The following is a 111,327-nucleotide window of genomic DNA, read 5'->3' as shown; positions in this document are numbered from 1 at the left end:
TGCTGGGAAACAAAGAAAGTAAAAAACAAAAAAAAAAAAAAAAAAAAAAAAACAAACAAACAAACAAAAAAAAAACCCTCCTGTGATGGGCCACTTAGAAGTGCTTGGAATTGCTTTTCAAGTCTTCCTCTGTCTGTGATGTTGGGACCAGAAGCCAGCATGAATAGGAATCCTTGATTTTTCTGCAGCCTTTGACACTGAGTCACTCTCTCCTCCTTGATACCCTCTTCTTCCTTGATCCTCTGAATCCTCCTTCTGCTGGTACTCCTGGAACATTTCTGGACTGTCCTCTGTCTCCTTTGTTTCATCCTCTTCCAGATTATGCCCTCTAACCATGGAGGCCCCTGAGAATTCTGTCCTCAGCTTCCTTTCACTCAATGGCCAGTTTAAACTGGCCTCATTAAACTGAATCTTATCTTTCCCCCTAAACTGTATCCTATTTCTTAATCTTCCTATTATTTTGTCAAGATTCATCACCTAGAAGCCATCATGGATTCCACACTATCTTCCATCCTCTACATCCAATATGGTGTCAAACTCTGTGAGTTGGAGCTGCCTCATTGAGAACTAGATAACTAACCTACGTATCTACCTTCCTTCCTTCCTTCCTTCCTTCCTTCCTTCCTTCCTTCCTTCTTTCCTTCCTTCCATCCATCCATCCATCTATTATGGGATTCATAGGCTAGATTTCTTTGTTAAAGATCATGCCTCTTTTACCTGATTTCCTTCTTACCTAGCTCAGGCAAATTGAGACCTGTTGAGACCCAAAAAGCACACAATCAGTCTCACTGGGAACTTCTGTTTGCCCCATCTTAATTCCCTGTCTTCTCCATATATCCAAATCAAAGTTCACTCAGGATAAACTAGCCAATCCCTCAGGGTTCAAGATCCAGAGTGTTCCCTCCCTTCCCCCAGGCAGAAAATAGCCTCAGTAATAGATGCATCCAAGTCCAGGGAATGTCCTGATTTCTTCTTAATGAATTTGGGTATGGGATGGGGTATATAAAATCAACAGCTGCATTTCTAAACATAAGGCCCTTACAGAGCCTGTCACTTGGTTGTACATTTTTTCTTGGGGGGGGGGATGGGTCTAGATCTGTGATTTCATTGTTATATGAAACTTTCTGTATGTAAAACCAGATTTGATCTTATCTGCAGATTATAACTATAGCAAGCAAACAAATATTGAATCTTTAGTGACTTGCCCAAAGACAGGCAGCCATTTCTGTTCTGAGTCCTCTTCTTTTCTCTCCCTATGTATTTCACTTGTTGATTTTCTCAACTCTGATGGATTCAATGATCAACCCTAAATTGATGGGTCTCAAATCTATTTATCCAGCCCTAATCTCTCTTTTGATTGCTAGTCATATATCTCCAAACCCTAATGGAGATCTCAATCAAAATTACTCCTAGATAGCTGAGATTAAACCTATCCAAAATGGCACCCATTATCTTTTCTCCCAAAATGTTCTCTTCTTTCTTTCTTTTTTTTTTTTTTAAAGCGAAATGAGAAGGAAATCATTGCATCTGAATACAGGATTGAAGCATACTCTTTTTACTTTTTTTTTTTCTTCAGGATTTTTTTTGGGGGGGGAGTTCTGTTTTCTTTCACAACATGACTTTTATAGAAATGTTTTGTATAATTTCACATGTGTCTTCTTAAAGGGGGGTGGGGTGAGGAGGAAGGGAGAGGATCCAGAACTCAAAGTTTTAAAAACAAATGTAAAAATTGTTTTACGTGTAGCTAGGGAGAAAAAAATTTTAATTAAAAAGTTAATTTGAACAAAATTTTAAATTTACTGTGCCAATAACCTGGTCAAATAGTGAAAATTAGCTCAAAGCCAATGTCTTTCCTAATGAGAAAATCATACAGAGGAATCTTTCAGACCAGAGAATTTACATTCATAAATTAGCCAGTTTTCATGTTGATATATCTAAGAAATTCAAAAACAACTGAAATAAGAAAAAAATTCTGAGCCAATTTTTATATTTGGCATTATTTATTCAACCATTTGAAGAAAGATTCTGCTAAGGAATTCTATAGATGACCTTTAATAAAAAAAATCAATTATCTTAACAGTTGACATAATAATTGCAATAATAACAAAAGTATACAAAAGAATGTATAAATCATAGAGAAATCAATTTCAACACAATGCTTTTTAAATAAGTTATTTATAATAAAATATTTTCAATTTCTAACTATGTTCAAATTCAAAACCCCTACTAAAATGGTATATCTCTTTTTGAAATTTTAAATATATATATATTATTTTCTTAATTACATGTTACAATTTTTAACATTATTTTAAATGTTGAGTTCTAAATGCTATCTCTTCCTACCCTTTACCCCTCCCTGAAATTGTAAGCTATCAGATAAGATGTAATGGGCTGAGGCTTGAGTTGATGCACTGAGGTCCCAAGCACATGAGGCTAAATAGTAATTGGACCATACTCTATTAATAGATAAGCTTGGAGAAAGAATGGCCCCCACCCACTCTTTGTGCAAGTCCTGATGTGTTGTATAGGAAATGACGATTTTGGTGGGTGGAGGCAGGGGAGTGGAAAAGGAAGGGGGGGGGAGGAGAGACTTTTGGGATTGCCATTGCCACGGTTGGCTCAGCTCACTTTTTCTGTTTGTTAAGTGTCTGAGGCTGGATTTGAACTCAGGTCCTCTTGACTTCAAGGCTAGTGCTCTATCCACTGAGCCATTTGTTAAAGGCCATTAAGCGAGTAGTACAATTATCTGGGGCAAGACCTGATAAGATATACACCTTTTACACCAATACACAAATTAATGTGTGTTGTGAGACCATCCCAGAGTGGCAAATTTTATTAGCCATGGCTCCTAATTTTATACATGGGTCTCCATTAAAGATAACCAGACTTTTACATAATTGGCGATGGATTCTTGAAGAAAAAGTTTCTAAAGTTCCTCTTAAAGGACCAACTATCTTTACAGATGCATCCAAACACAATATTTGTGCTGTATACTCTCATGATTTAACCATAAAGAGAGTAGTCAGAACTCCTTTTCAGTCCACTCAGCAGAACGAATTGTATGCAATCATGTTAGCTCTCACTTATTACCCAGGAGACATAAATATACTATCTGATTCAGCCTATTCAGTAGGTATGGTACAAAGAATTGCCACAGCCCAAATAAAATTTGCAGCTTCTAATATATATCAGCTCTTTAAGGAACTTCAGGAGCAAGTGAGAAAACATCCAGGTAAGATTTATATCTTGCATGTCCACTCACATAGTGGACTCCCAGGCCCTATTTTTGATGGGAATTCAAAGGCAGATAGCCTTTTAACTATGTTAGCCAGTACACCTTTATTTCAGGAGGCCCAGGAATCCCATTCTAAGTACCATCAGGCTGCTCGAGCTTTGCGTTTACAATTTGGGATTACAAAAGAGGAAGCTAGGAGCATAGTAAAAAGCTGTACAGCTTGCCTTCCTTTCCATGCTCCTACACTGCCTCCAGGGAAGAACCCTCGTGGTTTGAGACCCAATGAAATCTGGCAAATGGATGTGACCCATTATAAATCTTTCGGTCGTCTGTCTTTTATCCACGTTGTGGTAGACACCTTTTCAGGATTCACTTTTGCCATACCAGCAGCAAAAGAGACAGCCCGAGTGGTCACTGAATTCCTCATGCAAACATTTGCCATTATGGGTGTGCCACAAGCAATAAAAACAGACAATGGTCCTGCATACACCTCCAAACATTTTGCACACTTTTGTGCACAGTATAAGATTTTACACACCACTGGCATACCCTTTAATCCTCAAGGACAGGCAATGGTAGAGAGGAGAAACAGAGATATTAAGACGCTGCTCCAAAAACAAAAGAAAGGGGGAGCCACAGGTAACCCTAGAGAGCTTCTAAATCTAGCACTTTATACTATTAACTTCTTGATTTTTGACAAAGATGCACTGGCTCCGGCAGACAGGTTTTATAACCCACCGGAAGGGCAATGTCCAGTGCGAGCAGCTCCACTATCTTTAGATAATCGCCAGGTGATGTGGAGAGACCCAGAAAGTGGTGAATGGAAGGGACCAGATAGGCTAACTGCTTGGGGGAGAGGGTTTGCTTGTATCTCTACAGGTGGAGAAGGAATCAGATGGGTGCCAACGAGCCGTATTCACCTTGTCCATCGCAGAGAGACGGAGCAGACCCTTGAAACGAAGGAGAAGACCCAAGAAACATCGGGTGGTTCTGTTGCTGATTGTGCTCACCATTGAAAGAGTGTGGCAGTTATGGCGTTTGACTCATAGACATAGAAAATCATTGGACTTCAAAACCCTCAGAAATCATTGGATTCTCTGAGACATAAGATTGTTGTAGGACTTTAAAGCCCTCAGGAATCATTGGATTTTCTGAGAAATGATAAGACTGTTACAGGACTTCAAAATCTGCTGGAATCATTGGAATCCCTAAGACATAAAAAGACTTTTGCTGGACTTCAAAAACTTGGGGGGATCATTGGATTCCCTGATATGTGAAGCAATGGACAATAGACTGGTTTTGGACTATCTCTTGGCTGCTGAAGAGGTGTATGTGTGACTGCTGTTTACATATTCTCCTTCTAGGACTTCTGGCAATCTTTTACATCATACTGTTGATTTATATTGTTTGTTATACCGTTACTTGGGTGCATAATTCATGTTTGTTATAACACATCAAGCCTGCACTGACTGTGGGGAGAGTCATCACTAATAGTCTCTGTGTTGTTGCTATGTGCTATGTGTTCCCATGCTGATGGGTTTGTGCATAATAAGACCCTTGAGCCCAGAAACCTGCTAGCAACCCCCACTTCCTTTGGTGCTTTTCATCTCCCTTCCTGAGATGTCAGGGAGGGCGTGATTATCTCCTTTTTAGTGCTTTCACCTCCCTTCCTGAGAAGTCAGGGGGGTTGTGATCACTTCCTTTTTGGTGCTTTCACCTCCTTTCCTGAGAAATCAGGGAGGGTGTGATCACCTCCCCTTGGGGGCTCTGACCTCCCTGAGGAGTCAGGGATGGCATGATCACGTGTGTTCTAAAACAAAAGAAAGCAGGAGATGTAATGGGCTGAGGCTTGAGTTGATGCACTGAGGTCCCAAGCACACGAGGCTAAATAGTAATTGGACCATACTCTATTAATAGATAAGCTTGGAGAAAGAATGGCCCCCACCCACTCTTTGTGCAAGTCCTGATGTGTTGTATAGGAAATGACGATTTTGGTGGGTGGAGGCAGGGGAGTGGAAAATAAAACATTTCCAAATTTATCATTTTGCACAAGAAAGCTCAAAAAAAAATGAAAAGTGACAAAGTGAAAAATACTTTGCTTCAGTCGATATTTAGGCAGTATTTGTTCTTTCTCTGAAGAAAATATGCTTTCATCATTATTCTGGGATTATCTTGGATCATTGTTTTGCTTCAAATAGCTACATTATTCACAGTTCTTCATTGTATAATATTGCTGTCACTATACACAACGTTCTCCTGATTGTGTTCACTTTATTTTGCTTCAATTCACAAGGTTTTTTTTTTCCAGTTTCTATGAAATCATTCTGCTATAAAATCATTTCTATAACTCAATATTCAAACACAAGCAAATTTCAGAGCTAGTTTGTCACATGACATGCATCACTTCCATTTCCAATTCTTAAACACCACAAAAGGAACTTTTGTAAATATTTTTTACCAATAATTCCTCATTCTCCTGCTCATTTTTATGTGAGATATAGACCTAGAAGTAGTATTTTCCAATCAAAGGGGAAGAACAGTTTGATAGCCCTTTGGGAATAGTTTCAAATTGCTCTCCAGAATGGTTGGATCATTACATATTTCCACCAACAATGCATTAGGGGCCCAGTTTTCCCACATCTCCAATGTTTATCACTTTCCTTTTTTGTCATCTTAAATAATGTTAGATATGATGGGGTACCTTGGAGATGTTTTAATTTGCATGTCTCTAATTGAGATTTAGACCATTTTAATTTTATGTGAATATAGATAGTTTTGACTTATGTGTCTAAAAACTGCCTGTTAATATCCTTTGACAGTTTATCACTTAAGAAATGAGTTATTTTCACAAATTTGACCAAATTTTTTATATATTTGAAAAATGGAAATTTTATTAAAGAAACTTCTTGGTAATTTTCAACATAGTTTTCTGCTTTCTGTTTTCTGTTTTTAACTTAGGTTGCATTAGTTTTGTTTGTATAAAATTTTTTAAATTTTACATTAACATAATTATTGTTTTACATTTTGCAGTGCTCATGTATCTTATTTGACCCAAATTCTTCCCTTATTCATAGATCTAATAGATAAACCATTCTGTGATCCCCTAATTTGGTTGTGGTATCATCTTTTATATCTAAATTATGTATCAATTTTGACCTTATCTTGCTATATTGCATCAGATGTTGATCTGCACTTAATTTGTGCCATATTATTTTCTAGCTTTTCCAGAAGATTTTTTAATTTTTTTTTGTCCAGTAATGAGTTTTTGTTCCAAAAGCTTGAATCTCTGGGCTTATCATATTATAGATTTCTATAGGCCTTCCATCTTCTATTTCACTTGGGTTTTATAAGGGTTTCCATAATTAGCATGGAAATATAACTTGTGTAAGCACTTTTGATAGAAACAGGGAAACTTTAACAAGAATGGAAAATTTTAATAGGTGATCAAACCAAAGGTCGGGGCATCCCCAACCTATGTGAGTATAATTAATAGTGGAATAGTTATGATTTATCATGTATAACAATTCTTTTCATAGGGATGAGGAACTTAGCTCATCAACTTACAAATTAATATTTCACACATTGAAAGTCAAAGGAAATAAAGAACATAAAAGTCAATAGTTAGAGATGGAAACAATCAGGAATATTTATTGGGCTAATTCTCTAGACTGGGCACTGGGCTGGATGCTATAAATCCAAAGAGAGAAAAACTGCCCACAGGGAGTTCACAATCTATAAGGATTTTTTTGGACCATTATCATCAACCTAGGGAAGTATCTAGGGATACTTCCTCTACCTCATTTAAACTCTCTGAAAGCTTCCCTAAAATTACATCCATCGTATGAGTTATAATGAGAGAAAGGAATCATTGCAAACAAAAACCTTATCTCACTCCACTGTTGAGTCAGGGGAAGAAAAAAAAAAAAGCAATGGTTCTCTTTTCAGAGAATTGGGTGTGTGTGTGTGTGTGTGTGTGTGTGTTGATTTAGAACTAGAGGGGACTTTAGAGATATTTCTCCTCCTCATTTTAGATTTGAAAACAGAGGCCAAGGTTCAAGGGACTTGCCCCCAAATCAACCAATTGGTAGGTGATAGGACTGGGATTTGAACTCAGCCTTCTAATCTCCATATCCAGTAAGGACTCTGTGCTTTCCTTTTGCTGATGTTCACACCTTTCCTTTTTATGAATGGGAGTCTTCACACTGGGCCACAGATACCCTCCTTTGGTCTCCAAAGGAGACCAAACTCCAAAGGCAGGGAAAATGAGGATGGTTCTATATTTTTCCCTGTGCCCGTTTGAAGATCACCCCTTCCCTCCAGGCCTGGCTTGATCTACATCTCTCGAGGAATGGCACAGATTTTGTAGGGGGCAGGAGAGATGGTTAAGCCAGATCGGGAGTCCAGACTCAGCTGGGTGTTTGGAGGAGCCTGGAATGTGAATTTCTGGAGCAGGCTGGTGAAGAAAAGGAAGAGCTCAGCCCGAGCCAGCTGTTCTCCCAGGCACACTCTCTTTCCTGAAAGGCAAGGAGATCAGAGTAAATCCACTAATGCTTGGCACAAGCTGGGGGTTGGGGTTGGGGATCTTAAGGGCCTGGAAGTGAATCCTGGCATTGGGACTGGACTTAGGGCTATTATTTAGTAACTGGTCCACAGCCACAGTGCTAATAAATGTCAGAGGTGGAATCAGAATCCAAGCCTTCTTTCCTGCATTTCAGACACCATATCAACTTTGCTATGCTGCTGCTCACCTCAGAGACTTAGTATAGTTTTTTTGTAGCCAGAAGAACTGAGTTCAAATTTGTATCTTCTCACTCAGATGGCACTGGATACATCACTGAATGGGCCAAAATTTGCTCATCTGTGAAATGAGGTAGTTGGATGATGTGACCCCCAAGAGCTCTTCTGGCTCTGAATCTGAAAACTGACTTGTGTGCAGTCTTAGGAAAGAATGGTTCCTGCTCTAAATTTAAGCCACTCGAGTTCAATGGAGAGTGTTGGACCTGGAATCAGGAAGTCCTCAGTTCAAATCCTACTCCTGATACTAAGAAGCTGTGTGAGTCTGGGCAAGTGATCCAGGTACTCTCATTCTCAATTTCCTCATGTGTAAAATGGGATTAATAATAGCACCTACTATGATGTAAAGATAAAGATGTAAAGGATCTTGCCAACCTTAAAGGATTGTCTAGTATTACTAGTACTAACATTTCTACTCCTGCTGCTATTACTAGTTACCTACTACTATTCCTACCACCACTGCTACTACTATTAACCATCCAATCTCAAGAAACTCAAATTATTTCTGGTGGGAGAAAGTGTTGGTCTGGCCACAAGGAGACTAAGGTACCTTCAGTTCCATAAGAGCTGGCCAAACTAGCTGTTTCATAGTATGGAATAAAGTCATTGAATGATTCTGTGGTTTTTCAATACCCCAGAGTATTGAACAACTCTTAATCTGTTATTGTTCCTTCAGAAATGTCTGGAAAGCAGCTCCCCTTTCAGCCTTTCTTCTGGCATCTTGAAGAAAAGTGATGATGAAGATTTATACCCAAATTTGACAGAGGGCAGGCTTGAGAGCCAGCAGGATCATTCAATCAGAGATGGAGCTCAGAGAGACCTCAGAAAGCAATCCAGTCAGGTTCTTTCATTTTATAGATTTGGCAACTGAGTTTCAGGGAAATTAAGTGATATGATCACGTCCTTTCCTGCCTCATATGTAATAGATAAAAGATCTTCTCCAGTAACAAAAGGTGACTTATTTTTAGTGATTTCCAGTTTACAAAGGACTCTGGAACAAGATTTATCACCATCAAGTGAAGTGTTAATGAATTCACTGAATAAACTCAAGAATAATAATATGAGCTGACACTTATGAAATGCTTTAATGTTGGCAAATCCTCTATAAAAATCAGATTTCATTCTCAAAACAACACTGGGAGGTTGATACTATCATTCTCCCCATTTTACAGATGAGGAAATTGAAACAAATCTTACCTAATAAGTGACTGGAACCAAATTTGAACTCGTTTCCCTAAGTTCAAGCCCAGCACTCTCTTTACTATATCACCTAGCTTCCTGGATATCTATTAAGCACTTGCAAAATATTAGGCAATGAAATAAATGTTAAAAACAAAAGGAAGAAGCAAAAAATGAGTCTGGCCTTCAAGGAGCTTATATTCTAGTGAGAAAGAGAATACCAAGTTCATATACACAGAGTAGGGGGACCAGGAAGGTAGGGCCAATGCGTGGCGTCAGAAAATATGACTGGTGTGGACAGCTCCCAGGACAGGAAAAATAGATGATGGGGGGGAAAGGCAAGATAAGGCCAAATTACAAGAACAAACAATTGATCAACATTGATTTTTATAAACAATAGGGTGCCTTCATAGCTCACTGAGCAATAGTGAGGGCAGGGGATAATAGGATTAGATGTACACTTAGGGACAACCATTGTAGCATCTGGGTGGAAGATGGATGATTTAGCAAAATGACTGGATGCAGGGAAATCACTTAGGAGTTTATTGCAATAGTTCTGGTGAGAGATAATAAGTAGGTCCTGTAGGGATGATAACACTTTGGAAATGTAAAGTGCCATATAAATTACATATATGTTAATTTTAAATATTTAAAAACATAATTATTAAATTCCAAATTCTTATCAATAGATTAAATTTAAGAAATCTATTTTGAACTAGTTTTAATATTTTTATAATTTTTAAAATACATATTTATAAATGTAAATTTGGAAGTGAAGAAAATAAATAGAATTTGGTGCCTCAGGTGTCATTCAGTATGACCCATGAAGGAAGGACTCCCCCAAATCCCATACTTAACAAGTGACCATGCCTTCTCCAAGAAGGATGACTGAGGCAGCTCTGATGGTGAGGATACTATTCTTTCCATCTCCGTTCCTTTACCCAGGCTGCTTCCCCACATTAGTCGGTGCCTTCTGATCTAATGATCCCTCAACTTCCTTCAAGGCTCAGCTCAGAGGCTGCCTTCAATTGTAAGAGCATTTTCCTTGTTGAAATGCCTTTGTATTTGCTTAGGACTGGAATATCATGGATTTGAGGGATCCAGGCCACCTACTCCAACCCTGTCACTTATAGATTAAAAAAAAGAGGTTCTCAGAGTGTCTGAATCACTCCAAGTCACATAAGTAAGAAGAGACACCATTAAAACTCAGATCCTCTAGTTTTAATTCTTGGGATTCTTGAGTCTTGGCTCAGAACCGAAAAGAACCTTATTGACCATCTAGTTTGATGCCCTTACTTAACACATGGGGAAACTGAGGCAAGGCATTTCAGTTAGATTGCCCTGGGACATCCAGAGTTAAGTACCTGAACTTGTGGGTGTCATTGGGCCTGATAGAACTCTGGGGTTCTTGCAAAGAGTCTGTAAATCCATCCAACAGAACTCAACCTGAAGATGGAACTTTGTTCCCCCACTGTCATTTGTTCAAGAATGCAGAACAGCCTCCACTGTCTCCTCAAACAAATGACTGCCATGTTCCTTCCAGACTCACTTAGAAGCTTTTCTTCAAAAGGTTGCAGGTGCTCTGTTGTGAATGAACTACAAATCCATGTTAGAGATTTGCTGTGACCATTGTTTGGTATCTAGGAGGCACAGTGGATGGAGTTCAGAGACCTGGGGGCGATTTCATTTTGAACACCCTAATATTGTGTGGCTATGGGCTCATCACTTACTCTTCCTGACATATAATTTCTTGATCTGCAAAATGGGTGCTGTAAAGTCTCTTACCTCTTGGGATGGCTGTGAAGCTCCAAAGGGATGTCATCTCTTATAGACCTTAAATAGCTATCTAAAAGTCTGCTATTTTAAATTTAGTTGAAATATATTTTCCCAATCATTGACTTTTACTAGTATTTGCACTCTCACATTTTTGTGGGTGTCAGGAAGTAGAGTCTTCAAAGTTTCTTCATATTAAAAAGGTAGTTGCCCCCAGCCTAGGGTCCCTTCCCTACTAAGTGTGGCTCACCCATTGAGAAAGGCAGAAAGGACTCTCTTTTCTTAAATTGACCATTCTCCAGAAAATGTTCCGGGTTGAAGATTTCTGGGGTAGCCCACTCTTTGGGATCCCTGTGCAAGGCAGTCAAGTTGGTTGACAATACAGTCCCCTGGAAACAAGAGAAGAAAAGTGACTCCAATTTTGAGGAAGAGGTAACCTGACCCACCCTCTCATTTTACAGAAGAGGGAATTGAGACCCAGAGGAAGCATAGAACAATAGGGCTTTTTAGCAGTCAAGCCTATTGTGGAACTCCAGAGCTCTTAAGGCAGGGGATCCCACTAGCAAGACTTGGGACCCCTTCTCAGAATCGTGTTTTAGAATGAATGAAATGAAACACATAGTATCACAAAGTAAACTGATTATGTTGAAATATCGCAATCCAATCTAAACAAAATAAAACAAAAAATGATCTCATGGATCCTAAGTTAAGAACCCTGGTCTTAGAGAGTTGTAACTTTAGAACTGGAAGGGATTATAGAGGTCATTGGCTTTATCCCTCTCATTTTACAAATGAGTAAATTGAGACATTGAAAGGTAGACTCCATCCAGGTCACAAGATAGTGGTATCAGGAGGAATGAACCCCAAAGGCCTTAATCCATGTGGGACAAGTTTGATGCCATCAGCTCACTTATGCTTAGTTATGAATCAAATTGAAAATCAGTAAGTTTCCCAGAAAGCAATGTGCTTTAAATTAGTAAATTCCTTGAGAAGTCCTATAAGAAATTATGGTGATACATATCAGATAGTATGAAAGACCTATGGGATTGCAGATAAAGAAGCCCATCCAAAAGCTTTGATACAGATTGGTTAAATACAAGATTATATCACTATTAATTAGAGAAGTATAACTTAAAAAACTCTGAGGTACCACCTTACACCTCTCAGACTGACTAAGGTGACAGGAGAAGATGATGATAAATGTTAGAGGGAATGTGGGAAAACTGGAATACTAATGCATTATTGATATTATTGTGAACTGATTCAACCAATCTGGAGAGCAATTTGGAACTATGCCCAAAGGGCTATCAAACTGCATACCCTTTGATCCAGCAGTGTCTCTACCAGGTCTGTATCCCAAAGAGATCATAAAAGAAGGGAAAAGATCCACACGCAAAAGACCAAATTCACATATCCTAGACCAAGACTTGTTCTATAGTCTGTATTTTTTTGTTTTGTCTTCTTCAACTCCAGTCCCCAGGGTATATGGAAGCCATAGAGTCCCTTCAGGTTCATGGGAGAAAAAATCATTTACCTTTGGCACATAATATCCTCCCACTGTGGTATCAACTGAGGCCACTTTGGGCCCATTGAAAGGAAGAATATCTCCCATTCTTTGAACTTCATGAACAGCTGCATTAGTGTAGGGCATATTCTCCTTATCAGCCATGGTGGGCTGCCGAGATTGGCCAATCACCCTATCTATCTCTTCTTGTATTTTGCCTAGAAAGAAGAGGGAGAATTTTTTGAGACAAATTATAGCTCATATTTAAAGAACATTTAAAATTTTGCAAAATATTTTACAAGGTTTTATCTCATATAAGTCGCATAACAATGCTATGAGGACAGTGCTATTGGTATTCCCATTTTGTAGAGGAAAGAATAGTAGATAAAAGTTAAGTGACTTGCTCAATCACCAGTGTAGATAGAATTGAACTCAAGGGTTTCTTTCCCTCCTATTCAGTTTTCTTTGATCCTGTGGAAGAACTGCATTCATATACATGGTTGGATAAATGTTTGATTTGATACTTAACCAAGGGTGCCAAAACCTATAACTTGGAAAAGCAGAGACTTGACTGATTAATGACAAATAAGGATGTTATATTTGAGAAGGAATTTAGGAATGTGATACTATGGAAAAAACTTACTATTTTAGTGTCCCTAAGCAAGTCATTAAAGCTGGCCCTGTTTTCTCTAGCTCTATAATGATCAGAGTAGACTAACCTGTCTCTAAGGTTTTTAAATTTACTTCTGTATACTATACTATTTATTTAGCTTTGCATTTAATGGCCATTGATAACCTGATTTATAAGTCAACCATATGTAGGTGACAGTTCTGAAATACAATTGGTAATTTAGAACTAAGATAACTTGACTCCCTATGTGAACTTATCCTTGAGAAAGGACTTCTGAAGCCTATAGCCAGAAACAAAGTTTATTTCAAGTTAAGTCAGCATTAAGTGTCTACTCTGTCCAGAACTCTACTGAAATAACACTTAAAAGAAAAAGAAAGGCAAAAGACAACCATGTCCTCAAAAGAGTTTAATATCTAATAATAGAGACACAATGCAAACAAGAGACAAGCAGGATAAATTGGAGGTATCATGGAGGGAAAATACAAAAATTGAGGTGTATTGGGAAAGACTTTTCACTGAAGGTAGGCTTCCATCTGGGATTTGAAAGATGCAAGAAGCCAAAAACCAAGGATAAGGTTTCCTTATTATTATTTCCAGAAATAAGGGAACCGCTAGAGAAAAGGTCCAGAACCATGAGATGGGAGGTCTCCTTGGTGGAACAACCAAAACGCCAGTGGTACTAAATCAAAGAGTAGGTTTCAGGGAGTAAGGTATAAGGAAACTAGAAATATAGAATAGTGAGCTTAAAAAGGACTATGAATGTCAAATAGGGTATTTTGGATTTTATCTTAGAGGCAATAGTGTGACATTGGAGTTTACTAAATGGGGGGAAATCACTCAATGGTGATTGAATGGAGGAAGGATGAGAGTGGGGAGAGACATGAGGCAGGCAGACCCACCACAGACTATTACAGTTGTTCAGGTGTGAGAAGACTGGACTTGGACCAAAGTGAGGATAGTGTTGGATGAGAGAGAATATTCAAGGGATTTTGCAGGCCTTGACAACAGATTAAATGAGTAGGTGAGATAATGAGGAATTGAGGAATGGAATATTTAATCATCCTTTTACACAAGAATCTTTCAAATACTCAAAGACTGCCTTTATGTTTCCCTTAAGTCTTTGACATATATATACATCAGAGAAATATTTTACTTCTGTTGATTTTCTCTTATTTATTCTGTCTATATCTTGCTTGCCCATAACTTTTTGCTCTTTCTCATTATACTGCAAACTCCTTGAGAACAGGGCCTTGCTGCATTGTTTGTTGGTTGATTTGTTGGTTGTTTTTTTGTTTGTTTGTTTGTTTTTCTTTGTATTCCTTAATATTTCTCTCTGTGTGTCACAAAGTAATTACTTAATAACTCAAATATCTTGTCCAAAGTCTCATGGCCACCTACATGGGAAGCTTGCATTAGAAAACAATCTTCTGACTCTTTATTCAGTTTCTGTTATTTCTGTTACTTTGCAAGGAAGGAGGGATTGCTGTCATTTTTTGTATTTATGTCCCAAGTGTTTGGCACATAGTAAGCATATAATAAGTACTTATTTGATTTCTGTGATGCTAAATGGCTACTTAGAAGCCTACTTGGAATTTTGTCTAAGAAAGGTAGCCAAAATGGTCCATTCTGGATGTTACCTTAAAGGAAACGGAAATGTATATAGTCCAGGGGTTTCCAACTTGAAACTGTGGATTTCTCTAAATAATTATTGCTAGAGATCTGAAAAATCCATAATCAGTCTATTGATCCTTATTCTGATCTTTATCTTAAGGAAGACATAATACTAGGCAATGGAACAGAACATTTGATCAAGTCTTGACTTTCAGAATGTGGAGCTCTTAAGGGAGAGGCAGCTAGGTGTCCTGGAGATGAAGCCATGGGCTCTCTCAGCATTAGTTTCCACATCCTTAAAATGAGGGGTTGGGATTTTACAGGCCTCTAAGATAACTTCTAAAGACCTTATGACTCTCTATATATTGAATTACTGTACTCTTTACTTAAGTATTTCTTTTTTTAAATCTATGGAGACTTTTAAAAATATTTTTAAAAGCACACAAATACATTTTTAAATATTACTTTGTTATCACAGACAATTTCAATAAAAATATAGTACACTAAAATGTTAATAATAATAATACAGTAATTTGTATTTATATAACACTTTAAGGATCACAAAATATTTGGTATTTTTCAATTTGTTTGATTCTCAGAACAACATATGAAGTAACGGCTATTATTATCCCCATTTTACACTTGAGGACACAGAACCTTAGAGAATTTATATGATTTACTCAGCATAACATGGTTAGCAAATACCTGCATCAGGCACATCTTTCTGATTCCAATCCCATCCTCTCTTTATTGCCCTGGTCAGCAACTACTATCATATGGGGAGTTGTAAGAAATTTTGATGTTAAAAGGGGGTCTGTATGATTGTGAAAAACAGTGATCAATGCTCTATTGCAATAAGAATTAAAAGAAGATAATGTGTGTAAAGTACTTGGAAAATTCACAAACTCCCTATAAATTATTTAGGGCAGAATTCTACAGAAGTGCATAACCTCATGTCATCACTGTACCTTGGATCTCCGGATAAAGGGCCATATACAGAAGTGCCCATCTCAGAGTGGTTGAGGTTGTCTCTGTTCCAGCAAAGAAGAGGTCCAGGGTACAGAAGACTAAATTTTTTTCATTAAAACTAGAATGGATGTTATCCTTAAATAAAAAAAAAAAAGACAAAGATCAATAGGTTAACACAAAAACAAATTATAACTCTCTCCAAGCATGAGAAATTTGCATCCTCAATGGAACCTGGGGAAGATCAAGGTGGCCAATCTTAGACTTTTGTTAAGCCTCAAAATATAGTAACTGTTGCTAAGACTGAGAGCTCCTATTTCTTTTTTTTTAACCTTGAAGTATTCTTTTTTCCAATTTTTATATAAAATTTTGAGTTTCAAATGTTTTTCTCTTCCTCCCACCTCTCCACTCTTCCTAAGATTGTAAACAATTTGATATTGGCTTTATATGGGCATTTGTGTAAAACATTTTCCCTTTTAGTCATGTTATGAAACAAGAAATAGAACAAGAGGAAGAAAATTATGAAGTATGAAATAAAAAAATAAATAAAATAGTATTCTTTGGTCTACCTTCAGATTTCATCAATTCTTTCTCTGATTGTGAATAGCATTTTACACCATGAATAAGTCTTTTGCATTTGTCTTAGATCATTATAGTTCTTAGAAGAGCTAGGTCAATCATACTTGAGCATCTGACATTTCTGATACTTTTTTCTGCTAGTTTTTCTAGTTCTGCTCACTTCACTTTGCATCAGGCTATGTAAGCTTTTTCAGGATTTTCTGAAATTCACCTGCTTATCATTTCTAGTAGAATAATGGTATTCTTTTATATTTATACATCACAATTTGTTTAACCCTTTCCCAGCTGAGGGGAATCCTTTCAATTTCCAGTTCTTTCAATTTTCAATTCTTAGACCATGGAAAGAGTTACTATAAATATTATTGTACATGTCCATTCTTCCCCCTTTTTGTGATCTCATCAGAATACAAATATACTAGTGATGTTGGGTTAGAGAGGATGGATATATCTATTGCCTTTAGGGATAGTTCCAAAATCCTCTCTAACTGATGGCTTGATCAGTTTACAACTTCACCAACAGAGCATTAGCATCTCAGTAGAACCCATTTTCTACAGTATTCATCATCTGCCTCTTCTTTCATATTTTCCAATCTGACAAATATGATGCAGAATCTCAAAACTTTTAATTTTTATTTACCTAATTATTTGTGATTTAGAGAATATTTTCATAAACTATAGATGATATAGATGCCTTTGATTTCTTCATCTGAAAACTATTTGAATTCTTTGATCAATCACACAATAGAAAAGAACTTATATTCTTTTTATAATAGTAGCTTTTTATTTTTTAAAATACACATAAAAGTATTTTTCAACATTCACCCTTGCAAAACCTTGTGTCCCTAATTTTCCTTCCTTCCTCTTCTCCTTTCCCCTCTGTTAAGGACCTTGCATAAGTAAATGGGCAGGCCAATTCTCCAAGAGTCTCCACAGCTGTGGATTATAACATCTGAAGGAGATGCAAAGTAGCCTTTACTGACACAGGTGTTGCTTGTGGACTGGGAATGAAATAAATTGGAGGCAGAGGGAAGAGGAGAGAGGTTAGACAACACAACTGCCTCTCAGTGGAGAGGGTCAGAAAACAGCAATTGCCTCTCAGTCTCCTTGTATCATCATTATCCTCTTGCAGGAAGAGATCCATTCTACAGGTCTGAGTTAGACCTCCAACAGCCACTGGCAGGTGGCTCCTGTAGCACAACACCCCTCCCCTAACCAGTAAGTAATTTGATATGTTAAACATATACAATTCAAGAACTTGTATTCTTATAAATTTTTCTTAATTCTCTACATATTTGAAAGATAAGGCTTTTATCAGAGACACTTGCTGTAAAATTTTTTCCCATCTTTTTGCTTTTCTTCTCTCTTGGTTACATTGGTTTTATTTGTACAAAAACCCTTTTAATTTAATATAATCAATATTATCCAATTTGCATCTTGTAAATACTCTCTGTCTCTTGTTTAAGTATAGATTATTCCCTTTACTATAGATCTGACAGGTAAACTATTCCTTGCTCTTCTAATTTGCTTATGGTACCATACTTTCTTGTCCAAATCATGCATCCATTTTCATCATATCTTGTTATATTGTGTAAGATGTTGGCATATACCTGGTTTTTGTCACATTGTTTTCCAGTTTTCCCTGTTTTTGTCAAATAGTGGTTTCCGATCCTAGAGCCTAGGTTACTATGGTCATTTATTACTATGTTTTGTGTATCTAATCAATTCACTGATCTACCACTCTACTTCTTAACCAGTACTAGATAATTCTGATGATTGATGTTTCTAAAATATTTTGAGATCTATTATAGCTAGGTTCTCTTTCTTTGAATTTTTTTCAATAAGTCCCTTAATATTCTAGACCTATTGATTTCCCATATGATTTTAGCTGTTATTTTTTCTAGCTCTATAGCTTTTGATAGTTTGTACTGTATGACACTGATAAGTCAATTTAGGCAGAATTGTTATTTTTATTATATTGATTTGGCTTACACACAAGCAATTGATATTTCCCCAAATGTTTATATTTGATTTTATGTGTGTGAAATATATTCTGTGAAGTTCCTGGGTTTGTCTCGGCAAATAAACTCCCAGGGAGTTTTTTTTTTTTTTTTAATTATCTACAGTTATTTTTAATGGGTTTTATTTCTTTCTCCTGGGTTTTACTGGTATTACATCGAAATGCTGATTCCTATGTTTTGTTGTGTATCCTACAGCATTGCTAAAGTTAATTATTTTGATTAGAGTTTTAGTTGATTTTCAAGGGTATCATTATGTCATTTGCAAAGAATGAAACTTTTGTTTCTCATCATTTATTTAAATTCCTTCAATTTCTTTTTTGTTCTTTTATTGCTAAAACTATCAGTTCTAGTACAATACTGAATAAAAGTGGTGATAATGAGCATCTTTGTTTTATCCATGATCATATGGGCAAGGCTTCTAGCTTATTCCCATTTTAGATAATGATTATTGATTGTTTTGGATAAATATTACTTATCATTTTAAGGAAGGTTCCATTATTCCATATAATTTATTTTAGTTGTTTTTAAGGGGAATGAGTGTTGGGTTTTGTCCAAAGCTTTTTCTGCATCTGATCATATAATTATATGATTTTGTTAGTTTTGTTATTAATATGGTTAGTTATGCTGACAGATTTTCTAATACTAATCAGACCTACGTTTATGGTATAAATCCCACCCAGTCATAGCATACGAATTTTGTGATATAATGCTGTAATCTCTTTAACAGTAATTTTTTGTTTAAAATTTTTTTATTAATATTCATCAGGAAAATTGATCTATACTTTTTCCCTCCCTCCCTCCCTCCCTCCCTCCCTCCCTCCCTCCCTCCCTCCCTCCCTCCCTCCCTCCCTCCCTCCCTCCCTTCCTCCTTCCTCCTTCCTCCTTCCTCCTTCCTCCTTCCTCCTTCCTCCTTCCTCCTTCCTCCTTCCTCCTTCCTTCCTTCCTCCTTCCTCCTTCCTCCTTCCTCCTTCCTCCTTCCTCCTTCCTCCTTCCTCCTTCCTCCTTCCTCCTTCCTCCTTCCTCCTTCCTCCTTCCTCCTTCCTCCTTCCTCCTTCCTCCCTTCCTCCCTTCCTCCCTTCCTCCCTTCCTCCCTTCCTCCCTTCCCAGCACTATTTTGTGTCATAAAAGGAATTTGGTAGGACTCCTTTGCTCTATCCACGTACAACATAGTTGCCTAGATGACCTTCCTTTAGTTCTAGGTTCATGTCTCCCCTATTTCATGCTTTTGAAATAGAGCACAAAGTAAAAAGAACTTTGAAAAAAAATTGTGGTCTGTGTTTCACAATTGTTGGACAAATCCTTTATTCTATTCTCCATCTGTGAAATGGAGATAATACCTCCATTTTTTTGGTGGGGGAGGTATGAGGGTGGATGGGAACACAAACTGTTTTGCAGATCTTGATGTATCATATGCACCTTAGTGCAGTTTTGTTATTTTTTTTTAGTATTTTATTTTTATTTTGTTTCTTTATATTTTATTTTAGCATATTTATTTTATTAGCATAGATATTTTATCTCATTGATTCATTCTTTTAATAAAAAGAAGAATAATTGTATCACAATGCTTTAATTTACCAGCTACTTATTCCATAATCCTATGAGATAGGTGGTGCCAATAATATTGTACTCATTTTTCAAATGAAGATACTGAGACTCAGAGAAATGGTTTGGTAAACTTGGTTTATGAATTCAGGATCTGGAATGTAAATAGAAGTCCACCATTCTGAACTTTCATTATATAGGAAGTAATCACAAGATCTTGAAGTTGGAAAGGAGACCCAATAAGCTTAAACTCAAATAGAAATGGGTCATTAACCTATATGTAAGGATCCCTGAAGACTACATATGATTTGCACTATCTATATTCTCATGTATTTATATTTATTTTGTTAAATATTTAAATTATATTTTAAACTGACTTGAGGGTATTTCAGAGTGACATAGGCTAAAATGCTGCTTTCATTGCACAAATTCCCATAGATGGTTATATTTTGATTGAGTTTATAAAATTGATAATTTAACTTCTTTCTATAGTGTTGTAAGGTTTGCTAAGGTTATATTTTGATTGAGTATATAAAATTGATAATTTAACTTCTTTCTATAGTGTTGTGAGGTTTGCAAAGAATATACATGCAATAATTCTCATTAGGTTAGGAGGTACATATGAACTTAATATTATAAATGAGAAAAGCTTGGAGCTGAGAGATGAATTCATAGGGATGAAATATTAGAGCCAGCACAATCACAATCAGTAAGTTTTAATTTAAAAAAAAAAAGGATACTTGACTTGGAAACAAAGAGCTGGTTCAAATCCAGCCTCATATACTTAGTAACTGTGTGACTACAACAAATCAATTAACCTCTCTGTCTCAGTTTTCCCCCTTATAAAAGCAGGGGATTGAACTCAATGTACCCTATGATATTTGCTGGTTCTAAATAAAAAATTGTGAGCTCTGCATTATACCCAAAATAGCAATCTCTATTACCTGTGCTCTTTACCTCCCAGAATTGTCATTGAGGAATATCTATATAATGAGGGAAATGTTAAAAAAAAAATTAATAGATTACCCTTCCCAATTTTTCATGTTTTCTGGTTTTAAACACACAGTGCCCACATTCCACGTTGTCTCCATTACCTTGGACAGCTCCTTTAGGTAAGCATCAATGAAGTCTTGGGGCTCCTCTGTGTTCAGGTTTTCCTTGTGTTGTTTGATCACCTGTTCTACAAAAGATTCTAGCTTCTTCCATTCTCCAAAGAATTTCTGATGACCTCCTGGCAAGAATTTCATTATCCAAGGAAATATATTGAAGAGCTAAATAATATAAAAAGAGAAAGAGTATCAGTTCCTGTTTAACTGCCCTATCTTTTCATCTTCTTCAACCTAAATCCTCCCTCCCCCTCGATTTTTAGCTCTATGTGTATGTCTCCCTCTTCCTTCCTTTTTCCTTGTCCTTCTTTTCTTCCCTCTGGAGAAGATAAAATTCCTACTTTCCCTCAAATTGTGCTCAAGAGACAATTTCTCCATGAAATCTTTCCTTATCCTACTGGCTTCTAACAGCACTCCTAAAAAAACTTTTTTCCCATTGGATTTATTTATTTACACTCACTTGAAAGCATGTTGTTTCTATCAGCAGAATATAAACAGCTAGAGGTCAGAGGCTGCTTCAATTTTGTCATTGTATCCCCTTCTCCTGACACAGTACTTGACACACAATGAATACTTAATGAGTATTTGTAAAATGGTAATCTGGGACAAGATTTTAGATAAATTTAAAACTGTATAGAATTTTTTTTTCTTATTATTTGGAGATCACAGTGTTCTGAAACAGCATGGATCCCCTAAGCATGTTCTTTCGTGTCACTGTTTATAAAAATCTTGTTTCTTTCCTATCCCCTACTGTTTCTTTTTACTTCTTATAAATGCATGCCTCAAAACACTCAGCTCCTACCAATTCTCACACCCATTCTTGCTTTTCTCCAATTGAGGGAGTCCATGAACTTGTTGAGGTTAAGCCAACCCTGCTCAGGAAGGGATGGTCTGTTACCTGACACTCCCACCTGCCTTCAAGCACTGTGACATCATCCAAACTCTTCAGCAGCTCCCGAAACTGAGAATCATGGTACTCAAAGCGATGCCCAAAAGTTATGGAGCAAATGATATTAGAAACAGCATTGTTGAGCTGAAAGTGGGGATCAAAGGGCTGTCCTGATAGATAAAGGGGACAGGCAATTCTTCATGTTACTCATGTTCTTTAAAGGAATCCAACAGAATCTTCTCCTGTTTTCTCCTAAACAAGGTTTTTTTCTCCTCATCCTCCCTCATCCCACCCTCACACTTTTTAACATTTCAGTAAAGACTTGGGATTTGATGGACATAGTTTTTTTTTGTTTGTTTGTTTGTTTGTTTGTTTTTCCCAATATGGGTTATCAATTTGGCTTTGAATAAGTTATTTTATCTGTCTTTATTTCCATTTATTCATCAGTAAAATGAGGGTGTTGGACTAGGTAACTTCTAAGGAACCTTTTACCTTTTATCTATGTTCTATAATTGATATATCATTTTCATAAATTCACAAAGGTGTGCCCATCTGTCTAATGGGCATGGATACAAACATGCATGCATGCCTATAGATATGTGTTTTTGTTGTTGCTCTTCCTTTTTTTCCTGAAGAGGACCTTGTCATCATGGAGGTCATGTCATGATATGCAAGTAAATTGTGTTTAAGTGGGGAAGGTCTGTGCAAGGTCACCTGACTCATTTTTTCTTCTTCCAGAGTTATCTGGGTCCAGTGGCCAGATAAAGATCAGTATTATCAGAGATGGCCCTGGAGGTAAGGGAGACTTTGATCTTTAAGTTAACATTTTCAACAGATCTCATTTTGACTGAGGCCACGCCCATTCAGTGATTAAGATTAGGCAGCAATTGAGGAAAAGAATCTATGGGCTACTTGCATGCATGTAAATGGTAGAGCTGGAAATAAAACTGGAGATACTGGCATGAAGCGAAAATAAATGAGGTGAATAAGGAAGGGAGGCAGTATAAAGTAATGAATGAGGCACTAGACTTGGAGCCAGGAAGAACTGGCCTCCCTCAGACATTTACTCAAATCTTACTTCAGACCTTTACTAGCTGGGTAACCTTAATTCTAATTCCTTCTCACTGTTGGTTATTTCCAGTTTCTCCTGTCTATAATGTGTTGAACATATTTGTTTAGATGTTATACACTCCCACCTTGCCCTTAGACTAGGAGCTCCTTCAGGACAATTATTCTCTTTTTACTTTCTTTATATCCCCAGGATTTAGCCCAATATTTGGAATATTATATTCATTGACTGACTGTGGACAAGTCATTTAACTATTTCACTCCCTAAGTCACCTATTTGCAGAATGGGAGGAGATTTTGATCAATGGGTTCCAAGTACATTCTTATCTAAATCTGTGATAAGAATATAAGTCACAGAAGATGAGAAAAGAGGGGTGGTCTGTAATGGGACAGAACTCTGGAGAAATATACTTGAGGCAAGGATTCTTACAGCAAGGTGTTAACTCAGTGAAATTAATAACACAATGGTTATCTAGTTTAGCATGGTGATTAATAGTTCTCTAGTTTAGTATGATTCATTTAATCTTACAAAAAATAATAGTTCCCTAGTGATATGATTGGTTATACTCAGTATGATGAATCGATTTAATTGTAATAGAGTATTTAAGAGGTCAGAGCCACACCTACAGGAAGACTCAAAGAGACTTGAATACAGAGACCCTCATGATGATTGGCTTGCCTCTTTCTCTTCTCTACTGAGACCAAGGCCCTTCTGAAGGTCTCCCAGAAAGCTAGCCCAGCCCCAGGAGAAGGAGACAGATTGTGAAGGAGATAATAAAGACTTTGGACTTTATTCCTAACTATTCTAGTGGTTATTATTCTGCTGAAACCAAGGCTGGTCCGGGGACTTCCAGAAAGCTAACAGTGGCCAATGAGGATAAGAAGAAGAATAAAAGAAAAAAGAAGTTTAAAAGAAGAGGAAGTATAAAATAATTAATATCTAAAAAAGCAACATTGTAAAAAGAAAGATAACTTGAATAAACTTTGGAACTTGGATCAATCCAATAACAATTACAATTTCAGAGGACTAAAAATGATACTTACTACCTATCTTCTAATAGATAGATATGTTGCACAATGATATGTGTTTCTGGGCATAGCCAATGTAAGAATTTAACTTGACTATGGATAGAATGGGTTCCTAAGTTTTTTTTTTGTTTTTTTTTTTTTTTTTTTTTTTTTTTCCCCCAATGGGAGTTAGAACAAGAAGGAAAGAAAATAAATGACTAATTGAAAACAACCAAAATCTTAAGATATACAAACATTGCTGTTTTCATTTATGAGTATACATCCTAATATACATATTATTAAAAATAATCTAAGGAGTAGGAAGAGAAAAGCAAGGTAGAAGAAAAAAATGAGAGGAAAGATGCCAAGAAAAGGAAATAAATGATTTAGTAAGTGAAAAAGAAAAAGACTGGGTAGGAAAAAAAATTCAATAAGGGCAGTGACAGAAAATAAAGGAAAGGTTGTGGGTTTTTTTTTTTTGTGTGTGTGTGTGTGTGTGTGTGCGCGCGCGCGCACGCGTGTAGTGACCAGACAAGGCAGGATGCCATGAATAATATTTGAAGGCATGTGTACTCTGTTCATGACAGAAAATGATTATATTTGCATTCAAGAGAATTTACTATCAAGGGCTTTTTTCTTTGTTCTCTTGGAAGAAATAAGATAAAAAAGCAATCTTGGATCTTTGAAAACATTCTGCTGGGGACTTGGGGAATGTGAGAGTACATTTTTCTTGTCTACTTGAGGCATGATCTGTCTTTCCCTGTTTCTCTTGCCCAAAATTACAAGTTCTCTTAATGATCATTTGGCCAAAAAGACAATCGCAAGAAATTGAATGTATCTCTGCCTAACCAGTACTTACCTTTTTCTTCCCTGATAGCCTCAGTGAGATACATGGCCTCCTCCCGGATTCGATCCTCCAAAGTCTTCTTTCCCAAACCAAAATTCCTAAGAGTCATTAAGGCAAATCTTCTTTGGTATTTCCATGCTGGGCCATTAGACATGAACAAGCCTAAATAATAATAATTTATATCAATATTTCAAAAGTTCTGTATTTTTATCAGTGTAGTTATTTTCTCTATTAGTAATGGAATTCAATTGAATAAGCTTTTAAAAGTAAAAACCCTATTATGTAGCAAATACACTATTGGGTATGCAAAATGAGTTCCTGCTACCAAGGAACTTACACATTAATTGTAGAAATAACTATTAAAGTTCAACTGGAGGGAACATAGAAAGTTTAAAGACTAAAGAAATATAGATGTCAAGACTCAAAGATGCTAAGGGTCTGTAAGTGGATTCTGCATCTTGGGGTACATATATAGGAGCTTCTGATTTCCCCAGTAAAAGATGACAGGCTATTGGACAAGTTTCTTTTGAGAAGAGAGCTATGGATCGGGAAGGAGCACAAATCCTAATCTGGATGGCCAAATCCATTATTGAGTAGCCTAATAAATCTCATGTGGTTCTTGTTGATGTCATTAGCATCAATGGCCAGGAAGGGCAGCAGCATCTTGGTGTATAGATGATGGAGATGATACAAATAGTCTTGTCTTCTTTTTGTTTGATGTCATTGGGAACTGAGAAGCCCCCCTCCACCACACACACACCTTGCTGACAGTATAGTATAAAACAAATTTTCCCATATTTCTCTATTCAAGAATACTCCTTTCTTTGGCAGTATCTTTGCTATGGAGAACTTGGGCACCAAAGCATAGAAGCTTTGTAAGGTGCCAAAGAATGGAATTGTTTAAAGATATGGTGCTTTTTCTTAATGACTTGAGAGAAGTTACTGTTTCCATAAAACTACTTATTCCCCAAAGGAGGAAAAAAAAATAGGATGGTCATTCCACAGACATCTCTAAAAGAAAAGCAGAGGGAAGGGAATAATCATTTAAGTATCAACCATGTGCTAGGCATTATGCTAACTGCCAGAGTCCTATTATACCAGTGTATTACAAAAGATCAAAACACAGAAGCAGTTTAAAAAAAATGAAAAGATGCTAAAAAGATGGTGGTACCCTTGACAGAAAAAAAAGGAAGGATAAAAAAAAATGTTTCTGACCAAAAAAAAAAAAAAAAAAATCATGGGAACTCACAGTATTTAGAGATTTTTATATTATACAATCCGATAGGTTCATTCTAATAATCTGCAGTATGACACAAATTATCAAGATTAAAAGACAGAAGAGAACCTATAAAAAGAAATCAAAGACAATAATGAAAAGAAAGCTAAATAATTGGGGGGATGTGATACATAATCTTCAGGAAGAAAATAATTCTTTGCAAACTAGAAGTGGAAGTGAATGGAATTATAAGACACTAAGAAATTATAAAAACTAGAAAAATGAATCAAATTTAAAATCTCATTAGAAAAACTGATCTGGAAAAAATAAAAATAGAGAATATAAGAATTGCTTTTCTACCCAAAAGTTATGATAAAAAAAAATCTGTATCCAATATCATAAGAAATTAAGAAATATCACTTTTAAGTTTTAGAATAAAAAAATAAGGAGGAAAAAATCCACTGATCACCACTTAATATTCAAATAAACTTGACATTACTATAATTTTTTTAAGTTTTAAAATGCCTAGATTAAAGAAAAACTGTTAGGATGGAGCCAAGATGGTGGAGAGTAGACAGGTCTTTGCTTGAGCTCTTCCTGACTTCCCTCAGAATCAACACAAGTTTAAGCTTCTGAACAAATTTTGGAGTGACAGAACCTACAAATATTTGGAGTGTAAGAAATCTGTTTCAGAAGATATTTTGGAAGAAGTTCAGGAAAAAAATGTTTTCAGGGAGGAGGGAACATGACCTAGTGCAGGTGAAGTGCAGGGAGGCCTCCAAGTGCAAGGGAATCTAGCAGGAGGCTTTTAACCAAAATACAGTAGCATTGGCTACTTTGTCCTGGTTCACAAGCCATTGGATCAGTAGTCTAGCCATGAGAGTTCCAATGCAACTACAGAAGGAAAAGAATGAGCATCTGATCCCCAGCATAACAAGTGGGACTTGGTCACACTCATCTAGCATTAGAAGGAAGCCAGAAACATCAGCTTAGGATAGCATAAAATCTCTGCCTATGATCCTATAGAGAAAATGTTGGATAATCTCCCCTATTCCCAAATACTAGACATCAACCTTTAAAAATGAACAAAAAAGCAAAAAAGACTTCTGACCATAGATAGCTATTATTGAGACAGGGGAGAACAGACCTCTAACTCTGAAGACACAAAGGCCAAAACAACTCCAGATGAAGCCTTAAAGGGTGATGTGAGTTGGTTTCTAACTCAAAACACTCTTTGGAAGAATTCAAAATGTATCTTAAGAGAGTCAGAAGAAAAATAGGGTAAAGAAATAAGAACTTTGAAAAAGGAAACCCAGAACTTGATGAAAACTACTCCTTTAAAAATTTGACAAAATGGAAAAAGAAAACAATTCCTTGAAAAAAGAATTGGTGAAATGGAAAAAGAGAATAATTAACTAAAAATAGAAGTGGTGAAATGAAAAATAAACAGAATGCTTCATTGAACAAAATAACCCATTTAAAATTGGCTAAATGAAAAAGGTAATAAAAAAAGATAACTGAAAAAATATTTTATTAAAAATTAAAAGTGAACAAATGAAAATGAATGTATCAATGAGAAATCAAGATTCAGTCAAACAAAACATCCCCAAAAATGAAAAAAGAAGAAAATGTAAAATATATCATTGGAAAAAGCAATTGATTTAGAAAATATATCCAGGAAAGACAATTTTAAGAATTATTGGACTACCTGAAAACCATGATGAAAAAGAGAATCTAGAAACATCTTTTAAGAAATCATCAATGAAACTTACCCGGATGTCCTAAAACCAGATGGTAAAATAGACATTGAAAGAATTAATTGATTACTTCCTAAAAGAAATTCCAAAATGAAAACTCCAACGAATAGTATAGCTAAATTCAAGAATTATCAGATAAAGGAGAAAATACTGCAAGAAGTCAGAAGTATACAATTTAAATATTGAGGAGCCACAATCAGGATTATTCAGGACTAAGTAGCTCTAACTTTAAAGGATCGAAGGTTTTGATTATAATATTCTGGAAAGCAAAGGAACTTGAACTCTAGTCAAGCATCGATTATCCTGCCAAACTAAACAATATCTTTGAGGGAAAAAGTTGTACTTTCAATGAAATAGAGGATTTTCCATGTCTTTATGAAAAGACCAGAATTGAATAGAAAATTAAATATTCAAATGCAGAACTCAAGAGAAGTATAAAAAGGTTGAACTTAGGAAGATGATATATTTAACTCTTCAGAACTATATCTTTACTATAGGTATTATTAGAGAATATAGTCATATTGTGATGATATAAAAATATGATTTGAAGACAAAAAACTATTATTCAAAAAGAGAAACCATCACAAGAAACAAGGGCAAAAACCATTTAAATCCTGTGGGAAAATAGCGTTTCACAAGACACAATATCTTCTACACTAAAATATATAGGTCTTGGGACATTATAATTCTAAGAGCATAGGATCTGTGATTACCTCCATCCAGAAATGTGGTATATAATTATAAATTGGGGGAAAGGATATTTGATAAACTGAAAGTTTTTCAGATTCTTATAGCAAAATGACTAGAACTCAATGGAAAGTTAGATGTAAAAAATATAAAAGACAAAAGGAAAACATTAAAGACTAATAGTAAGGTTCTGATTAGTCGAACCATTTACTTATGATGAATAGAAATACTATTAATATTAGTAATTATTTGTTTGAATTACTAGTAATAGTATTCTTAAAACTATTAATACTGCAATAGTTTGAAAAAAGAGGGGCTGAATTATATGTGAAAAAGTGATTCTAAAAAAACAAAATTGGGTATGAAAAGGGTGATTTGGTTATAAATTGGGTAAAAAAATTGGGTTTAAAATGTCTCATAAAAACAGGAGGTGAAAGGAAGAACTAAATCAGTGGAAAAGGTGAAGGTGCAGGGCTGGAGACATTGAAAATTTACTCTCATATGAGTTAAAATGGAAATAAAATATACCTGAAAAGTTTTAAAAGTCTTATGAGGTGAAAAAACTGAGGAATAAGGTGTGGGAGAGACTTTTAGAAGGATGTAGAGAATAAGATTAGCAAGGTTGGGTAAATGGATAAAAAGGGACTTTTAGAGGATGGCTAAAATATGGAATAAGAAGGAAGCGGAGAAGATAACAGTGATAGGGTAAAAAGGAAGACTAAGAAGGAAAATAGTGAAAATAAGATGGAGGGAAATTCACAAATAGTGATTATAACTTTGAATGTGAATGAGATGAAATCATCCATTAAATAGAAATGGATAGCAGAATGGATTAAAAGTAGAATCCTAAAATTTATTGTTTATAAGAAATGTTTTAAAATGCAAGATACAGAGTTAAAAATGGAGAACTGAGGTAGAATATAGTATGTGTTCTCCAAGTGATACAAAAAAAAATGCAGGGGTAGTAATTATGATGTCAGATAAAGTTACAGTTAAAATAGCTTTAATTAAAAGAGATAAATAGGGTAACTACATTTTGACAAATGATATCCTAGACAATGAAGTGATAAAAATTCTAAACCTATATGTACCAAATATCATAATGGCTAAAATTTTGAAAAAAAAGCTAAATAAATGGCAAGTCATTTGATAGTATATGTGATCATATTTATTTGATAGTATATATTATAGTATAGTATTTAGGGTCATTAATCTTCCCCTCTCCTATCTAGATAAATCTAAGAAAAAGAAAGAAATTAAGGAAGTAAACAGAATTTCATATAAACTAAATATGATTAGATATTTGGGTATAATAAAGGAACATTTTTTTCACATTCTACTTTTATAAAATTATCTTATAATTTATCATATAAATAAATCATCAGAAACAGAAAAGCAGAAATATTAAAAATATCCTTTTCAGATCATAATGAACCAAAGACTTGAGTAAAAAGTTAGTGAAATAGTAATTTTATCAAAGTAGCAAGATATAAAGTAAATCATCAATATTTTTACATATTACAAACAAAGTTTTGCAAGGAGAGATATTAAAAAAAAAACATTTAAAATCACTCTCAAGAATATAGAATATATGGGAGTCCATTTACAGAAAACACAAACAAACAAAAAAAAAGAAAAACAGAATAGAAAAAAAACCCAGGAGGTATATAAACAAAATTACATTTTTTTTCTATACAAATAAAATGATATTTAATAATTGTAGAGATAATAATTATTCATAAGTACTCTGGACCAATACAACAATTTATAGATCATTTATTACATAAGAGTTTTATATCTAAAATATAGATTTTTTTTCAAATTTAAAAGAATACAAGTTATTCCATTACTGATAAATGGTCAAAGAAAGTAAATAAGATATTTTCCAATGAAGAAATTGAAATAATTTATATTCATATTAAAAAAAGTTCTAAATCATTATTGATGATTAGAGAAATGAATCTATCAGATTAACTAAAATGATTAAGGAGGAAGGCAGTAGGGGATGGAGGGAATTTGGAAAAATTAAGACATTATTTCATTGTTGTTGAAATTGTGAACTGATCCAACTGATCTAAGAGAGCAGTCTGGAATTATATCCAAAGAGTTACTAAACTACCTATATTCTTTGCCCCAGGAGTACTACATTAGCTCTATTTGAAAAGACAATTAAAGAAAAGAACCTGTATTGTAGAGGGTCACAGACAATGGGGGAAACTCTGGGTGAGGTATAAGACCCTTCAGCCCAGAGGAAACCTGCTAACAATATCTGCTTCAGCTCCCCATCTCCCCTAAAGTCTCTCAGCCTTCCTGAGAAGTCAGGGGGTGGTGACAACCTGTGTTATGATTGAAGCAGAGTGATACTAGATGGAAGAATGATACCAGGTGTCAAACTACATACAATAGCAAGTTGTTCATGTGATCCCATATGCACAGTATATAGTTAGTGCATGCCCAGTGTTGTTTTGGTTACATAAGAGTATGAGAGTATATAAAAGTAAAAGAACTGGGAATAAATTGACTCCATATTTCCATTTTCCTCAGAAAGTCCTGCCTCTTTACTTCTTCACTAAGATTATATATTTTAATGACCTCCTCATGGGGGCTCTAAACAGCAAGACACAAAAACCTAATCACCCCAGTGTGGGGTATCTAGAAAGCATGGTACGTTTTGTCACCCCAACTTGGAGGCTCTAGAAAGCAGGACACAACACTGAATGTTCTAAGGTTTTATAGCAGCTCTTTTTGTGGTGGCAAAAGGTTGGAGATTGCAGGAATGTCCATCAATTGGCTGAACAAGTTCTCATATGATTATGTTGGAATAGTACTGAGTTATAAGAAATCAGTTCACTGAACTGAAAAAAAATGTAAAGACTTGCAGAAAATAATGAATATAGAAATGAACTGAACCAAGAAAACAATGTATGTAGTAATTACAATGATTTAGAGTGAATAAGTTATTTTTGTCTATTAAAAATAATCAAATTAATTATAAAAGACATATGAAGAAGGATGGTATCTGCATCCAAAAAAAAAAAAAGAAAAGAAATGAAAGCAGTATGATATAGTATAATTTTACATGCATATGTATGTGTCTGTATATGTATATGTAAATATGTATATAATTAGGGTCTAATGTTATCCTTCTCTAGGAAAGGAAAAATGGAGGGGAAAAAATTTACAAAATAATTTTGCTGTATGTTTGAAAGGAACATTAAGTTGTGCATAGTAGATTTGTCATTTCATGTACAATCATTTCTTATTGAAATGTATTATAGAACTGCTTGTTTTGATCCATAAATTAAAATTTTAATTAAATTTAAAAATTGAATTTAAAAAAAGACTTTGACTTGAGATTTAGATTTTATTGATCTTCCAAGTAGCTCTTCTGGCACCTGCATCATCATGTGTAAAAAGGTCTAAATCATAAACCCATAAAGTTTCAAAGTACGAAGAGATCTTAAAGGTCGTCCAGTCTAATTGTACCTAACAAATAATACCAATAAAATATAACAAGGAGCTTTTACTGGAAGACCTCAAATGAGGGAAAAATCTATCCCTTATAACGAAACCATTTCATTTTTGGACAACTTATTGGTAAGAAACTAATATATAGGCAAACTGTACCATACTGCAACTCTCTAACTTTGCTGTTACTTCTAGGGCCATGCCTGCAAACACCTCCAGATCAATTAAGTTTTCTTGTGCTCAAGTTAAAAACTCCAAGCCTCTTCAACTTATCTTCCTATGGGATGAATTTGAATCCCTACTGTGTTGATGAATGATGAATCCCTCATCACCTTCTTCCCTCAATTCTATTCCTTTCCCCCAACAGTCTCAAACATGAAAGTAGATAACTTCAAAGGCTTTTTCTTATTTCTTCTTGCCACAAGAGATCTATAGTGGATAGAAATGCTTCAGAAATGATGAAAGACAGGAGTCAAATATATCTTTCAGAGAATCCTGGATATGAAAAAAATATATATTTATCATAATTCAAAGAACTCACCAAATGTTTTAAAGACATGGGAGTGGACAGGGATTTGAGGACGATCAATGAACACCTGGTCTTGATTGAGCAGAACCTCCTTGATCAGTGGCAATCCAGTTACCACCATTAAATTAAGATTGCCCAAGTACAAGCAGAAAACATTTCCATATTTCCTGGCTAGCTGAAAAAGAATCGATTTGAGTTGAAAACTCCCATTTTTCTTCAGGCTAATTTTTTTTGTCTATACTGTTATTGGATGATATTTTAGACATGTAAAACAATTCCAGTGGAGTTCACTCAGGTCAGTCTGATCTAATTCCACTGAATTCATCTTGACTCACTCCAAAAAAAGTGAATCATTCAACTATATCCCAAATTCTATGGCAGGACCTAAGCTAACAAAGATACCAAACAGTCCTGTTGAGGAATTGACATTGGAAAGAAATGATCTGTGCATATATAATTAAATGCAGAATACATACAAAGAAAATTAGAAGTGATTCCAGGGGAAACTAGTAACTGGTACGAATCAGGAAGACTTCTTGCAAGAGATGGCCCCCTGAAACTGAGCTTTTTCTTTTCTTTTTTTTTTTTTAAAGGAACTGTGAATTCCAGTTGGGGGAAGAGGAAGTGTATTTCAGGTTATGAAATCACTGTTACCATCAAGGCAGTATGAAATATATGACAAAGAACAACTGACCTGAGAAAGACTTAGAAGTCAACACTTGATTCATTGGAGTGACTTGAATGTATACTCCCACAGGGTAGGGGATACTCCAATGTTTGTTAATTGATTGATGGTTGATTAGGTCTTTCTTCCACTGCCAGCAATCAAAGCCCTTTCAAAATTTAGATGATGGCTTTGAGAGAAATTTGAGGAAAAATCAATACTGATCATGGTCAAAAAGTTTCTCTGAACTTAGGAAGAATTGTTCTCAGTTAACAGATATCCCATAAATGTCACTACACATTTATCTGAAGCTTGGTAGGTAGAGCCCAAGCCCTGAGTAGTGAAAGACTCAAGTTGATAGCAGGTGATGACTCTTTTCAGATTTCAAAAAAAAAAATGAGATAAGGAGTGACATGGGGTGAGGGCTTAAATCATACTTTTGAACCCTACTCAGTACTAGTCACTGGCTCTTTCCCAAGATTTGGTTTTTGTATATGTAGTAACTATCTCAAAGGGATATGTTAAAGATCAAATGGGATCATGAATTCAAAGTTCTCTACAAACATACAGGGACTATATCAAACTCATTATAAGGCAGCATGGACTACTGCATAGTGACCCAGCAGCCTAAAGGCCTAAGGCTAGCTGCATGAGTCTTATGAAGGAACTTAACCTTTGAATGTCCCAGGTAAAAGTTCCCCCATGGGTTACTCCTGGATTTGTGTTTAACCCTGGGCTGTCTAACATTTTATCAGTTACTCAAATAAAGGCACAGATGGGATGCTCATCTGATTTGCAGTCAACACTAAGTTGTGAAGAACAGCTGGTGATGGTATCAACAACAACAACAAAAAATGATGGACTATGGGTAGGCTGAACTCAATACAAAGAATTCAAAAGGGATAAATGTAGTTTCATGTTAAAGTAAAAAAGCCACTTTCACAGAAACACTTCTTCTGAAAAGATCTGGGTCTTTGTGACTTGATTTTCTTTTCATCAAATTTTGATAATTGCATTTCATTTTCATTAGTTTCCTGTATAGTCACATATAAATGCATATAAAACCATAATTTTGAGGGATGGTCCATTGATTTTATCAGATTGTTTGCCAGAGGGGTCCAGGATGAAAACAAAAATCATGAAACAGTCCTTATAGAGAAATTGAGGAGACTGACCCTAATATGAGTAAGTAGTCTGATATGTCAGGTTAAAAAAACACAATTATTGCCAGTACTTGATGACTTTAGTTGAAAAGAACACTACTGGGATGTTGGCAGCATAATATTAATACGCAGAATTGCCCAATAAGGCAAGTAATTGTCAGAGACCTAATGTGGCTTGTCCAAAGTCCAGAGATCAGTCATGGACTATAGGTTCTTAACTTTTCAGAAATGTGTCTGTATGTTGTTGTTGTTGTAGTAATTGTTGTCATTTTTGTTGTCCCTTTTTTAGGCTAGTAAATCCTATGGGTCCTTTCTCAGAAAAACAAAAGGTTCTTAAATGAATGAAATAAAATAAATAGGATTATAAAGGAAACCAAGTATATTAACAAGCAGTGATCAAAATATCTTAATTATAATTTAATGGCCCCAGATTAAGTACCTCTGATTCTAGAATTTGAAGAGACTTCAGAGGCTGCCTATGCAGTTTCTGCCAATCAGTCTAATAATGAACATTTATTAAGTGCTTACTATATGTTGGATACTGTGCTTAACCCCAGGGTACAGAAAAAAGCAAATGACAGTCTCTCAAGAAGTTCATCTATTCTTTTAAACATAATAGTAAAATTAGCTGATGTTTATCTAATGCTTAATAGGTGCTATCACTGGGCAAAGTATTTTGCAATTATTATCTCATTGGACCAGATTCATAGAAATTGAGTCAGAGGGCTCTTGGCAAGCATCTAATCCTGACTATGTAACAAAGGAAACTCCAAAAGGACACATCCCATATGTGAGGAGTTTTTCCAGGTCCCACAAGGCATAAGGAGGCTGTGAACCTGGCCTTCTAAGCCCCAAATCAGACATTCTTTCCATAGCAAGAGACTGTTTCCTAGGAAGTCCAGAACAGAGCTGGACACCCAGGCTTGAGGCTGCCACTCCAACACATCAGTTCCCATGCCCCGTCATAGCTACTGGATTCTCCCCTCCCATCTCACTTTTTACCTTTTGGATGTTGGCTTGGGGATTTTTGAGGTCCATCTGGAAGAAGTTGCCCAATATGGGCAGCCGGGGAGGGTTAGGGGGGTAGTTTGGACGCTGTCTCCTGCTCTGCAGATAATGTGCCAGGATCAGGACTATGGCAGAGATCAGAAGAAGGTTCTGTAGAGGGACTCCTTCCCAAAGAGAAGAGAGCATATTTCCCAGAGAGAGCTGCATCTTTCTCAGCTTGGGCAGAAAGGCCGGAGAAGCCCAATTCCTCCTCCCTTTACCTCTTCCTGATATGAGACTATTGAAGTAGTGTTCAAAGCTCAGGCTGTGTTTGTCTTCTTGAAGCTGCTGCTTCAGCTGGCTTTATGAATCAGCCAGTGAGAACTCCAGGAAGACCCAGCCTCTCTGTGCTTCCGCTCTCCTCCCTCTACTAGTTTCTGCCTCCTAAGAGCAAACACCACTCCCTCCACACAGGAAGAGAAGACTGGGCTTGTCAGCTGGGAATCAGAAAGACAACTTGGCAGGGAGATTGGGGAAGTTCCATATACAGACAGATTCACCCAGTAAACCCTAACTTACAGGTCTAGAGCTTTGGGGCAAGAAGGGACCCAATACTGCAGCCCTTGTTTAGGAGAGCAGCAAGCTAAGACCCAGGGAGGACAGGAAACTGAGAAGGTCCCACTGCTTCTTGTAAGTTTCAGAACCTTCACCAGAATCTTGCTCAGCTGGTCCAGTCTGCACTCTACTCTCTATTGCGAATTGCTTTGGGAACTAGCTTAGAGGGGTTCTAAACTTAGGATTCACGGACTCTGAGGGGCATGTGGTTTGATTTCAATAATTCTGTGAACTTGATTGGGAGAAAATAATTTCAACTTTATTGGAATGATTAAAATAAAATTTCAATAGATTTGTAATAAACTATAATGAAATTCTAATAAAATTGGAATAAATGGAAAACATGCCAATATAATTGGAATAAAATTCAAACATAAAGGGAATAAGTCGGAATAATTTGAATAAAATCCCAATGCAATTGGAACAATCAAAATAAATGTCGAATATTTTCTTCTTCTTCCTCATCCTCATCATCCCCCTCCTTCTTTCTTGTTCTTTGTTCTCCATGGATACAATGAAATCAGAGAGGTGATACCATAATATGAAAATGAATTGGATTTAAGTGAGGGAGGTCTGTGCAAATCACCTGCCTCACTTTCCCCTCCCAAACCATCTGGATCTACTAGTAAGATGTAGATCAGGAGGACTGAGACATTGCTGTGGATACTGTGGCTGGTCTTGACCTTTTTAAGCTAAGGGCTTTCTCAGGCAACTCCCAATTAGTGATAAAGACTAGATAAAAAAAAATTGAGGCAGAGAATGGTCTCTTTTGGCTAGTCAAAAAATGAATCTGGGAAGGGAAAACCTTTAGGATTTCTGACTAAAACAATTTTTATTTCCATTTGCTCTGAGACAATCTTGGGCCTTAATGACCCAACCAATGACCAAATCCAGCTAGTCCTGGAACCTACTATTGCTCAATCTATCTATGACAGAGTGATTTGGGTTTAAGTCATGTCCCTAGTCTATAAACCCAAGTCATCCTTCTAGGTTTCAGCAATCAAAATTTACATCAGAGAGAAATATATACATGTTCATATATATGTTGGTTGGTTCTTGTCCTTTCTTCTCAAAGAGAACCAAAATAATATCACTAAGTTAAAGTCAAGTTACAGTATGATCCATTGTGACTAATTGGACCAATTCAATCTTGGGATGTTCTTCCACTGTTCAGACACAGATTGTCCCCATGAATATTTGGAGTGGCTTCTCTAATTTTATCTCATGTTTCTTTTGAGCTAATTCAGTTCTGCTTTGCTCACAGAGCACAGTTCCTTCTCTGATAAGGGCATGACTTGGCTAAATGGATGTTGACAAGAGATCTTGAATCAGGTAGACATATTGAAAGTCTAGCTACTTCCTGGGGCAACCTGGAAGGAACACTGATAGGGTCATTTCTGAAATAAGTAGACTTTTTGTTCAAATAGACTTTTGATTACAGCTCTATCTCCTGTGCTCTCCAGTAACCCCAGCTTTATTGTACCCAATCAGAAAACAAGTTAGGATATTAAATCCCCAGGTTATATTTCCTCTATAAATTCTAATTCCTTTTAGGGTTAGCCCACCATAATCCTGGCATCTTTTTGTTTGAACTAATTTTGGGGGGAGGTTCACAAAAGTTAATGCTTATTAATAATCTAATTTCTTTTTTTTAGGGTTATCCCTGCAATTTCCAACTAGCCACACTTCAATGGCAACTTCCTTTTATTTAATTGTGAATTCCATCAGGGAACTTGTCTTTTCCCTTAAGTGCTATAACCCCTTTCCTTGCTTACTTTTCTATAAATTTATCCTACTCTTAGCAGCACAATCAAAACATTACCCCTAAATTTGGAAAATCTCTACTCCTACAAATCATTTTGAGACAACTCAAGCCACTGGCATGTAACATCAACATACTCTGGGATATCATCCCAAACCCCCTCATTTATTGGCCTGCTACGGAGAGATCTGATTGTACTGTCAGAAATGGATTGGCTTTTGATTTCCACAGATATGAAAAACAAATTGGAGAAATGAAACTTAAATTAAAAAACTGAAACCCACAAGGACATCAAGAAATAATCAAGGGTGGGAGTTAGTTATCTTCCCCCCAAAAGAATGTAATCTCCTTGGGGCCAGGGACTAACTTTTGTAATTGGGGTGATGGCCTGGGATTTGAAAAGGATCTTTTGTTTTTTTTTGTCCTTAGCCTTCCTCTGTTTTCTTCCCCCTTCTAGAATGGACACTCCTTTAGGGCAGGAACTGGCTTTGTAATAAGGGGTGCAGATTCGTGTTGAATAACTTCTATAACATAAAATTAATGGAGAATCATAGGAGGGACTTGTGTTTCAGGATAGGACATAAAATGCTATCTTTGGAGTTTCAAAAGTGGATATATTCATCTAGGCATCCATTCTTGCAAGAATGTAAAATAAATCTTTCTTGCATCCATCAGTGGGTCTAGAGTTTAGAATAAGATATTTTGTTTCTTACAATATCCCATTACCTCTACAGTCTTACCTATCTTATATTAAGAGATTCACAGGGTCCAGGGCCAGGGAAGTAAGTGATTGTTGTGCTGTCCTGAATCCTATTCACACCTTCCTTTGTACATAATTCTATGCAAAAGTTTTAGAGATGATCCTGGTGATCTATAGAGGAGGGAAGATTCGTTTAACTTTACAATTTTAGCAAAGGTATTAATGGTTATCCAGGCCAAATTCCACATTTTACAGATGAAGCCCTGAGGTCCAAAGAAGGAAATGATTTGTTTAGGTCATATAGATAGTATTAGAGCAGATTTGAATCCAGAAACGTGTCCTAGGAGACCACTCTCCTTCTGACTGGAGAAGGTGAGGATGGACATCAAGGAACTCTTCCTAGAGTTTCCATATCAGGAGGAACCCAGGGCAGCTACCATATCACTTACTACCTGACTGTAGGACTTCATTTTTGACCCTCCATCCCCACCCTTTGCAGCTTATTTCTCCTTTTAGTTCTTTTGAACCAGCTTTCTTCCAGTAAATTGTGAGTCTACCTTTACATCTGTATTTGTGATATCTGCCAAATAATAGGAACTTACTAAGTATTTAGGAGTGTATACTACTAAGAATGATTCATTCCTTATCATTTGAGTTCAAGAAGAGACTGAATCGCCATTCCACAGTTGTGCTCTAGTGGGGATTCTCCAATTAATAAATATTTATCAGGTACTTAACTATGTGCCAGGTATAATACTAAGTGTTGGAGAAGCAAAAATAGGCAAAGGACCATTCCATCCCTCAAGTTATCTTCCAGCTCAATGACTGATGATTCTATAAATAAATCATTTTTAAAATCTAGTATTTGTGATCACCAGAGGAAGAAAATTAACATGCAAAATACATAATGCAAAATATAATGTACATCAAAAGCTTGGCGACATACCATGTAGCTTTTCAGAACTCTGTTTTCCAGAACCTGAAAATAATTCCCCAAAAGTCTAGTAGCGAAGTTGGCCAAGAACTTAGGAATTATGAACCTAGTTAAGAACTTACCAATCAAAGATTATACCCAGCAAGCTGCAACTGGGACCTTGATTCAGTAGGAGACCTTGGCCTTTATAAACTTCCTTCCTTCCTTTCTTCTTTTCTTCCTTCCCTCCTTCCTTTCTTCCTTCCTTCTTGCCCTTCATCCTTCCTTTCTTCTTTTCTTCCTCCCATCCTTCTTTCTTTCCTTCCTTCCTTCTTTTCTCCCTCCCTCCCTTTCTTGCCTTCCTGTCTTCCTTCCTGCCCTCCTTCCTTTCTTTTTTCAGTACCTTGAAATTTGAAGGCTAAATTCTTTTCTTAAGGATAATGCCTCATTATTTTTGCCTCATTTCATTCTTACTCAGCCTCAGTCAAACTATGACCTTTTAAGATCTAGCAAACACGGTGATGGAGACAACACGGTGGAATAAAGACAGGGACTTGCCTAAGCCCCCTCCCCCCCAAAAAAAAAAAAAACCTCTCAAATGCCTTTAAATAATGACTCTAAACAAATTCTATAGTATCAAAACACATATAAAATATTGTGAATCAAAATTCCAGCCTAAGACGACTTAGAACTTTATCAAGAAAGGTCTTTTGCACTAGAATGAGATTGGAAATTGTACCAGATATCAGCACAAACGTGGTCCCAGCAGAAAAGGTCCTAGCAGACTAGGAGAAGTCCTTGAGATCTCTCAACAAGTGACAGCAGTAGTGAGTTCTAGATATCTCAGCCCACAGACACCAAAGAAAACTTGCAAATTCAGTAGGAAAAGTTTATCACACTAGGCTGTGCTAGCACAACCCTGATCTCAGCAAAGCAGGAGCAGGCATTAGGAACTAACTAAAAACTCTTGTCTTGTCCATTCTCAGATCCAGATTACAATTGTGTGTCTTAATCTTAAAGTGAGAAAGACTACTAACACAATAGCATTTATGATCAGACTGAAGTAGGAACTTTCCTCACAGTTCTAGGACAAAAAAAAGTACTTGTCACCAGTCACAGACCAGAGTCAGGGCAGGAGAGGAGTAAACACACCTCTCCTTAATTCATAAAACCTTGGAAGAACTAAAAATTGAAATTCCTAGAAGTATCTCTGAAAGCAGCTGCACAAAACCCATGAAACTTAGGACAGTGACTCACTCTGTGAATGACTTCACTGTGGAAACGGATCCCTTCTTAACAAAGAATTAAAAATCAAGTAACAGACTGGGAAAATGAGCAAACAACAGATATTGACCACACAAAGTTACTATAGGGACAAGGAAATCAAAACACACAGGAGATGATCACAAAGTCAAAGCTCCTACATCAAAAGGTATTTTGAAAAATAAGTAAGAAAGATATAGGAAAAGCCAGCAAAAGAAATGAGAATGTTGCAAAAGGTATAAAATGCAAATTAGAGTAGAACCTTAAGAAACAAAATTGGCCAAATTGGAAAGGCCAAATTGAAAAACTCACTTTAAAAAATCCTTAAAAATTAGAATTGAACAATGGAAACTAATGACGTTATGAGTAATCAAAATAATAAAAACAATACCAAACGAATGAAAAAAAAAAAAAAAGAAGAAGACAATCACCTGGAACATAGATCCAGAAGAGATCATTTAAAAATTATATGTCTACCTGAAAGTCATGATCAAAAAAAAAAAAGACCCTAGACATCATCCTTCAAGAAATTGTCAAAGAATATTGTCCTGATATTCTAAAACCAGAGGGTAAAATGGAAATTGAAATAATCCATTGATCACGTCCTAAAAAGAGATTCCAAGATGAAAATTTCCAGGAATATTATAGGAAATTCTAAGACTTCTAGGTCAAGGAGAAAATATTGAAACTACCCAGAAAGAAATGATTTAAGTATAGTGGAGCCACAGTCAGGATAGCACAAGATTTAGGAGCATCTACAATAAAGACTTGGGAAACTTGGAATGTGATATTCTGGAGAGCACAGAAGCTAGGATTACAACATCCAAGAATCACCTATCCCACAAAACTGAGTATAATCCTTCAGGGTAAAAAAAAAAATGAAAATTTAATGAAATAGAGGACTTTCAAGCACTCTTGATGAAAAGACTAAAGCTGAATAGAATCTGACTTTTAAATATAAGACTTAAGAGAAGCATAAAAAGTTAACCAGGAAGGGAAAATCATAAGGCAGTTGATAAGGTTAAACTTTTTATATTCCTACATGGGAAGATAATACTTGTAATTCATAAGAATTTTCTTATTATGAAGTCAATTAGAAGGAGAATATATAGATAGCATAAGTGTGAATTGAATATGATGGGATAATATCTAAAATAAAAACATAAAATTAAGAGGTGACAGAAGATTCATTTGGGAGAAAGGAAAAGGAGAGGTAGAATGGCATAGACTATCTCCTTGTGGAAATACTTTCATATCTCAGGTAGAAATTGATGAGCAATAATTCTTAAGCTGACCTAGCAACAATAAATCCCTAATTCAATTTTTAACTTTGAAATGACCATAAAATCCATTGGAAAGTAGCTTTAAATGGCTACTTAATGAATCTCATATTGAGATGCTGCTCTGCTTCCTGAGAATGAAAAATGGAATTTTACTCATCAACTCTTGCAGGTTATGAATGCACACAGTCACACAGTTTATGCACCACTTGGTCTGAAATTTTAACAGCTCAGAGCTAAAAGAGGAACAGTTGCTATACACCCAAGGGAAAAAAAAATAGCACTGTTTTTCTTTCAAGCAAAGTACTCAGAAAAAAAAAATCCCTTCTTTAATTCCTCTTTCAAATCTTCAAACTCTTATAAAGTGGGGGGACATTTCTCCTTCCCTTTCTGTTTCTTAATTTTGGCTATAATCCTTAAGAACAGATCACATAGAAGAACATATTGAATTTGAGTGACCAGAAATCAAAGTTGAGATGTAAATGTAACTTTCTTTGCTTATTTAGCATTTACCCTCTTTATCTCACTTAATTTATTTTGACCCAATCTTCCTAGAAAAATCACATTTCTTTGCTTATTTACCTAGTTTTCTCCTTTGCTCCCACTTTTCCCCCCACTCTGAATAAAAATATTTACTTGCTGTCTTAAGGAGTTTTCTTAAATTACTGTCTGCTAACTCTACCTGGAAAAGTGGAAAAAAAAAAGAAAAGAAAGAAAGAACTGATAATTAGATCTTTTTTCAAATAGTGATCTCTCAGCTATTGAGAGTAAAAATTCAGAGAGCTACAGCATAAAGAAAATACATGGTAACAGATATATAAACTAACTCAGAGAATATCTAACTGATGCTAACAGGGAGAACATCAAATCATGGCCAGAGTATTAGAAGAAAGCTCCCCCTTGTGGAAAAATTCTCTACTTGGGTCCAAAAAAAAAAATAAAATAAAATAAAATAAATAAAGGGGAGTTTTTTATAAGAATCTGGGATGCAGATCTTTGATTCCTTCTGTGGTACCAACACTATGACAAATTAAAAGCTCAAGAAACATAATTCCTGGGTAATTAATAACTAATTCATTAATTATGGATAATTTTAATATATTGAGATCACTGATTTTCTCTTATAAACCAAAGATCTTCGTTTATAATCTTGAAGGTCCACTGGAAATTAAAATACTTTTGTCCCAACAAATATAAATCAACTCTAATTAACAATTAATGAGAGAAAATGTTATAAGGAATGGTGGGATTATGCTAATAAGGGGTCAGATTACTTGACTTTGATTTTGCCACTCTTGGACAAAGGGACCCATCTCTTTCTAGAGAACTTTCACTTCAGATATTCTAGACAAAAGAATCAGTCTCATCTGAATAAAACAATGTCAGAGTTACAGTAAAAATTTTACCTAAACATTTATTTCACCTGTATATCCTTTGAAATTTAAAATCCTGTAATTCAGTAGTCTTCAAACAGTTTTTTTTTTAAATTAAGTGCACTTTATCAATCAAGAGCAGCTAGATGTAATCATAGTACATAGATTGCCAGCCTAAAGTGAGAAATACTCTTTATGAGATCCAATATGGCCTCAGAAACTAGCTGAGCAAGTCAGTAAATCTTTACCTCAGTTTCCTCATCTGTAAAATGAACTGGAGAAGGAAATGGGAAACCACTCATATCTTTCCCAAGTAAACCGCAAATGGGGTCACAAAGACTCAGACACAATTGGAACAAATAAACAATAGTTAGTCAAAATATTTTGAGCACATTTCCAATATTTATAAATTATCTGCAGGTCCTTCTGTCCTAGTAGATGCAAAACATCATAAATATATACAAAATAGTCATTTCAAAAGGTTGAGATAAAATGGTAAATATTTTCAAAATAAGTATTTTAGCAAAAATAACATAGCTGAATTGTGCTTTACTGGTTTAAAAACTTTGTGGTCATTCTATTTTTGTGTTTGGTTTTCCTGACTGTCATAAGTGAAAGAAAAACTCCATGACAATTCAAGCAGAAATAACAAAAACAAAAATCCTCTCTTTTTATTAACCCATATTTCTCATTTTTGCTGCCACCCTTCAGCTATGAGATTTGTTCATATTTCTGCCTTCCTTTATGCCAACCCATTCTTCCTATAAACTAATTGTAAGATGCTGTGAAACCCATTGAAACTCTTTACTTGGAAGATCATTAAACATGTTAAAAAATCTGTTTCTAATGGTATTTTTAACTTGCAAATGTCAAAAGGATTTTTTTTCATATGTGTATGTTCCCAACTTTATTTTAAGAACAGAAGCTTTGTTTTCAAATGACCCATTAATCATGATGGCTTCATACTGTCTAGCTAATATCTTACCGCATAACATAAATGTAGGGTTTTTGGCTGTTGTGCAGTAATTTTAGTCATATCGAACACTTTGTAACCCCCCACTTGAACTTTTCTGGGCAGAGATACTATGGTGGTTTGTTATTTCATTCTGCAGTTCATTTTGTAGGCAAGGAAACTGAGAGAAATAGGTTTAAATTACTTGCTCAAGGCCACATAACTAGTATTTATCTAAGGTCAAAATGGAACTTGGCTCTTTTTGATTTCAGGCCCTGAACTCTCCACTATGCTGCCTATCTACCCAAAATGTAGCCTGAAGTTTCTCATTAGCAATGGCGGCTGAAGATGGGTATTTCTGATGATCTTAATATGTTTGAATATTTTGAAGTTTCTTTGAATTAGATGAGCTGCTGAAAAGCTTCTACTACTAATTAATTTGGCTGTTTTCAGGTGGTTAAATGGTGAAGCAGTATTAGTGTGATCTTTAATCTGTGGTTTCCTAGCAGGAAAGTAGTTGAATGGGGGTCAATTAAGTGAAAACTAGATAAACTCATCCATAAATTCACTTAATCAGGTACACCATACATAAGCTTCCAACTCCATACCATGGCTACTTTTCATTTTAGAAATGCATTTTCTCCATGTCTCAGTTTATTGAGTTCCTTCAAATGTCAGTGCAAATCATATCCTTAGTATGGGGACCCTTTCTTGCATTAACATTGCCTATTCATAGTTTGTAGTATCTTTCTCTCTGAGGTTACCTTTCATTTACATTTTATATTATATATAATGTGTGTGTGTGTGTGTGTGTGTGTGTGTGTGTGTAGTTATTACCATGCTGTTTCCCCTTCTAGAAATTGAGTTCCTTGATTTCATGAACATATTCACCATAGTTGGAGCTGAATAAATGTTTGTTGACATGACTTTATATAATTCCAATTTTTTTCCTAAACATGACTTGTGTACCAAGAAAGGAGGTTACCACTCAATATCAATTAATATATTAAATATAAGTAAAACTTAATTATTTTCTTAAATTTGGGTAAAAATACAGATAGTTTGACATTTTAATACCTTCTTTCCATGTCCCACATGATCATCTAGAAAAAAAAATTTAGGAGGCCTAGACCTCACTTTGTAGACTGAATTGAATTGAAAAGGTATTCAGAGAAATATGAAGTCACTTTGGACTGAGATTGTTGGTTCTACATCTAAAGACAAGCAGAGATTGTTCTCACCATCCCTTTTCCCAAGAATTGTTTAATTTAATTTTCTTTTTATTTCTTTTTGGTTTTTATTTTCATTATAATAACTTTTCATTGACAGAACCCATGCCAGGGTAATTTTAAATTTTATTTTCATCCTTTGATTTGGTAAACTCCTTTTCCTCTTCTGTAAACTGGGCCTAACACTACTCACCATACAGACTTGCTGTGGTCATGACAAAAATCTGCAAATAAGAGAAACTGACACAAAGGAATTGCAAGTACATTTAGTTTATTGGCAGTGGCTAGTAAATTGCCAATAAGATAGATCCATAATGATTTCATTTATGAACTCACAGAGCATTTTTACAGGTATAATTGAGGAATGTTAGAAAGGAGAACATAAAAAATAAATGAGGAGGATTAATAACATTTACATTTTGTGTTTAACTGGAGTATTACCGAGGGTTTTATTATCAGCATGGGAATCTCCCTTGTGCATGCATCTCTGACACAAGCAGGGAAACTTTTCAGGAAACTTTTTAACAGATGACCAGAGCAAACATGGGAGCATTCTAAGCCTCATGTGAATAATAATAGTGAAGTAATTGTGATTTAACATGTATAACAAGGCTTTTCATAGGAATGAACAACTTAGCTCATCAGCTGATTTCACATTAAAGTCAAAGAAATAATGAACATGAAAGGCAGTTCTTTAGAAATGAAACAATTAGCAATATTTATTGGGCTCTTTCTCTAAGCTGAGCACTAGATTGGATGCTGTAAATCCAAATATAGAAGGAAAAATCTGTCTACATGGAGTTCACAATTTATAAGGATCTCTTAGGACCATCCTCATCAACCTGGGGACAGCTCCCCTAACCCATTTAAACTCTCTGAAATCTTGTGTAAATCATATCCATTGTATGAATTATAAACACAGGAGAGAGAGGAATAATTGCAAACAAAAACCCCATCTGGCCCCATTGTTGAGGTAGGGGAAGAAAAACATTGGTTCTCTGTTCAGAGAATCAAAGGGTTGTCGATTTAGAACTGGGGGAGATTTTAGAGATCTTCCTCCTCCTCATTTTAGATTTGCAAACAGAGGCAGAAGTTCAAGGAACTTGCCCCAAATCATCCAGTTAGTAGGTGACAGGGCTAGGATTTGAACCCAAGTCCTTAAACTTCAAAGCCAGTAAGTATTCTGTGCTTTCCTTTTGCTGGTGTTCATGCCTCTCCTTTTTTCTGAGTGGGAATGATCAAACAAGGCCACAGATACCCTCCCTTTGTCTCTACCCTCTTTTCCCTTCCTTGACTTGTCTTCCTGTCCCCAGTCAAACTCCAAAGGCAGGGAGGATGAGGATGTCTCCAGATTTTTCCATGTATTCCTTGGAAGATCACCCCCCAGACCTGGCTTGGTCTATATCTCTCGAGGAATGGCACAGATTTTGTAGGGAACAGGAGAGATGGTTAAGCCAAATCGGAAGTCCAGGCTCAGCTGGGTGTTTGGAGGAGGCTGGAACGTGAACTTCTGGAGCAGGCTGGTGAAGAAAATGAAGAGCTCAGCCCGAGCCAGCTGTTCTCCCAGGCACACCCTCTTTCCTGAAAGGAAAGGAGATCAGAAAAGAGTAAATCTATTAATTCTGGGCATAGACTGGGGGTTGGGAATCTCAAGGGCCTGGGAGTGAATCCTAGCATTGGGATTGGCTAGTAACTAGCTCACAATCACAAAGCTAATAATGGTCAGAGATGGAATCTGAATACAATTCTTCTTTGCTGCATTTTTAATGAGAAAGAATACAGTATTCATAAATAAGTACATATGAGATATCCTCCCTTGGTCTCTCCCCTCTTTTTCCTTCCTTCCTAGTCTCCTTACTCTGTGGGTAGCTGTGGCCACCTACTCCAACCTCCTCATTTCTTATAGGTAAAAACAAAACAAAACAAAACAAAACAAAAAACAAACAAACAAAACATAGGCACAAAGAGGGTCTGAGTCACTCCAAGTCACACAACTAAAAAAGACACAATTAAAACTCAGATCCTCTGTTTTTCAATCTCTGTGTTTCTTAGATCTTGCCTCAGAACTGGAAGGAACCTTATTGGCCATCTAGTCCAATGCTTTCATGTGATATATGGAGAACTTGAAACCCAGTTATTTTAATTAGGTTGCCCCAGGATACCCAGAGCTTGTGGGTAGTGTTTGGGCCTGAGGGAATTCTGGGGTCCTTACAAAGGGTCTGTAAATCTATCAGACAAAACTGTTCTTTAAAGAGTGCAGAACAACCCTCACTGTCTCCTCAAAGGCTCAAATGTCTGCCATGCCCCTTGCAGACTCACTTATAGATTTATTTTTAAATGGTGAAGGTGCTTTGGAGATGAATGAAATAAATATGGACTTTGGAGTTTTGCTGAGTCCATTGGACCTTGGCATCTAGAAGGCCATTGGAAAGAGTACAAGGACCTGGAGGCAATTTCATTCTGAACTTTCCAATATTGTGTGGCTGTGAGCTGATCACTTAATTCCCCAACATAAAATTCCTTCATCTGTAGGCCTTCCCTCATGGGCTGCCTGTGAAGTGTCAAAGAGATGTGATTGTCTTATAGACTTTAAACAGGTATCTAATGGTCTGCTCTTTTATCCTTGGCTGTGGTGTATTTTCCCAATTAGTGACTATTCCTAGTACATGCACCGTCACATGGATATGAGTTTCAGAAAGTAGAGACTGCAAAGTTCTTCATGTTAACAAGGTTGCTGCCCCCAAGCCTAAGGTTCCTTTCTTGCTAAGTGTGGCTCACCCATTGAGAAAGGCAGAAAAGACTCTCTTTTCTTAAATTGACCGTTCTCCAGAAAATGTTCCGGATTGAAGGTTTCTGGGGTAGCCCATTCCTTGGGGTCCCTGTGCAAGGCAGTCAAGTTGATCAACACTATGGTTCCCTAGAAACAAGAGAAAATAACTCAGTCTAAGGAACTTTGAGGAGCTAGAGACCTAGCCCACACTTTCATTTTACAGAAAAGGGAATTGAGAACCAGAGGTAACATAGAACCGTCCAGTGCCATACAGATGTTTAGTGGCCAAGCTTGTTGTAGAACTATAGACTTTTTAGAGCAGGGCCTTCTAACCTCTTTGGAGTTACAGATCATTTGGAAGGCTGGAAAGTCTTGGGACCCTTTTTAGAATCAAGCTGTATTAATTTTTTTTAAATTTCTGCAATAGTATTTTATTTTTCAAAATACATGTACAAAGAGTTTTCAACTTTTTTTGTGAAACTTTATGTTCCAAATCTTTCTGCTTTACTCTCTTACGTCTTCTCTCCCCAAGATGGCAATCTGATATGGATTAAATATGTGCTATCCTTTTATTTTTATAATAGCTTTTTATTTTTCAAAATACATGCAAACATAATTTTTAACATCCACCCTTGAAAAACTTTGTGTTCCACAGTTTTCTCCCTCCCTCCATCCTCCCCCTTCCCTGAACAGTGAGTAATCCAATATAGGTAAACATGTGCAATTCTTCCAAACATATTTCTGCATTTATCATGCTGCATTAGAACAATCAGAACAAAAGGGAAAAATGAGAAAGGAAAAAAAAAAGGAAGCAAATAAACAACAACAGCAATAACCAAAAAAGTAAAAATACTGTGTTCTGATCCATATTCAGTCTCCATAGTTCTCTCTCTCTGGTTGTGGATGGCTCTTTCCATCCCAAGTCTATTGGAATTTCCTTGAATCACCTCATTGTTGAAAAGAGCCATCAAGTCCATCATAACTGGTCATCACATAATCTTGTTGTTGCTCTACAATACCTGGTTCTACTCATTTCACTTAGTTTCCACTTTTTCATCTTGTATAAGAAAAATCAGACCAAAAGGAAAAAAAAATCATAAGAAAACTTTTTTTTTAAAGGGTGAAAATACTCTACTTAGATCCACATTGAATCTTCATAATTCTCTCTCGATATACTAGCTTTTCTATCTCAAATCTATTGGAATTGCCTTGCATCACCACATTGCTAAGAAGAGTTAAGTCCATCATAGTTGATTATTACACAATGTGGCTGTTATGATGTACAGTGTTCTTCTGGTTCTGCTCACCTCATTCAGCATCAGTTCATATAAGTCTTGCTAGAATTTTCTGAAATCTGCCTGCTCATCACAGAACCACATTTTAATATAAAATGAAAATGTAGGATCACAAATGAAACTCATTATCTTGAAATATAACAATCTAAATAAAATAAAACAAATTGAGCAGTATTGTTAGTGTTGCAATTTTTAAGAATGACAAGTATCAGATATCTTCCATGTAGGGATGTAAACAGTTTGGTTCTATTGAATACCTTATGTTTTCTTTTACCTTTTTACCTGTTTTTACTTCTGCTGTGTCTTGATATTAGAGATAGCATTTTTTAATTTATGATTTTTCTATGAAAGCTTGAAATCCTTCTATTTCATTGAATGTCAATTTCCTCTTGATTTATTATTCTTAAATTTTGATTGTAGTCCTAGCTCTTTTGCCTTCTGAAATATCATGTTGCATGCTCTCTGATCTTTTAATGTTGTAGTTGCTAAGTCCTTAGCAATCCGGATTGTGACTCCCTGAAACTTAAGTTGTTTCTTTTAGGCTATTAATAGTATTTTTTCTTGATCTAGTAATTCTGAAATTTATCTATAATTTTCCTTGAAATTTTTATTTTGGGATCTTTTACCTGAGGTGATCAATGGATTATTTCAATTCTTATTTTGCCCTCTGATTCCAGGATACCAGGGCAGTTTTCCTTGATGATTCTTGAAAGATGATGTCCATGTCCTCTTTTTCATTGTGGAATTTATTTTCCAGATCAATTATTTTGCTCCCTGAGTTAGTTTGTATTTTTTTTCTTTTAATTTGATTGATTCTTGATATCTCAAAGAGTTGTTAGCTTCTTATTGCCCAATTCTAACTTTTAAGGAGTTGTTTTTCTCAATTGTCTTTTGTGCTTTCTTTTCCATTTGGTCAATTTTGCTTCAATTCTTTCCTTTTTCTAAGTTGTTGATTCTATTTTTCATGATTCTTTTGTATCACTCTTATTTTTTTCTTTAATTTTTCTTCTACTTCTCTTTTATGATTTTAAACCTTCTTGTTTAGTTCTTCCATGAGTTCTTTTTGGATCTGAGGCCATTTCCCATTTTTCTTTGAAGTTTTGCCCACAGATGTTTTGTCATTGTTGTCCTTTTTTGAATTCCTGCTTTATCTTCTTTCTCTATCATCATAATAACTTTCCATGGGTAGATTCTTTTGTTTTTGTTGTTGTTTGATCATCATTCATGGCCTTTTGTTTTTATTTTAAATTTGATCTCTGTTTCTCCAATGGTAGGCTTGTTATCCTAGACTTCTTGTTCAGGAGTTGCAGGTATTGGTTATTTATTTGATACTGCACTTTTGTTGCCCTGAGACCTACTTGAGATCATTGTATATGGTGCTGTGTTAAGCAGGTGATGAAGTGGTTGGCCAGAGCTAGTGTGGGAGTTTGGGGATGTAGCAGCTTACCTGTTGTTGAGCTGAGGTCCTAATGATGGCATCTCTCATGTGTTGAAGCCATTGGAGTATTTTTGCATTTCCTTAGGGCTACATTGAAGTACATTACAATCTGGTCATTAGAGGTTATCTGTGCTGAAACATGGCATTGTGTCTACTGCCCACAGATATGCTGAAACACGTGGCAGGGGCCAGCATTGTCAGCAGTCTATTTGCTTAACTAGAATAGAGTATTGGCACTGAAACCCATGGGAGTCTGACCACTGGAAATTGTTTGCCCAAGGCTATGTTAAAGCACGTAGTGTTTTCAGAGCTGGAGTATGTCTGTTTTTCTAGTTATGCTGAAACACATGTAGGGGGTCCTGGGGTTTGCCTTCTCCACTGCACTGGGACTCAGAATTAACCACTGATTTGCTAAGGTGAAACTTGCTGAAAGCTTGCTGGGATGCATTATTTCATGATCTGTTCTTCCTCTTTACCCAACTGAGACAGATCTTTTCTGCTGATATTTCTAGTTCTTGTGCTTGAAGATTGTTGGGGATGCCATTTTATGGTCATTTGGAGGTGGATATGGGAAACATGTTCCAGACCAAGAAATTTTTTTAAATAATCTTTGGTTTTTGTTTCATCTTCTTCTATTTTAACTCCTAGGATATATGGAAGTCATAGAGCCCATTCAAGTTCATGACAAAAAAAAGTAATTTACCTTTGGCACATGGTATCCTGCCAATGTGGTATCAAATGCAGCCATCCTGGGCACATTAAAAGGAAGAATATCACCCATTCTCTGAACTTCATGAACAGCTGCATTAGTGTAGGGCATATTCTCCTTATCAGCCATGGTGGGCTGCCGAGATTGGCCAATCACCCTGTCTATCTCTTCTTGTATTTTACCTGAAAGAAGAGGGAGAGTTTTTTTGAGACCCAAATAATAGCTCTCATTTATAGAGTGCTTTAAATTTTGCAAAAAAAAATTATAAATATTATTTAATTTGATTCTCACAACCGTACCAGAAAGACAGTACTACTATTACTCTTATTTTACAGATGAAACTGAGGCAAACAAGTTAAATGACTCGTTCAGAGTCACACATCTAGTTAAATTTGAGTTCAGTCTTTTTTTTCTCCTTCCATACAGTAGTTTTCTAATCATGTAGGAGTAACATCTGGGATTGGATGAAAGTTTGACTAGATGCTTCAGCAAAGATGGCAATCTGTATAGTCTGGAAAAGTAGAGACTTGATTAATTACAAATAAGAATGTTTGCATTGTTGAGAAAGTATTTAGGAATGTGGTACCATGAAAAGTTTATTACAGTTGGAGATGAAGATGTGGATTCAGATTTCAGCTTCACTACTTCACTATCTGAATGTCCATGGGCTGGTCACTGGGTCCTTTTTTCTCTATCTCTAAAATGATCAAATCAGAACAGATCATTTTTAAGGTTTTAAATTTTATTTATATATTTATTTGTATAGCTTGTATTTAGTGCCAATGATCCCTGACATCCAAGTCAACCAGATGTAGAATGCAATTCTGAAGGACAAATGATAATTTAGAACAAAGATAATTTGGATTCCTATGAGAGCTTATTTCTGACAAAGCATTAGTCCTAAGTTATGAAGACATAGACAAAGTATTTCAAGGCAAGTCAACAAGCATTTATTAGGCACCTACTTTGTGTTAGGAACTCTACTAAATACTGAAAAAAAGAGAAAGAAAAAAGACAGCCCCTTCTCTCAGAAAGTTTATTATCTAATGATAGAGGCAATATGCAAATAAGAGACATGCAGGATAAATTAGAGATAATTATAGAGGAAACATACTATGATCTTGGTGGATTGGGAAATGATTTTACTGAAGGTGGTCATTGAAAAATGCCAGGAAATTCAGGAGGGAAAATAAAGAGGGAAAATCTTCCAAGAATAAGGAAAATCTTCCAAGAATTTTTATTAGAGAAAATATCTGAACCAAAAGATGGAGAGTCTTGTTCTTGGGACAGCCAAGAGGCTAGGGGCACTGAATCAAAGAGTAAGTTTCATGGAATAAGCTATTAAAGAGACTGCAGATATAGGAGGCAGCAACTTAAAAATGATTTTCATTGCCAAATTGAGCATTTCATATTTGAACCTAAAGATGATAACATGACATTGGAGTGTTTTGAATGGGGGGAATCACTCAATGATAATTGAATAGAAAATAGATTGGAGAAGGGAAAAACTTGCGGCAGTTAGACCCCACTACAGCCTATTGCAAGAGTCCTGATATGAGGGAATATGACTCTGGCTCAAGGGGAGGAAAGTGACTAAGAAGAGAACATATTCAAAGGATGTTTCAAAGGGGAAATAAGCAGGCCTTGGCAAAAAAAATAAATGGGGTGTATGTGAGAGATAATGAAAAATCTGAAGTTGGTTTTTAGCTTTTCAGACTAAGGGATTGAGAGGTTGCTATAGTAAAAGGAAAGGTAGGAAGAGAGGAGGATTTAGGAGAAAAAGAATGAATTCTGTGATTATATATCATATATATAATTTAAAATGTAGAACATGCATGTTTTGATTTTACTAATGGGTAATTGGATATGGGAAACTGAAGATCAGCAGAGAAATTATGATTGGATAAATAGACGAGAATTATTAGCATAAAATGATAATTGAATCTATGGCATTAGCTAAAATCACCAAGTGAAATAGTATAGAAGAAAAGTCCCAGGACAGAGTGACCTAGACTAAGTGTTGCCAGTGTGACTTAGACTAAGATTTAGCAAAGGAGATTGAGCAGTAGATAGATGAGAAGAGGACTCAGAAAGAATGTCATGCAAATCTAGGGAGAAGAGAGTTTCCAAAAGAAAAAAAAAAGTTATTGGCAATGTGAAAGTGAAGAGAAAGTGGATGAAGAATAAGAAAAGGTCTTTCTATTTGGTGATTAAGAGATCATTAGTTATTTTGAAAAGAGTGGTTTCAGTTGAATGATAAAAATTAGTAGATAGACTAGACATTTAAGAAAAATGAGACAAAAAGAAGTGGATGTATCACTTGTTGATGGCCTTCTCAAATTTAGTCATGTACTATCTCTTGCGTTAATGACTAGCTAATGGGCCAGAAAAGGAAAATGACAAATGTTGTAGGCAATATGGGGAAAAACTGATTCAATAATTCTGGGAAGCAATTTGAAAACATGCTTAAAAGGCTATGAAATTATAAATCATAATCCTAACCCTTTTGACCTAGCAGTACCATTACTAGCATGTTCCAAAAGAGATATATTTTTTTAAATGACATATCTATACAAAGATGTTTGTAGCAGTTCTTTTGTCAGGACAAAGAAAATTTGAAAATTTGAAGGAAATTGAAGGGATGCCCATCAACTATAGACCAGCTAGATGAATTGTGATATGTGATTATGATGGAAGACTATTGTTGTATATAATATGTTGGGCAGAAAAACCTGGAAAGTCCTTCATGAGCTTATGCAAAGTGAAATGTGTGCACAGTTGAAAGGGTTGGGGGAGCAGGAACCAGGTTCCTGGCAGAAGGGATGAGGAAGATTGGAAAAACTGCTAAAGCAAATGATTTTCTTGTTATCAATTAATCTTGTAATCAATTAATTAGAGAAATGTAAAAGAATTGCCTCATAGCAATAATTTTGATATTATGTAAGATGAATTTTTAGTAGCCATGATCAATATGGTTTTGTGATTTTCTTACCAGTATATGAGTGAGGGCTAGTGATACTGAAAGTGAACCAAGCCTGAAGTTTGAAAGGGCAAGATAGATGATACTATAGTGGGGAAGTATAGATTGAACAGGTTTATCAAGGAGTCAAGATGGACAAGGGAAGAGAATGTGGCTAGTATGAGGATGATAACCTGGGAGTCAAGAGATTGGCAGTCTGTTCTAGGCCACCTGAAACAAGGATGCTTACAAGGTACTAAATGGAAATGATGATACAATGGTTATCTAGTTCAGCATGGTGATTAATAAGTACTCTAAGTTCAGTATGATTGATTTAATCTTACAACAAATAATGATTTCCTAATGATATAATGATCGACTTATACTCAGTGTGGAGCATATAAGCAGGGACTGAGAGCCACAGAGGAGACGCTTTCAAAGGGCAGAGAAGAGAGGTGGGAGCTCAAGCTCTTGGAACCAAGGACAGACATTCATTCCATCTTCAGTCAGGCCATTGGTGGCAGGCTCTCCTCCTGCTTTTCTCCACTGAAACCAAGACTCCAGAAGGTCTCTAAGAAAGCTGTCCAGCCCCAGGCAAATAAAGGATTTGAATGTTAACCCCTGGTGACTCTCGTGGTGATTACTGAACTGAAAAGAAGGCTACTCCAAAGACCCCAAAAAACTGAACCAAGAGAAAATTACAGCAATCAAGAAAGGCAGAGGGAGAGATGGAATATCAATAGGTTGAGATCAGATAATGAAATTTCACAATTCATAAAGTGAATTTGTAGACAATGGTTAGATTATCCACTTAGAGAAGCTTATAATTAAGCTTTTAACTTTAATATATCATAATATATAAATAATTCATATCACAGCAATAATATGTAATATACAATTTCACAAGAGTAGCTTATAACTAAATTAATGCTTTTTTTGGCAATGTGATATTTAAGCCTATTTCTCGGCATTCTGTCATACTCATTGTAGAAGCAGGAACTGACTGCAGAGGAGTGAGGGTTATTTTGTATCATTCTTTTTGTCAAGAGATGCTGTGGCCATAGAATTCAGCATCCAGTGTTCAGCCTCCTGGGATGAGTTGCTTGTTAAGTTGTTTTTGGTTTGCCTTTCTTTGTATCCCTAATAATTAGTCCTGTGTATACCACAAAGTAAGTATTTAATAAATACTCAAACTAAATTAACTAAAATACTTTGTCCAAAATCTTATAACCACCTGCAGGAGAAGCCTGAACTAGAAAACAATCTTTTAATTCAGTTTCTCTTACTCCCAGATCTCTGAATTGTTTCATTCTTTGTACTTATGTTGCCAATGCTTGGCACATAGAAGGCACATAATAAGTACTTGATTTGGTTTCCAAGATACTAAATGGCTGCTTAGAAGGCTACTTTAGGGCATTGTCTCAGATAGTAGAAAGATTTTGTTACCTTAAAGGGAACAAAAATGTATATATTCCAGGGATTTCCAGTCTGGAACCTGTAGATTTCTCCAAGTGGTTAATGTTAGGGAATCTGCAAATCCATAATCAGTTCATGGATCCCTAATCTGATCTTTAGTTTAAGGAAGAAATGAGATATGCCATTGGATACTAAACAATGAAATAGAATTTCTGATCATGACCTGACTTTCAGAAGTTGAAGCTCTTAAGAGAGAGGCAGCTAGGTGTCCCTGGAGATGGAGCCTTGAGCTTAATTTCGCTCAGCTTCAGTTTCCACATCTGTAAAATTATGGGTTGGGACATTATGGCCCTCTATAATAAGTTCTAAAGACCTTATGAAACTAAAGATAAATCATTGGACTTGGAATCATGAAGACCTCTATTTAAATCCCACCTCAGAAATTTCCTACCTGGAAGACCCTGAAAAAATAACAATTTCTCACAGCCTAAGTTTCTACATTTGCAAGATGAAGGAATGGGATTTCATGGTCTCTAAGATTCCTTAACATTTTAAATTTAAAGACCTTATTACCATATGTAGATTGAATCAATAATGCATCCTTCACTTAAATATTTCTATTTTGAAACCTCTGGAAGCTTATCATGTTCAATAGGATACAAACCCATTTTTAAATATTACTTTTCAATCAAAAAGTAGTTGTACATGAACATAATAATTAACTATAATACAATAGAATTTAGTATTTATGTAACACTTTAAGAAGTATAAAGCACTTTATATTTGTCAACTTGTTGGATTTTCAGGACAACCCTGTGAGGTATGAGTTATTACTGTCCCCATTTTTACAAATGAGGACACAGTGACTTAGAGAAGTTAGGTGATTTGTCCAGGGTTTCATAATTAGTAAGGACCTGAGGTAGGATTTGAATCTGCATTTTCTTGATCCCAATTCTATATTCTCTTTACTGCCCTAGTTAGCAACTGACATCATATGGGGAACTGAAAAATATTTTCTTGTTAAAAAGGGGTCTGCATGATTATGAAAAATAATAATCACTGCTCTAATACAATGAGAATTGAAAGAATAGAATGTATGAAAAGAGATTAGCAAACTTTTGAGCTCTCTGTAAATTTTTTTAGGGCAGAATTCTACAGGGGTACATAGCCTGATGCAATTACCTTGGATCTCTGGATAAAGAGCCATATACAGCAGTGCCCACCGCAGAGTGGTTGATGTTGTCTCTGTTCCAGCAAAGAAGAGGTCCAGGGTGCAGAAGACTAAATTTTTTTCATTAAAACTAGAATGGATGTTATCCTTAAATTAAAAAAACAAACAAACAAACAACAACAACAATAAAAAAAAACAAAGATCAATTGGTTAACCTCAAAAATAATTATGGCTCTCTTCAAGCATGAGGAGCTGTATCCTCAATGGGGCCCTAGAAAGAATAAGGTGACAGATCCTAGGATTCCCCTTAATCCTCAAGAATATAGTCATTGTTCCTAAGAATGAGAGTTCCTATTTTTTTTTATTTCTTTGAAATGTTATTTTTTCAATTATGTGTAAAGACAATTTTATATGGATTATAGCAAATGATATAAATTTACATGTAAAGACATTCTATTTTGTATAAAATTTTGAGTTCAAAATTTTCTCTCTCCCATCCCTTCTCCCTCGCTAATATTATAAGCAAGTTAATATAGGTTATATATATATATATATATATGCATTCATGTAAATATTTTTTATATTATTCATAGAAACAGAACAAATGGAAGGAAACCATAACATAAAAATAAGGTGAAAATAGCATGCTGATCTACACTTAGGTTTCATGCTGAGGCAATTGATTCTTTTAGATGTGTCTTGGATCATTATATTACTGAAAAGAGTTAAATCAAGCAAAGCTGATTTTTTGCACAACTTTGCTGATACTGTGTATAATGTTTTCCTGGTTCTATTCACCTCACTTTGCATCAGTGTATATAATTCTTTTCAGGCTTTTCTGAAATCCATGGGCTCATCATTTTTTATATCTTAATAGTATTCCACTACATTCACATAGCACAATTTGTTTAGCCATTTCCCTATTGAGCCAATTTTCAATTCTTTACAAGAACAAACAGTTATGCTATAAATATTTTTGCACATGTTCATTCTTTTGGATTTTTTTTTTGGTTCTCTTTGGGAGATAGACCTATTAATGATATTGCTGGATCTAAGAGTATGCACAGATTTATTGTTTTGGGGCATAGTTTCAAATTGCTCTCCAGGATTGCTGGATCAGTTCATAACTCTACCAAAAATGCATTAGTGTTCCCATTTCCCCCCCATCTACACATCATTTCTTCATTTTCTTTTACTTTCATATTATTCTATCTGATAGATGTAATGTGGTACCTTATTGTGGTATCTCTTAGGCAACAAATTTGCATTTCTCAAATCAATAGTGATTTAGAACATGTTTCATGTAACCATAGATACCTTTGATTTCTTCATCTGAAAACTTCTTGTTCATATCCTTTGACCATTCATGAAGTTATGAAATAACTTGTAATCTTATCAGTTTTTACAGTTCTTCATATATTGAGCAATGAGGTCCTTATCAAAGACACTAGTTTTAAAATTTATTTCTAAGATTTCTGCTTTTCTTTCCTTTTAACATTGGTTGCATTGGTTTCATTTGTGCAAATCCATATATAATCAAAATTATCTATTTTATATTTTCACTTCTCCCTAGATCTAACAGTAAGCTATTCCTTGTTCTCCTAATTTCTTATGGTATCATCCTTTTTGTCTAAGTCATGTCCCATTTTGATCATATTTTGTTATATGGTATAAGATGTTGGTCTACACCTCATTTTTGCCAAACTGTTTTCTAGTTACCCCAGAAGACTTTTTGTCAAATAATGAGTTCTTATTCCAGAACCTGGGGTCTTTGGATTTATCAAATATTAAGTTATTATTATGGTCATTGACTACTGTATCCTGTGTATCTAATCAATTCCACTGATCCATCACTCTTATTTCTTTTTCTTTTAATAGCTTTTTATTTACAAAATATATGCATGGGTAATTTTTCAGCATTGACAGTTGCAAAACCTTTGTTCCAATTTTTCCTTTCCTTTCCCCTATTCCCTCTCCCAGATGGCAGGTAGACCAATACATATTAAATATGTTAAATTATGTGTTAAATACAACATATGTATATATATTTTGCTGCATAAGAAGAATCAGATTTTGAAATAGTGTACAATTAACCTGTGAAGGAAATAAAAAATTCAGGTGGACAAAAATAGAGAGATTGAGAATTCTATGTAGCCATCACTCTATTTCTTAACCAGTACCATATACTTTTGATGCTTTATAATGTATATTGAGACTTGGTATAGTTAGCAATTCTTCCTTGTCATCTTTTTTCATGAATTCCCTTGATATTCTTGACCTTTTGTTTTTCCAAATAAATTTAGTTGTTATTTTTTCTACATCTATAAAGAAAATTTTTGGTAGTTTGTACAATATGGCACTGAATAAGTGAATTTAGGCAGAATTGTCTTTTTTATTATTTTGATTAATTAACTGATGTTTTCCTAAATGTTTACATCTGATTTCATTTGTGTGAAAAAAAGGTTTTGTGATATGTGTTCATAGAGTTCCTGATTTTGTCTTAGCAAGTAGACTCTCAAGTAATTTTTATTGTCTACACCTATTTTAAATAAAATTTCTCTTTCTATCTCTTGCTTCTGGGCTTTGTTGATGTATAGAAATGCTGAAGATTTATGTGTTTATTTTGTATTCTGCAACTGCTAAAGTTGTTATTTATTTCAAGTAATTTTTTAGTTGATTATCAAGGATTTGCTAAGTATATCATTTGCAAATAGAGAAAGTTCTATTTCCCCACTGTCTATTTTTGTTCTTTCTATTTCTTTTCTCTTATCGCTAAGGCTAACATTTTTAGTACAATATGGAATAAGAGAAACAATAATGGGCATCCTTGTTTCACTCCTGCTCTGAAAAGTTCCAGATTATCCCTATAATAGAAAATGCTGTTGATGGGTTGAGATCAATACTACTTATCATTGTAAGGAAAGCCTTATTTATTTCTATTTAATGTTTTTTTTTTTTTAACAGAAAAGGACACTGGATTTTGCTCAAAGATTTTTCTTTATCTGAGATAATTATGTGTTTTCTGTTAGTTTTGTTCCTGATATGGTTAACTTTTCTTATGATTTTCCTAACATTGAACCAGCTCTGATATTCTTGGTATAAATTCTATCTGGTCAAAGTGTACTAATTTTATGAGTACAGTAAATGTACTCATGTTATGTAAAATTTTTGGATTCATTAGGGAAATTGGTTTATATTTTCCATTCTATGTTCTTCTTGGTTTAGATATCTACACAGTATTTATGTCATAAAATGAATTTGACAGGAATCTCTCTTTACCTATTTTCCCAAATAATTTATGTGCTATTGGAATTGATTGTTATTTAGTAAAAATCACTTGTATATTCAGCTGGACTTGGGGGATTCTTTTCTTGGAGGATTCATTGATGGATCAATTTATTTTTCTAAAATCGGGTTATCTAAGAATTTTATTTCATTTTTTTTAATCTAGACAATTTACATTTTTAAAAATTTATCCATTTCACTTTATCAAACTTATTAGCATATAATTGAGTAAAATAGATTTCTTTAATTTTGTTTTCACTGATGACAAAATCATCTTTTTAAAAATTTTTGATATAGAAAATTTTTTTAAAAGCAACATAAGCAATATTTTATCTTTTTTTCATTTTTCATAAAAAAATCTTAGTTAAATTTATTAATTTTCTTACTTTCAATTTTGTCAATCTCTCCTTTGATTTTTCAGGATTTCCAATTTGGCATTATTTGGGGATTTTAAATTTATTTATTTTTTTCTTTTTTTAATAGTAGGATAGCTAATTTATTGATTTTCTCTTTCATTTTACAGATGTAAGCAAGTAGAGATACAATATACTCAGTACTGCTTTGGTTGTATTCCACACATTTTGGTACTTTATCTCATCATTTTCTTTGTTGATATTATTTATTGTTTCTATGATTTGTTTTTTGATTCACAAACTAGTTAGAATTAAATTAATTTCCAATTAATTTTTAATATTTCCATGACCATTTATTAAATATAATTTTTCTACATTGTGATCTGAAAGGAATATATTTAATATTTCTACATTTTTGCATTTTATTCTAAGGTTTTATGTCTTAAAACAAAGTGAGTTTTTGTGTATTGCAATATACTGCTGAGAAAAAATGTTTACTCTTTTTTGTCCCTGTTCAGATTTCTCAAGAAACCTATTATGTTTAACTTTTCTAAACAGCTATTTACCTTCTTAACCTCTTTTTTTGTTAAAGATATTTCTAGCTGTAAGAGAGGAAAGTTTAGGTCATATACTAGTATGATTTTATTGTCCATTTCATTGTGTAACTCGTTTAACTTCTCTTTTTAAAAATTTGGATGCAATTCCAATTAATACATACATTTTTAATATTCATAGTATTTCATTTTCTATATTGTACCTTGTAGCAAGATATGGTTTCATTTCTTGTCTTTTTAAATTTGATCTTTTTTTTTTACTTTTGTTTTGTCTAAGATCATGATTTCTGCCATTCCTTTTTTTAAACTTCAGCAGAAGCTTAATATATTCAGCTTCAGTCTTTCACATTTATTTTGTGTGTGTATATATCTATGCTTCAGATGTGTTTCTCGTAAATAACATATTGTAGGGTTCTATTTTTCAATCCATTTTGCTATCTCCTTCTGTTTTATGAGAGTTCTTCCTCTTCACATTCAGTTACGATCACTAATTGTATATTTCCTTTTATCTTATTTTTGCCCAGTTTTTATTTTTCTCTCTCCATCTTTTCACTGTCTCTCTTCTATGCAGTATTTTGTTTCTGTTGACCACTGCTCTCAATTGGACTACCTTCTATCAGTACCCCTTTTTCTTGTTTCTCTCCCTTTCTAATTCATTATACAACAAAAATAGATTTACCCAAATTAGTGTGTTTTCAATTCCTTTTCCGAACCAAATTAAAAAAGAAAAAAAGTATATCATACTCAATTTTAATCCTGCCTTTTAAAATATTGTCTTGGTAATAACAATTTTAAGAATACTATTAATAATAACTAAAAATTACTAATATAAATGACATTTTCAAATATAATGAGTAAGCAACTTGATCTTAATTAGGACCTTATAGTCTTTAATGATTTCTTTATTTTTTTAGAATTTTGTATCAAATTTTCTAATGATATTTGATTTTTTTGTTACAAATATCTGTCTTTTAATTCATCAAAACAATTTTTTTTCATTCATTATACCCAACTGGATAACTTATTCTTGGATGGAACTCCAACTTCTTTATTCTTTGAAATATAAGGTTCCAAGACCTATGGTCTCTTAGTATAGAAATTGCTAAGTTTTGTGAAATCCTGATTGCTTTTCTGCAGTATGCATTTTTTTCTTTGTTGCTTGCAATAGTTTCTCTTTAGCCTGGGAATTTTGAAATTTGACCATGATATTCCTATAACTTTTCTTCTTGAGATCTCTTTCATTTCTGGAAATAACAAGACATTCTTCAATCTTCCCTCACTCAACTATTTGCTGTTCTTTGGATGAAAATTTGTAAAATAAAACTATCCAAAATAAATTTTGGACTCTTCCAGAAGGACTTTGGGGGATTGAGACCAATTCATTTGTTCCTTTGATAGTTTGATATGTCAAGGTTTTGAAATTGTTGTCCTCTTCTGAGTTTCTATTTTGATGTTCTTTGTAGCTTTTTATTGTTATTTTGTCCATTTCTAGTCCACTTTGTGACCATTTAAAATTGAGCTTCTTGTGTTGGTACCAATAACCTGATCAATAAGTTGCTGTGGAGGTTTGCCACAGGGGCTTTGGGGCTGTCAAATCCCCTGTTACAATAGAGTCTCCTAACCTTTTAGTGCCTCTTTCACCAAACTTCAGGGGCTGATAGCTCACCTGTTGCAATACTCACAGTTTGTCACACATACTGCTAGCCTGCTGAGTCTGGTTCCTAATGTGTGCTGAGGGTAAAGCATCCTGATGATTTAGACCTTCCACTGCCTAAAGTGGGCTGTATTTCTATTTAATCCAAGTAAGACAGCTCTTTCTTGCAATCCTGCTAAGTTATTTCACCTTGGAAAGTTGTTTAAACCTTTCATTTTTGTAGATTTTTGTCACTCCATAGTTCATTTTATGGCTTAATTTAAAGCTATTTCCAGGGTAAATGGGAAGAATCCATTTCTGTCCCTAAGTGGAGAGGCTTATTGTAAGTGCTTTCCTCATCAAAGCCATGCACATAGGTAGGAAATTTGTTTTATAGGCGAGAAAACAGAAGTTTCAGAGACCTTTGGGAAAATTGTCCCAAAGGCAAAGGCTAACAAATAATAGGAATCCTGACTCCTGACTAAAATCCATCACTCGTTATTTCACTGCTCTTCCCTATGTGTATGGAACTCCCCTAACAATCTTCTTCTTTCTTATTTCTATAAACAAAGAAAAAAGGGCTGGTATGGAGTTCTAGTTTTTCAAGATGATTATGAGAATTTTTCTATCATCTGATTAAGATATGTGCTGGTCAGATAAATACAGAGAGACTTAGAGAGACTTATATGAACTGATGCTAAGTGAAATGAGCAGAACCAGGAGATCATTATACACTTCGACAACGATATTGTATGAGGATGTATTCTGATGGAAGTGGATTTCTTTGACAAAAAGACCTGAGTATCAATTGATAAATGATGGACAGAAGCAGCTACACCCAAAGAAAGAACACTGGGAAACGAATGTGAACTATTTACATTTTTGTTTTTCTTCCCGGGTTATTTTTACCTTCTGAATCCAATTCTCCCTGTGCAACAAGAGAACTGTTTGGTTCTGCAAACATATATTGTATCTAGGATATACTGCAACATATCTAACATATATAGGACTGCTTGCCATCTAGGGGAGGGGGTGGAGGGAGGGAGGGGAAAAATGGGAACAGAAGCGAGTGCAAGGGATAATGTTGTAAAAAAATTACCCTGGCATGGATTCTGTCAATATAAAGTTATTATTAAATAAAATTAAATTAAAAAAAAAGATATGTGCTGGTCAGAATCATACAAATTTATATAAAATTTGAATCTGTATTTATTTGGATTGAATTTTTCCTCTCCTTTTTTCTCTTTCTTTTCTCTCTTCTTCTCCTTCATTTTCATTCTTTTATTTTCATTCTCCTCCTATCACTCCTCTCTTTCCTGCTCTACCACCTTTTCCTTCTCTTTCCCTTCCTTTTCCTTATTTTTATTTCCTTATTCTTATTTTCACTCTACTAAAGATCTATCCATATGCCTATTAGTAGCTCTGGATTTTTATTCTTCTGGCAGAAATAAAGGAATTTATAATACGGAGAATGATAATATCTAGCGATTTTATATAGCACTATAATAAGTATTTCACAAATATATTTTCATTTAATCTTTATAGCAACTCTGTGAGATAGCAGCTGTTATTATCCCCATTTTTATCGTTGAGAAAACTGAAGCAGAGATTGAGTGACTCTCCCAGGTCACATGGCTAGTATCTGAGATCAGATTTGACTTCAGGTTTTCCTGATTCCAAGTCCAGTGCTCTATCCACGTGCAAGATACTTGCCTAGGTGGGCCTCCTTTAATTCTAGATTTATTACTTATCTGTTTTGTGTTCTTAAATAGAGCACTGCATTTCATGACATTGACTAAAATGGAAAGAAAATCTAAAATATTTTGTAAGCCTTGATGTATTATATATAGCCAAGTGGGGGTTCTATTTTCATTTCTTAACATTATTACTTTTTGAGTAAGAATAGATATTTTACCCCAATGATTAATTAAAGAAAAAGAATGGTATCAAAATGATTTACAATTTTCAACTACTTTGCCCATAATCTTATGAGATAGATAGTACCAATAATATTGTATCCATTTTTCAAATGAAGCTACTGATATTTAGAGAAATGGTTTGTTCCCAGGTAAATGTGACTGATGAATTTATCATCTAATATATTAATAAATAGCTATCTGGCTTTCTTGAATTATATAGGACATAATCACAAAATCTTGAAGTTGGAAAGGAACTCCATTGGTCTCAAACTCAAATGTAAAGGAGGCCACTAAACCATGTAAAAGGACTTTGACTACATATGTAGAGGCTATATATTGACTGCAGCTGGGAACTACATATTTTTTTTTAATTTTTATTTAATAATTACTTTATATTGACAGAATCCATGCCAGGGTAATTTTTTTTTACAACATTATCCTTTGCACTCATTTCTGTTCCAATTTTTTTCCCCTCCCTCCCTCCACTCCCTCCCCTAGATGGCAAGCAGTCCTTTATATGTTGGATATGTTGCAGTATATCCTAGATACAATATATGTTTGCAGAACCGAACAGTTCTCTTGTTGCATAGGGAGAATTGGATTCAGAAGGTATAAATAACCCAGGAAGAAAAACAAAAATGCAGATAGTTCACATTCGTTTGGGAACTACATATTAACTTACATGATCTATGTTCTAATGTCTTTTTATTTATTTTGTTAAATATTTGTATATTATGCTTGAAATCTGATTCCACAGTACTCAGTAGTGACATGGGCTGCAATGCTACCCACATGTTTGACTGTCTCACAAATTCCCCAAAGTCATCATATTTTGATTGCATATATAATTGATAATTTTACTTATTTTATACTATTGTAAAGTTTATAAAGAATATATGCAATAATTATAGATAGGAGAGCAGATACCTAGAATATCTTAATGTTATTGATAAGAAAAATGGGGTGCAAAGAGATGAATTCATAGGGATAAAATATATAAAATGCATATTTTAAATATATATATATATATATAATATAAAATATCAGATTCATAATAGCTGTGTAACTGGAACAAGTTTACTAATCTCTCTAAACTTTATTTTCTACCCTTATAAAATCAAGAGGTTGAACTCAATGAACATAATGGTTCCTTCTTGTTCTAAATCTAAATCTAAAATTAAAAATTAAAAAAAAAAACAATTTTCCACTAACAAGCTCCATCACTTGCACACTTTACCTTCCAGAGTTGTCACTGAGAAAAGATATTTACATTATGAGGTGGATATAAAGTTTGGAACACTTTAAAACACTTAATTCTGCACAATTTAAACACACAATGTCCACTTTCTGAGTTGTCTATATTACCTTGGACAGCTCCTTCAGATAAGCATCAATGAAGTCCTGGGGCTCCTCTGGGTTCAAGTCTTCCTTGTGTTGTTTGATCACCTGTTCTACAAAAGACTCTATCTTCTTCCATTCTTTTATGAATGTCTTGTGAGGTCCTGGCAGGAGTTTCATTATCCAAGGAAATATATTGAAGAGCTAAATAATATATAAGGGAACAGAAGGAGGAAATCACTTCCTATTGGACTAACCTATCTCTTTATCTTCCTTGTAATAAGTCAGATTCTTGACCTTTTTTTGCATCATGGAATTTATCTTAATTACATGTCTATGCACTCCTGAAATCCATGTTCCACTGTCTATCCTCCCATATTGTTGCTCTCCCAATACCCAAGCTGGCATCCAACCATTTCTTGTCTCATACACAAGCCCCTTTGCCATGTCCTATTGCATTTAAATAATCTTTTTGAGATGTCACAAATCTAGGTGGGTTCAGAACCTGCAAAGAAGAAAAAGATTCTTTCTATGGAAATTGCTAGTACTTGGGCCTATATTTCCCTGCTAGCAACACAGAAGTCTCTCCTGAATTTCCATTTTGCTTCTTTTAGGGAAATGAGGGCTAGGGTTATTCACCCTTTGATCTTATTTTCTTCCAAAGCCAGACTTGTGAGGAGTTAAGTGAAATTGTTAGCCAGTGATTCCTTTGGTGAGACTTATTCACTGATCAACTAGGAGGAAAGGTAAATGGAGAGCTGGAATAAGACTCAGGAAGATCTGAATTAGAATTCTGCCTCAAACACTTAATAGCCATGGAGCAAGTCATTAACTTCTCAGCTTCAGTTTTATTAACTGTAAAGTAATGATATCAATAGCAACTAGCTCAAAGGGCTGTTGTGAAGATCAATCAACAAGCATTTATTAAGCACTTACTATGTGCCAAGTCCTGTGCTAAGTGCCAGGCATCCAATGAAGGGGCAAAAATGCCAGTCTCTGTCCTCAAGGAGTTCACATTTTAATGGGGGAGATGTCATGGAAATAATTATGAGCAAAATATATTCAGAATTGTCAAAATATAATCTGAAAGAGGAATGCACAGAAGCTGGAAGGACTGGCACTGTAAGATTTGAGCTCATTTTTTTGAGGCAATTGGCATTTAATGACTTGCCCAGGATCACACTGCTAGGAAGTCTTAAGTGTATGATATCAGATTTGAACTCAGGTTGTCCTGACTTCAGGGAAGGTGCTCTATCCACTGAACCACCTAGCTGTCCCATTGATCCCATTCTTAAAGGAAACCAAGAGATGGAAGTGAGGAGGGAGAGCACTCCATGGAAAAGCACTGGAGTAGGAGCTAATAAATGTAAAGTTGTTTCCAAAACTTAAATGTAAGCACTTAAACTGTCTGTGTCTCTCTGATTTTTCTTTTTTTTTCTTTCTCTGTCTCTGTCTCTTATAGGGCCTCTCTCTCTCTCTCTCTCTGTCTCTGTCTGTCTTTGTCTCTGTCTCTCTGTCTCTCTCTTATTATGTGTGTGTGTGTGCATGTGTTTGTGTGTATCTCTCTCCATTTTCATCTCTGCCTGTCTGACTCTTTCCCTGCATAGGTGAGAATAAAATTCCCAGTTTCTCTCAGACTCTGCTCAAGAGACAATTTCTCCATGAAGTCTTTCCTTGTCCTCCTGGCTCCTAATACCATGCCTACAAAAACTTTTCCCACTGGATTTATTTATTTGCACACCACTCACTTAGGCACATGTTGTCTCCTCCAACAAATCACCAGAAGTCAGGAACTGCTTCATTTTTGTCATTGTATCCCCTTTTCCTAGCATAGTACTTGACACATAATAAATGCATAATGAGCATTTGTAAATAAGTAATTTGGATAAAGATTCTAGAAAAAAACTTTTTGTTTTCCATTATTTGGAGATCTCAGTGTTCTGGAACAGCATGGGTCCCCGAGGCATGTTTTTTTCATGCCACTGTTTATAAAGCTCTTGTTTCCTTCCTTTCCCCTTCTCAGCCCCTTTTACTGCTTAGAGGAAATCATGCACAAGCTGATGCAGCTCCTGCCAAAATCACACAGCCGTTCTTGTTTCTTTTCCCATGGAGGAAGTCCATGACCCAACTGAGGCTGAGCCAACCCTGCTCAGGAAGGGACGGTCTGTTACCTGACACTCCCACCTGGTTTCAAGCACTGTGATATCATCCAAACTCTTCAGCAGCTCCTGAAACTGAGAATCATGATACTCAAAGCGATGTCCAAAAGTTACAGAGCAGATGATATTGGAAACAGCATTGTTGATCTGAAAGTGGGGGTCAAAGGGCTGTCCTGTTGACCAGAAGAGAAAGGGGACAAACAATTTTTCGTGTTGCTCATGTTCTTTAAAGGAATCCAACAGAGTTTTCTCCTATTTTCTCCTAAACAAGATTTTTTCCTAAAATAGATGTGAAGGGGAAAAAAGCTCACTTTTTATATTTTAGTCAAGTCTTGGGATTTAATTGACATGTTTTGTTTCAACAGGTGGCTTTAAGCAAATTACTTTACTTGTCTTTGTCTCCATATATTCATCAGTAAAATGAGGGGGCTGGACTAAGTGACCTTTGATATATCATGTGTATATATTCTCAAAGATATCACCATCTGTGTAATGGGCACGGGCACAAAGGTGCATGTATATCCATTGATATTTGTGTGCATCTAGCAATACCAATAACTATATACCTCTATGGACTACTTTTATGCATGTGAGTAGTAGAGTTGAAAGTACAACTAGAAATACTGAAATGTAAAGAAAAGAAATGTGAAGGTAAATAAGAAAGGAGGCAGGAACAGTTAATGTCTAAGGAACTGGTCCTAGAACCTCAGACAATGCCTACCTCAGACATTTACTCCAATACTACTTTGGATATTTATTAGTTGGGTTACCTTAGGTCTAATATCTTTGAACAGTCATTTTTCCCCCCATTTTCTCTTGCTTATGTTTTGTTGTACATAATTGTTTCCATATTGTCTTCCCTAACTTAGACTAGGAATTCCTTGAGGGAAAGGATTCTCTTTTTCCTCTCTTTATATTTCCGATATTTAGCAAAGTGCTTGGAATATCATAGGCACCTAATACATATTTATTACCTTAATGACTCACCTTGAGCAAGTCACTTAATTGCTCCACTTCTCAGTTTACTCATTTGCATTATGGGAGGGAAGGTTGATTTGATAGGCTCCAAGATTCCTTTTTACCCTTAATCTATGATAATAAGAGGAAGTAGAAGAAGAAGAGGAAAAAGAAATGGATGATTATGGGAGGAGAAAGAGAAAGGAAAAATAGAAACATAGAAGGTGGAAGAATAGTAGAAGAACATATATCTACAATAGCAACATGATGACAAGACAGATGATTTGGATGGACTCAAAACCCTGGATCAATGCAATAATAACTACAATTCCAGCAGTCCAATGATGATACAGACTTAGGTTACACAATGAGATAAATGTTTCTGTATGTGGCCAATGTAAGAATTTATTTTGCATGATTATGTATATTTGTTCTTAGGATCTGGTGGGGGAAGGGAGTTCCCAGTGGGAGGAGGAAAAAGAACAAAAAAAAGATTATTGAAAAAGCAATCAAAATTTTAAAATAAATGAAGACAACAATATGTGTATATAATATACACATACTCACACACAGGAGTAGGAAGTAGAGAGCAAATCAGAAGACAAGAATAAGGGGGAAGATACCAAGAAAAGGAAACAGATGATTCAATAAATAGAGAGAAAGAAGGATGATTCGAAATAAAAAGAAAAGTTGGAAAAGGACAATAAGAGAGAATAGACACAGGTGTGTGTGTGTGTGTGTGTGTGTGTGTGTGTGTGTGTGTGTGTGTATGTGTAGGGAGTTTCTGGAGTGACCAGTCAAGGCAGGGCTCCATGTGTGACATCTGAAAAGTTAAGTTATGTACTATCTATGTGTTGATGGCAGAAAATGACTATAATGACATTGAAAAGAATGAATTGCCAAGGGTTGTACTCTTGGTTCATTATCTCATTTCTTCCTAGAGAACAATGTTGGGTCTTTTAAAACATCCCTGGGGACACGGGAAGGTATTTTGCCTGTCTCTAGTCTAAAGATGACATTTCCTCCCCTGCTTCCCCCATCCACAATCACCAATTCTCTTTAATGTTCATCTCATCAAATGGAAAATCACAAGAAATTGAAAACATCTCTGTCTGACCAGTGCTCACCTTTTTCTTCCCTGATAGCTTCAATGAGAAATATGGCTTCCTCCCGGATCCGATCTTCCAGGGTCTTCTTTCCCAAACCAAAGTTCCTCAAGGTCATTAAAGCAAATCTTCTTTGCTGTTTCCATGCTTGACCATTAGACAAGGTTAAGCCTAAATAATAATAATTTATGTCAACATTTCAAAAGATCTATAATTTTACTGGTGTGGTTATTTTCTCTATTACCCACGGAATTCAATTGAACAGGCATTTGAAAACAAAACAAAACAAAAACAAAAAACAAAAAACAATAACAACAACAACAACAACAACAACAACCCTATTGTGTCCCCAAAACTATGCTGAGTTTACAAAGTAAGGTCTAGCCAGTTCCTGCTCTGAAAGAACACTAATTGAAGAAATAACAGTTAAAGTTTAATTGTAGGACACATGGAAATATTTGGAGGTCCTAAAGACAAATGAAAGAGATATCAAGTTTCAGAGGTACTAAGAACCTATAAGGAACTTGGGATACATAAGTATGAATTTCTGAATTCAGAGATAACTCACTGCTGGATGAGTTTCTGCTTTGGAGAAGATGGCTATGGACAGAAGGATGAGCATAAATCCCAATCTGGGTGGTCAAATGCATTTTTGAGAGTCCTAATTAATCTCAGGTGGCTCTTGTTGATTTTATCACCATGATGCTCCAGGCAGAGCAGCAGCACTTTGGCCTCTGGGGAATAGATGTTCCACAAGTAGACTTGTTGTCCCTTCCTTTGTTTGATTTCATATAGAACTGATAAAGCCCATCTACCTTGGGTACAGTATTAAAAAGTCAACCCCATTTCTCTTTACCCAAAAATTGGAGGTAGTAGAAGAGGGAAATTGGGATATTCCTTTCCCAGGAAGGATCTTTACCTTGAAGAACTTGGGACAAGAGCAAAGAGTTTTTGAAAGGTGCCAAAGAATTGATTTGTTTAAAGACATTGTTTTTAATGACTTGGGAGAGGTTTCTCTACAACTACTTAGCCCCCATAAGAAGAAATATATATACACACACGGTGTTCCTTTCACAGATAGTGCTATTTAAAGAAAGTTTGTAAATGTGAAAAAATGCTGAATGGATGATGGTATCCTTGACCAAAAAAGAGGAAAATTGTAGAGAGATATTTTTAAAGCAAAAAGACTCATGGGAACTCACAGTGGTTGAAGATTTCATTTTATACAATGATAGACATATTCATCATAGTAATCTGCAGTGTCATAAGTTAATGTTAAAACAAAAGAGAGAAGAAGACCTAGTAAAAGGTCAGCAGAATTGTATTGCCGGCATTGTGTCAAAGAGAGATTAGCTTTTTTCTACTTGGACCCAGAGAGCAAAACCAGGAATGATCAGTGAATGAGGTAAGAAGTGGAATTAAATTATGAGAAAGGACAGACTATAGACCAGTTAGAATTATCCTAGAGTATCATGGGCTTTTTTGAAAGATGGTGGGCTCCCCATTGTTAAAGGTAATTCAAGCAGAATCTTAGGGTAGGAATGTTGAGAGGAGATTCCAATTCAGGTGCAGTTAGTCTTAGGCAGCTGGGAAGAACCCTCATGTCTCTGAGATCCCATAATTCTCTCAAATGTCAAAATATATGCCCTGAGTCTTTTCACTCATGTATCCAACAATTATTTATTAAGGTTTGAAGATTAGCAAAGCACTGCTGTAAGTGATGATATACAAGTGGTATTAGACTGGTTGAGTTTTAATGGAAATTTCCATCTTATAAGGAAGATAAGTCAGAAACTCCCCCTCAAATGTATAAATGTCAGTCATTAACCTTTATTATTATGTTTGGGGCATTGTGCTATGTGAAGAGTGAGTTAGCACCCTGGATGCCTTAGAATCAGCCAGAGTCAGAATAAGCAAAAGTCCTTGGTCTTTATTCTTGGTCTTTGGTGGGGGGAAGTGAAGGGAATGGACACAAGCTCTCCACTACCTCCTTCTCCTTATCCACCGCCAAAGTGACTCTGGCTTGTCTTACTCCACCCCCTAATCCCTCCCACAATTCTCTGTATACACCAAAAGATCGAGCCAGCATAGAATAGTGGGAAGGGCCATTTTCCAAGCATATGCTAATAGAGTATTGTCCGATAACTAATTAGCCTTAAGTGCTCGGTTGTCTGATTCCAGTGCACCTATTCAGAGTTTCAGACCTTTACAATGCTAATCACTGGTATGAATCATTATGAATTAATATGTAAGTTCAAGACTTTTACCAAATATATATATGTATATATATATGCATACATATATATATATATATATATATATATATATATATATATATGTATTAGACACAGGAGAATATATTATTCACAAGGGAAAGCTTCATGGATAAGTTAGGTGTGTGAACTGATTCTTGAAAGAATTCAAAAGGTTAAGAGGGATGAAGGAAAGTAAAAATGAAGGGTATAGCATGCAGTAAAGGTGTAGTTCATAAGCTAGAGCTTTAGTCTTGGAGTTAAGAAGATCTGGGTTTAAATTGTGACTCTGGTATTTATAAACTCTTGGCTTCAGACCTCATCTGTAAAATGGGGGTAAGGGGTTAGAGAGGTTAGCATCTAAATTTCCTTCCAGTTCTAAATCTCTGATCCTATGACTGGATTGAAATGGAGAGGGCCATTGAGGAAAAGAGTGTCTAGGCTATTTTGATTAAAATGTGCAGGAGATGAGGATGATCTAGCACAAATAAAATTGGAAAGATTGATTGAAAGGCTATGAATTGTGTTTGATGTGGTAAGATAAAAAAAAGAGACTATAAGAATTGCAGATCTACTTTAAAGATATAATAAAATAAAATATCTGTATGCAATATTACAAGAAAACATTAAGGAAATTGCTCTGAGGTTCTAGAACAAGAAGATAAAAAAGAAGTAGAAAAAATCCACTGATCACAACCTGAGATTCCAATAATAAGATTTGTAGGAATGCTGTAGCTAAGTTTTAAAATACCTAGATTAAAGAGAAATTGTTGTACCAAAAAGTGGAAAAAATAACATTTAAACACTGTAGAAAAATAAGAAGAATTTCACAAGACCTACCAGCTGCTATACTAAAAGGTAATAGGTCTTAAAACATTATAATTTTAAGAGCAAAGGAACTGGGATTACACTCAAGAGTATTTTATCCAGCAAAGTTGTATATAATCATCAATGGGAAAAAAGGGATATTTGATATTTGATACTTGATAAACTGAAAGACTTTAAGGTACTTGTTACAAAAAGACCAGAACTCAATGGAAAAGTTAGTGTAAAAGATGTAAAAGAATCATAAGGAAATCACTGAGGACTAATTATAAGGTTCTAATAACGGTCACACTGTTTGCCTATGAATATGAAAATGATATTAATTTTATTAATATTTGTATTATTAGTAATTGTATTTTTAAATCTGTTATCATTACTTAGGTAGTTTAAAAGAAGGTTGGGGCTGAATTGTGTTTGAGGTGATTCTAAAAAACAAAAGTGAGCAGAAAAAGGGTAAAAAGAGCAAGTATCTCATAAAAAAGATGGTGAAAAGAACTAACAAAAGTGAGTAGAAAAGAGGTAAAAAGAGAAAGTATTTCATAAAATAGATGGTGAAAAGAACTAATATAGTAGAAGCAGGTAGGGATGGACAGCTTGAGACATTGGAATATTACTCTTATCTGGGCTGAAGAGTTTTAAAATTTTTTGAACTTTTAGAAAGGTGAAAAACTGGGGTATGGGGTGAAGGAGAGACTTTTACAAGAGTATATAGATTAAGATTAAAAGAACTGCATGAATGGTTGAAGGATGGATTTTCAGAAGTTGGCTAAAATAAGTAATAAGAGAGTAAAGGAAGAATATATGGTAAAAATGATAGAGAAAAATAAAGAATTAAAATAAAATAATAAAAATAAGATGGAGGGAAATTCACAGATACCAATTATTTCTCTGAAAATGAATGGGATAAATTCATCCATTAAACAGAAATGGATAGAAAAATGGATTAAAAATCTGCAATATGCAGTTTACAAGAAACATTTTGAAATCAGAGAGACAGAGTTAAAATAGAGGGTTGGAGTAGAATTTATTTGCTTCAGCTGATGTAAACAAAGTCAGGGATAGTGATTATGATTTCAGGAAAAAAAAGTATTACTAAAATGGATTTAATTAAAAGAGTTAAATAGGGTAACTACATTTTGATAAATGGTCATAGATTGTAAAGGGCAGGAACTTTGTTTAAATCAATCATACTGAACCTTAAACATATTTCTCCAAAGTGTTGACTCAGTGGAATTGTTAAGACAATGGTTATCTAGTTTAGCATGTGAGTTTTCTAGTTCAGTATGATTGATTTAATCTTACAACAAATAATGGTTCCCTAGTGATATAATGATTGATATACTGTAATGATGTAATTGTAATAGAGTTATAGATGGAGCTCAAGCTTTTAGACTCAGGGAGACATTCCATCTTCATCAGCCTCTTTGTGGCTCTCTTGCTTCCTCCACTGAGACCAAGGCCCTTCTAAAGGGCCTCCAGAAAGCTAGCCCAGGCCCCAAACAAGGAGACAGACTGTGAAGGAGACAATAAAGACTTTTGGACTTTATCCCTGACTATTCTCTTAGTGATTACTCTGTTGAAATGAAGGCTGGTCCCAAGACCTCCAGAAACTAACCAGGACATTACAATAGACAATGAAGCAATGCTAATTCCAAACCTACATGCACAAAATATTATAAAGTTTTGAAAGAAATGTTAAACAAAAGAGTGATCAAGACTATTAGTAGTAGTATGATAGCAGGGATCGTTATTTTTTTTTCCTCTCAGAACTAGATAAATGCAACCAAAAAAATAAATAAAACGTTAAGTAAATAGAAATTTTGATAAATTAGATGTGATAGATATTTAAAGAGAATTGAAGAGAAATAGAAAAATATATATATATATATATATACTTTTTTTTTCCTCAGCATGGTATCGCTATAAAGATTGATCATATATTGTTTGTAAATTTCATGGTTGTAATTCATAAAAATTTAAAGCCAAAATTGAAAAGCAGAAATATTACAATTATCTTTTTCAGATCATAAGACAATAAATTTATATTTAATAAGGTTCCAAGGAGATAATCGAGACTAAACAATATAATCTTAAATAAATGTTTAAACAACAAATCATATAAACTATTAATAATTTCATTAAAGAGAATGATAACAATATGATAACATATCAAAACTTATGAAATATAGCAAAAGCAGTGATTAGAGAAAAATGTATTACTAAATGCATACATCAATAGAAGAGAGAATGAATACACTAATGAATTGCATATACAATGTAAAAACCTAGAGAAAAAATCAATAAAATCTCCAATTAAATACTATACTGGAAATTCTAAAAATTAAATATGATACTAGTGAAAATTTGGAGTAAAAAAACATTAAATTAATAAATAAAAGTAGAATATCTTGATGAAATAAAACAAAATAGATAAATAATTGGTTAACATTATTAAAAAGAGAGAGAAAAGAAAAACAAATCACTATTAAGTCTTAAAAAGGGTATAAATATCACTCATAAGCATAAGATAGAATTAAAGCAAGTATAAGGAATTATTTTGCTCAATTATAGGTCATTAAATTTAACAATTCAAGTAAAATAGAAGCAATATTTACAAAAAATATAAATTTCTCAAAGTATCAGAAGAGGAAATAATATACAAAATAGAAATATTTTAACAAAAGAATTCGAACAAACCATAAATGTTTCAAAAAACAAAACAAAACACTAGAACTAGTTGAAATAAATGAATTCTATCACACATTTAAATATCAACCAATTCCAATATTAAATAAATTATTTGGAATGATAGGCAAAGAAAGGATTCTACTAAATTTCTATCATGAAACAAATATGACACTGACATATAAACCAGAAAGAATACAAAGAGATAAAAAGTATAGACCAATTTCATTAATGATTATGCATACAAATATCCTAAATGAATTTTAACTTAAAAGGTTACAACAATGTATTATAAGAATTACTCAGTGTAACTTCCTCAAGGAATGTTAATTTGACATAAAATGATTAAGACAATTGATTTTTTCAATAAATTGATTTCATCAATAATAAAAAATATAAAAATTATCAATAGATGCAGAAAATTCTCTCAATAAAGAACATTTCTATTCTATTCATTTCTATTAAAAGCTTTGATTGTATTAGTAAACAGAAATTTTCCCTTAAATTCATTTAAATGTAATTATCTAAAACCATCAGCAAGCATTATTTACAATGTGGATAAACTAGGATTTTTCCTTGTAAGAGTACTATGGAAGTACTGAGAATTACTGAATATTTTGAAGACTTCCCAATAAGATTAAGTGTGAAACAAGGATGCCAACTGTCACCAATATTATTAAATACTGTACTAGAAATCCCAGAAATATCAATTAGAAGAAAAAGAAATTGAAGAAAGTAAAATAGGGAATGAGGTAATAAAACTGTTTTTACAAATGACATCATGATATATTTGGAAAAATCTCAAAGACATAACTAAAAAATTAGGTAAAATAATTAATTATTTTAGCAAAATAGAATATAAGCATCAATCATCAGCATTTCTATATATCACAAATAAAACTTTACAAGAATTCATAGTAAGAGAGACCTTATTGAAAATAACTCAAGACAGTCTAAGCACTCTTGAAGTACACCTGCCAAATCTCAGAAACTATACAAACAAAAATTATAAAAAAAATTTTATCCAAATAAAATCATATTTTAATAATCAGACAGATATTGTTTATTGGTAGGCTGGTTCAACATAAGAAAAATGAAAATTTTACCCAAAATTATTTATATAGTCAATGCCATTCCAATTAAATTACCAAAAATGTTTTGTTGAATTAGAAAAATAACAAAATTAATTTGGAAAAATAAAAGTCAAGAATATCAAAGAAAATAATGAAGAGCATAAAGGAAGTAACTTTAACAGTACCAAATCTCCAACTATGTTATGAGGAAGTCATTATTAAAACTATCTGGCACTGGCTAAAAAAATATAAAGGTAGATCAGTGGAGTAGAATAGACAATACAATTTACAACAACAGATAAGCATAATAACTTTGTATTTCACAAGTGTAAAGACTTAAGATTTTGGCATAAGAATTCATCATTTGGTAAAAATTGTTGGAAAAACTGGAAAATGGTATGACAGAAACAGAGAAAACATAGACCAATGAACTGCAACACCTCACACAATTTACCAAGATAAGGTCAAAATGTACATATGACCTAATGTAGAGATTTTACAAGAATATTAGAATAACATTAAGCATCTCACTTATAAATCTTATGAATAAGTGAACAATTTACAAATAAAAGATAGAGAGCAAAGTTTGGTATAAAATGGATGATTCAAATTACATTGAATTGAAAAGTTTAGTACAAATAAAAGAAAAGTAGTCAAGATCAGAAGAAAAGCAGAAAAATTGGGTTGGTGGGGAATTTATAGATAGTTTATGACATAAAGGTCTCATATGTAAAATATACAAAATAAATTTTACCAAATCTAAAAGAATATGAGTTAATTCCTAAGTTAAAAATGATCAAAGGATGAAGAATGAAGAAATCAACACAATTTATATCCATATTAAAAAAAAAAAAACTTTTACATCATTACTGATTAGAGAAATGCAGATTAAAACAACATTGAGATATCATTTTATATGTATCAGATTGCCTAAAATAGCTGAAGGGGAAGGTGACATGTTGGAAGGGATGTGGAAAATTGGTATATTAATTCATTGTTGGTAGCCTTGTGAACTAATCTAACTCTTTTGAAGAGCAGATTAGACTTATTTAACTCTCTATATTTGCCCCAGAAATATCATTAATACCCCCCTTTTCCAAAGATAATCCGAGATAAGGGAAAAGAATCTATATGTTGTAAAATGTTTATAACAGCATCCTTTGTGGTGGCAAAGAACTGGAGACTGCAGGAATTCCCATCAGTTAATTGAATAATTTGTGGTAGAAGATTGCAATGGAAGACTACCGTAGTATCAGAAATGATAAACTCAACGATTTTAGAAAAACTTGGAAAAACTGTAGCAAATAATGATGAGTGAAATAAGCAAAACAAAAACATTGTATAGTAAAAACAATATTATTTTAAGAATTACTCTGAATAAATATGTTTTCTGTCTATTATAAATATCCAAATTAAGTATAGGACATATGAAGAAAGATGCTATCTGCATTATGAAAAATGACAGATACTAGTATTCATAGAATAATTTTTCACACACACACAAGTGTGTAGCCATCTCTTCTGTCTATCTAATGGTAGCATTTCTAGGAAGCCAGTGATGAGAAAATGGGAAAAAAAGAAATTTACATAATGATTTTGTTGTATATTGACAAGAATATTAAGTTATGCACAATAGATTTGTAGTTTCATGTGCAATCATCTTTTATTGCACTGTTATATAAATTGTTATTTCATTTCATAAAGTAAAAATATGTGTTTTTTTTTTTTTCATTTTAAAACAAAGCAAAATAAAACAAAAATAATTTGACTTTGATTTTGTTAAGTTCCTTCAGATGCAGCTGACTTATAGGTCAAAGGGCTTAAAGTTAGAATTATAAACCCACAGAATTTCAAAATAGGAAGAGATCTGAGAGGCAATAGACTAACTTGTAAACAGAAAATAACACCAACAAAATATATTGAACACCTTTGTTTGAAGACATCAGCTGTGAGGGAATCTACCATGTCTAAAGGAAAATTATCTCATTTTTGATACCTCTGATGGTGAGAAATTTTTCCTAGTGTCAAGACAAATTGTACTCTTCTGCAGCTCTCTCCCTTTTCTGTTGGTTCTGGGGCAAATAAACTTACTCATTAATATTTTCAAATACCTAAAGACAGTCATCATGCTCTTTTCACCTCCCAACTAAATCATTTCTTGTCTTTAAGTCAAATAATGCAGCTTTCTTCAACTAGTCTTCTTATGGGAGAACCCCTTCTCCATTCTCATTGCCCTTCCCCTCAATCCTGTTCCTCTCCTTTCATTCTCAGACATGAAGGAGAATTCAAAGGCTTGTTTTTTTGTTTTGTTTTGTTTTTGTTTTTGTTTTTGTTTTTGTTTTTGTTTTTGTTTTTTTTTATTTTTATCAACAAATGGGCTGGAATCCTTCAGGGATGGTGGACAGGAGTCAAAGATATATTTCAAAGAATTCTGGAGATGAAAAATGTTTATCATAATTCAGAGAACTCACCAAATGATTTAAAGACATGGACGAGGAGAGCAAATTGGGGACGATCAATAAATGCCTCATCTTGGTTGAGTAGGACCTCCTTGATCATTGGCAATCCAGTTACCATCATAAAGATAAGACTGCCTGCCCGTGTGATGAAAACATTTCCATATTCCTTAGCAAGCTGAAAAAGAATTAGTTTGAGTTGAATACTTCTATTGTCATTAAGGCTATTTTTGGTGAAACAATGTGAAATGGAGTCCACCCAATTCTGTCTGATCCAATTAGATTGAATTCAGTTCAGTTCACCCCCAAAGAACAATGAATCATCCAGCTACATCCCAAGTACTGTGCTAGACTCTAGATGGAAATCTTCTGTGCATTTATAAGTAAATACAATATATATATATATATATATATCTAAAGAAAATTCTAAATGATTTCAGAAAAGATCAACATGAATTTAACAAGGCTTGTCATCAGACATGCTTATCTGAAGTCATTACAGTTTAATTGGGCCCCCAAAACACTTGTCTTCTGCTTCAAGAACTTCAGACAGTGAATGACCTCAACTTTATAGCATAATTTGACTATTTTCAGGAGCCAGGAATATTTAGACTTCAAAAAAGTAAAAAACAAAATGAGGTGAGAAGTGGGATGTGATAGGAGTTTAGAATTTCAAATCTATTAAGATCTGGATTCAGATCCTACCATGATCTTTGACCCCTATCAGGAAACTTTCCCAGATTTAGGTAATACAGATAAGTATATTGAGGATCATCTGAATGATGGATACAAAATGTAGATAGTGTACATTTTTATAAAGATACAAAGATTACATCAATCTCATCTAGGAGGCAATAACAGCATCTTAAAGAACTGGTTTCACATCCAATACCTGATCCATGCAAGGCACTTAACTTCTTAATGTCCCAGGTAGGATACCTCTAATGGGTTACTCCTGGATCTGTGCTTGGCCCTGGACTACCATTTTATCAATAAAGGCACAGATGGAGTACTCATCTGATTTGCATTCAACACTGAGTCAGGAAGGGCAGCTGAGTGTTGCAGTTGACCAAAACAGTTTCGAAGGGCTGTGATTGGACTGAATGCAATAATGTTAAATTCAAAAGGGATAAATGTAAATAATTGTACTTTATTCAGACTAAAGTTCAAAAACCAGTTTCCAAAGTGCATTTGCTCTGAAAGAAATCTGGGTCTTAGTAACTTGGTTTTCTTTTCTTTAACTTTTGATAACTGAATTTCATTATAATCAATTTCCTAAAAAAAAAATCCAATTTTATTCAAAACCATGATTATGAGGAAGTGTCCATTGGTGTCAGCAGACTGACTGCCAGAACACAAAAAAGTAAAAAAAAAAAAAAGTCTTTATATAAGAGATGAGTAAACTGTACCTAATAATCACCATTGTGATATGTCAGGTTAAAAAAGCATTGTTAGCGTTTGGTGGACTTAATTGAAACAGATACTACTGGGATGTTGGCAGTATAAAGTTTACACTCATAATTGACCAATAAGTCAAGTGAACGTCAGAGGCTGACATGGCTTGTCCAAAGTCTGAAGATTAGAGCTGAACACCATAGTTTCTTAACTTTTCATAAATATATGTGTGTGTGTGTGTGTGTGTGTGTGTGTGTGTGTGTGTGTTGCCCCTTTGTTTCTCTAGTTAATTCTATGTATCCCTTCTCAGAAAAAAAAAATTAAGTGCATAAAATAAAATAAATAGGATTATAAAGGAAACCTAGTATATTAAAATAGAATGACCAAAAATGTTTTTATTTTCTTTATTTCTTTTTGGTGAGGCAACTGGGTTTAAGTGACTTGTCTAGGGTCACACATCTAGTAAATAAGACAAATTTGAATTCAGGTCCTAGAGACTTCACGGTCAGTGCTCTATCCTCTGTGCTATCTAGCTGCCCTTCAAAAATATTTGTAATAGAAATTCCGGGGCCCCAGGCTAAGTATCTCTGATTCAAGAATTTGAAGAGACCTCAGAGGCTGTTTATGTAATTTCTGCCAATCAATCCACTAGTGAACATTTATTAAGTGCCTATTGCATACTAGGTACTTAGTAAGTAAAAATAAATAAATAAGCAAAAGACAGTCTCTCAAAGAGCTCACTTATCTCTTAAGGCATGATAGTAATAAGAGCAACATTTATCTAATGCTTAATGGGTGGCCATCACTGTACAAAGCACTTTACAATTATTATTTTATTGCATCAGATTCATGTGCAAAAGGAAAGTCCACAAGCAAACCCACAGGTGAGAAGTTTCTCCAGGTCAGAAGGAGGATGAGAACCCAACTGTCTAATCCCTAACCCAGATGTTCCTTCCATTGCAAGAGGCTGCTGCTTTCCAGATAGGGCCAGAACAGGGATGGACATCCAAGTTTGTTTGCTGCCCGTTCCAGGATATTACCCAGCACATGCCCAGTTTCCGTGCCCCCCCCAGCCAGTAGATTCCTGCCCTCTCGTCTCACTCCTTACCTTTTGAATGTTGGCTTGAGGGTCATTATAATTTATGTGGAAGAAGTTGCCCAATATGGGCAGCCCCGGAGGGCCAGGAGGGTACTTTAGGTGCCTCCTCCTGCTCTGCAGATAATGTGCCAGGATCAGGATGATGGCAGAGAGAAGAAGGAGGGTTTGGAGGGAAGCTTCTTCCCAAAGAGAAGGGAGCATGTTTCCCAGAGAGAGCTGCATCTTTCCCCAGCTCTGACACTAGCCAAACAAGCCAAGCTCCTCCTCCCTCTTCCTCTTCCTGCGCCCCAAACAGTGTTTACGTGAGAGACAAAGCTCAAGCTGTCTTTTGTCTCCTTGGAGCTGTTGCCTGGGATGGCTTTCTAGGCCAGCCTGTCCTCGGTGCCCCAGCCCTCTGCCAGGGCCTGCCTCTTAGGAGAAAACACTACACCCCTCCAGAGGAAAAGAATACCAGGCTTGTCAGCTGACAAACTGGGAACCAGAGAGACAATTTGGCCAGGGAGATCTGGGGAGGCTCCACACAGAGACAGATTGGCCCAGTGGGCCCCAAATCACAGGGCCAGAGCTTTGGAGCAAGAAGGGACCCAGAACCACAGCCCTTGTTTAGGAGAGCAGCAAGCTGAGACCCAGGGAGGCCAGGAGACTGACAAGGTCCCATCACTTCTTCTAAGTTTCAGAACCTTTACCGGAACCTTGCTCGGCTGGTCCAGTCAACACTCCACTCCCTATTGCAAGCTGCCTCCAAATGGTCTTGGGAATTAACTTAGAGGGGCTCCAAACTTAGCATTCAGGGACCCTGAGTGGTATGTGATTAGATTTCAGTGGATCTGCGAACATGAATGGGAGAAAATAATCTCAATTTTATTGGAATAATTCCAATAGATTTGAAATAAACTGACATTATTAAAGTAAAATAAAATAAAGAATAAATTAAAATAAAATTCCAAAAGAATTAGAATAATTGAAATAAAATTTCCCAATAGAATTTGAATAAATGGAATAAAATGTTAGTATACTTGGATTAAATAGGAAGGAAATTCCAATATAATTGGAATAAGATTTCAATTTAATTAGAAAAAACTGGGATAACTGGAATAAAATTTTAATATAATTGAAATAAATGGAATAAAATGTCAACATAATTAAAATAAATTGAAATGAAATTCCAATATAAGTAAAGCAAACTGGAATAATTTGAATAAAATCCCAATACAATTAGAACAATCAAAATAAACATACAATATAATTAGCATAAATTGTGATAATAAGAATAAAATTCCAATATAATTGGAGTAAACTAGAATAAAATTTGAATATAACTGGAATAAAATTTTAATGTAATTAGGAAATAACTGGGCTAACCAAATACAATTCCAATATAATTGGAATAAATTGGAATAATTGGAATAACCAGAATCAAATTGCAATATATTTCAATATAATTGGAATTTTATTTGCAATGGTATGTATGTTATTTTATGTATTTAAAATGTTATTTTGAGAAAGGATCCAGAGGCTTCAGCAGATTTCCAAGTCTGCTGAGACACAAAGAAAGTTAAAAAAAAAATACCTACTATGATAGCTCAGCACTTCTAAGTGCTTGGAATAACTTTTCAAGCCTTCCTCAGTCTGTGAGATTGAGACCAGGGGCCAGAATGAATGGAAATGGTTTTGTTTTCCTTTTCAGTTGCCTTCATGGAGCCCAGGATAGAAAGCTGGACTTGGAGTGGGAGGGCCTGGACTTGAATGGTAGCTCTTCTAGTTTTGCTTTCCTGAGTCTCTATTTCCTCATCTGTAAAAAAAGGAAGTTGGGCAATCAGAGGTATCAAACACAAGACCCTTGCAAAGTCATGTCTACTCTTCACCATCTTGGCTCTAACCCAATCCTACTATTCTAGAGGGAATTAGGGTTTATGAGGAACTTTGCATGTATCATCTCATTTGCTGTTTACAACAATTATGTAAATCCAGGGTGATTATCATGCTTTTGTACAGATGGAGAAGCTGAAGCTGAGGGAGTTGCACTCTTGCGAAGGTTGCAAGAGTTGCGTAGCTAGTAAGTGTCTGAGGCAAGTTCTGAATTCAGGTCTTCCGACCATGAGTGTATGGCTTGCAACTGCCAACATTACGGAGGTATCTTTGCAGGATCACTCTTCTGATTGCACACTTTCCTACTCCATCATCCTGCTTCCTAGAAGTGATAAATATATTCGAAATTGTGAACATTCTAAAGTCTCTAAATGGTCCTCAGTCCATTGGGATCTCTCCTATGACTTCATCCTGAAGCTCAGAAGGCTCTACCTGTGTTGTGTGTGTGTGTGTATACACATGCGGTATGTATATATGTATATGTATATATGTATGTGTGTATATATATATATATATATATATAATATATATATATATATATATATATATATATATAGCCATATAGAGACAGAGACAAAGCCAGAGACAGAGAGAGATATTTATGTATATGTATATGTAGATTTGTATGTGTATATATCTATATACACAAATATACATCAGATGCTCAATACATTTGATACATTTAATTTAAAATTAAATATAATACAAATGTATGTTAAGTCTTACATTTGAGTCCAAAAATTCATTTTCAGGAAGACAAGATAGACAAGGTATGACTAGCAAGAATTTGGCTGACAAAAAAAGAGCCGGTAATTAAGTTGACAGCAAGGTCAATATGAGCCAAGGCAACCTGTGGCAAGCTTCCCTTAGCTGAAAATTCCCAAATCTACTTCTCCTGCCCCAATCTCTTTGCAGGTGTGATCTCCCTTCTTTCATCCTCAATCACTATTTAGACATCTCAAACTGGATGTCCACTAGACATCTTTAACTGAATTCATTATCCCCCCCAAACCTTGCCCTATCCCCTAATGTATTATTACTGCCAAGATTTAGCACCTAGAAACCATCCTGGATTTCTCACTACCTTTCACCATCTACATACCAAGGATCATTGGCTTCTGCTTTGCAGCATCTCTCAAATGTGCCCACTTCTGTGTTCTTACTCTGCTACCTTCCTGGGTAAGTCCTTGGTGTATCACACCTGGATTACTGCAGTAGTTAGCTGGTAGGTCAGCCTGTTTTGAATCTCTTCACATTCAAGTTCATCTGCCCATTCAGGACTCTGGAAGAATTTAACATGAATGGCCCACACTCTGAAGTAATAGGAACCCAATAGTTTTCTGCATTGTTTTTGTTTCCTAGAAAATGAATTGCCTGATTGGAAAACAATGGTAGTTTACTACATGTGTGTCGGTCTCTTCTGTAACTATTTTACCTTGAAAGAAATTCTCTACAATAGATCAGGCTATTAAAACAGCCCGCAGTGAATCATGGATATTCTCTCTCAGAACTAGTCTTTGTCTTCCATAAAGGAGTTACAAAGAGTCTTGACTACACAGAGATTAGACTCTCTTGAAATATTCATTGTTTTCCACTAGAAGTGTATTACTTTCTTAGCTTTTTTGCAAAACTCTTTTCCTCTGTTTACAGTTATCATTTTTTTTTTTTTTGCAAGGCAATTGGGATTAAGTGACTTACCCAGGGTCACACAGTAATTACCACATTCTTGCAACGGCCAATTTGTACCTAGAAATAATGTAATTTTCAACGTCTCTTATGGAGAGCATAGAAGTAAACTTAGAAGACACTAAGTCTAACCACTTCTATCCACAAATGAAGAAACTGGGGTACAGTAAAATTGTGTAGTGAATATTGAAGCAATATTTAAACCCAGATTTTCTATCAAGTTTTGTCAGTAACATTTAATACTTATATAACTTAGGTGGTTGTACTGAACAGAGTGCCAGGCTGAAGTCAGGAGGATTTATCTTCCTGAGTTCAAATACAGTGTTGTTTTGGTTACATAAGAGTATGAGGGTATATAAGAGTAAAAGAACTGGGAATAAATGGGCTCCATATTTCCATCATCCTCAGAAGTCCCACCTCATCACTTCTTCATTAGGAAGGCATATTTTAATGACTCCAGCATGGGGATTCTAGAAAGCAGGGTACAATGAGATAGAACACTGGCTCTCAAGTCAGGAGGATCTGAGTTTATATTCGGTCTCAGACACTAGTTTCTAGCTATGTGACTCTGGACAAGTCAACTCCAATTGCCTTGGAAAAAAATAAAAAAAAAATAAATTTAAACTTCTACAATTTGTTGACAAGGATGCTTCAGTAAATCTCCCTCATGGTGTGGGGTCATGTGATTTGCCAATTGACACTCAACAAGAATGTTGACCTCTTTTTGCCTTTCATCTTCATTATTAAATGAGGGAGTTGGAAGAAATATCTCCAAAGTTTCTTCCAGTCAATGATCTATGATTCTATAAATTAAGACTTGTGATCACTAGGGGTGGAAAATTAACATCCACAATGCAAAAAACAATATAAAGTGTACAACAAAATCTTTGCCTATCTCACCGGCAAAGATTTGGGGGAGCAGGTTCTGGAACCAGAGGGTTCTGAAAGGCCAAATAGTAGGTAAAGAGCCAGGAATGATGAACATAGGTGAGAGCTTATCAACCAATGCTTATCCCCAGCAAGCTGTGGTTGGTTATAATACATACAATATTGCAGACACAAGCTGTTCATCTTGATCTCCATCATTTCAGGTCCTTCTGTAGCACCCCGCCCCCCCATACTTTTCCATTTAAATGCTGACTCAGAATTGTACCATACAAAGAGACCATACCTGCTAGGGCTCTTTCATCATTGTCCCCCAATTTTTGAATTACTCTTTAAGGTGACACTGTGACCCAGTAATAACACAATCAATCTCACCGAGAACTCCACGCTAATTCTCCACCCTTTTCACATTTTCTAAGTCAAAGTTCACTCTGGGGATAAACAAGTCAATCCTTCAGGGATCAAGGTCCAAACTTCACCCATTGCCCCATACAAAATACATTCAAACCACTCCAGTCTACACTCAACTTCACATTCACTATTATTCTCTTCTTTCCATACCAGTGTTCAGTTTCATTTTGCCACAGTCATTCAGTCATAAATGTACACAAATCCAGGATATGTTCTGATTACTTCATAATAAATTTGGGAATGGAGAGTGATGGGAGATAGGGAATTAAGAGCTACATTTCTAAACATAAAGCCTCTACAGAGTCTTTCATGTGGTTTTCCATTTTTTTGGATCAGACCTGTGATTTCATTGCTATAAAAATTCTCTGTATGTAAAAGCAGATTTAATGGGATCTGCAGATTGCACCCATAGGAAGCAAACGGATACTGAATATTGACATGACTCGCCCAGGAGAGGCAGCCACTTTTATCCTGAGTCCTCTTCTCTTTTCTCCCTATACAATTTCATTTTGTGATCTTAATGGGTTCCATGGAAGCATTGATCATCTCTAAGCTGATGGTTCTGCAATCTATTGATCCAGCCCTGACCTCTCTCTTGACTTCTAGTCACAAAACTCCAAAAATTTCCATGGAGAATTCAATCCAAATGACTCTTAGATATCTTAGATGGTACCCTTTATCTTTTCTCCCCAAATCTTCTTTTCTTAAATCACCTATTACTTCTGAGGGTGCCCCCATTCTCCAAGTCACCTGGATTCTCTATCTGGACATCTTACTTAACTCATCATCCTCTCTCATTCCTACAGCCTATTTGTTGCAAGATCTGTCCATGTTACCTTCATAATATCTTTCATGTGTACCCCCTTCTCTCCTCTGACATTGTCACTGCCATGACTCAAGCACACATCCTCTCACATCACCGGGTAAGGCAACGGCAATAGTTTGCTGGTTGGTCACTAATAAGTGAAACAGTAGATGAAGTTCTATCTACGAAGTCAAGATAATCTGCATTTAAATTCTGCCTCAGATACTGAGTCACTCAACTTCTATCTGCCTCAGTTTCCTCATCTACAAAATGGGGATAATAATAGAACCTACTTGCCAAGGTTGTTGTGAAGATCAGGTGAGATAGCTTGTTACACATATATAAGTGCTATATAAATGTCAGCTGTGAGTCTTTCCCCACTCTAATCCATCTTTCACTCAGTTGTTACATGGAGCAAGTGAATGATGCAATGGATAGAAGTCTAGGCTCAAGGTCAGGAAGACCCAAGTTCAAATAAAGACTGCATGATCTCCAAATAAGTGGTTTAGTCTCTACTTGCTTTAATTTCCTCATTTGTAAGATGGGGATAATAATAGTACCTATATTTCAGGATGGTTGTGAATGTAAAATGAAATAACAATAGAGACTTAATACATTGTCTGGCACATAGTCATCCCTAGGTAAATGTTAGTGACTGTTACCTTCCTAATGTGCAAGGCTGACCATATCACCACTCCCTACTCGATAAACTTCAGTGGATCCCTATTGCCTCCAGGATCAAATACAAAAATTCTCTTTTTGGCATTCTACATCCTTTATAACCTTAGCCCTTCCTATCTGTTCACTGTCCTTGCATGTTATTCTTTGCCCGTGTAATCTTTGATCTAGTGATAAGGTTTACCTGACTGTTCCATGAACAAGACATTCTACCAACAGACTCAAGGCATTTGCTCAGACCCGTAGCCTGACCATGAAATACTCTCTATGCCGATCGCTGATCTCCCAGGCTTCATTTAAGTCCCAAGTAAAATCCTTCTGCAGGAAACCTTTCCCAATCCTCCCTCTGTTAGTTATTAAGCATGTTATACATAGTATGTCATTTCATTCTCATGATGATCTTATGAGGAGGGTATCATAATCATTCCCATTCTACAGCTAGAGAAACTGAGGCAGGCAGCAGTAAAGTGACTTGACCACAATCACTCATGTAATGACATTTAAAGCCAGCTTTGAATTCAATCAAGTCTTCCTGACCTCAGTCTCTGTGCACTTTGGCGCCACCTAGCGGAACAGGAGTGATATGTAATAAGCCTCCATTTTTATCATGTTCTCCGATCATGGATCTTGTCCAAGGTGCTGTTGTGGTGCTTTAAGTCTTCTCTTCCAAACTTTTTATAAGCAAATTCATCATCTCCCAAAGGGCTTAGCTATCATATCTGAACAGATGACTCACCTTTCTATCTATGGGGCACCAATGTCTCCCACGAACTTTAGTCCTGGATCAGAGGTTATCTATTGGATGTTCTTTGACAAACTCAACTCAGTAGTTCAGCTATAAAACTCATTATCTTCCTCTTTCTCTCCTCCCAAACATGCTTCATTCCCAATTTTCCTTTTATGCCCAAGGTATCCTCATTCTCCCAGGCACTGGTCATCCCGGCTCACATCTCACTTCATTTTTAACTCTTCCTCATACTTTATTTCACCTCTGTAATCCAATTCACCCTTTAGGTGGTGCAATGTCTAGGGAATGATGGACTTGGAGTCAGATGGATCTCTGTTAAATCCTGCTCAGACAATAACTTGTTATATGACTCTGGTCAAGTCATTCAACTTCCTATCTCGGCTTCCTCATTTTTAAAAATAGAAATACTTTGTGTGACCTCAGGCAAGTCACTTTACTATTTTTTGCCTCACTTTCCTAAATTATAATATGGGGATAATGATCACATCTACCTCACAATGTAGTTTATGAAGTAGGTGTTAAAGTATTTCAAATGAGATAATGTTTATAAAATGCTTAGCACAGTGTCTAGCACTATTTAAATATCTTACTGTATTATTTTGAGGATCAAAGAAGATAACTTTTGCAAAGCACTTTAAGTAGCCCTTATTACCATTAATTATTATGATTCTGATTATTAATGCCAAATCTTGTCTTCACCTTCTCTATATGGTTACCTCCTAGTTTAGCCCCTTTTCAGCTCTCACCTGAATTTCTGTAGTAGACGTTTCCTTGGTCTCCCCGCCTCCAACTCAGTTGACAAAGTGATTTTTCTAAAGTTCCTATCTCAACATGATATCTTCCCTCTTTAATAAAATCCAGTGGCTCCTAGAAGCAAAGAGGTATTCTGGGTGATATTTAAGTCTCTTCCTAAGCTTGCATTTTGCTATCTTCCAATGTTTCCTTTACATTTCTCTCTTCATCCACTCTACTGCCCAGTCAGTATTGTTTGGTCTCTTTGATTTTCCACACACAAGACATTCTATTTTGAGCTCATTGTCTTCCAGAGTGCATTATTTTTCCTTCTGGCCTCTACATCTAACTTGATTCAAGTCAACAAGCAATTTATTAAGTGCTTACAAATGAAAAAACATGCCTTTCAATGCTAAGATATAAAGAAAGGCAAAAACAAAACAAAAAGGTCAGCTCTGGGTCTCTAGAAGTTTCTGATCTAATGGGGGAGACAGCCTGCAAAGAGCTATATAAAGACAAGATTGTTGCTGGTGTTGTTCAGTCAGGTTCAATTCTCTGTGACCACATTTGGAGTTTTCTTGACAAAGACACTGGAATGATTTGCCTTTAACTTCTCCAGCTCATTTTATAGATGAGGAAACTGAGGCAAATAGGGTGAAGTGACTTGCCCAGGGTCATCCAGCTAGTGAGTATCTGGCACTGGATTTGAACTCAGCACAAGGAGTCCTACTAGGAAAGGAGCTCTAACTACTGCATCATCCAGCTGTCCTGACAAACAAGATATGCACAGGCTAAGTTGGAGCTAACCAGGAGAAGGAAAGCCTTACTATTTTGAGGGATCTGAAAAGGCTTCTTCTAGAAAGTGGAGTTGTGGATGAGACCTGAAGGAAGTCAGAATAAAGCAATGAGAAGGGGAAAAAAAACTGGGGAAAGGACAGCCAATGAAAATGGACCAGTGTGAGAATTCTGGGAACAGAGAAAGGAGCCTGGTTAGGAAGGGCTTTAAGAGCCAGATGATTTCCTATTTAACCCTGAGGGTAATAAGGAACTCTTAAAAAATATTGATTGGCTGTGTGTGTTTGTGTGTGTATATGTATATAGTGTACGTTTGTATGCATGTGGCATATATGTGTATGTGTATGTATGTGTGTATATGTGTGTGCATTATACATGTGTGTGTGTGTTATGTGTGTGACAGGCAGATGCTGAAATCATTTATTCAATGGAAGAGCCTCTGATGTGGTGTGGATCGGACTCCCCCGTGTGGCACCAGTGCGCCATTACAGGCGTTGTATCCACTCCTGGGTGAGCTTCCATACACAATTATTTCAATTCAATAACCACCTTTCTTTAAAACACCTTCTCTGTGGAAGCCAAGAGAAATAAGAGAGTGTTCTAGCCTCAAGAGGCTTAGATACTCACGCCATTTTCCTTCAGCAAAACAGCTCCCCATATTCCTGATTTCTGGCCAACTTCAGGGATGAGAAGAAGCTGAATTCTGATTCTAGATTCCTTGCATGTTGTTGCTGCAAGGGGCCAAAGAACCCCCTCCCCCAAGGGACTCTCTACCTTCCTGAATTCTTTCTTTAACCCCGACTGCTGGTGTTTGTTGGGTTCTGAGCATAGCAGATACTTAGTGTTGAATGATAAAGAAATGGTACAAAACTCTCAACTAGAGATCACCTAATTCTTACTGTGGATGAGGAAACTGAGACCCAGAGTGGGAAAGTGATTTGTCTAAATTCATAAAACAAGTTAGTGGCAAATCTAGGACCAAGATCCAGTTCTTCTGATTCTCGAGAACAAGACGTGATCGTGAGATAGATGTGCACACGTGTATGTCCAGAAATGCTAGAATCATCTCAAACTGGCTTTTCACCAGAAATTGGCAAATGTTCCAAATTGGGGCTTGATTTATTGTTTAGATATAAGAGAATAACAGAAAAAAGGTAATAATGATCCTGTGAAAAATGCAAATAAACTCTTTTATCAGGGAGAATAAGACATGAATGAGAAACCTAAGAAACAACAAGTTTTCCAAAATGTTGAGCTATCTGCCAGGGATATAGTGAGGCACAAATGAACTAATGGATATAAATCGCTTTGCAAACCTTAGAGCACCATCTAAATGTCAGTTATCACTTTTGTTAGCCTCCAATCTGCTAATGACTTCATTCCCCAAGTTTTTTTTTTTTTTTTCTTGCACTCTGATTAAACTCAGGTAATATGAGTTGTTCAATACAAGGTAAATGTTTAACAACTGAGTTTTCTGAGGAAAAGATATGAAATTCCATTTAAAACATTATAAATAAAATTTTATTTTCAGTTCCCAAATCTCTCCCTTTTTTGTGACAAATTTTCAGTATCTTTATTTCATTAAATATTTCCAATTGTATACAAAAAATGTTAATTTTAAAAGTTTTTCACTTATAAATTCCTTCCCTTCTTCTCATCCCTCTCCCTTTCTTGAGAAGGTAATCAACTTGATAACAATTATCCATTTATACACACAATTTTAAGTATAACATGTATTATTAACATGGCATTAAATTTAGAAAATAAACAAAACAATAATTTCTGAGATATCACACTGAAATTTTAACAAATGATTTCCTCCAGCACACGCCTGGCTATCTCAGAGTGCAGTAAACCGCCTGAAATGGTTGGACTTTCGGGAACTCTTTGACCAGAGACTGGAAGAACAGATAGATAATGACACTCAAACTGTCTTATGATGACCTTAAGCAAAGCAAAATGTGATGGCCAATTATTCTTATGAAACGATGCCTCTTGTTGCATTAGAACACAGGATGAGGATAACTGACCCACTGATATCTATTTTGCCCCTCTAAGCTGAACCCACAAGATGTGGATCCCCTTGCAACTTCCTCCTTTTTTATTTACAGATTATACTCAATGCCAATTGTTAGCTCGAGGGGAGGGGGAACTGATAGGAGGGGGAACAGATTGGAGGAGACAGTAATAAGAAGTAAAAGACTTGTGAAAAGGGAAAGGGTGTCTGTAAAAGGGAGGGATAAATGAGGAGAAAATAGCATTGAGAGAAATACACTTAATTATCATCAATGCAGTAACTGACCTTGATGCCATGTTTGTTCTCATTGAATATGTTTAACAACATTGCTGAAAACTTAACTCTAAAAAGCATGGGAGCAAACACAGAGCCTTGTTCCACTTGTTTGGTGACTGAAAAAGAGCAAAAGCTTCATCTATTATCCAGAACCCAGACAAACATACCACCATGAAACTGATGTACAATACCGATGAACGTCCCCAAGGAGCCAAATTTTGACATACTTGTCCATAAGTCCTCATGACTGACTGTATTAAAGACCCACTTGGTTAGATTGATAAATGTTGTATATAGACCTTTGTTTCACTCCTGGTATTTCTTCTAAAGATGTCAAACAGCAATCACCATATTGACTATTCCTTGGCCCTTTCCAAAGTCACACTGGCTCTCAGGTAGAGGATTACATTCCAAGTAAAGGATCAATCTATTACCGATTGTTCTGACAAGAATCTTGTTATCCGTTCTTAAGCGACTCCCTGTGATTGTCATAGGATGATATGATTCCTTTACTTTTATAGAGATGGACAATTTAAGTGTCCTTGAACTAACTCCTGGGGGATAATGGCCTCTTGCCACATAAGCTTGAAAATTTTAAACAAATTTTGTATGAACAATGGACCCCCACATTATAAATATTAGCTAGAATAGAATCAATAACAGGTATTTGGCACAGGAGAATACCTAATGGTATTCAAAACCTCTTCTTCAGTTGGAAATTTGTCTAGAGAGGGATTGACTTCAACCAAAAGTAAACAGTCAATGTTTTCAGAGTTGATTGATAATGGTCTGTTGAGAACACTATGAAAGTAATCAGTACATCCCTCCAGGATCATGCCCTTATCACAAATCAATGTGGCTCCATCAGCACTGAATAGTTCAGATGTACCATATGTCTTTGGTCCATAAAGAGCCTTCAGGGCATCATAAAAATGCTTTGGATGGCTACTATTAGCATAAAACTGAATTTCATCTGCCTTTTTTTTACTGAGCCAAAATCCTGCATCTCTTTAAACTTCTCTTGTAATTTACTTTTGATGGAGTTAAATGCTTCCTTTTTAGAGATAGATGAACTATCCTGCTGATACACCCTGTGGAGCATTTTTTCATTTAGCAACTTCTGAATTTCCCCATTATTTTCATCAAACTAATTTTGAAGTTTGTGAGTGTTCTGACGCAGATAAGTAGCTGACCTAGATGAGTAATGCCATCCTGTATACCAAGTCTCTAAGAGCTGTCCGCTCCTTTTCTGTTCCACTGTTGCCAAAGATCTCTAGGCTCAACTTTCCCTCTGAGTTAGTAATAATCTGTTCCTATTTGGAGAAGCACTGTAATCTATTGAGAATAAAATTTTTGGAAGTTATCTTGCCTTGGGGCTAGTGCTTTTGTTGAATTTAATATTTAACTTAGAAAGGATAAGTCTACAATCAGTCCAGCACTCTGTACTACAACTGCCTTCTTCACTCTCACATCCTGTTTGTCTTTTCATCTTACAATGACATGGTCTATTAAATACCAATGCTTGCTATAAGGGTGCATCCATGAACTTTTATTGCATTTAGGTAAATGGAATACAGTGTTGGTGATAAGAAAGTCATGAGAAGCATAAGTCTTCAGTAGTAAATGACCATTATTGTTGCTCTTTCCAACTCTATTTGTTCAAGGACTCTCTGCCTCCTTGCCATGTCTGGTAGTCTATCTTACTCTATCATTAAGATTAACTCTGAATTATAAGCTGATCCTCTTTTGGCACATTGATGATGAGGATCCCAGGTTTTCATCAAATTTTTCTTTGATCTCATCAGTATTCCTCACAGTGGGAGCATAGGCACTGATCATGGTGACATGACATTTCTCTTACAAATGAAAATTGCATTGTTATTCATTTCTTTTGTTAGACATCTGAACTTGTTGACTAAATTGGTCTTAATTGCAAAACCTCTGCCAACTTTACAATGCTCCTCTTCACTGTAGCTACCCCTGAGAAAATATGTATCTAGCTCCAACTTTGATAATCTGGACTTCATTTGCCACCTTTGTTTCACTTAGAGCTGCTATTCACTCTTTGCAGAACAATATGATGGTATACTTAGAGAATCCTAGAGAAGCAACTAAAAATAACTATCTGAATTAATTTATAACTTTTTCATTGCAACAAAGTCCACCAGTCAGAGATCAAAAGATAAGTCTCATTTAAAATAGTTGTACAGCAATCTAAAATACTCGGTTGTATCTACTAAGACAAACTCAGTCACTATATGAGCACAATTACAAAGCACTTTTCACACAAATAAAGTCAGAGCTAAACAACTGGAAAAAATTTAATTGCTCACAGGAAGGCTGAGCAACAGAAAAAATGACAAATCTACTTAAATTAATCTATTTGATTAAGTGCCATAGCAATCAAACTATCCCCCCCCCCAAAAAAAATAGAGCTAGAAAAAAAATCACAAAATTAATCTCAAAGAAGAAAATGTCAAGGATATCAAAGGAATCAATGAAAAGAATTTTAAAGGAAGGTTGTCTATATCTAAAAACATATTATAAAGTATCAAAACAATTTGCTGCTGGCTAAGAAATAAAGTGGTGTCTCAGTGGAAGAGAATACATTATAGTAAATGACCATGGTAATCTAGTATATCATAAATCCTCAGATCCAAACTTTTGGAACAACAATGTATTATTTGACAAAAACTGCTTTAAAAAAATGGAAAACGGCATGGCAGAAACTAAATATAAATCAATATCTCCCACCATATACCTAGATGAGAGCAAAATGGGTACATGATTTACACATGAAGAGTGATATCATATGCAAATTAGAAGAGTAAATAATAGTTTATTTGTCATCATAAATAAGAGAAGAATTTAGGACCAAAGAAAATACAGTTTGCATTTCAAAATGTAAAACTGACAATTTTGATTACATAACATTTAAAATGTTGTGCACAAATGAAATTAATGCAAGCAAAATTTAAAAGAAAACAGAAAACTGTGGCGAATGTATAAAAAATGGAGTCAAATTTATAAAAATGCAGTCATTCCCAAAGTCAAAAGATATGAACAGACAGTTTTTAGATAAAGAAATAAAAACAATCTATATTCATACAAAAATTGTCTAAATGACTACTGATTAGAAAAATGCAATTAATATCCCAGAAAAGTAAAATAATAAGTGTTGGAGGGGATACGGGAAAACGAGTCACTAAGCTATTACCTGCAGAGTGATGAACTGATCCAGCCATTCTTTTTTCTTTTTTTTTTGAACTTTCCCCTTTTATCTGTGTTTTGGACTCTCAAAGAGTATTTTTTTAAAATAACTTTTTATTGATAGAACTCATGCCAGGGTAATTTTTTACAGCATTATCCTTGCATTCACTTCTGTTCTGATTTTTCCCCTCCCTCCCTCCACTCCCTCCCCCAGATGGCAAGCAATCCTTTACATGTTGAATAAGTTACAGTATATCCTGGATACAATATATGTGTGTAGAACCGAACAGTTTTCTTGTTGCACAGGGAGAATTGAATTCAGAAGGTATAAATAATCTGGGAGGAAAAACAAAAATGCAAGCAGTTTACATTTATCTCTCAGTGTTCTTTCTTTGGGTGTAGCTGCTTCTGCCCATCTTTGCTCAATTGAAACTGAATTAGCTGTCTTTATCGAAGAGATCCACTTCCATCAGAATACATCCTCAAACAGTATCATTGTTGAGGTATATAATGATCTCCTGGTTCTGCTCATTTCACTCAGCATCAGTTTATGTAAGTCTCACCAGTCCTCTCTTTATTCATCCTGCTGGTCATTCCTTACAGAACAATAATATTCCATAACATTCATATACCACAATTTACTCAACCATTCTCCAATGGATGGGCATCCATTCATTTTCCAGCTTCTAGCCACTACAAACAGGGCTGCCACAAACATTTTGGCATATACAGGTCCCTTTCCCTTCTTTAATATCTCTTTGGGGTATAAGCCCAGTAGAGACACTGCTGGATCAAAGGGTAGGCACAGTTTGATAACTTTTTGAGCATAGTTCCAAATTGCTCTCCAGGATCCAGCCATTCTTGAGAGCAATTTGAAACTAGGCCCAAAGGCTATAAAATTGTGTATATTATTTTATCAAGCAATGTCGATGATAGGTCTATATCCCAAAGATATAAAATAGGAATAATTGCACAAAATTATTCATATCAACATTTTTGTGACTAAGAATTGGAAATTAATAGAAAACCATCAATTGAGGGAAGGCTAAACAAGTTATGGTATATGATTGTGATGCAATATTATTGTACTAAAAGAATGACAATCAGAATGACTTCAGAAAAATCTTGAAAGACTTCCATGAACTGATGCAAAATGAAGTGAGCAGAACCAAAAGAACATTGTACATAGTGACAGCAATATTATATGCTGAAGATGTGTAGATGATCTGGCTAATCTCAGCAATACAGTGGCCCAAGACAATCCCAAAGGATTCATACTTCCTGCTTCCAGAGAAAGAATTGGTACTGTCTGAATAGAAAATGAAGCATGATATTTTCACATTGTTTCACTTTTTAAATTTAAGTTTCCTTGTAAAAAAATAAGTAACATGAGATGTTTCACATGATTGCATGTGTATTTTTTCATCTGCGGAGGAAGAGAAGGATATAATTTGGAATTCAAAATTTAAAAATTGTTTTAACATGTAATTTGGAAGAAATAAAATATTCTAAAATGGGGAGGATTCTAAGTTCATTGAAAATAAAGTCTGATTTTGTTCTTTTTTTTTTTCTCTCTAGTTGCTAGAACAGTGTCTAAAATATAATTCATGTTTAATGAATGCTAAGATGGCTGAAGAATGTAGCGAATAGGGATTGGAACTGGCAGTCAGAAAGTCCTAAATTTCAATTTTCCCTAACACACTTAGCTGTGTGATCAGGGACAACTTCTCTCAGCCTCAGTTTCCTCATTTGTATAATGGAAATAACAATAACACTTACCTCCCTGAGTTGTCTTGAAAATGATATGGGTAAAAGCATGGGTAAAATCACTTTGCAAACCTAAAAATACTATATAAATATTAATTGCTATATGTAGAGGGCCACAGATAGTGGGGAACACTGGGTGAAGTATAAGACCCTTTAGTACAGTAAAAAGAACCCTAGTGATATGTCTGGTTTGGCTTCCCATCCCCTTTAAGGGTGTCTCAGCCTTCCTGAGAAGTCAGGGACATGGCAGCCTGTGTTGTAATACTAAAATGCTGTATTATTATAATATGTATTAAATATTATGTATTTAAAGTTTGTAGAAGCTTTTCATTTTTTTATGGGGGAGCTCGAATGAATATAAATTGTAGAGAGGAATGCCTCCTGATAATTATTATGGTAAAACAATAATTATCCCAAGAGAGTACAGGCTCTCCCTCAATGGAAGCCTTCAAACTGATGCAGGATAACTACTTCCCAGTTGGGTTTTGGTATAGATTCTTTCTGCAGGTGCAGGTTATAGACTTGAAGGTCTCTAAGATCCCTTCCAAGTCTGAAAATCTGTGATTCTATCCTGAAAAACTCCTGAATCATGACTCACTTCTGCAACATTCCCCAATAAGTGTTTAGTCACCCAGTCTCCATTGGAAGACATCTGGTGTTAGAGGAATCAATAACTCTTGATAAATCCCATTCTACTGCTAAGCATCTCTCACTATTAGATGACTTTCTTTAATATTGAGAGAGAAAGAGAGAGGGAAAAAGATAAAGAGAAATGAAGAAAGAGAGAGAAAGAGAGAGAGAGAGAGAGAGAGAGAGAGAGAGAGAGAGAGAGAGAAAGAGAGAGAGAGAGATAGAGAGATAGAGAGATAATGGATTCAAGTTCCATGATCCATCAGGCTATTTGCTTTTACTTTTTTGTTGCTGAAATTTATTTTTATTCCAAAAATGTACTTCTGTAGTTTCCAACCATTGGTCCTAGTTCTGCCTTGTGAAGCCAAGCAGAATTATATTTATCTTCCATTTGAAAACACAAGTCTAAATTCTGCTATGCCCATTTATTACTTATGTAACCTTGGACAAATCACTTAATCTCGCTGGGCCCCAGTTTCCATCTTTATAAAATGAAGGCATTGGCTTAGATTATTACCTCTAATGCTCATCCAAATTCTAAATCTATGAACCTCTGACTGACATCCTCCCACCCACTCAACCAAGTTATCTTCTTCATTCTCCACTATTTTACTAAACCATTATTGAAATGAAATAGTCGCTGACCTATATTTTTGATCAAGAATCTAAACACACATCCATTACATGGGCCATTGTTCCCCCTACTTCTACTCTCAAAAAGTCATAAATCACACTTTGAGAATGTGTTCTTTCTTTGCATCTTTTTCTAATCAGAGGCTAATGGCCATATATCCACACCCCAGGAGTCTGGGGCTCTTTGTGGTCTGGTGCCTGGAAAAAGTGCTTAGGAACAGATGTCCACATAGCCTAAGGAACTCTTTCAGCTGGGATCTATTCCAGGGTTCTCAAAGCTCTGTGTATAACTTGGTCCTGGCCAGTGGTGCTAATGAGACCCAGGTTAAGGGTTTGATCTGAAGAGAAAGACCCTGTTCCATGGCCTTAGGCTGTGCCCTTGACATTGGCTAGCCTACATACAGACCACCATCTTGGGAATGGATGTCATTAGTCCTGAAGCATGGGGAGTATGAAAAGGGAGTGGGAGAGGGAATGTAGATTTCCTAAGAAGGACTCAAAGTACTTTTTCTAGCTTAGAATAAATTAGTAGAGTTTTTTTTTTCACAGTATGCCACATTTCTTTCTTCTATTGCCTATACTTTAGCCATTCTTGGAAACCCAATGAATGATCTAGATTCTCCTACTCCAACTGCTCCTTCCTTTGTGAATTTCCCCTTTCTTCACAGAACAGTGGGAACAATAAAACATATGCTTGGTAGTTCCAATTTGGATGTAATATGTTTGTGACTTTCCTGTCAAATGACCTAGCTTCAGTCTCCTCATTTCTGTAATAAGGATAGAAATAATGACATTGTTTCTTCCATTACCAAGCTTGTAGTGAGAATCAAAGCAAGCAAATGATACAATATAGTTTACATATATACACATAATATGTGTGTATATATATAATATAGATAAACAAGAGAAAAAAGAGAAATGGAGACAGAGAGAGGGAGAGGAAGAGGGAGAGGGAGAGGGAACTGGAAAGGGGGGGGAGACAGACACACAGACAGACACTATGAATTCAAATTCCATTATCCATCAGGCTATTTCCTTTTACCTTTTTGTTGCTGAAATTTATTTTTATTACAAAGGTGATAAATACCACATGAAGTGGGAATTTTCATACCCATAATAGAAAAAAAAGCCATAAAACTGTAGATTTTCATTTGTAAGAGGCAAGATTTGAACTTAGGTTCTCTGATTCCAGAACACAATGCCATATGTTCTCTAAAAAGGAGGGAATCTATTAAGGTGGAGAGGTTTAGGAATGCAATAAGCATTTATTCCATTCTTAAGGCTTATATGACTTCGTATAAGGCATTGGGAAATCTGAGAAGGGAAAGAAACTTCATTTGTGTCTTCATATTTCCAGTACCCCTCAAAGTGTCTAGAATACTTGACATATGATAAATGCTAATTCATTAATGCATTAATTAGAACACAATGGCTGTCATCAAATATCTGAAGAATTGATGTGTACAGAGATGTAGTTTGTTCTGCTTGGTCCCAGAGGGTAGGACCAAAAAACAATGGGTAGAAGATGTGGAGAGACAGATTTAAGTTTTGTATTAGGAAAAACAGTGTTGGCAATTATAGCTTTTCAAAAGTTAAATGATAGTGGAGAATAGGAGGAAATGAAATTCCTTTCACAAAGACTAGGTGACCTCTTTTTGAATATGAGTAAAATGTATTGGATTACCTGCCATCTAGGGGAGGAGGTGGGGGAAAGGAGGGGAAAATTTGGAACACAAAGTTTTGCAAGGGTCGGTATTGAAAAATTATCCATCCATATGTTTTGTAAATAAAAAGCTTTAATAAAAAAGAGAAAAAAAAGAACATGAATAGACATGTGTGCATGTGTATGTGCATGTGCATGATTGTGTGTATATGTGTGCTGGATATGTTTACTTCTCATTCAGTTAGGGGCTGGGCTAGACCAGGTATTCTTAATTGTGTGAGATGTTTTTTTTTTTTAATATTTGTTTTTTTTCTTTTGTTCTGTATCATGAATCCTTTGGCAATCTGTTGAAACCTGCAGACCCCTTCCAGAATAACATTTGTTATCTATGTTCCTAATTGAAAAGAAGTCTAAATTTCAGTTAAAAGTCCATGAAAATAAGATAAGTTGAATTCTTCCTCCCCCTTCCAAGTTCATGATCCTGCTAAAATCCACCTACCAATCCTTTTAGGGTCTTTATATCCCAGGCTAAGAACCCCTGGACAGGACCAGACAGCCCTGATTTCCCTTCCAGCTTTAAATTTTGAAGAACTATAAAACAAAACACCTTCATATCCCAGCTGGTAGCACATTTGTTAAGGGATTTGAGAGCTTTCAGCCGTGGATACCAAATGCCTATCAACTCTTGAGGCTTCTGGCTCCAAGTTATTCAGCTTCTCAGTGGTTCCTATATTTATTGCATTTTTCTTAATCACCTGCAGATGACTTTTACCACTAGGCACTGGCTTCTTAGCTCCCCCAGGTTCAAAGGAGGTGTGGAACTTATCTAGGGCATGGAGTCCAGATGCCAACAACCAAAGGGCCAAATATAATCTTGAAATAGAAATGAATTGAAATGTTCTCTACTCAGGGATCATACACAGAAGCTTTCCAAATCCGAGGAAAACCAATGCTAAGGACACGCCAAGTCCAAGAGGACAAACAAAGACATCAAGTGGACTATCCCTACTGGGGAAGGAGTCATGAGGGTTAGAGTGAGGGAATCACAAGTTATAAAGGAGTAAATTGTACAAAAGGCATTTGGGGGATAACAACAACAACAACAACAATAACAAAAAAAAAAAAAACAGACAAGCAAAAACCTTTTCTCCTTTGTAAAAATGTAAATATGAGCCCAAGATGGAAACTAGTAGGAAGGAGACCAGTTTTAAATCAATGATTCTATGATTATTTTATATTGTGATAACTTCTAATTACCCCGAGATTGCTCTCATTAGTTAATTTTTTGTCTCCTGAATATATCTTATACTACCCAAACCCTTTTGCTTTTGCTCACTCTATTACATATCTAATGTTTTACATTATTTGTCTTGATCTCTATTCTCTGTTGCAGAGAGAGAGAGAGAGAGAGAGAGAGAGAGAGAGAGAGAGAGAGAGAGAGAGAACCTCCCTACTTTCTTCTTTCTGTCTCTGTCTTTCTATGTCTGTATCTGTGTCTATGGTCTATGTGTCTGTCTTGGTATACACACACACACACACACACACACACACACATATATATGTATATATGTGTGTATAAAGATTTTGATATACTTTGTATTATATCCTCTTAATTTTTTTAAATCCCTCCTTCCCTTACACAAACAACAATTTCTTGTTTAAAAAAAAAGTAAAGGAAAGAAATTGGTATTTATTAAGCACTTATTATGTGCCATGAATTGTCTATAGCACTAGGGATACAAATAGAAGTAATTTCTCAATTGATAAATGGTCAAAGGATATGAACAAGCAGTTTTCCAATGAAGAAATCACAATTTAGAATCATACAAAAATGCTGTCAATCATTATTGATAAAAAAAATGAAAATTAAAACAAGATTGAGTTATCATTTTATATCTACTAGATTGACTAAAATGAGTGAAAGAGAAAGCAAAAAAAAAGGTTAGAAAGGATGTAGAAAAATTGGGACATTAATTCATTGTTGGTAAAATTGAAAATAAAATGATCCAACCATTTTGGAGAACAATGTGGAATTATGCCCAAATTGTTAAAGTTTTTATTATTCCATTTGACCCAACAATATCACTACTAGGTTTACTTCAAAAGATAATTAGGGAAATGGAAAAGAAACTCTATGCTCTAAAAATGTTTATAGCAGCTCTCTTTGTGGTGACAAAGACCTGGAGAGAGCAGGGATGCCCATCCATTGGGGAATGGCTGAACAAATTGTGGCTTATGATTATGTTGGATTACTATTATGCTGTAATAAATGATGAGCTCAAAGATCTTAAGAAAACATGGTAAGATTTTCAGGAAATAATGAAGAATGAAAGGAGAAGAAAACCAAGAGAACATTGGGTACAGTAATAGATCAATGTTGTTTTAAGAACAGCTGTCAGTGAATAAGCTATTTTGACTACTATATATACCCAAATTAACTAGAAATGAAATATGAAAAAAGATGCTCTCTTCATCCAGAAAAGAAAGAATAAATTTGAGCATGAATTTTTCATGTACACACACATACCTATCCATTTGTATCTAATGGTTGTCATGGAGGGAAGTAGGGAGGGAAGAAAAAACAGAAAAAAGTAATTTGCGTGATAATTGTTGTATATTTAAAAGAAATAGCTATATATGGTATATAAAGGAATAGTTGTATATAGTAAATTTGCAGTTTCATGTGCATCATTTATTTTATTGTATTTTGTTATGGAAATATTTTATTCCATAAATTAAAATGGAAAAATAAACTAATAGAAGCAAAAAGGAAAAAAAAAATCTTCTCTGCCTGTATTTAGTGTTTTATTCCTTTATGGAGAAAGATAACACATAAAAGGGAAGTAAAAGGGTGGGTAGGCAAGCATGATTTTGAAATTTGTACAAGAACCAGAGTTGGGAGGAAAATGAAGCCTGGCTTAAGCCTCTCCCTAAAATGAATGCCCCAGGATGAACTTGCCAATGAGAGAAGAAGGTGAATCAAATGAAGGCATATTCCAGGTTGAGAAGGCTGCACGATGGTGGGAAAATCCAAGGCCATAAGATTTCAGGCACCAAGGGAAGTTCTAGGTTGTGAGAGCAGGAGAGGAATGGTTTTGAAAGAAGAAAAAAGAAAAGAAAAAAAAAGTAGTTAAGAAAATCTAATCGGAATATCAGCTGTTTCAGAACTCCAATCCTTACCTCTGCAAAGAAAAGGAGGCCATATATCTCAAAGAGATCATAAAGGAGAGAAAAGGACCCACATGTGCAAAAATTTTTGTGCCAGCTTTTTTTGTAGTGGCAAGGAACTGAAAACTGAATGGATGCCCGTCAGTTGGGGAATGGCTGGATAAAATTATGGTATATGAATGTTATGGGATATTATTGTTCTGTAAGAAACAATCATCAGGGTGATTTCAGAGAGGTCTGGAGAGACTTATATGAACTGATGCTGAATAAAGTGAGCAGAACCAGATCATTGTACATGGCAACAACAAGATTATACAATGATCTATTCTGATGGACGTGATTCTCTTCAACAGCAAAGTGATTCAGGCCAACTCTGATGGTCTTGTGATGGAGAGAGTCATCTGCACCCACAGAGAGGACTGGAGAGATTGAATATGGTTTACAACATAGGATTTTCATCTTTTTTGTTGTTTTCTTGCTTTTTTTTTTCTTTTTTCATTTTTGATCTGATTTTTCTTAGGCAGCATGATAATTGTAGAAATATATATTTCTACAATTATCATGCTGCCTAAGAAAAATCAGATATATACATATATATATATATATATATATATATATATATATATATATATATATATGAACTGCACATGTATAATATATATTGGATTACTGTTGGGGGAAAGGGAGGAAGAAAACATTTGGAATACAAGATTTTGCAAGGATGAATGTTGAAAATAATCTATTCATATGTTTTAAAAATAAAAAGCTTTAATAAAAATTAATGAAAAAAGGAAAACAGTTTTGTAATTACTTTTCTAAAGCTAACCTTGGTCATTTTAATCATACAAGTTTTAGATTTAAGTGTATTTTTTCTTCTTAGTAATGCTGTTCAAACATTTGTACTCGTGTATATTGTTCTGCTGATTCTCCTTATTTTGCTTTGTGTCTGCTTCTTCTCTTAAGTCATCATATTTACTTTTCCTTATGAAGCAATACTGCTCCATTACATGTATGCAGCACAATTTGCTTAGCCCTTCCGTAATCAGCAGGTACCTATTTTGTTTCCAATTCTTTACTACTGTAAAAACATATACAAATATTTTCTTGCATATGAGACTTTTTTTTAATTCTTTCCTTGGCTTAGTAATGATTAAGCAGAGTCAAGGGGTGTGGAAATTTTAGTCACATATTGAAGATAATGCTAAATTGCTTTGCAGACTGGTTTGAGTAGTTCACAACTCCACCAACAACGTATTAGTGCTACTATATTTTCTTAAGTCTGACAACATGGATAATCTCACTTTTGTCATCCTACCTAGTTTTTCAGGTGTGAGATGAAACCTCAGAACTATTTGAGTTTTCTTCCTTTCCTCTTAATCTTAGTGATTTCTATCCTTGAGAAAATATCTATCTTAATCTTAGTGATTGAAAGCAACCTCTCATAGAGTTGATAATAGTTTGAAATTATTCCTTTAAGAACTTTGTTTATATATATTGACCACTTATAATATATGATGATAGTGAGGAGGAAGATTCTCAAATTTATTGTTCCTTCCTCCAGGAAGTTTTCCCTAATTTATTTTACATTCATCTCACTTTAATTTAGCTCACTGAGTATGTGTCATAACTTGTTACTGAGCAGTAGGATCTGAAAAGTTTGGAATCTGAGCTAATTTTTGTCTTCCTTTGCAAGTAACACAGTGCTCAGATATAGCAGATACTTAAGAAGTGTTTATTGAAGCATACAACAACCATTTATGTGTGAGACTCTCTAAGGGATTTAGATAAGAACTTTTAATTCTGCTTGAGAGAGAGCATAACTGGTTGGAAGAATCAGGAAAGATTTTATGAAGGTTGTAGCATTTGGATATTTGAGGCAAGGTGGAATTTTAACAATAGAGAGGTCCACGTGGCTGCGAAATTGTCTAATTATTAAGAGATTGAGCCCATGGAATCCTAATATTCTCTTTTCATTTATTCTCTACATTCTTCCTTCAGCAATATCAGATAAGCTTAAAAATAGTTGTAGCAGCCCTTTGTGCAGTGGCAAGGAATTGGAAATCAAGGTGATGTCCATCAGTTAGAGAATGGCTGAATAAGTTATGATATATGAATGTGATGGAATATTATTGTTCTATAAGAAATGATCAGCAGGGGGATTTCAGAGAGACCTGGAGAGACCAACATGAATGATGAATTGATGCTGAGTGAAGCGAATAGAACCAAGAGTATATTATATACAGCAACAATAAGAATATACCATGATCAATTCTGACGTGTTTAACATATATTGGATTACTTGCTATTTAGGAGAGGGGACAAATGGAAGGGAGGGGAACATTGGAACACAAGGTTTTGCAGGGGTGAATGTTGAAAACTCTATGTGTGTGTTTTGAAAATATATTTTTTAAATAAAAAAAGATGGAGATGGGAGAAATGCATCCTAGGTGTATCCTATCTCTACCACACTATCTACAACTCCTATTAACTTCATTTAAATAACCAATGAACACTTATTAGGTGTTCAGTTCTTTTCCTGTTGTTCTAGATTTACAGCCTCCAAAGTGGGGGCAATGGCCCTCTGGGAATATGCATCCTAATCCCAAGGGGTGTATGTATGATCAGCCTATCAGATGGGTTACATTTCAACTTCCCTGCAACAGTCAATCATGAAGATTGTCCCGGACACAATCAACCTCCTCTCATCTCCCCATTCTCTTCTTCTGCTACATAGGCTCCCTATCTTTCCTCTTCCTCATAAAAAGGCTTTGGACTTTTGGAGTTACACTAAAGCATACACAGAAGCATCTGTTTGGGTGCCTCTCAATCCCATCACACCTATCCATCTGTGAATGTGCATGTGTATATACACATATATTATAAGTATATATAATATATGTATTATGCATTTCTATTTGTATGTGTGTGTATATATATATATATATGTGTGTGTGTGTGTGTGTGTGTGTGTGTGTAGTCTTTATATATGTGTGCATATATGTGTATGTGTCTCTCAGTATGTATATGTATATAAATTTATGGAGAGGGGGATTCAGTCCATATCTGTTTCTCTCACTTGAATCTTGGTGGCTCAGAGGATGGAGTACCAGTCCTCAAGTCAAGAAGACTTCTCTTCCTAAGTTTAAATCTTTTCCTCCAATACTCACTGTGTCACTCTGGACACGTCACTCACCTCTGTTTGCCTCAGTTTCTCATCTGTAAAATGAATTGGAGAAGGAATGGCAGACCTCTCCAGTATCTTTGCCAAGAAAACCCCCATGGGATCACAAAGAGTGGGACATGACTGAAACAACCTAATAACAACAATAACAAAATATTTATATAGAAAATGACTAAGGAGGGGAAAACAGAAGCCTAGAGCTCTTTGCTTTTGAGAAGACCAAAACTCTGGTCTTCAATGCAACTCAGCAGCTGAATTTGACACCATTGTCTTTTTCTACCATTTTCCCTTTACACTCCCCTAACTCTCACCCTCAGTTTCCAGAACTTGTTGCTGTCATCATGTTTTCACCAAGACAAAGAGGCAACAAATATGTTTGGCAACATCCCATTAATAGCAACTGGCAACAGAAGGGATTTATAGCAGGACAGAGGAAACAGCTTGGTCCATGTGGCTGCTACATTGTCTAATTATTAGGAGATTGAGCCCATAGAATCCTAATATTCTCTTTTTATACATTTCTCTACATTCTCTGAGCAATATCAGATAAGCTCAAACACTCAACCTTCAGATGTACATCCACCCATTCATCTATCCATCCATCCATCCATCCATCCATCTATTCACTTATAGCACATTCAATGTTTAGCTTGTACCTATTTATTTGTCTATCATCTCCCCCATTAGAATATGACTTCCTGGAGGCCAGGGATTGTATTATTACTTTTTTACATCTTCAATATTTTAAACAATGTCTGATATACAACAAAGGATTAATAAATCAATTTAATAATTATTGACAATACTAAAATATTCAAAATATATTTGCAATCTCCTCAATATTGGTATTCTGTAAAGGGATGGAGTTTATGACTGATCTACCTCTGCCTGTTCTGCACACATCTTGTCTGTAGTATTCCAAAAATTCACTAATGGGAAACCACCCAATGTGTTGGGGGAGGGGATTCCTCCCTTTCTATCAACATTATAAGCATTCCATTGGAGCATGTAGGTTGGCTAATGATACTTCATGTCCATGTTCAAGACAAAATCATCTTCTTTTTACTTCTACAATTCTTTAATGACCTCTTTTATTAAGCTTGTCCTTCATAATTCCTTATTTACAATATGTTACAAGCTTTTCATAATCATTTGTTTCTCCATTGCATAAAATTCGAGCTCTTTTTCCTGGTTTTCAAAGTTCTCTATAATCTGGACATATTCTACATTTCTGAATTTATGTCATATGACTCCTCTCTACTTATTCTTTGCTCCAGACACATGGTACCTACTGTGTTTCATTCCCCATATACATCTTATGCTTTCATGCCTGTCTTTAGAGACAGCTAAGGGTAGTGGTGGAGCAGATATAGCCTTGGACATGGATTCAGGAAAGCTCAATTTAATTCTGCTTTGCTCAGTCACTAGTTGTGATCTGGAGACCTCACATAATTCACACGAGTTTTAGTTTCTTCACCTGCAAAATTTGGATAATAATAGCAAAGAAGGACCAAATGAGAAAAATATGTCTGTCATTTTTCAGAATCTAAAGGATTAAATAAATATTAGCTATTCTTCCAGGAGTTTAATAAAATGATTAAAATTTTAAAAAGTTAAGCTCTAGAGATACAAAAAATATAAGCAAGGTTCCTGCCCTCAAGGAGTGTGCTTGAATTTTTACTCTCCTTTATCTCTTCCCCCTGTCCAATTAATAATGATAGCAACTAAAATGTATAATGTTCAAAGTTCATAAAGCACTTTGCATGTATTATATCATTTAATCCTCACAACAACCCTGTGAGGTAGACACTGTTATTATCACCCCCAAAAGAAAAGAGCTCACTGATGCATATCCAAGTTGGGTGTGCCCGATGTTTGCAAATGTCATTGACTCTACTGTATGGAATGAAAAATAAAGGGGTGGAAGGTCAATGGCTGGAACCCAAATCAGGTCTTAGCTCATCCTGTATGAAAGAGAGAACAAGAAAGGTACTACCAACACTGATTGCTTCATAGGCAAAGTCAAACATGAACAAAACTGGTGGCTATGGTAATAGGAGACTACCCCAAACTCTTAATCAGGTAAGAAAAAAAAAATCAAATCTGTCAAGGATTTACTACTCTTGTAATCTTTGTCAATAGCACCCAATGGAGGACCTAGCTTGCTAAATCCTAATAAGTCAATATATATAATTGAGGGGGGAGGAGAAATGGGAGAGAGAGACAAACAGAAACATTAAAAAGAGAGCAAGAAAGGCAAACACAGAGACAGAGACAGAGAAACAGGAAGAAGGAACAACAACAACAACAACAACAGACAGAAAAAAGAGATAGAGAGTGACATAAAGGAAAACGGAGACAGAGAGAGGGAGATAAACAGACAGAATGAGACAGACAAAAACAGAGCAACAGAGGGGAAATACAGACAGAAAAGAAGAGATGGGGGACAGGAGGAAAGAGACAAAGAGAGAGAAAGAAAGAGAGACAGCAAGGGGGAGAGAGAGGAAGAAAAAGAGAGAGAGAGAAGGAATCAAGGGAGGGAGGAAGGGGAAGAGAGAGAGAGAGAGAGGGGTGGGGGAAGAGAGAGAGAGAGAGAGAGAGAGAGAGAGAGAGAGAGAGAGAGAGAGAGAGAGAGAGAAAGGGAAAGAGAGAGAGAGAGATTGATTTAATGAGCACACAGACAGTCGGGAAATTTGTAGTGCAGAACAAACATAGAAATCTACCATAAATGAATTCTTTAGAGAATATTATCTTAATGATTACCATAAAAATGTTCAAAATTGTTTTTGAAAATCTCAAAGTTAGATGAGTCCTTAGAGAACATTCAGCCCAATCCCTTTATTTTTAAAAACAAGAAAACTGAGGACAAGAGTAGAAAGTAATTTGCTATGGCCACACAGCGGGAGTGAATGGAGACTTGAGGTCTGGTCTGAGCTCTGAAGTCAGGACTTCCCCAATCCATATTACTCAGAAGTATGTCAGTGGATGCCTCTTTTGGGCCTCAATGGTCCTAACTTGATACTAAGCCCTTTGGATTTCCCATGGTCTAGCAGAGAAAGGGATAAAGGAATGAATATGACAACTGCTCTCTGATCTCAAAAGCTACTATATTCTCAGAGAAGATAGGAAGCTATAATATTCCTTACTGGCCTATCCTCCAGAAGAGAATAGAGGCATGTCAGAGAGATAGGTCTTACCACATGTCCCTCAGGAGGAGAAAAGAAAGGTCACATGGATGGGGAAAGCCTTTGCTATCTTGATTACCAGAAAGCCATAGAAGACAGGAGAGACCTGGTTCTGAAACCCACCAAATAGTCCCTTTCTAGTCAGACACATGATTCTGCTCATTTTCCTTCTCGAGAGGTTCCAGAACAGTTTCTGTCTGTTTTTTTCAGGATTAGAGGCAATTTCTTGTATCCTCTCTCTCTCTCAAGATTTTCTGGATCTAAAACTCAGGAGGTTGCCCATATTTCCCAAGAAAGAAGCTAGTTTAAATCAAGGTGTTTATCCACAAAGTCTCCTCCTTTCGGCAGCCACTCAGATTCGTTGGAGCCTGCTTACCACTCTGGCTGGAGCCCAGACGGGAAAGGATGGCATGGACGCCGTGCCCACCCATTCCAAGTAGCCAGAAGGTATCATTACTATGTTGTCAGAGCTGGCTGAGCAGGCAAGGGACCAAATAGTCCATTCCCCTTGGCTGGGGTCTTTATCCAGAGGCCAGACAACCACTTGTCAGACATACCTTAGGGGATATTCTTTGTTCCATAGACACAGGTTGGCTCAGTTGTTCTTAGATGCCCCCTTCCAGCTCTGAGATTCTGAGTTTAGAAAAGGGCACCCAGAGTGCTCACCCCATGCTTTTGCCCTCCCTTGGTTCCTCCCTTTTTCTTCAGAGCCATAAGGAGGAAACCTCTGACTCAAGTTCAATGTCACTTAGATCTTTATCAAAATAATTTCTCTCTCCCCAGCTGTCTGTCTAGAGCCAGGATGCTGTTCCTGAGTTAGCTGTCACAAGCCC

The 111,327-nt window shown here is 35.4% G+C and overlaps 2 protein-coding genes across 2 annotated transcripts; both read right to left on the bottom strand.

Moving 5' to 3' along the window:
• Window positions 1–6,856: 6,856 nt before the first annotated feature.
• Window positions 6,857–35,551, bottom strand: LOC127563235 (cytochrome P450 2J2-like). The gene is made up of 9 exons (XM_051999561.1): window positions 35,237–35,551; window positions 32,420–32,582; window positions 24,763–24,912; window positions 21,837–21,997; window positions 20,927–21,103; window positions 15,696–15,831; window positions 12,516–12,703; window positions 11,232–11,370; window positions 6,857–7,749 (listed from the first exon to the last, which is right to left on the bottom strand). Exons 1-9 carry the CDS (start codon window positions 35,447–35,449, stop codon window positions 7,568–7,570), a joined length of 1,509 nt encoding a protein of 502 aa, XP_051855521.1. The 5' UTR covers window positions 35,450–35,551; the 3' UTR covers window positions 6,857–7,567.
• A 10,011-nt stretch (window positions 35,552–45,562) lies between these two features.
• On the bottom strand, window positions 45,563–82,430 carry LOC127563234 (cytochrome P450 2J4-like). The gene is made up of 9 exons (XM_051999560.1): window positions 82,165–82,430; window positions 79,677–79,839; window positions 70,392–70,541; window positions 68,320–68,480; window positions 66,176–66,352; window positions 57,078–57,213; window positions 51,515–51,702; window positions 48,087–48,225; window positions 45,563–46,889 (listed from the first exon to the last, which is right to left on the bottom strand). The coding sequence occupies exons 1-9, from the start codon at window positions 82,375–82,377 to the stop codon at window positions 46,708–46,710; spliced, it is 1,509 nt and encodes a 502-aa protein (XP_051855520.1). The 5' UTR covers window positions 82,378–82,430; the 3' UTR covers window positions 45,563–46,707.
• Between the last annotated feature and the right edge of the window lie 28,897 nt (window positions 82,431–111,327).

The sequence above is a fragment of the Antechinus flavipes genome, chromosome 4 (genome assembly GCF_016432865.1).
Source record: "Antechinus flavipes isolate AdamAnt ecotype Samford, QLD, Australia chromosome 4, AdamAnt_v2, whole genome shotgun sequence".
Lineage (NCBI taxonomy): Eukaryota > Metazoa > Chordata > Mammalia > Dasyuromorphia > Dasyuridae > Antechinus > Antechinus flavipes.
Note: the sequence above shows the minus strand (reverse complement) of the source record. Positions and strands in the feature narration are given on the sequence as shown.

Bases quoted from the DNA above. Each gene is read 5' to 3' on its own strand.
- LOC127563235 (XM_051999561.1), bottom strand. From the start codon at position 35,449: ATGCAGCTCTCTCTGGGAAATATGCTCTCTTCTCTTTGGGAAGGAGTC. The intron at 21,998-24,762 runs GTAAGTACTGGT...TTTATCTATCAG, and splicing joins GGCTATCAGGGAAGAAAAAG to GACAGCCCTTTGATCCCCAC. The intron at 15,832-20,926 runs GTAATGGAGACA...TTTTTATTTAAG, and splicing joins ACCTAAAGGAGCTGTCCAAG to GATAACATCCATTCTAGTTT.
- LOC127563234 (XM_051999560.1), bottom strand. From the start codon at position 82,377: ATGCAGCTCTCTCTGGGAAACATGCTCCCTTCTCTTTGGGAAGAAGCT. The intron at 66,353-68,319 runs GTAACAGACCGT...TATATTATTTAG, and splicing joins AAACCAGGTGGGAGTGTCAG to CTCTTCAATATATTTCCTTG. The intron at 48,226-51,514 runs GTAAATTACTTT...TCTTGTTTCTAG, and splicing joins CAGGATACCATGTGCCAAAG to GGAACCATAGTGTTGATCAA.